Source organism: Mastacembelus armatus, chromosome 12, assembly GCF_900324485.2.
Source record: "Mastacembelus armatus chromosome 12, fMasArm1.2, whole genome shotgun sequence".
Taxonomy (NCBI): Eukaryota; Metazoa; Chordata; class Actinopteri; order Synbranchiformes; family Mastacembelidae; genus Mastacembelus; species Mastacembelus armatus.
This window is the reverse complement of record NC_046644.1, coordinates 14,674,685-14,779,547: the sequence shown is the minus strand read 5'-3', so window position 1 is coordinate 14,779,547 and position 104,863 is coordinate 14,674,685. Positions and strand designations below refer to the sequence as shown.

The 104,863-nt window shown below is 39.9% G+C and overlaps 8 protein-coding genes across 15 annotated transcripts; 6 read left to right on the top strand and 2 right to left on the bottom strand.

The window, feature by feature from the left end:
- Positions 1–2,786: 2,786 nt before the first annotated feature.
- Positions 2,787–17,032, top strand: prlra (prolactin receptor a). Its single transcript, XM_026298184.2, has 9 exons — positions 2,787–2,974; positions 9,280–9,361; positions 10,621–10,753; positions 12,822–12,991; positions 14,106–14,272; positions 14,366–14,507; positions 14,776–14,872; positions 15,275–15,344; positions 15,474–17,032. Exons 2-9 carry the CDS (start codon positions 9,298–9,300, stop codon positions 16,530–16,532), a joined length of 1,902 nt encoding a protein of 633 aa, XP_026153969.1. The 5' UTR covers positions 2,787–2,974; positions 9,280–9,297; the 3' UTR covers positions 16,533–17,032.
- Positions 17,033–17,611: 579 nt separating this feature from the next.
- On the top strand, positions 17,612–29,395 carry agxt2 (alanine--glyoxylate aminotransferase 2). 4 transcript variants are annotated; one of them, XR_003295099.2, is made up of 16 exons: positions 17,612–17,802; positions 19,392–19,480; positions 19,750–19,940; positions 20,061–20,184; positions 20,270–20,364; positions 20,835–20,928; positions 21,533–21,626; positions 22,616–22,716; positions 22,990–23,082; positions 23,300–23,432; positions 24,985–25,073; positions 25,227–25,376; positions 26,300–26,398; positions 26,899–27,160; positions 28,353–28,483; positions 28,970–29,395. XR_003295099.2 is itself a non-coding variant. In XM_026298366.2 (14 exons), the coding sequence occupies exons 1-14, from the start codon at positions 17,709–17,711 to the stop codon at positions 26,998–27,000; spliced, it is 1,548 nt and encodes a 515-aa protein (XP_026154151.1). In that variant the 5' UTR covers positions 17,612–17,708; the 3' UTR covers positions 27,001–27,684. The 4 variants fall into 4 exon arrangements, 1 of the variants encoding a protein (XP_026154151.1); XR_003295100.2 differs by having other exon boundaries at positions 28,403–28,483; positions 28,970–29,394; XR_003295098.2 differs by lacking the exon at positions 28,970–29,395 and having other exon boundaries at positions 28,353–28,646.
- Positions 29,396–31,250: 1,855 nt separating this feature from the next.
- Positions 31,251–37,366, bottom strand: dnajc21 (DnaJ heat shock protein family (Hsp40) member C21). 2 transcript variants are annotated; one of them, XM_026296575.2, is made up of 12 exons: positions 36,993–37,366; positions 36,388–36,481; positions 36,154–36,277; positions 35,442–35,570; positions 34,911–35,215; positions 34,654–34,817; positions 34,381–34,474; positions 33,387–33,599; positions 33,179–33,227; positions 32,958–33,082; positions 32,108–32,198; positions 31,251–31,885 (listed from the first exon to the last, which is right to left on the bottom strand). In XM_026296575.2, exons 1-12 carry the CDS (start codon positions 37,087–37,089, stop codon positions 31,724–31,726), a joined length of 1,647 nt encoding a protein of 548 aa, XP_026152360.1. In that variant the 5' UTR covers positions 37,090–37,366; the 3' UTR covers positions 31,251–31,723. The 2 variants fall into 2 exon arrangements, with proteins under 2 accessions (XP_026152360.1, XP_026152361.1); XM_026296576.2 differs by having other exon boundaries at positions 32,108–32,195; positions 36,993–37,365.
- A 444-nt stretch (positions 37,367–37,810) lies between these two features.
- On the top strand, positions 37,811–40,880 carry bxdc2 (brix domain containing 2). The gene is made up of 10 exons (XM_026298152.2): positions 37,811–38,001; positions 38,260–38,371; positions 38,472–38,515; positions 38,600–38,670; positions 38,759–38,808; positions 38,901–38,974; positions 39,423–39,473; positions 39,607–39,708; positions 39,893–40,021; positions 40,286–40,880. The coding sequence occupies exons 1-10, from the start codon at positions 37,852–37,854 to the stop codon at positions 40,535–40,537; spliced, it is 1,035 nt and encodes a 344-aa protein (XP_026153937.1). The 5' UTR covers positions 37,811–37,851; the 3' UTR covers positions 40,538–40,880.
- Positions 40,636–43,791, bottom strand: rad1 (RAD1 homolog (S. pombe)). The gene is made up of 7 exons (XM_026298153.1): positions 43,721–43,791; positions 42,928–43,129; positions 42,677–42,785; positions 42,369–42,526; positions 42,041–42,141; positions 41,853–41,951; positions 40,636–41,599 (listed from the first exon to the last, which is right to left on the bottom strand). The coding sequence occupies exons 2-7, from the start codon at positions 43,120–43,122 to the stop codon at positions 41,425–41,427; spliced, it is 837 nt and encodes a 278-aa protein (XP_026153938.1). The 5' UTR covers positions 43,123–43,129; positions 43,721–43,791; the 3' UTR covers positions 40,636–41,424.
- A 23-nt stretch (positions 43,792–43,814) lies between these two features.
- On the top strand, positions 43,815–45,530 carry c21h18orf32 (chromosome 21 C18orf32 homolog). The gene is made up of 3 exons (XM_026298151.1): positions 43,815–43,924; positions 44,750–44,949; positions 45,181–45,530. Exons 2-3 carry the CDS (start codon positions 44,770–44,772, stop codon positions 45,244–45,246), a joined length of 246 nt encoding a protein of 81 aa, XP_026153936.1. The 5' UTR covers positions 43,815–43,924; positions 44,750–44,769; the 3' UTR covers positions 45,247–45,530.
- Positions 45,531–46,332: 802 nt separating this feature from the next.
- On the top strand, positions 46,333–81,206 carry dym (dymeclin). Of its 4 annotated transcripts, XM_026297373.1 has the most exons (18): positions 46,333–46,369; positions 46,501–46,544; positions 48,509–48,715; positions 49,317–49,369; positions 49,581–49,674; positions 50,796–50,932; positions 51,353–51,425; positions 53,612–53,737; positions 54,687–54,826; positions 59,411–59,596; positions 59,697–59,875; positions 61,038–61,163; positions 61,280–61,393; positions 61,596–61,690; positions 64,404–64,503; positions 72,648–72,830; positions 74,378–74,491; positions 79,725–81,206. In XM_026297373.1, exons 3-18 carry the CDS (start codon positions 48,576–48,578, stop codon positions 79,872–79,874), a joined length of 2,010 nt encoding a protein of 669 aa, XP_026153158.1. In that variant the 5' UTR covers positions 46,333–46,369; positions 46,501–46,544; positions 48,509–48,575; the 3' UTR covers positions 79,875–81,206. The 4 variants fall into 4 exon arrangements, with proteins under 4 accessions (XP_026153158.1, XP_026153157.1, XP_026153160.1 ...); XM_026297372.1 differs by having other exon boundaries at positions 46,339–46,544; XM_026297375.1 differs by lacking the exon at positions 46,501–46,544 and having other exon boundaries at positions 46,342–46,369.
- Positions 81,207–87,173: 5,967 nt separating this feature from the next.
- smad7 (SMAD family member 7) lies at positions 87,174–104,447 on the top strand. The gene is made up of 4 exons (XM_026297976.2): positions 87,174–88,645; positions 89,483–89,536; positions 93,201–93,272; positions 103,574–104,447. The coding sequence occupies exons 1-4, from the start codon at positions 88,180–88,182 to the stop codon at positions 104,110–104,112; spliced, it is 1,131 nt and encodes a 376-aa protein (XP_026153761.1). The 5' UTR covers positions 87,174–88,179; the 3' UTR covers positions 104,113–104,447.
- The last annotated feature ends 416 nt before the right edge of the window (positions 104,448–104,863 follow it).

The window sequence follows — 104,863 nt, the reverse complement described above, 5'->3', positions numbered from 1 at the left end:
CCATCTAGATGTACACCTATCCAATCCTACCAGATTATACAGACAAAACAAAAAGTTAAATTAAATTAAATTAAATTAAATTACATTCTTTCTTTCATTCTTTCTTTCTTTCATTCTTTCTTTCGTTCTTTTTTCTTTCTTTCTTTCTTTCTTTCTTTCTTTCTTTCTTTCTTTCTTTCTTTCTTTCCAATCAAATATCACAGCCTAACAAAAAAAGTCCAGCCTGCAGTAAATTGGATGAGATACAGGCATTTGACTTGTGTCAAATATATATCAATGAAAACAGACCCAGATGTCCAATGCATAATTAATAACCACGTGGGTATGAGTTGGGTGGGTGAAGTGAATATGTCGAACCACTTTTCAAAAGCGCCACTAGATGTCACAACATGGCTTGTCACAACACGGCGTGTCCTTGTACCGATTTCACTGGTCCAGTGACTGAAAGAAAGAATCACACGGACACAAATCTAGGTTACACGCTGTAAAGCGTAGTACTGAGGAGTTGGGTCTCTGTCCTTCGTCTGACTGCTCGTCATGCCTCAGTTCTCTTTGTTTTGCGACAGCCAGCATCAACGAGCAGGCACAGGCATGCAAACTGACATACCAACATCTCATCCACTGTTCCGCGCACGCACACCCCCGCAACACGAAAACGTTTGTCGTGATGTTTTGTTTTGTTTTGTTTTTTTTTTTTTTTTGTGCAATAAATCTACGCTCACTTGAACATATCTATTGAGGACATCCATCAAGTGCGTCCTTGTTCAGATGTTCGCTGGCATTCACTATGGCTATGTACTTTTAAATCAACGTGAGGAGCAGATGGCCATATTATATAACATTATTGCTTTTAAGTAGAGCTGAAAAGGGGAGGACCAGAGATCCCAAGCCACCCTTAATACAAGGCCATCACTCACGCCTTTTCCATCAAGACTATAAACCGTTTATATTTCATTATTTACATAATTCAATCATAGATTTGATAGAAATAAAAACTGTATACAGGTATACACGTTTGGGAAAGGCTGCAGACCGAACAGACATAATGGTAGAGTATACAGACCTCGTTTACCTCTGAAGAACTCAATTGACTCTTTAAAGAAAGCTTCACTTGGTTTATTAATTTTCTGAATTTCTTCACATGATTGAATTTGAAGATTGTTTACATCTTAATACCAAGCACATGCTGCTGTCCATATTAATATGCATTTCCTCAGGCCCTGTCAAGAATGCATGTGTGTTTGTGTCTGTTAGATTTTTATAGGTGGGGCTTCCCAGAAAGGGAACACTGACGAAAAAGGAAGTTCAGTTTAGGAGACAATGATCGGATACAGAGGCAGATCCCTAAAGATCCCTTAAGGAACCTGTCTCTGTCTCCTACTCTGTCCCTTCATCTATCCGAGTTTCCTTGGAAACGATGTGCACTTCAAAATTCATTCACCTTTGTGAATTTCTAACTGAAATGTATGAGCTTTTGCAGCCCACATGTTGGGTATCTGCACCTTATGTTTTCCATATACCTTCATTTGTTGTTCATACAAAAATGTCAGAAAATGAAAAAGCACATCTTGTTTTGTCACAAGTAAAGGAAAAGAGCAGTTGTGAGCTGCTTTCTGCCCATTTAAACAGAGGTACACATATGGTCTTGCCACTAGGAACATCCTGTGCCCAGAGTTACATCCAGTTGTAAAAGCTGCCAAACATGGCAATAAGATTTGTGTTTCTCTATACCTGACTTTTTAACAAGAATATTAAAATGTGGAGAAAATAAGTGTAGGCTCTTCATTTTTACATGTCCACATCACACTGTTTAATTAGAGGTAAACACACATTAATTTATAAAATAATGAGTGTGTGAGAGGCTGAAGTACAGGGAGGCCAGGGGAGGGAGAGAGGGGGATGTATTGGGAGACCATACTATGTTGACAGTTCCCAGTAAGCAGAACCAGTGAAAGGATAAACAGTGTTTTAACAGAGCATAGCTTTCTGATTGGCAGGTGTTTTACAATGTTTGTTCATACGCAGAGTGAGTAAAAGTCATTAAGGTAGCAGAAAACAAGCACCGTGTGTTCTGAGATGCCACTTTTATTGTTTTGCAGAGAAAGCCAGGATCCCATAGGGTCTAATTTTATACTCAACAAGAATACAGCAAGAATAAAGTGTTTTGGTGTACTAGAAGGACATTTGTTTTCAAACTGTTGTAGCAGTGGTAGGGAATTTCACAACATTCTTGATAGTATAAGAGCTATAACAGGCTATATGTTTGTATTTGTGAAAGTAGGTAATGGATACCAGTCGTTTGATCTCTGTCTTCCTTACACACACACACACACACACACACATATATATATATATATATATGTGTGTGTATATATATATATATATATATATATATATATATATATATATGTGTGTGTGTGTGTGTGTGTGTGTGTGTGTGTAAGGAAGACAGAGATCAAACGACCAGTCCCTGACAAGCACACGAGGCTAGAGAAAGACATTGAAATGGAATAAGGTGTAATTTAAAGTAAATTGAGCGGACACAAACCAGATCTTGAATGACAATATTTAATGTTAAACAAGTTTGTAAAGCTTTTAATCCGCTAATTTGTTTCAGATTGTTACGAGTTTACATGCCTGAAAATGACTTTTGTTGGGTGTCAAACTCGTCTAGCAAGTCCGCCCGCAGTCTAAACCCAGGTTTCTGTCAACTTAGACCGTGGGCGGGGTGTGAGCAGAGGCTGGGCTCCTGTGTCCCGCCCTCCTCGGGATCATAGAGGCGATCAAACGGGATGATGCGATTTCTTTGCTGACTGGACGGCTGAGCTTCCCGGGTTGGGCAGAAACGCGTGTGTCTCCTGTCATCTCAGTGAACCAGTTACACCACTCGGTAAATTCGCTCTTCTAGGAGCGGCAGCGCAGCCACCACGGCCAAGGCGCGGAGGCAGAGACCCAGAACTCCTGTCAGCTGCTGGTAAGTCACAAATTCTCAGTGCAGATTGTATCTATAGGACCGGTCTGAATGAACCCAGAGGCAAGTTTCGTGGAGTTTGCATGTTGAGTCTAGTGGCAGATGATAGACTGTTCAACGGTCATGTTTGTACCAACAACATACCCTATTAAAACTGCACCTGGATGCATTTCACGTTGAACGTCACAGTTTGTGTTATGAAGTTCAGATCTGTCCATTATTGCTGCACGCTGTCTGAGGGCGCAGATAATATCAAACTGATTGATTGAGGACACTGCTGTTCTGCCAGCAATGTACTTTTTGCCTGTTGCTTGCATGTGTACACACATGTGGGTGTGGTGAAAGAGAAACTTGCTCCCCTGACAAAACAACATGGACAACACAGAAAGAAAATCAAAACACTTGGTTGATGCTTCATGGTGTAGTTAAAGACCTCACAGCAATCAATTTTAAATGAGTGATTAAAAACTTAGAGATGGACCTACAAAAGTGTGGCTAGTCCTTGGATGAAAATCTTTGAATGTGCCACAGTGTTTTCATATCATGTGACTCCATCAGTCAGTCAAGTGAGTTGGTCAAACTAGCGCTGTTCTATTGACAACACATAAAATTAATTTAGAGTGAAACACAAATAAATGTCAGCTGGGATGAAGAGTGACTGTAAACTACAAGACCAATTTATTCTGAGTCAGTTTATAAATGTATGTGTGTCTGGGTAATTTATGTAGGGAAGAACAGATGGAAAATAATTCTCTATTTGTTTTCCATGGGATGAAGACCTGGTTGAAAGACGACTAATTGGCAGACGTTACTTCCTTTGACGTTTGAGGTTGATGATAGTGGGGTGTCCGCAGTTTAATGGGATTTCCATGGTCATGATCTGCTCTTCCTCTGCATGTGCATTGGTCTTTAGTCTGGCTGGGGAGAGGTGAAAAAGGCCATTAGCCATTATAGCATCAAGCTGATCAACTCAATACTGTTAGACACCTACAGCTTACTGACTCTTTCCAGTGTTAGTCCTGCACTGACGCTTTATGTAGTGAGTACTGGACAGTGTATTGTAACCACAGCTATTATTATTAGTTATTATTATTATTAAATGCTTGCTTATCAATAACAACGAATCACATGCAAAGAGACAGTGCCAGTTTGAGATAAACAGTTTAATTAGTTCTGTAGTTCAGAAAGGCACTGGCTTTTAGTTACACCTGCTAAAAATGCAAACAACACTGTAATTTGAGTATTCCATGTTCATGTAAGACCCAAACCATATAATATGACTGACATGATATCATGTCTGTAATAGCATTGAGTGGAAATGAACCTGTTGGCTTTATTGGCATTATATTAGCATTTATAATGTAGTGGTTGGTGCTTTGGGGTTGCTGTGACACACATAGCAATTGGCACCATAATATGGTGACTCATGATAATAAATGCTCTTTGTAACCTTATGACTACTGCTGTTTTGTAAAGCAATTACCTGCTAATGTACTCTCTTCATTTTTTTAAAACTAACCAGCAAACGAAATATTCATTCTTTCCCTTCACCTCTTCACATGTACAGTCACAGCCCATCTATTTTACCCAGGGTTTCCATTTGATAAGGATAGACCAGATGGGATGTTATTACACCCGTCATCAGAAAAGCACATGCCTGCAGCTGCAATTAAATCCTGGTAGAGCCACCTACGTCAAATCCATGCAGCACGCCACAGCTGTGACGGAAGAAATCAGATGTTCATTTATTTCACCTTTAAAAACATGCAGTTATTGTTTCACCAGGCTAATGTGTCACTTGCACTACTGGAAGCCACTTTCCAAATCACATCTGTTTTGAAGGAATATTACTTCTGTCTTTTAAACACGTGAACTGTAGTAGCCTATAGTGCCCTACTATAAACACAGGTATCCTAGTTGTTTTCCTTATCTGACTATCCCATTTCTTAACTTCAATGCGGCTGAAGATCAGTGTGCTCATTATTACTACAGGTTGTGATGTCTGCTTCTTGGAGCCACTTTTTTATACTGCTCAAGCACTTCAAAAACACAAGAGAGCACAGGATACAGGTTTGCCATGAAAACAATGGAAGTACAATTTAAAGGCAACATATTCATAAGCAACAATGAAAATTTGCAGTTACTGTGTTGGGAAGACTGCTGAAATGGGCCACATGGTTTGTGTTCCAAAAGAACGCTCATTTTTTTTTAATGACGTTTTGTGGTTTGTGCTATAAATATTAATGCTCTCACGTGAGAAGTACTATGACAATTTTATTTTTCATCATACTCTTAGTATCTTAATGCAAAAGGATGTTTGTTTGTAAGTGCAACTATATTTGCATCCATGTATGTTTTTGTGTCACACTGTTTAGTTTGTGTGTATTTTAGTCCAACTTCTGCAGTTAGTATCTTGAACTTTGCCCATAAGGAGATATTACATTTTATGGAACAAAAGAAGGAAAATTATGTAACATGTAAGCAGACAGAATGGTGGATTAGTGATTAGCACTGTTGCCTCACAGCATGACGGTTTCTGGTTTGAAACCCAGCAGGGGCCTTTCTGTGTGTAGTTTGCATGTTCTCCCTGTGCTTGCGTGGGTTTTCTTCCAGGTACTCTGGTTTCCTCCCACAGTCCAAAAACATGTATGTCAGGTTGATTGGTGACTCTAAATTGGCCATAGGAGTGAGTGTGAGTGTGTGAGGTTGTTTGTCTCTATGTGGCCCTGTGATGGACTGGTGACCTGTCCAGGGTGTACCCCTGCCTTTCACCCAGAGAGAGCTGGTATAGGCTCCAGCAGATCCCTGGGACATTAAATAGGAATAAGCAGGTATAGATAAAAGATGGATGTAAACTAGGATTTTATATTGTTGTCATTCTACTAATAGCTAGTGTCAGTGTAGAGTTTATAAGTGTACAAATATTAGTTTAAATTGTTTATGTTGCTGAGTGTGTAAAATTTAAAATCTTCACTAGCCTTCTCTAGAATTTATCCTGTTCATTGCTTTCCACGACATGAATATATTAAACAGAAAAAAACAACAAAGTGCTACAAGTACAATTAAATAATTAAATGTTTGTCCAGAAGGTGGCATTAGATTTTTGGGTCATTAAAATCAATTGTTTATCTCTTTGCACCACTTTCATTTCCATGAAATTTACCCAGAAACTTTAACTATTGAGTCTTGTTTTTAGCTGCTGCCCTTGACTAATGATGTAAGAAAGAAAATTGTTCCAAGAAAGACGTTGGTGGTTGTGATCAAACCGGTTTTTTTACAGTGCTAGGAAGTGTTTGGTGTGTTCCAGTCTGATCAGGAGTAAAGGTCAAGGTTTTGATATGAAAGCAGTTTAAGTGATCCCTGGTATCTGTTTTACATAGTTCTTTTCCCAAACTGGACACAGACTCATGGCCAGATTAACAAATTGTAATGTGACTATATTTTCTGATAAGAGGACACATTAATAACTGTTACTTGTGTAACTGAACACTGAGCCACAGTCCTCACGTTTTTTTGTTTAGTTTAGTTTTTTGTTCATATAGCGAAGCTTTCAAACATAATACATGCTACAATAGAGCATTTATGGAAAGGGAGTTACTACCTTACTACCTTTAAATCTAGTATGATTTAGTACGTAAACAGTCCAATTAGCTTATGTTGTTTGTGCTGCATGTAAAAATAGGTTAATATAAACCTGAAATACATGACTCTGCAGTAAATCATTGAGGATATAATGTGTACTTTGTGCACTTGTTCTCTTTAATGTTCCAGAAGAGAGAATCAGATTCTTAGAAATGGGACTGCCGTAGCTCCATTGCTGTGGTGCTCAGCTGTGTCGGTCAGCAGACTTGAAAATGCTGTGACCCTGTATGAGAAAGAAACATTCCTTATTAATCACCTTTGCAGAGGTGGGTTGTTGTACAACCGTGCTCGAGGGGATCATCTTGCTTCACTGCTTATATTTTACCTCAACATGTCATTTGACACGTCCTTTCCTCCGCTTTTGAAACTGAGATGCTACTGACGAACCCAAATCGTAAATGATTCATATTCACTTGTCTGAGTTTTGCTGACCTGACAGACTCATTTATGATTTTTTTTTATATATTTACATTGCCCTTATAATAATGCTGTTCTTTATTCATCTCAAAGCAGAACAGCCACTCCTCATTTTTAAGAGCCTGAGAAGTATGACTTTAGTGACTTCAATTGTAGTTACTTATTTATAGATCATGCAGAAGCCCTTGTGGGGTTTATTCACATGTTGTAAAGTATGCACTCGATTTTAAGACATGACACATATTGACAAAGTTACTTTTATGTTGGTTGTTTGTATATAAATTTCTCAAGTCTGTACCTGCAGTGTGAACCATGCCTTCATAAGGTCATCAAATTGAACTTATGTACAACTGTCAAGAAGTAGGCAACCAAGTGAGCAGCTGAAAGTATGCTTGTTTCTATAATGACCACAAATATGAAGGGATGATAGTGTAATTAACAAATCAAAGATGGGCGCTTCAGAGATCAAGGTGCGAAAACAAATCCAAAACAGAAAATGTACCCATGCTGAGAAGTTATATAGCATAGTTTGAATATAACATTTAGACCATTATTATCTGTGATGGAAGAGCTCCGCACCATTTGCCAGCACTTTCCAGCCAGCTTAGCAGCTTATACAGTTTGGGCTACTGGTTACGTAAGAAGGCTATATGCAGCAGGAGGCTAATCCAGTGCCTTGACCTTAATGCCAATTATCAGATCATGGTGACGTTACTGAAATAAGGACCAGTCACTTTTTAAAAGTTTTTATGACAATGTAACAGCCTTAAAAAAGAACTGTCTGTGTGGTTTTGTAAAGCTTTGCTGTTCTAATCATTATGTGGCGTGCCACTCCTATGACTATTACATTGTAAGTTAAGCTTAAGTTAGTATACCAGTAGACATGATATGACAACACATGTCAGCCAGTCTTGCAACATTTTGTTAATGTAAAATTTACCTGCAGGCCTAGATCATCTTGAGAACTATATGTAGTGTCAAGTCAACAAGACACATCCATCCATCCATCCATTTTCTATACCTGCTTATACCTTAACCAGGGTCACAGGGATCTGCTGGAGCCTATCCCAGCTCTCTTTCGGGTGGAAGGCAGGGGTACACCCCGAACAGGTCACCAGTAACAAGACACATTCTTGTTGAAATTTTTAGAAATACCACAGTCAATCCTCAGCTCCATTGTAGCACCCCTATGTTTTCACGCACACTCAGTGTATTAAGTGTGCATTAAAAAAGAACACACATGCCAAACTGTTGGGATGGAGGCAGCACACAGGTGTGGGTGGGATGTATGCACTAGAAACACTTCAAATCAGAACATTAATATTTTAAAAACAAACTGAAAACTTTCCCTACAAGCTTTAAATGTTTCAAGGGAATATTGTCTAACTAGTTTTAAAAAAAATCAATACTTGTTATTGTTTTTAAATGCAGGTTATATTCAGTTTCTAAGTAGTGCCACCAGGCTTTTTTGCAGCACATCACACATGCAAATAAGAAACAAAGGTCTCTGTTCAGGATGTCAAATCAGAGATAAAGTGTTATGCTGAGTAATAGCTTAAACATCTGTACATGGCTATGGAAATGCAGATTTACAAGTCATGTGAATGAGAGACTGGCTGGTCATCCACGAGGCAAAAGCCTGAAGTCAGGTTATGCAATCAGTTACGCTGCATGTGCCAGCTGGTAGAGGTAGTCAGTAACGAGGATGATTTTTTTCATCCTTAGTGAAGCAGCATTCATTTTCTGTAAAAGAATTTTTTTCTTTCTCACTGCTCTGTATTCAGGTTTTATAGTTATGCCTGTTTAGGACATATGTTTTCTGTTTTCTGTAAAATAGTTTTTTTTCTTCTATTCTTCACTGCTGAAATATTTTGTCAGCATAAACTGCTGTTTGTCTGCAACAGTAAAGTATCCAATATTTCATCATATTATTTGTCATTTTAACTGTTTACCTGGGGATGACATCCTTTTATGTTGTCTCTTCCTCATTATGTCTCCGGGGGCTTTAAATTAATCTTGTTATTGTGTCTATGACGTCCCTTTCAAACAGCCCGTGTGAAAAGAAGAAAACATCTCAGCCACAAGAGTTTTCCTTTTTCATCCAAACATGTTGTGACTCAATACAAAACGTGCAGTTCTGCTGTTATGAACAGCATTAAACTTCGTGGGTCATGTGATTTGTCAAAAGCACAGGTCAGACATTTCCCCCATCCTCACCTTTCTTTATTTGTTTTGTTTTCTTATAACAGCCAGGCCATTGTGGTGCCATGATGAAGAAAGTGGTGGAGGCTGTCCTGCTGCTGTTCTTCACAGTGCACGCAAAGGGAATTCGTAAGTGTTTGGATGTAGCCAGCCTTGAAAGTCTCAGTTGCTTCTACAGTTTCTGGCATTGAGCTAAGACATCTGAGAAGTGCCTGGTAGTTGATAAGTTACTGACAGAAAACAGGAGCCAATGCAGCATAATTAATAGATTATAAGTAACAGTGTTATGAATATATTTATGGTATATTACACATCATTCAGAATTAATATTTCATTTTATTGCAACTGGGCAAGAAAATACTGTGGTTAGCATTCTACAATTGTTAGTAAAAGTAAGTGCAGAATGAACAAAGTATTTAACAAATACCACACAGTCCACTGGTTACATCATTCAAACATTTACAGTGTAAGCTGGGAAAAGCATGTGATGTCAGGAGGTAGCAAACCAGGAGTTCTATTAATGAAATGAAAATTGTTGATTTTCATAAAGGGTTACAAAGTAATAATGAAATTGAATTCAATTGGAGACAATTCAGTACTGTGGCTTCCCAGCTGACTCCAAAGGCCCAATGCAGCATGCTCAATGAGAAAAAAAAAGAAAGAATTAGAGAATAACAGGTTTAAAGTAATAATCAGGGCTAGTTTTTCTCTCTCTTCATGGGTCTACCATATGCAAAGCATGGAGCATGGTGTCCATGATAGGACACAAGGGATTAAGTCACTACTTTGCTGCCACTGGACTGGACAACTGAAATCCCAAGGTTAATTCCCAAGGTTATCCAGGTATCTTACAGGATAGTGTCAAGGTGGGTGTGCATCAGTGGAAAATCAGTAGAAGTCTGGTGATGCAGCAGGACAATTGATCTAAACAAGTACAACTGTCACAGAAGGGCTTTGGAGAAAATCTGCTTTTTGTAAAGGCCCAGCCAGAACACAGTCCTTCACTCAATAGAGATAATGTGGAATGTCCTGTAGAAAGCTGCTTACAGGCGACCATGAGACTATGGCTGAGAAGAAGTTGTTCTATGGGTTAGACTGGTCCAGAATTCCTCTAGATCTTCAGCTTCAGGAAGCACTTGTTTGGAAAGTGCATGTAATTGTTGCAGATATTAACTCGAAGGTTTTACTTAAATTTTCCACCAGCACTGTGAATGTTTAATGGGTGTGGTCAGTATTGACACAAACAGTTGTAAGTCTTATCAGCTTAAACACATTGTGTTTGTCTGCAGTTCAGGTCACAATTTATGGACAATTAATGCAGAAAACTGGGTCATTCCATTATGTTGTGTTTGCTTTCATTTAATCTATTTACATGTTCCTGTCTTTAGGCTACAGCCTGCCAGGGAAGCCCACACTGACCAGTTGTCGTTCTCCTGAAAAGGAGACTTTCACCTGCTGGTGGGAGCCAGGCTCTGATGGGGGGCTGCCCACTACCTACGCCCTGTACTATCGCAAAGAAAGGTGAGTGGCTCCCAGATTCATGCAGCAACACATTCACTTCATTTTGTTTAACTTTAGGTTTTCTCTAACTTTACTGGTGGGTGCACACACTAAGAATCAGTGACATGGATGGATTGTTGGTCAACAGGCAGAAGGGCTGGTATAAGGTGTCCAGACTGAATAGTTTTATATATGAGCAGGGATGAAGATATCTCATCAGCAGTACATGTCAGAGGAATAGCAGCACTATGTTCGTGTTGATATGTTCAGCACAGTTGTTTGTGAGCAGCCTGCCTGGCACTGCGCAGCACTGAGGGCAACACACAGGTCTAAGGAGGTAAAGACTGCAGAGAGCTTTGGGGTTCCGGCTGTGCCCAGTAGCTGCAAATTTTAAAACTGTGTAAGAATCAGGTGAGTGACTGAAACATTTTTGTTCACCTGCAAATTTTTAATTTTAACAAGGTTGCACACAGTCAAGGAAGCTGGTGTAAATTAAGATGTACATTAAGTGGAATGAAGGCTGAAAACAAAAAGGAAGGTCAAAGTTAGTTCTGTAAAGGTATCATTTGACGTTTTGGGAAATTAATTTTTTTTGCCAGGAGTTAGATAAGAAGATTAATACTGCTCTCATGTTTAAAGGCTGTTAATATGCGACATCTGTACATATAGGTGCACAGGTCATGAAATCAAAGTGGGGCTTTGTGTTTGAATCACACAGATCTGTCATCTCTCTTTGGAGTGATTATTTTAATCCTGTCTATTGGAGCTTTACATAAATGATTATTTATCATTTATTAAATGGAATGTTTTTCTTTAGTCACCATAGTTACAGTTTTTGTGAAGAATGTCTGCTATTCTCCAGAGTCATAGCTAAAAGAGCCAGTAATACTCTCCAAACTCTGGAGAGTTTTTATTCCAAGTGATCAGTCTCCCTGTGTACATAATATGTTTTTTACTGCAATGATAAAATAGAATTTCACTAAGATTCTCACTTATGCTTATTCCTTCTGTTTCCATAGTGTTTTCTTTAAAGTTAGCTGAGCTCTCTTTTTTAATCTCTTTGTATTAAGTGTGAAACAGTGAGTCGGCAGCTGCTCTTTATTTTTCCTTTGCTTTTCTCTGTCTTGTTATTAGAATTTGCTTTCTAAAAGTGTTTACAGCATGCAGCATTTTTTCAAAGTTGATTATTATGGTACAGTACTAGTGTCAGTACAGTTTATGGAACTTCATTGGTGTCCATGAAAAGCCAGAAATCAAAGGCCTTTCTGTCTGGTGAGCAGCAGATTTGTCTTAAGTCCAAGGAGTAAAATGATGCCATTGTTTTCCAAAACACATAAATATAGCTTGCAGATACATGATGGTGCCTTAACATCATTCTTTTTGGATGCTATAGACATTGCTATTATATTTGTTACAAGTGTAGTCATCGGCTGCTTCCTTGCACTTCACAGCAAGGAGGTTAACCGCTGACTGAGTGTAATGTATGCAGAAGCTCGCACAATCTCTCCAAGCTCTACCCCCTGCTGAACAGTTCCTCTGATTAATCAGGCCTGGATTCTGCTATAGCAACAACAACCTGATTTCTTAACATAAACATTTCTTGTTGTGCTCATTAATATGCCCAGGTATACTGGGAATTGAACCCAAGTGTCTGTGGCAGTGACCAAGTGCTCATACACAAAACATCTGTTCAGTGTCTTCTTGCAATCAAAATACTACAACCCCAACAATTTACAAGGCTCAGGCATAAAGTTAGTACAGGTAACAAAAAGTCTCAATGAGAATGTAGGAAATAGAAAATAATAGCATAGAACCTTTTCTTCCATTTCTCTTTGCAATTAAGAAAAACATGGGTTCTATTTACCTTGCAATTACCCATTCATCCTGTCTGCTTGTCTCATCTGGTCCCACACACACACACACACACACACACACACACACACACACACACACATATACGGAAAATTTTAGCAGCTTAGCTTAGCAGCTTAAGGAATGCATGCTACTCTTTGGGAATGCACCAATACAATACAGTACTGTACAAATAACACCCCTGTGATTATGTGCTGTTTCCCTGCCCCTGTTGCAGCTCTGAGACAGTGCATGAGTGTCCCGACTACCACACAGCCGGGGAGAATTCCTGCTTCTTCAACAAGAATGACACATCCATCTGGGTCAACTACAACATCACTGTGGTAGCCACTAACGCACTGGGCAGCACCTTCTCCGACCCTGTGGATATAGATGTGGTGTACATTGGTGAGGGAATTTGTGCTACTTTTTGTGTGTATGTGAGTGGGGGGTGGGTGGAATGTAGTTGTTCACATGGTTTAGTGTAATGGTCGAGACATAATTCCCTAATGAGGATTTTAAAAAACTGTATTTTAAGATACATACACACACACACACACACACACTCACACACACACACAGCTGCTCACTGGCTCTCAAGTGCTCTTTGAGCATACAAACCCTCCTTCCATTTAAAAATAGTGAAATAAAACACTTTCTCAGCTTTCTGACTGAACAAAACATAAATAACATTAAAAAGATTTGAAGGATAATTTGATGATATCCCAACACAGGTTATTCCTCGATGCTGTAGACCAGTTACTGTCCAAAAACACATAAATCTGCCACAGGGTTGCACATTGTTCCATCATTATGATCAACATGGATGATGGAGTTTACTTTGAGTCAATCCAGAAATACTTACTAGAACTCCAAACGCATATTAATCCGTGGCTAAAAATAGTCCCAGACAAATGCCTTATTTTTTCTCTTTGTGTGCTTAAAGTGCCCAGCTGTTTTGTATTTAGCATCATGACAGGATCAGGCTAATTCCATATCTCATACAATGCACGAGAATTGAATGAGTAGATTTGCTGAGCACTTACACTTAATCAGATCTAGTCTTTATCTAGTCTTTATTCTTTTTAATTAATTAAAAGGAATGCATTCACCTTACTCTTGAAGCTGCTTATCTAAACGTACCTTTCCCTTTGTCTCTAATAGCAGTGCAATGCACTGAGGTGATTTGTTTATCAGGTCTCAGCAATAAATAATTCTTTGTCTCACTACATAATTGTTAACTATGTATCTCTAAGAAGATAACGTCATGTCTAAACATTAACATTTATCTCAATCACTTTGACACACACTTGTTAACAAATATTTAGAAGGTCACTCCTGCAATGACGGTGGTCATCAGCTGGAGGTAGAATCACACTTCTGTTTATCAAGAACACTGGAGATTCCAGCTGTAGTGGTTTAGCCTGATGCATAACACAGTCACAGTTGTATTCTGTTGTGTTTCCCCTTCCCCTCAACATACACATCCTCTGTCATTCACATTTTCTGTTTCTCTCCCCAGTCAAACCTAATCCACCAGAGAAGGTGACAGTGACTGTAATGGAGAACACGGGCTGGCCCTTCCTTCGGGTGTCATGGGAACCACCACATAAGGCTGACACCCGATCTGGTTGGATTACTCTGATCTACGAGCTTCGTGTAAAGTTGGAGGGAGAAGATGAATGGGAGGTATGTAGTTCATAAAATATTTGCCTTATACCTGTTTGTTGACAATTTAGAGGGCTGACTGAACAGTGTCATTCATGTTTTGTAATGTTCCAGATGCACCTTGCAGGCCAGCAGAAGATGTTTAACATTTTCAGCCTGCGGTCAGGTGGTACATACCTCGTTCAGGTGCGCTGTAAGCCTGATCATGGCTTCTGGAGTGAATGGAGTTCCACTTCATACACCAAAGTTCCTGACTGTAAGACATCTACAAACAATTATCTAATGTACACTACACTACATACAGATTTTATATAAGACAGGATATGTTTATTAAAGGCGTGGCAAATCTCTTTGCTTTCTTGCCAAGCCTTAGATGAGAACACTGATGGCATTTTGAATGTTTCAGTACATCCAAATAGTTACACCCAACAGTCATTTAGCTTCGCCCTCTATTTAATATAAAATATCTCATTTGTTTGATCATTTCAAAACAACATTGGAGAAAATTGTATGTTGTGTTACAGATTTCCATCGAGAAAAGTCAGTGTGGATCCTCATTGCGGTCTTCTCTGCCTTCATCTTTCTCATCGTCGCATGGTTGCTGCACATTAACAGCCACAGGTAAAAGCATGAATTATGAATTCCTTATAATAATTATTTTGCCAAATGTTGACTTGACTTATTTGAATTACCAAATCAATTAATTATTATGTGTCATGTTATTTGCTACAGAGAACCACAACTGCTGTATATTTAGACTCTTTATTTTTAATATCACAGCTTCAGTATTCAATTATCCTAACATATCAGACTTAAAATCTATTTTCCTTATAATCATGGCTCGGGTAACCGTTTATCCCAAAATAAAAACATACCCCTTATTGTAGCTCATTCTATTATTCAGAGACAAGAATTTTTATTGGTATATAGTGATATTGAGTTTAATTATCATTCCATATTTATTGATTTTTATTTGCTGCTCACAAGCCCTCACATTAATCAGTTTATTTTTCTGTGTTGAAGTCTGAAGCATTGTCTCCTGCCACCAGTCCCTGGTCCTAAAATCAAAGGATTTGATAAGCAACTTCTTAAGGTATAGCAACACCATATTAAATAATGTTTTAATGTGCAAAATAACTGTCTTGATTCGCTACATGTAGTTCTAATTGAAGCTTGTATGACTATATTTCTGTCACTGAGCAGTTGTCTGTTTTGTGTGTAGAATGGAAAGACTGAGGAGATCTTCAGTACACTAGTGGCATCTGATTTTCCCCCAACCGTATTATCCAACTATGAGGACTTGCTGGTTGAGTACCTAGAAGTGTATGTCCCTGAGGAGCAGGAGTTGATGATGGAAGAAAGCAAGCATCTACATGACAGTCGTCTCAAATCTGAGGCCTCCACATCTGACAATGACTCTGGACGGGGCAGCTGCGATAGCCACACTCTGCTGATGGATAAAAGTGGAGAGGCAAAAGAAGAAAAGAGGCTAACAGATCAGGAAGGCAATGGAACAGGGACAGAGGAACAGAGGCATCAGAAGGACTGGGAGGAGAAAGCGTCCTATGATTGTGAAGACGTGGTTAGCCCTGACATGTCAGGTAGTAGGATAAAGACCTGGCCTTCTGTGTTTTCTCCACTGACTAAAGCCCCAGACTTAGGCCCAATGAACCAACTGAAGTCACTTGAGATGGCCAAACAGCACTGCCTCTCTGACAGCCAGCTCATTCCAGGCTTCAGATCCTCCTATTTTGTGCAGCCTGTCCACAGCTCCACAGAGGCAAGTTATTGGGAGTGCTGCTTCAGTAACAAGCAACCACATCCACTACATCACATGCAACTGGAGGCTCACAGCAATGTGAACATCTCCAGCTCTGACTGCAACCAAGCACCTGTTGGTCTCCAGTCGCCCACCCTCCAACCCACTGAGTATGTCGAAGTCAAACGGGTCAATGAGGAGGATATGGTGCTTCTTCAGCCTGTTGTGGTAGACAATGGCCAGGGCGAAGACTGCCCCCCAGTGCGCCAGGGGGGGAACTACAGCAAGGTAAAGGGGGTAGACAGGAACAACATGCTGCTACTACAGGCAGAAATGAGAGATGTGGTAGATAGGTGCCCTTGTGAGGACCAGGAGATGGATGGAGCAACAGAGAGCCCCTACACATCATCCATCATTACCAGTACACATAAGCCTACAGCCTGCATTCACACTGCCATGCCGGCCCAGGCAGCAAGTGGTTATGTTGACACTGCCACCATGTTCACACTGCCTACTTATTAGGTATGTTGGACATTAAATGACCTGTTTCAGGCCAGGACAGAGACAAAAAACAAAAACACACTGGATAACCTCCAATACATGCTCTGTATGTGTGTGTGTGTGTGTGTGTATGTATGTGTCTGTATATATGTACATACAGAGTGAGAGAGAAAGAGAGAGTGATTTTGTGTCAAAAAAATAAAAACAAAAAGTGGAATGTATTACTCTGTCATTCAGAGTATTTTGTGTATATACATTTATCACTGCTTTCATTGATTAAGTGATAAATTAAAAAGCGTTACTCGTACAAAGATGTAGTATTTGGGTGGGAAATTACCATCACAATACTTGTACAACACCAACCATAAGTGACTCCGTCTCTGTTGTTTGACAGCCATGAATTACTGTTATACCTTTTTTTGCATGCATGCATACCTGTGTATAGCTTTATAAGCAGTAAACGACTGCTCTTTTTGGACAGCTTGTAAAAATTCTTGTAATAAATTTACAACATACAGTAATTATATGTTTTTTTGTTTGTTTTTTTAATTAAAGTGGCATAATAATGCAGTGGTGGATATGACATTGAGATCTTTAGCTAAAGTAAAATCATTAATATGAGACCATAAAATACTCTACTACAGTTAGGTCCCACAGTCACAATTTAACTGAAGTCGATCTATAAAGATAATAGCTGCAAAATGAGTATCAAAAGACATTCAGTTTATTACTCTTGGTTGTTATGTTTGCAGAAGTTGAATGCAACCACTTAGGCTGATTGCTCACTACAGTTTTTTTGTGATTCCTTTTAAAATGATTTTATATGGGACGTTCATTCTTGATTAATCTGTTGGTTATTCGTGTTTTCTTTCACAGACAACTAGGAAATTAAGAGATATGAGAGAGGAGTTGATACTATAGTTATTTATTTTTTTTTTTTTTGCTTAAAAAAGAACAATCATTTATGAGAACTGGAGAGCCAATACAAAAAGATTACAAAGTTAAAAAGGTAAAAGTGCGTACGTCCTCACGCACTCTGACGTGGCACAGGGGGCTTTGGGGGTGGAAGCAGGGGTACCATCTTGTGGCTGACCGCCCACTCTCCATACTTATAATAGGGAAAAAAGCCTGAAGTCTGGGTGACAGTGAGCTGGTGAAGAGAGTAGGACAGCAGTGGGCCCTGTGTACCTGCTCAACATGTATAAACTTGTCTCGTGTCGTGGCCGTCATGCAGTTTTAAAAGGACAGTCCTGCTTTCGGCCCAGTTTGACCAAATTCCACTTGGCAAGTGGTGAGTTACCATGGAGACCAACCGAGTCCAGGAAGAGCTAGCGTTGGTTAGCTTGACTAGTTGTGTTGGTGTTTGCTTAGAAAACTTGTGTTTAACGTTATCTAGCTGCTAAGCTGTCGTGGTAGCGTGCTGTAGAAACAATAATTTGTTTTTTACGTTTTATCTAACTAGTTAAGTAGCTAGTTAACTACTTTAAACTGCAGCTAACTTTTAAACTTAGCTAACACATTTGCTCACGCTAACGTTTGCCCAAATCAAGGCGAATAAATCCAACGGTAGCGTTAAGAAGATTCCTAGCGATAAACAGACATTAGCTTTAACTTTAACTTACACTCAGTTCCCAGTTTATTATGTAATGTTACACCTAACTAAAACGAATATAGTAACGTTATAATAGCTTATAATTTCACTCTATTAAGTATGAAGCAATACTGCAATAAACCCTACTTTCGCGAAGTTGACAATTAGGGCTAGAATTCAGTAACGTTAATTATTTTTTATTATCGATTAACCTCAAACTGACGATTATTGTTTTGTTCAAATGGTCAATGAACTGTCAAGAATGGTGAAAAGTGCCAATACTAACTTTGCAGAGCCATGAAATGTCTTCTTTAGATCAACCAACAGCCCAAAACAATAATGTTAGTTAGCTAACTAATTAGTTAGTTTAACTAACTAATTGACATTATTATATTGCGAAGAGAAAGTGGCAAATTCTGCGATTTAAGAGATTTTAACCTGAGAATGTTTGCATGAATAAATCTTAACGTTAAAGTAGTTGTTGATATGTTATGCGACTGATTATTTCAGCTCTTTATATAAATAATGTTCAGTTTTAGAGATGCGTTGACCTAATGGAGTGTCTTTTGTGTGCTTCAACTTAACTAATTAAGTTGGTTTTCATTTCATAGTTATTCTTTTCTTTATCTGAAACTATAGATATATTTTGGAAAATAAGCAATGCTGCAATACAAATTTTCATAATTTTTGCTGCAACATAACCTTAGGAAATGATGTTGAGCATTTTCATTAACTCGTTATAGATTAACAAATCATAAAAATATACATTAGTTGCAGCTCTATATGTTAACAGTACAAATAAGGGTTAGGGTTAGGTTTAAGGTCCAATAGCCTCAGCCACACTAAAATTAAAACAGTAGTAATTGCAACACAATATTTGTAGACACTTTATGTAACTACATTTAAAACAGGACTGGTTTAATGTAGGCTGGAAAATAAGATGAAATAGTTAAGCATATGCTATTTAGAACCATACAAATTCTTCACTCCTCAGACTGGATTTTATTGTCTTTTTATTTTCTAGTGTTATCTGATTACTTGCTAGTAGGAAAATTCTGAATGTAATAAAAACAACCTAAGCATCAACACTAATTAAAATGTAGACATCTAACATGTCTGTAGATAATAAGGGTATAAAAAGAACAATCAGAGTTTAAAAAGTGACTCCCAAATGTCACAGAAAGGTCATAATAAAGCTTTGATCAACCCCAGCCAAGTAACATAGTCAGATCAAAGAAAAGCTGTCTATTTTACTGTTTGAGCTTCAGTTGCCATTATTTCAATCTCAGGTGCAGTATGTCAGAAATCAGTCTTCAAAAACCCTCCCAAAGAAGTCCTACAGATGCCCTTATGCAATTTCAAACCAGAGGAATACAAGGTGAGCGCATACTGTACACTGCAGTGTGTCTAACTTGTTTAGTTCAAGCATGCGTTCAATTATGTAAAATGTTGTGTGACTATATAATTAGAAACAGGCTTGTACACTCATTCTTCATGTCTTTTAAGTGGCATTTTCACAGGGATCCCCCACAGATTTCAGTAGCAGTGATGAATGCACACAACCTAGCTGTTTGACATGCTCAGACCAAAAGAAAACATAAATGTCCTATAGAGTATCCCCTATCCTGTGTATTTATCTCTGTCCAGGGTATGTCCAAAGAGCATATGATGGACATCCGCAGACAGTACTGCAACCCCATGACGATGAAGGTTACTTACTATAAAAAGCCAGTGTTCCTTCACCAGGGATACATGCAGTGGCTTTGGGATGTGGATGGGAAGCGATATCTGGATATGTTTGCTGGTGTAGCTACTGTCAGTGTGGGCCATTGCCACCCGTAAGGTCAATTTTTTGTACTGTGCCACACAGTGATAGTATTCTTTATTGTGATATATAATTTGTACTAAAATGCCTATCAGTGTTCCTTTTTTATGATCCCTGACATATCTGTGCGCAGGAAAGTAACAGCAGCTACAGAGCAGCAGTTGAAGAAACTGTGGCATACAACAAATATTTATGTCTATCCTCCACTTCATGAGTATTGTGAGAAGTTAGCTTCCTACTTACCAGATCCTCTAAAGGTAAGGTGGGAGAGACTTTTTATTATGCTAAGCAGAGGGCAGTTGCCTGGATAAAACATGTGCTGGTCTGTCTTTCCCTTTCTAGGTGATATATCTGACCAACAGCGGCTCAGAAGCCAATGACCTGGCTATGCTGATGGCTCGGCTCCACACAGGCAACTTTGATATCATCACTTTCAGGTATAGGTTATATGAGTTTTCAGTAGCAAAAGGCACCCTTGTGTGCTTAATTTAAAAAAGATATGAAAATGTATATTCTTAAATTAATGTTTTACTTCGCGTATGAGTAAATTAACAAAACCTAAGACAAAAATTTACAGACAGTGTTTACATTTTTCATAGCCTGGTAATAGATTTTTATTGATTTTGCTGTAGTTTGTCCTTTCTTCCCATTAATACGAGATTCTATTAGGACAAAAATAGATCCTTTTATGAGGCACAGATAGGAGAAGCACACAGTTTGAGTAAACATCACATTACAAGGTTGATGATTACAGCTCCTACTCAGGAACATAATGTGAATGTCTCTGTTTATAATATATGCTCATATTCATTCAGTATGCCATACACTGTCTAGTCTGATAACATGGTTAAGAAATGTTCTCTGTAATTAAATGTTAAAAATGTTTCAAATTTATTTTTCTCTTTAGAGGATCATACCATGGTGGCAGCCCACAGGCCCTGGGACTTACATCTGATGGCGCATATAAATACCCTATTGCCAATGGCTTAGGCTGCACAAATGTATGTCTGCCTTAATGTAGGCCTATTACAGTGCCATATTATAAAAAAACCTTTGACAGTTAACGTGACACACAAATTTCTATTCTAACAGCAGTAAATATATACTATGATCATATAAATTGACAGATGCATCTATAATAAATAAACATCTAGAAGAAGATATAGATAAAGCTTTTAAATGTAATTTTACAAATTAGTACTTTCAGACACTTAGAAGCAGAAGGGACACACTAACACAATGTGCCCAGGTAGCATCCGCTGAAAAATAGGTGCCATTCAAAGCAGCTGTTCAAAGTTTGACAATGCTTTAGAACTAATTAGCTGTCACACCAAACATGTTTTGTGATCTCTCTCTCTTTAGTGCTTATATTATGCATTAACTAATTAACCAATTAAATTTCACAATATTTGGCAGTTAACAGCTTTTAGACTGTTCCTGTTTTATCTGTTTTTTGCATGGCTTCCATATATCCATCTGACAAACACAGGTTAAATGTTGTGGCAAGTCTCCCAAGTTTCATTATGATTTCTTTGTGCTGTTTAATTATGAGTGACTAATTCTGTCATGTTCACCCAACTAACTAGGTTTCTGCCTAATTAACAGACCATGTGTCCTGATGTGTTCAGAGGTTTGTGGGGAGGAAGCCACTGCAGGGACTCTCCTGTGCAGACCATCAGAGAGTGTAGCTGCGCCCAAGGTACACAAACGCATGCATCAATAGTTGCGCACACACAGTCTGTTCTCATAAACAGGAAAAAAAAACACCACAGTTGCCAGTGAGATTAAGCATTACAATACCCTTTGCAAAATTCCTACAAAACATTAACCATTATGTAACGTGTTCATGCATTGTGATAAATATAGCTCAGGCATGGTGTTGTGTGTATTTTAATTTAGCTATTTTTTACTAAAACATGACTTCACAAGCTGCACAGCAGAAAATGTAATCTTCTGTTAGAGTGAACACTCCAGGCTTTAAAAAACGCATTTAAATGTGTTTGCCCAGTTTTGTCTTTTTGATCAGACCTCCATAATAACTTAAAGAGATATGTATTTTTGTTTTTTATGACAGTTCCAATTCACAAAATATATTCCCCTCTACAAGCATGAGGGCTAAACTGGTCCATGTAATACTGAATATGTGACAAAAGAAGTGTGATATGCATTTATAAAGTTCAAAGTCTAATACTGTTGATCATTCACCTCTTTTACGTTATGACCTTTTACCTTTGTCAGGACTTGTAGCTATATAATAGACCTGGAAATCGTCAGTATGTTAGGATATCTACATGATTGTTTACACAAAATAAACAACTGCCAGGCTCCAATATAATATCAGCATCAGACAATAACAACCCTGCTACTGTACTCATATACAGTTAGTTGTTACAATGTTGGGCAATATAGACAAAAAGTTATATGACAGCCTTATAGTAGTTAAAGTAATCAATATAATAATCAGTCTAAAGTATTTAGTACTGACTTTGGTAAGCTTGAACTATTTATTCAATCATCCAGCAATATGAGATTTTTCCCATGACATTATTTTATGAAATGATGAAAAAAATGTAACTGCTCAGTCCATAGCATTTGCGCAAGCTTCATTTTTAGAGTTCCTACTTATATAGATATGCTTTCTCTATATTTATACGATACAAATGGCCTTTCTTTGTTTGATTTCTATAGATCATTGTATGGCAAACGAACAATACATTAAACAGCTGAAAGAGACATTTGCTACTAGTGTCCCAACTCGAATTGCTGCTTTTTTTGGAGAGCCTATCCAGGTACTATATTCTATGATTGAGTATTACAACAAATCTTAGTTTAGAAATGCAACTCATATCCATGTCTGTTGCTGATGTGCTAATTGGACACATCACATATGTTCTATTTGTAAATACACAATTACACACACTTAGAATACATCACCATCAATAAGAAAACTGGTGATTTGTTATTATACCATCCATGTTTATTGTTTTCTTCAGTTCAGTGTGACAAGTCTGTGTGTTAATTAGGTTGGGACTGTGGGATATGAATGTGTTTCATTTATACAGGGAGTTGGAGGAGCTGTGCAGTACCCTAAAAATTACCTTAAGGAAGCTTATAAACTTGTGAGAGAGAGAGGCGGCATCTGCATTTCTGATGAGGTTAGATACATATTTTTCTAAATGTTGATCATTGGCCTAGTCAGTATTTGCGTTCAGTTCAGTTGACTTATTACAGAATTGCTTATATTAAAAGAAAAAGATTTCTGTATACTACCATGACAAAGAGGGTTACAAATTGACTGCCATGCTGTTGTATTTCTTCTCACTTCTGATTAAAAATGTCAATAAATGCAATCATCTGTTTTGTGCTTTACAGGTTCAGACTGGATTTGGGCGAACAGGAAGTCACTTCTGGGGTTTCCAGGGGCACGATGTCATTCCTGATATGGTTACAATGGCAAAGGGCATTGGTAATGGATTTCCAATGGGAGCTGTTGTAACGACACCAGGTAAGATAATACTGTAAAAACATAAAACCTTGTTTGAAAGTCTGCTTACATGTTCATAAAAGATTTATTACATTTACAGAGTCTGCATATAGTTGTGTTCTTTTAAATTGGCAAGATTAATTAGTAGAGATGAAATGACCCCATATAATGATGAAACATACAGTTTTATTTTCTGAGTTGAGGCTCTCTACCTTTCCTTTTTATACAGTGGCAAAAAAATTGAGTGATGCCAGAATTACCTGCATGTAGGTATAAAGTAAAAATATGATCATTGTTTCACTTTCAGCTAAGTCACAATTAGGACCAATCTGTTTTAACCTAAAACCCCCAGACTGATGACATCAACAAAAGCAATTCTGTTTGCAGTTTCACAGTTCATTGTTTTATGTTTTTATTTCCGTACTTCCTAGACACTCATATAACACCGGGTAATGTTTTTTTGTGCTTTTGTATTTTTGTAAAGTGCTTTGTAACGTGTGATATATAAATAAATCATTAACCTATTATTGTTACATGAAATGCTAACTCTATATAAAAATGAAAAGCATAATCTCAAAGATGTATGGTAATTGGAGTTTCATGATTTGGAGGTGGTTTGCTGCCTCTGACCGTAAGACTTGAAGGGCTTGTTAGAGGTTATTGCTGCCAAAGGAGATTCGACCACTTATCAAATGTAAGGGTTCACCAGCAGTGTGACTGTTCAACAGGTGTGTGAAAGACTGTAATTGTTTGTGTTTGTCAGTACTTGTGACTTAGAGGAAGATCAGATCACATTTCATGACCAATTAATGTGTAAAGGTAATTCCAAAGGGATCACTTTCACCCACTGTATGTTAAGACTGAGCAAATATGTTGGTTGTCCTCATGTTTTGAAACAAATACATCAATTTCTGGCAGTGCATGTGTGAGCACAGGTTGTTCCTTGTGTTATTTGTTGAAGTAGTTATTTGCCATAGCTCTCTCCTTGTAATCCACCTTTACATGTAGTTTCTTCTCTCAAAGTACCATGTTTTGTCTGTTATGTCATTCTGAAATTCTCTTTGGTGACCTTTCTATTAGGGTACAGACCCCCCTCCCAAAAAAAAAACAACATGATGATGAGAAACTGGGCAGCATGGTGGGTGAGTGGTTAGCACTGTTGCCTCACAGCAAGAAGGTCCTGGGTTCGCAACCCAGCCTTTCTGTGTGTAGTTTGCATGTTCTCCCTGTGCTTGCGTGGGTTTTCTCCAGGTACTCTGGTTTCCTCCCACAGTCCAAAAACATGTATGTCAGGTTGATTGGTGACTCTAAATTTCCCATTTAGTGTGTGAGGTTGTTTGTCTCTATGTGGCCCTGTGATGGACTGGTGATCTGTCCAGGGTGTACCCCTGCCTTTCACCCAAAGAGAGCTGGTATAGGCTCCAGCAGATCCCTGTGACCCTGGTTTAGGAATAAGCGGGTATAGATAATGGATGGATGATGAGAAACTGTACATCAACTAAGTTTTTGTCTATGGTTTTAATTTGAAGCAACAGTGCATAGAGTTGTGATCTTGTTTTGTTGTGTTTTCTAGAAATTGCAGCTTCGTTTGCTAAGGGGATTCACTTCAACACCTTTGGAGGAAATCCTATGGCTTGTGCAGTTGCTTCATCAGTGCTAGATGTAAGAATTCATTTTGGCTCAGTACCTCAGTCATTTTCAACCAGACAAGAAATCTCAATTTGCTTATTTTTGAACCATTTGAAAACTAAATGTCATATTGAACCGCACTAAAAGCTGTAACACAAACATGACTAATACATTTTTACTTACCAGACTATTAAGGAGGATGGCATGCAGCAGAACAGCCTTCATGTTGGCACCTATCTGATGACAGAACTGGCAAAACTCAGAGACATATATGAGATTATTGGGGATGTCCGTGGAAAAGGCCTGCAGATTGGTGTGGAAATGGTCACAGATAAGGTGCTGAGTTTGTAACAGAAGCGACAGCTCTCCTCACATTACTCAACCTGTGTCGTCTGTGCTGTGCCTGTTCGGGGGCATGGTACAGCTATGCTCCAATTAACCATTAGCAATATTCTCAGCCGCACTGCATATACTACTCACTGAGGTTCTGACATAATTGTTATTTTGTTGATTTTGGTTGAAAATGTTGATGAAAAATTCCAGCAAATGGAAGAGGAAATAAAATAAGACGATAAAGCAACTAAAGTGCAAATATCCTGTCATGTAGATGGAAACTTACAGTGTACTCTGCTAGAAGGACTGGTGTATCAGAAGTAAATGCTACAAATTTATGTAAAGTAGGAAGCAGAATGATCTCAAACTTCATATTGACATGTAGGATACACATTGAACACTATTTAGGATGTACTAATTTAATTATGCAAATTATGCATGAGAAATTATGCATCTTAGTATCTTTATTTTTTATTGTGAAAATATTATTCAGTATTGTGAATTGCATTTGAAATGAGTAACTGACTGACCATGAATAGAAATTCAATATCCTTGGAGGCCACTGCTTTCTAATGTTATGTTTGAACTGTCAGTGTTTTACCCCACAGCTGAAATCAGCTTGAAATTGACTAATGGTATAAATCTTATGCACAAGTTGGTCTTCCCAGTAATTCAAATGTATACTGTCTCAAGCTGATTAACAATTAATGCCATGTTTGATCTGTCATTGTCTTATGCAGAAGGTGACCTTCCCAGTAATTCAAGTAGTCTCTCAAGTCCATTAGCAATTAGAGGTTAAACACTTGAGTCATGATCAAATAGTAATTGGACACAAGCTGTTAGATAGTGTGCTTACAGATATTTACATTAATAACTGTAGTAACTGTGACACATCCAGCTTTTTATCTCCTTTCTATCATCCATAGGTCAACAGAGACCCACTGCCTCCTGAGGCAATGAGTGCAATCTTTGAGGACATTAAGGACATGGGAGTCCTGATAGGGAAAGGAGGGCTATTTGGACAGGTAACTGCATTCACCTTCTCTCCCTATATCATTTAATTTTTACATTTTTTTAATTCATTTATTTGTGGGGCCATCATGTGGTATAAGGACAGCTGGCATGTACTGCTGGTTACGCTGAAAACAACAACTTAAACATCTTGAAAAAATTGAAAAAACATGTTTGCATTTTAAATATAACTTCTTTTCCAACAGCCCCCATGTTGCTTTGGCAGTGGGTTGACAAAGGGCTTCATGATGATATTTCATTTCAGTGTGGAAAATGTTACCACTATTTTGTGATAGTTTTTGTTTAGCTGTTGTAACCTTTCAGCCAGACCATCTTGGATAATTTTGCCTCTTCTTCGTCACTTATCATTCTAAATGGACAATTTTAGTGTGAAGCCTACTATTTATAATGGCAGAATGAGTCACATGCCCTGGTTACACATTTTCCAGATAATCTCTACCTCTTGGCTTTCCATAATGTCAACTCTTTGTTTTCTGTTTTTCTCACCACTAAGACCTTCCGCATCAAACCCCCCATGTGCATCACAATGGAAGATGCTGATTTCTTCCTGGCAGTTTTTAACAAGTCCATCTACAACTACATGGAAAAAAGATGAAAGTCAAATAAAAGCCAGATGAATTGCTCACTTCGAAGGATCAAGCCTGAGAACCTGCTTAGCAGTGGACTGCATGTTTTGTACATCTTATAAAATGTACAAAATGTCAGTATTGCTCCTTTAGACCTTCTGAGGAAGACAGACTACCACCTTTACACAGGTGTCTTTACCATAATTTACCCTTTCTAACAAACTGCTTTTGCCCGTTTTGGATGTACTTAACCATGCTTAGATGTAATGGGTTATAATTTGCTAATAGATGCTTTGTTTATCATTATAGATATGATATGATGTGAAAAGTAATAAGTGAATCTGGGCCAAAATATGTAGGAACAACTGCACACTCTTTCCTATAGGTATTTGTATAATGACTATTTGTTTGTGGTTTAGAGATTAACCATAGTTATCTTTTTTTAATTCATATATTCCATAAACAACAGGTTAAGTTTTAGACAGATACATATTTTGTTTTCATAAGATATAATGGTGCTTTTTTAAACACTCAGATCATCTCAAAAAACTGTTTTTGTCTTGATGTTAAAATTATAAATTGGCTGTGATTTCTGTTGACTTTAACCAACCTCTGACATGCTTAGTGTGAATGTGTAGTGTGAGAGCTTTGCTGTTTGTGTCCTGGATGTATCACACGTACACCAGTCATGAAAATACAAAAGTGTGCCATCACATTTGTGGTCTAGTGATTATTGTAATCACATTCATGCAGTCTTTACACTGTCTCTGTATGTCCATTTACATGTCTGCTTATTAACATAGCAAGTGTACCAACTGTTCTGGCTAACTCCTCAGTGGCCACGTGGCAGTGTGACTTACAACAAAGCAGCTATACTTCATTAATATGTGCCTTCTTATGAATGGCCCCCAGTGTCTCTACTAAGATTATCACTTTATCTCCTGATCAAAACAAGATCAATTTGATGGTGCCTAGCGCAGCATTGTCTGAAAGGCTTAGTAAATACTGGCAAATGTGACCATAACCTGAAAGGGTTTAATTAATAATTCAATGTGTTTTCAGTGTACAGTTTTTGTACATAGACTAACAAAATGGCAAGCTTGAAATTATACTGAAAAACCAAAGTGAAATCATCAGTGAAATGAGGCTACTGAGATAAAACTAAGACTGTGACGTTTTTTTCCAGGGACTCCAGCTTCCTCTCAAAGTCCAAAGACATGCAGGTTTAATTGATTAACTGATGACACTATGACACATTGTGCATAGGTGTGAATGTGTGAATGAGTGGCTGTCTGGCTCTGTGTGTTAGCCCTATGGTAGATTGCTGATCAGCTTCTGCAACAGGATAAGCACTGTAATTAAGAGCAAATGCTGCTTTCAGGTTGACCCAGCCAACTAGGTGCCTGACCAATAAACAAACCATTTGTCCAGATGTGTTCAGAGGTCCGTCGGGAGGAAGTCACTGCAGGGAATCTTCTGTGGGGGCCGTCAGGGAGCGTGGCTATGTCCCAGGTAAACAAACACATGCACGCATGACGCAGCATGCAGAACTTAACGCTTGCTGCTCATAAATTTAGAAGAAACACAACCTTTGTCTACTGGGACTAAGCATTAGCATTCCCTCTGCAATACTCCTACAGGAAATGAATTAATCCACCGAAATAAAACATTTTATATGTTTTCTATGCTCTATTGTGAATAAAAAAACTTTTTGACATTTGGGTTGTACATCTGCACAAGAGTTTAACCCTAAAAGTGTTGTATTATTATTGTGCAGCACCTGAGGTTGAAAAGCACGTAAACTATAACTGAATTATAATTAATTAATTCAGGTTAAAGTCACACATTATTTTTCACTGTGAAAAAGGGGAGACAAAATGGAATTTAGGGTGATGTCTGGCCAGTAAATCAGTGTGGAAGTTTTTGCATGTAACATAAGTGATATTCACCTCTTTTCACATGACTGTACAACCTGAGTGTGTGTGCTGTGTCTCCCAGGGGCCGTGGTTCAGCAGTACTCCAGTTAACCATTAGCCAGAGCAGCAGGGACCATATGTCATTTTGAACAGATCTCAGCTGCACTGCTTGTAGGCTGCCACTGCCTGAAATTCTGCCAAGGTTTTTATTTAGCTACTGGGGTGTTTTTTGTTTTTTATTTTTTCTAGAATTCAAACAGACCAAATCAGAAACTTTTTAAAAAATCACTACATCTCACATATTTAGTGTAGCTTGTACAATGTTCAATTTTGTTGCAGTTTTTGTTTAAATGTTGAAGGCAAATATCCATCTGTTGTCATGGAGTGATGTTTGAGTTCCGGTTATGGATTTTTATTTTGGTGCCTTATGTTTGATTATGGGAATTAGTTTCACCTGCGTTTTATTAGTCCTTTGTGTTGGAGTCTATTTATACTTCCTCGGTTCCGTTGTCTGTGTTGCAGCAGTAACTTATGAATGCCGTTATGTGAAGTGTGTTTTTGTTCATGGTTTGTGAGGAACAGAGTTTTTTGTATGCCAAGTGGCAGAGATTATGTGCCTGAGCCCTGGTGAGTCCAGGTAAAATAAAGAACTGTTTGTGTCCTGCACTTGGGTCCTACGCGTCCTCTACTTCGCCATCACACCACCACATCGTAACAGCTGTGCTTTTCAGTCTTTGGTAGTTATAGTCTCGTTTTTCTCTGTGCTATGTTTGCTAATTTTCATGTGGTTTGTTAGATTTAGACTCTGATGCACTGCATTTTTTACTTTGTTTAACCAGCTAATCATCATTGAGATTAAACATCTTTTACAAGAGAGACCTGGCCAAACTGGCAGCAGTCCCAGTCAATGAAAATACCACTGTGCATAATTGTGTTACTGCTGTTCAAGCAGTGGTTTTCTGGCCCTTTAACTCTGTAGTTGGCCATGTTTGGATCTGGAAGCAGTTGTGGTGAGGAGTATGATCCCTGGTAATTGACTCACTCTTTTAAACTTCATAAAATTCTTAAATGTGGTCTGTAACAGACATGGTCATTCAGCTGGACAAAAGAGAAAGACAAGACGAAGCCTCCTTAATGAAGTACACGGAAGTGAATTGAGAGACAAAGATACTGCATCGTACACAGTAAATAAAACACTAAAAGCCAGGTCACACTGAGCTTTGCTTTACAGTGACTAATGAATATTCCCATCTCTACCCCTTAACATAATGGGTCAGAACCCTGATGCTCTATCTCTGCCAGGAATATGACAGTATGTACCAGATCTAGTTATGTGCAGTTTGTTGGTAATCGGTATCTCTAGTGCTGCTAAATCACCCATCTCGTTTTCCCCCCATGTGTAACACAAAGGAGGATGCCGATTTGTGCCTCATAGATTTTAACGAGGCCACAGCTACATTGATAGAAAATCTAAGGCTAGTAGAGTAATTCAGTGCCAAGGACCAAATCACAAAACCCACTCAAGAGTTGAATACATTTTTGTAATATCTTAAAAATTGCTTATTACTTTGCCCTGTTGTGAAAAAAATTATTTCCTTTGTTAAAAAGAACTTTAACATGCAGGCTATGATCTTCATGTTACAATTACAAAGACGCCTATGTTCCCATCATTTACACTTTAGGATATTTCTCTTACAGTGATGATGCTTTTCAATACACTGGGTAAACATCACTACTACTTATGATTGTTTAGTCATCTGCATTTGAACATGCTGTTGCTGATCTACATTGGCTTTAGAAAGTATTCAGACCCCTTCATTTTTTCCACCTGTACTGTAGGTTGAATTTTAGAGTTAAAGCTGCCACTTTTGTTTGTGCATCTGCACTCATTAACCCATTTTTATCAAACTCAAAGCATGTTTTTTTGATTTTATTTTATCCAAAGATATTCACTCTTTGCTGTGGCACTCCATATTTGTGGTCAGGGGCATCCTGTTTGCTTTAATTATCTTTAGGTTGTGTATACAACTTATTGGAGTCCACCTGTAGGAAGCTGAATTGATTAAGTTTTGAAAGGCACACCCCTGTGTATATAAGATCCTACAAACATCTAATTTAGTGTATATGAATGGACAAAAATGGCCATTCTACCCTCAATCTATAATACAATATAGTGGTCTCTATATTCTAAAGACACTACATATGACAGTAATTATGTGTTTGATGAAAACTATTTCTGCTTTGCGCTATTTTGTTTTTCAGTTTCTGGTACAACAGCATATAAAATGTACAGGTGCGTGATTTGTACAGACACGTCCAACACACTGTTTTTATCAGTGGCATTAATGCAAACCATGCCAGAGTTGTTGTATAAATACCAACGTGCAGGGTCACCTTTATTTTCATGATGCAATAGTACAAAGCTCTTCATGACAAATCAACACACATGTGATTACAACAGTAGAGGATCTCATATGGGGATAATGTGTATCCTTCGCATATGCTGTGTATTTTTGTTTTCACTGGTTTATCAGTAGAGACTCAAAGATCACTGAAATGTACTAAAACACTGCTGAGAATGTTTCAGCCATTCAATTCTGGAAGACTCAGGCTCTTATACATACTCAGGATTTTCACTGAACACTATTATTTTGGGATTGTAAAAAAAATATCCACTCTCAGCTTCAAGAGTTTGTGAGATATCCATTAAAAGTCCATTTTCAGAGGCTTTAAAAAAAAAACAAAACAAAAAAAAACATATCTTCTGCCTGAGATCCTCCTTAGAGCACAATTTCCAGTGTCCATGCTGAGTCAAACTATCAGCACAGATGAGGTGTTATCTGTTCTTCTTCTTGTCTTTTTTGCTCTTGCTCATAGAACTGTGAGGAGCATTTGAAGAAAGAGCCGTGGCATGACCACTGGTCTTCAGATGGTCAAACAACTTGTTTCTTGTGGCGAACTCATTGTTACAGGTCACACAGCAAAGGTTTACTTCCTTCTGGAGATGAAAATGGGGAGTATTATTTATTATTAACCTAATTAGGTACCCAATATAGCACTGTAAGACATTTCCCATCCCTTTGATAACCCAGAGGGATGGCAAACTAAAATACAAGGTTGTGGGGTCAAAAGAGAGTTTTAATAATTACATTTAAAATGGTAAATCCAAATTGGTTCCATTCAACACTCTGAAAGACTGGGTTTAACTGTCTTTCCTCACCTCAGCAAATGGTTCTCCTCCCCTGTTTGACTTGACATTCTTTGGTTTGTCTTTTCCTCCCCCCTTTTTTCCTTTTGTCTTCCCACAGCTGCTGACAAAACATTAAGAGGAAAGATAAATAAAAATCAGATTCTAAACTGCAAGGCAAACCTTACACACCTCTCAAAAAACCCATGTGTATACTGCATGATTTAATTCAATTAAACATGTTACATTCACTGTTTATCACAAAGAGGACAGAGAGATCCCAGTAGTCCTACTCACAACTGTGCAACTTTTTTGTAATGTCATATGCTCATCATAGATTTCTGAAATCTTTGAAATGAGGTTCTTGTTTTTACCAAAAAGGCTGTTTACTCTGTTTTGAATGTGCCATTTAAAATGAATGAGCAGGAGCCTTCATAAGTTACATATGTTACAAATGTGAATGCTGGACTTATGTTTATCAGGCCTCCAGAAACACAGCCCCTAATAAATGCCACTGTTGCTCTGTGTCGGGGGAATGTGTAAATAAGACACATCAACCTTGTAAAGTGATTATGGCAGATGTTGTTTTTTTCTTCTTCTGCTGCCACCAAGTGGACAATATAAGGACTCAATACAACTTTGGAAATTCAGTAATACTATAGCCAACTGACATTTTCCTGGTTCCATTTGAAAATAATATATAATTTGTCACTGGTAAAGTCAAATTTTGTTTGTCTCATAGCATAAAGAGTTAAAGACTGACATAGGACTGATCTTGAAAACTGTAATTTGTGACATCAATGAAACCATCAAAAATCCCAGTCACTGTGACTGGCTCCTGGTCAGAAAACAGAGTTGGCAATCTCACAAAAACTGGACTGACCTCTTGACTTCTGTGGGAGGGAGATTTTCCTGCTTCTCAGGCTCTGTAGGATTTGCTGACTTATCAGGGGCATCATTCTCGCAGGTGTCCAGCGTTGGGTTGTCCTCCTCCTCCTGTGGAGCACTCTGTTATTGAGAAGGAGAGAATGAATAGAGAACAATGAATAGAAAATAGGTTCATTTTGCAAGAACAGAATGAAAGAAAGAAAAGATATTACTTACATGTACTACTTTCTGCTGTTTCTTTTTCCTCTTTTGCTTTTTAGACAGTCTGTGTAGGTGAAACAACAATGTCAGAATATACCTAATTAAAATAGAATTACCTAAAGAAGAAAAAAATCTGATCCTTTACCAAACTACCACCGTGAGAACCAGTGGAAAAGTAAGTTGTTTTTTTTTTCTTTTGTGACACCCAGCATGAGCTACATACTTCTGCCTCAGCTTTTCTTTTTTTTCTTCTTCTTCTTCTTCTTCTTCTTCTTCCTCCTCCTCCTCCTCCTCTTCCTCCTCCGGCTCATTTGCCTCCTCTTTTCCCTCCTTTTTGTCCTGGTTCAAACCAAGCAAATCCTCTTCTGCCTCCAGTTGTTGCCGTAGCAATGCCACCATCTCCCGGTGCTTTTTGGATTTTTCATGGTTTTTCATTCTGTACAATGACGCGAGAGATAACAGGCAGTGAGAACACATATTTACCATGTGTGAAGTAAAAGCAATTTACATATTTGTATTATCATCACCAACAAATATTAGAATTATTAGAATCATTAAAAGTAATTGGCATTCCTCCATGTCGAAAGTCACAACACAATGGCAATGTCTGACCTTCATCTTTTTTTCAGAAACAATAATCCCATCATCACTCACAGAACAGCAGGAAAAAAACACTTTTTTAAAAAGGGGACATCTACAACCAAGAAATGGTGAAAGCAAAAATAATTGTCTTCAGGCTGGATTAATTTATTATGTTATAGCATTTCTTTAATTTATATCACATTATCATTTTTAGTTACATCACTCCTACCTTATCCTCCCAATAATATAAAAAAGATCTGTATGACTTTTGAATGACATCAATCACAGCTGAGTTCAATTGAATTCAATTCATTTGTATAGCGCCAAATCACAATACAAAAAATCTCAAGGCACTTTACAAAAGCAAAAAACCCAACAAATCCCTGATGAGCAAGCACTTGGCGACAGTGGAGAGGAAAAACTCCCTTTAACGGAAGAAAAACCTCCAGCAGAACCGCAGTTTGGGCGGCCATCTGCCTTGACCGAGGAGTGCACTCATGCCTTTGGTGTCTTTATACACTGGTCTCCGCACCAATCAAACATGGCTACAATCTGTCCTAGCTTGACTAGGTGAATTAGCCTGTAGGTCCAGAAAACTGCAGGCCGGTGGAGTGAGGGGGTGGGTGGACACTCACGCTTTATCTGATTTGAATGATTTGTCACAGGCTGGGCAGTAGAGATCGTCATAATAGTCGTCTGTAAGTTCATCTCCATCAGGTTGGTCTGCATCTGTGAATGAACATTTATGTAAAAAAAAAAAATTACAGTAACTACAAACAAAGATGAAAATGATTTTATACTTAACTACTGATCACATCACTTGTCAAATATAGTTTGTGGAAAATGGTATCAGTATCAATAACTTGTGTGTGAGTGCAACTTAATCAAGCCCGTACATTCTCACTCACCTCCTCCATCATCATTGTTCTCCTGAGGATCCATATCCTGCACTTCTTCCTCGCTTAGCGATGTATCTCCAAACTCCTCTCCATACTGAGCCTCTATCTGCTGCAGCTCCTTCTCAAGTTCAGACATGGCCGCCCAGCTCTGCTCCTTATACTCCTCTGCCAATCTTGGATGGACAAAGAGCACAGTATTTTGAGTATGAAGCAGAAATTGAGAAAAATAAACATCATGTTTACCCAACTATGAATCCACTACATACTTGGCCTGGCTGAGCTTCTGCTTCCATCTCAGCTCCTCTGCCTTCTTGATCTTCTCAGCATTCTGTTCCTCCACCAGCTTCCTGTGGGCCTGCACACGTCGGTCACGTTTGCGGACAAAAGCCACGAGCTGTCGCACCAGCTCGTTACGCTCCTTGCGCGCCTTGTCTCTGACCTTCTTGTTTTCTTTCTCCATGGCCCTTTTCTCCCAGCGGTTGGAGGCCTGCCTAGTGTCATACTCCTCCTTCCAGGCAAAGTTTTTACGAGAGCAGAAGCTCTGCCAGTAGCCATAGAACACGTGCACGACCTTTGATAGAGAAAAAACCGCTGATTAAATATACTCAATTACACATCACTATTAATATTTCTACCTTGTTACCTCTTGGCTTTTGTTTTACCTCAAAGCACAGAAAAAGGGAACCTTGCTTATTAATTTATTCATGAAAGTGAACTATGTATATGTATATATAAATATATATATATAAAACCTCTTATACCATCAAACAGAGTAACAGAGCCTGGAGCTAACTTACAGTATCATAATCACTTTGAGAGTCTCCAAAGGTTGGAAACTCCTCCTCTTCCTCATCGTCCAGCCTACTGTGTTCCATCTCCTCCTTAACAATGGACTCAAACAGATTCCTGTAAACTGTAAAGAAGCCCTAGGGAGGCAAAGTGGATAAAAAAAGAGGAAATAAATATGAAAATAAATGTTCTGAGATCTATTCGGAATTTCTGGCCCTGGAAATCCCAAAGGATGAAGGTGCTGCCACCAACATGAAGAACAAGTGTTATTGCTAAGGAAAGTGGAGCCCTCTAATGGTTTTGTGCTACACAGTTTTTATAGTTAGACAAAAACGTTTGACCTGGGTTTCATCAAATTGGGTCTATTCCCAATAGACCCAGAGACTGGCTGGGAGTTCTTGTATAGTGAAAAGGAAGCTGGACGATTATTAAGTGGGGCAGAATTTTCTGCTTCGCCACAGTCCTGGAGCTGATGTAATCTGTCTCTTTATATCCCTGTTCAATATGTAACATGTAACAGTATGATACTGATGATTTGAAATGATACTGTACGGGTTGGTTTTGTTTTTGGTTTTTTTTGGCCAATTAAGATGTTGTTTTGCTGACATTTTCCTCATCTGGTAGAAGGCCTGAAAATGCCTTAATGAACAGGCTGAAGATTTCATGCAAATGTGCATGGTGAGCAACAAGATCCGCACACACACAACCACAAATGCTTACCTGCTCATCGTCTCCATAACCGGAGTAGCAGGTAACCGTGAAGTACTGCAGCAGGTCAATGCTGTCATCTTCATAATCTCCACTCAGTCCTCCTTTCAGCAGAGCCTCCCTGTGATTGTCATACCTGCCACACAGGAGGAGACAGAAGCATCAACCTAAGACACTTTTAACCCATGTGGCTTGTACACAAAGCAGTGAAGACACAGTGAGAAGAAGAGAAATTTCTAAACGCACCAAGCTCTCTCCTGTGGATCACTCAGGACATCATAAGCTGCTTGAATCAGTTTGAACTGCTCCGCTGCCTCCTCAGCATTGTCCAAGTTTTTATCTAGAAATTTCAGAGAGAAATCACAGCTATTGTTAGAGTGGATAGCTTTGCTGAAAGCTTTGTTTTTAACTTACTAGGGCCTGAGCTAACAAGAACACATGTTGATGCTGGAATAAAAAACTGAAAGTAGAAGCAATGCACCAAAACAGCTGCCAGTTAATTATCTGCTGCTCAACTAATCTAACAACTAACTGTTACAGCTTTACAACTACAGTTTCAGAGGATGTGATCTTATTTTCGCTGGGTTCAGCTTGCATACCTCCAATACATTTAAGGGAAGTGTAGTTTTTATTTCATCACATTCATCTGACAGCTACAAATACTCAATATATATAGATTTGACTGTTCATTTCTTTATATACATTAGTCATTAAACTCATATTGTTGGTACTTTTGAGCAGCCAAAGCACCTTAACCTCCTAATTCAACCAACAGAGGTGTTTTTAAATAACGTTACTTTGCTCAAATGCACCTTAGACATAAGTGACATAAGGTTTCTACCGCAACTCACCTGGATGCCATTTCAATGCTAATTTACGATAGGCTTTCTTCAGATCCTCATCTCCTGCGTCGCGTTTCACACCCAACACTTCATAGTGACACTTCATTGTATACAACTGAGGGAAACTTCACTATAACATAAATATCAAATTAAAATTTTAGTGTTGACGAGGTTAACTTTAGCATTTAGCTGCGGCATGCTAACGACATCTCTAAAATAATACAGATTTATAAGGTGACGACGCCCGCGTTAGGATGTTTTGGCCTTACATATTCAAATATGTACAATCTTATGTATCTGGACCAAACACCGTCTATATATAAGTTATTACGACCGCTCGATGGAACCATAAACCATGGACCGTACTACGTCAAATATCGCGAGAATTAGTCATCGTCTTTGGTGTTGTACGGTAGTTGGGCCGTTGCATTACTGCCACCTAATGTCTGTGCTCAATAACCCTCATCAGAATCAGAATCAGCTTTATTGCCAGGTACACCAAAGAACACTTTGCAGTACTAGGAATTTGTCTTGGTGTCTGGTGCTAGCATATATACAGATTTGGAATATGTACACAGTTTTATAATTAACTAGAATAAAGAATAAAAAATACTATATATATACAGAGTGCGTGAAATGTAGTGCAATGTTTCTAGCATCTTTTGTTAAGTGACTATACTTTATGTCAAACGGGCTGGACATTATGTTTATTGTGTACATTTCGTTCTTTTTTTTAATTTTTGCTCTGCAGGACCGTAAAGTGCAGTGCCGCCTCCACACCACTAGGAGTCTCTCGATTTGTTCCGTACACACGTGTTTGAGTTGGACCTGCAGTTTCGCGAGATTTGTGTCGGCGTACAAACCAAACATGTCGGCGCCGAAGAGAAAACGTGGAGGACAGGCTCATGTTGAGAAAAAGGCAAAGAAAGTAAAGTTTGTAAGAGGCGAGGACGAAGCACCGAATGAAGCCGAAGAGGAAAATAAAAATGAAGTCACAATCCCACCACCGGTCTCGCTGGTGAGCACGGAAGCTGGTTTTAAGGGGCACAGTGTTTTACTCGTATTGCTAATACATTAGTAAGCATGACGTTACTGAGAGTAAAATAAAACGCGAATATAAACGTTGTTATTGGTCTCAGGTACGAGTTACCAGCAAAAGCTCACACCTCGAAGGGTCAAATTAGAAATGTCCTGCCTGATATGAGGCCTAATGTGTTTGGGTGCAGAGGATTGTTTTAGCGTGATTTAATTTAGTTAAAATCCTTTTTGTAAACAGGGCAAATGGACCAACAAGGAGAGGGTCCTCATTTTCTCCTCAAGAGGCATCAACTTTAGAACCAGACACTTGATGCAAGACTTGAGGACCATGATGCCTCATTCAAAAGCAGGTTAGTGTCCTGCGTCATTCATACTTCATGTTATTACACATATTAGATAGATATGCTCATGTTGTCTGTTTTACTTATTATAATGCTTTTCTCCTATTAGATACAAAAATGGACCGAAAAGACAAATTGTTTGTTATTAATGAGGTGAGTTTTTTTTAAAAAGCTTACACACACTTTTATGTATTCACATGCACTGTATCTTAGCTCAAGATCAGCATTGTGTTGCAGGTGTGTGAAATCAAAAACTGCAACAAATGCCTGTTTTTTGAGGCTAAGAAGAAGCAGGACCTATATATGTGGTGAGTATTTTGATTTTTATTACATTCTCTAAAAGTTTTACCACCAGTGTTGTAGAACAAAAGATAAATGTATGCTTTTGCCTCACAGGATTTCAAACAGCCCTCATGGACCTTCTGCAAAGTTTTTAGTTCAGAACAGTGAGTTAATTCTGCCCCAAATATCCAAGTTGCAGTAGACATCTCTCGGATACAACAAGGAAAACTGACTTAAGTCATTGTCTTTTTTGCAGTTCATACGCTGGCTGAACTAAAAATGACAGGAAACTGTCTCAAAGGATCCAGGCCACTGCTATCGTTCGATCCCGTGAGTATCGCTGGGTCGAGGGAGATATGCTGTCAGGAATATTTGTCAGTAATACAGACCAGTGTGTCCCCATCTGATGTCATTCTAAAGTCTAAAAACATACATTTTACAATGATACAAAGCTGAGAAGTAGAAAGTCCTTAAAACCAAAAAGTTGGAAGTAGCACTTAACTGAAGTCAGATAATCATTTGTTTCAGTGTTCGGTACACGTTGAGTAAGGAAACTCATTGTGAAATATCTGAACAAAAACCAACACACTGAGCACATAATTTAGTATTATTTGAGTAATATGCAGTCTTCTGTTTACCTGCTGCTTTGACAAACTGTTTGTCTATAATATGCATTTGTTCTGTGTTGAGAACTGATAGATGACTGAAGCTAAGACAACTGGCCATAACCTGAACAAGAGCTAATTTTTGTGTCCCGTTTTCTATTTTTCTTCTCCAGAAATTTGACATGGAGCCCCAGTATTCTTTACTGAAAGAGCTCTTTATCCAGGTCTGTGTATAAAATGCATACACAAATCGTGGCCTCACTTTTCACATGGTTGTTTGAAAATAAATCATTATTTATGTTTGATAAGCTTGTGTATATATATTTTTATAACTGAAATAACATTTATGTGTTGTAGACATTCTCCACTCCTCGCTACCACCCCAGGAGTCAGCCTTTTGTGGACCATGTCTTCACTTTCACCATCGCAGACGACAGGATATGGTTTAGAAACTACCAGGTAATAAATTCTAGACAAAGGCTTCCAGGCTTACATTAGCTGTATAACTAAATGTTTAATTGCTTTAAGAAGTAAAAAATTTTACTTTCATTGTGGGACCTCCTGTTGTTAAATCTAATGATTTCATAGATTTTCCCTCTATTGAATTAATTTTTGTTCATTAATTTCTTTGTGCCATAATCAGATTATGGAGGAGGATGCCTCTCTGGTGGAGATCGGACCTCGTTTTGTTCTCAACCTGATTAAGATCTTTCAGGGGAGCTTTGGAGGACCTACACTCTATGAAAACCCACACTTCCAGTCTCCTAACATGGTAAACTCCAGTGCATGGCAGTTAAAACTGTAACCATTTTATTTCTAAATTATGCACTTTGTTGGTCAAAACACATTAATTATCAGAGTTTTTATGTGCCTGACATTAAAGCACACAGGTCAAATATGTCTTCCACAGTAAATTGAGCATAGTTGCTTAAGAAAGTATACTTGTACTTGTACTTATACTTGTAGAAAGTATACTTGTATATTGTCACAGATTTACTGATTCTGATTAATTACGTTTATCTTTATACACTGGCAGCATCGGAGAGAGATCCGGCTGGCAGCAGCAGCCAGAGTACGTGAGAAGCAAATGGTAAAAGATATGCAGAAAATGAAGAGGACTGAAGCAAAGCAGGATTTTGTCAAAGACGTTACAGCTGATGTCTTTCAAACACCAGCTGAGGAGAAACCTGTTCACATTGAGACAGAAGCACCTGAGCCAAAAGTAGTGAAGAAGAACAAACACAAAGCTTTCAAAAGGCAAAGGATGCAGCAAAAAGCACGCAGGTAACTGGATAAAGAGGAATGAATGACTTACTGCTACCATGATTCAACACTGCCTCAAGAATATGTGGCAGGACACTCAAGTCGAGAGTCCAATGTTATATTTTAGCTTACAGGAAAACTTGGTGTCATGTGTGACAATTTAATTCACATAGGACAGTGCTCATTTTAAATATGTACATGTTCAGTGGCTGATGCTATAGTTTGGATTCACTGTATTCTGGAGATGGACATTTGCCCATTCTTTTTGAAACAAGTAAATGTTCCATAAAGGTAAAAAGAATTTTTTTTTTTAGTATGAGTGACTACAGTTGTTTTCTATGTCACAGTAATAAAACGATTTAAATTTGTTCAGTATCAAGTGTATTCTCCAAACAAATGATCATGAAAAATCAATTAGCATCCACATCAGTATCAACATGAGGCACTCATCATACTCAAGTGGCAACATTTGTGCATGAGAATCTAAGGCTTGCAGAGAATATGTAAACTGTATATACTAAATGTGACTGCTCATGAAAATGGATGAATTTCATGAAATATAAGATCTGATTTGTGCTGTACACAGACAAATCATAGGTGCAAGACATGTAGATATGAGAAATTTAAGGCAGTAATCACATGTTGAGGGTCTTCTAGCTCAAAATAGATGGGTCTCCATAGTAACAAGCATTATATAGAAACTGGACACAAACATTTTTGGGATCAATAATAGGAACTCGATTTGATAGTGGTCAAATGAGACACAAGTACATAACAAGACTAGGTAAGAAACATTGTATTTACAAAAGTCCAGTGACAATGCTTTGCTTAAATGTGACTGCTAAAATAGCAACTAGCAGCCACCCAAATTAAAGTGCTTGTTTAAAGAGGAATTTAATGGCCAGGCTGTTATCATTCCTCCAATTCCTCGTCAGGACAACAGTAGTATTCTACGAAACAGATCTGTCCATCGTCATTCCTGACTAGGTACTGCAGAGAGAGGAAACCCCTGCTGTCTATCCTCACAGAGACTTTACAGGACAAAGCCAGAGCTTTGGTTGACGGCTTCAGAAGAGACATCTTGTACCTGTCAGCAATTAACAGATGACAGCACAAGATATTAACACACATTACATACAAATTCGGTAAGAATTTATTGAAGCCAGTCTAAAATTCTTAAAAATGCATAATGCAAAATCCCACTACACTGGTTTGACTTGCATTGCAGAATGCTAAGAAGATTGAAATTTATCACTGATCATAAACCTTAGTATTTCACCACATGAATATAATTTTTTTTGCTAGAGTTCTTGCAAAGCACCGTATGACTATGTGCTAACCTGCTGATTTGCGTCTTGGTGCACTGAAACAGCTCCATCATGTCTGAATCTTTGGGATAATCATAATGAGCATTTCCAGCATTCCCAAATGTTGACAACCTGATGAGATGCACAAATCAAACAAGTCAATTGAAACTGAACCTCACAATGAGAATATGAAATGAAATATAACAGTTTTGACAGCACACCTGAAGTACGGCTGGCTGGGTGACATGGTGATCTGTAGCACCTCGCTTGTCATATCCAGCTCAGAGAAGGTTTCCTTCAGACTGTCCGACTGCAGGATCACCTTTGAAAAAAGCCACAGTTAAATGTGTATTCAAATATTTTCACCTGCAGATACCATCTTATTTATATATAAAATAATTAGGGACATATATATATATATATATATCCCTAATTATTTTTATTTAAACCATCTGAACGAATGGGTTCATATTGGCTTATTTTTGTAATTCTACAAACAAAATGCAGTTCTATTCCAGTTTCATATTATATGAAATTGTGAAAGTCAACCTTGTTTGTAACATTGGCGCTGCAGAACTCAAAGTCAATTGGTTCTTCTGGTTCTTGTGTGTTGATCTTGCAAACAGTCACTACACCACCCTCCTCCAGAAACAAGGTCAGAGGGTAACCATACCCCCTGTAGCACATCCGCAAGGCTGTTAGTACTCCTGCAAATTTGATTGATGAAGGACAAGATGAAAATGGTGAATCATGTCAGAGGGTAGTAATCTCACTATTTGTAAAGAATAGACAACTGTTTTAAATTATATACATTTTATTTCCTGCCTAGTCTACAGTCAGGTTTAATTTATCATTACCTGGTACTGTGCTTCCTCCAAAGATATTGAGACAGTCCAACAGAACAGTCAGATTGACCTGAAAACCCACCAAGTCTTCCTGTATGGTGTACTCTTGAAAGATCTCAGCCTTGAATTAAAAGAGGTGACTTTTTTAGTATCACTATTAAAAGAACTATTTATAACACAGTGTTACAAGATGGGGAAACCATGACTCGGTGTGTGACCCATGACATTTAAAGATTTATTATAAATAGCAATAACAGACACACCTGGATGAAGGCATTGGCCTGCAGACACTTAGAGTCCTCCACTGTGACCTTCAGCCCGTTGGGTGTCGCGCTGAAAATGGCATGGTCTTTGAAGGTGATAGCTTTCAGTATGTTGGAGAGATTGTGAGCATTATCCAAACTGGCCACTAAAATGTACTGTTCATCATCCGTCTGAGACTGGGTGGATAGGGGCATTGTAGAGCTAATATGAACACACACACACACAAGATCATGTCTCACTATAGTTGTGAGAACACTAGACATAATTCTTTCTAACCCTAACCATCACAACTTATTTCCCTAAAGACGTTAATTAAAATCTGTCCTGGAGTTTAACATGCACATCATTAAATAAATTTCATTTAGTGGTCGTGAAAACCTATACAGATGATGATGATGACGATGATGCATTCACGGATTAAACCTAAATGACACAACACTGATCTCCCCTTCATCAAAGTACATAAGCCAATTTTATAGGTAAAAGTATCGATATCGCATCTCTAAGTTTTGCACTCAGGCTGCATATATTCATATTAAATATAACGTTATTGAAGTAAAGATTGGACTCATAACCAAACAAGACTTCATGCAAACTTACATGCACACGCAGAAAGTGTTATTTACATATTTTAAGCTAACGCTAGGCTAACGTTATATGTATAGGCTCACGCATATTTGAAAACAACATACAGACCAACAGTGCTATATAGGAAGTGCTATATTTTGTATTATCCAGCATTTCCGACGAACAAACTTTGAAAAATTTTACTGGCAACTTGCAGTCACTTACTAATTTGTACTTGAGCAACTCACACAGTTGTTTTCAAGATCGGCGCCCCTGTACAGAGTAACAACTTCCGCTTCTTCTTCTTCTACGGCTGAAGGTTTTGCACATGCGTGATAACATTCCAGAGATTTCGCTGGAGAGGACAACACAGAAATCATCAGTCTGTCTGCGTCGTTAGGACGTGACAACACTTGTGCTTTGTGAGAGGTGAGAGTAATCACTCGTTGAAATTCTGGTGCTTAACAAAATGTTGCTGAGCTCATACGTCAGTTAGAGTTTTCTTATATCTGCTGTGTTAACGTCCGGCGAGCAGCAAGCTAACAGCAAGCTAACAGCAAGCTAACCGCAAGCTAACCACGGAGCTAACATCTTCTTATGACGCTGTCACGGTTGTGTCGGTGTAAAATCAGTAACTAGGCATGTTGACAACACACGGTGTGCTGGGCCTAGAAGGTCCAGGATTAAGAGTTAGGATTTAGGTCAGCAAAGAGACCTAACGACACTTTTCTTCTCTTTCCTCCTCGACTTTTCACATTAGCTTGCTGACACAAACCTTATTAGTTCAGGTGTTGAGGCTGAAACATCGAATGGTGCTTTTACTACTTTATGTAAATACTAGCATACTCTTTAACAGGTCACCACTATTTGAACTGTATTATGTGCTGTAGTTTTGTTTTTTTTTCTTTGTGACCAGTTTTCTATTCAAATGTAAGATTGACTCAGTGTTGTATAATGCACAGCATGAAGACAGATTAAGTACGAAAATGAAATATATGATAGCTAGAAGCAAAGATAAGGTTGAATTTCCACACACTTTCAGCACCACGTTTATTAGAAATACAATACAACCTTAGTTACCACCTAGTAATGGCAAACCATTTACCAACCTTTTTTTTTAGCATCATATTTTTTTGTGTTCAGAATTTATACTTAATAACATCTTTGTTAATTCTCAGTAAAATTTCTGATCAGTATTATTTTGTCAATTACTGTTATTTGAGGTATATATTTCAATTTTGTTCTCTGCTTCAGGTTTTTCAGTTTGGACAGTCATGGTGTGCATTCCCTGTATTGTGATTCCCGTCCTGTTGTGGGTCTACAAGAGGTTCCTGGAGCCCATCATCTATCCCTTCATTTCACCGATTATTAATACATTCTGGACCAAAAAAGCCGTCCAAGAGAGTGGCAGTAGTGACCAAAAAGTTAATGAAAAGAGTAATGGCACTCACCAGGTAAGTTAATGAAAGTTATTGTATTTACACATGTGTACAGGTGGCAACCACTTATTCACAACTCATCCAGGCATTCTGAATGTATTTGGTCATATTAAAATACCATTTAAAGGGATTGAATTTTGCATGTTATTCATGACTGATTCTGGTGGCAGCAATATTTGAGCTCCTTTCATGATTGTATGTTGATAACCGCATTTTAAAATCAATTTTACTTATCATTTGTTTCAGCCTGGAAGCAACGGAGTGGCCACTGCCAATGGATCTACTATAGCGGAAGATAAGAAGACAGATTGACAGCTCAATGTATATAATGCATCCAAGACTGTAAATATTCCATTAGTATAATATAGAAAAACTATGACTCTTGTTTGACTGGAGTGGTTATAACCTCTTTTCATTTATATAACAGTAATTTATTGAAACAAATAAATGATTTACATATTTTACTGGTTAACCATGAATTGATGACATGTATTTACTATAATGAATATTCAATCTTCATGGAATACAGGTAGCTTTTTTTTCAAACTTGCATTTTAATGAATTAATAAAAAATAACAATTTTAAATTAAAACAATGCTTTTTCTTGCTCGCTTACTAAGCTGTGTTTCTATTTTGACTAATTTGGTCACATCAAATTGTAAATAATTGTAATCAATTTTGTTTGTGTTTTAACTAGTACATCAAAACTATTAAAGACTGGTTTGAGCTTAATTTTTGTCATGGATCTTCAATGGAAAATGAGCAAGAAAACAAGATTTTCACAGTTTGACCAATTTTGACCCACATTATGACACAAATATTTAAAACACTGAAATCTAACAACAAAGTTTCCAAATGCTCATTGCATTACCTTGTAGAAGCACCTTTCACAAAAAAAGCTTTGCACATCTGGTTTTCAGTATTTTACTACATTATTTCTGAAAAATCCTTTTTAAGCGCTGCAAGATTGTCTGGGAAGTATCATCTTCTGGTTGGTCCACACGTTGTATGGGGTTTGGACTTCAGTTGGGCTACTCAATGACAGGTAGAAACTTGTCCAATCTTGTCTCTAAGCTCTGGATCACAGTCCTGAAAGGTGAACTGTTGCATCTGTTTTTGTGCACAACCTGAAACCAGACTTCTTCTGTTTCACAATTACTTCATTTACTGTCAACAGTCACTTTATTTCAGCTTAAGAGAGTATCTTACTTAGTGTACTGAAGTCTCACTTAAGAAATGTTTGATTTAGGCATTTCTTTGATTAGAGTATCTAAAAGCAATATCAAGTTCTGCTGTTCACTACTACTTGAGCTGGCCACGAATGCCACGCATTTCAGTAGACCCGATACGGCGTCTGCAACGTCACAGTCGTAAACCACGCCCATATTTCGTCATTACGCAAGGGGTGGCGACGTGGAAAATATGGAGGAAAGGAGTATGTAGAGTAAACTTAACTGCCTCATATTTCCTACAATTTCATGTTTTTTTTTAATTTTTGAAATGATACCTGATAAACACATTAAACGCTGCTAATTACTGTACCAATAGTCGTCTCTTAACGCGCAGGTAGCTGAGAGAGGTACGGAAACCGCGAGAAGCATTTATGACAGGTAAGCCGAGCGGTCAGCTGATAGCAAACAGGCAGCAGCTGCTTTCTGGACAGCAGCTATTTACCAGCAGCTAACTGGACACGCTCCGGAGTCATTCATCTACCTAGCTGTTATTTCGTGCTAATGTGGGACTGCCAGTATAGCGAGGTGACTGTCCAAATTACTGAGGCACAGACTATTTCCTGAACCTGAAACTGGATGAGCTAGCTAACGCCATGCAAGTTGGTTAACTGAAGCAGCAGATAAAAATGCAGGCAAACATAATAATTTGGGTAAGGTCTACTTTCCAATGATCATGAGAGCATATGACATGTTTTGGTGGTTTGTGCAGTCAGTATATTCTCTCCCAGCTTTTTAAAATAGTTTTTTGGGCAGTAATGGTATTATCGGGAAGAGATTGTGACCTACATGAGCTACATTTTTGGTTGTTTTTACATTGTATTGTTAAGACTGCTCCATCTCCATCATCTTCGTTATTTTTAGGTCTTGTGTCATACAATTCCACTTTGGTCAATTACTTAGATAATATTAATGATATAAATAAGATCGTAAAGTAGAGAGAATCCAATCTGTTGAAATGTTAACTCATATAAACCGTATTATATATGTCTTACTTTGAAATATATTTAAAAAGGAAACAGGGGACAGAGGGACCAACCAAAGGCAGAAAGAATCAAGTTCTTTTCCAGTTGGCCAAATTTTCTTGAGCATTAGTTGTTCTTACCAAGCAGAACTATATACAAACAAATGCAAGGAATAGTAATATATCTGAATTACACTGATGTCTTTCAGGTAAAGGGCCAGATAAACTCTGTTCACCTTTACTGGATGTAAATTTGTTTGTTTTAGCCATTTTTAAGTCATAACTTTTTTGCATATGGCAAGCAGAAGTGCCATAAAGGTTTGTATCTTGAAAGCGAGGCATCTGTGAGATATTACTTAAAGGACAGTGAATCTGTAGGGAAATCTACTGAAATAAGTAACTACCCATCTCTGTCATTTACCACTACTGAGTCCTTCTACAGTCCTCTAATGCACTTGAGCAAATGTTGGCTTGCTAGTTACACCTGTATGCCAAAGGTGTGTCATTAAAAAAAAAAAAAAAAAAAACTAAACACAAGTCCTGGTTCCTTATCTGCCATCCTGTAGTGAGCCTGACCTCTTCTCCAGTCTACATGCAGTTTACCTTCAGTGATCTGCAGACGACTCTTTAATTCAATGCTTGTTCTAAAAGACATAATGTGTGCGTTTTCCCAGAGTTTGAATCAATATCTTTGCAATGTTATCAATGTTATCTATTCTCTAAACTGAGCTCTAATTGGCACAGTCCAGCATTATAAATACTAATATGGTTAGACAGCATGTTGGCCATACAACATTTAGAAAAAAGAAAATCTCTGGAAGGCACACATGATGTACATCTTTGCCATTTAGTAGTGAGACTTACAGGTGATGTTTAATCTGAAATTAATAACAGTATAACACAGTGGTTGTCAATCCTGGTTCTCAAGGGCCCCTGCTCAGCTTGTTTTCCAACTATCCCTGCGCTACTCACCGCTGATTACCTGTGTTCAGCCAATCAGAAGTGGGAAGGGCAGAAATAGTTGGAAAACAAGCAAGGCAGGGTTCCTTGAGGACCAGCATTGAGAACCACTGTTATAACAAATGTTGATTCTGTGGCCTACTGTACATGGTTGTTTGTAAGGGCCATTCTGACAACCTAAAGTTCCCATATTTAAAAGAGAAGTCAAAAGTATTTTCATCTTGTTGACTTAGATATTTTGCCTTCATGTTTTTGCCCCATAGGACCTCAGATGTGGTCTCAGATTTGCAGTATATTGTTTTACATTAGGTATCAAGGAAAAATAAGATAACACAATAAATGATTTTAGACTTTATTTACAGTTGTTTGTTTATATCTGTCAGTGATGATGGCAAAGACTACATTGTTCCCTCTGCCCTAGGGTTTGGTGTATGCCTGGTGAAAAAGCAGTGAAGAGTGGTGAGTCTGGCTGAGCAGAGCCAGTAGATATGGGAGCCAACACCAGCCAGGTCAGTGACCTGTCTGACAACCCCAGTCTCAAGGCCCTGGTGGGGACTGAGTCCATATCAGAGAATGACCCTTTCTGGAACCAGCTCATCTCGTTCACCTTCATTAGTCCGACAAACAGGTAAACAGACACAGTATTTCTAGAGCCGTCTAGACTCTGTTAGAATGAAACAAAATCTGAAGTAGCTTCAGATTTACTATACAAACATTATGGTCTTAACCCTTGAGAAGAAAGTGAATGAGTGTATTTCCTCAAGTTTTCAAGCTGTGACCCAGCTGCTCTAATCAATAAAGTTTTTTCACCTATAATCAGACTGGCACTTCCTTGTAAAGAATCGGCACACAGCAAAGATACAAATTCCATAATAAACTTAAATAACAATTTATATATGGCCTTAGTATAAAATTTAAATGTCTCCAACTGATCTAATAAACCAGTGAATATAAAAAAAGTCATGGCTTACATGCTAACATGTCCCTGCATGTGTCATTTTGACTTATAGGCATCTGTATGACATGTACTTTTTGTGACTTCAGACCATTGGCAATTGCAAATAACTGTTTGAATGTTTGTTGCTTGATTATATTGTAGTTTTGTAGCACAACACCAGAGGGCAGATGATACAAGCAGTGAGCTCCTATGATGCATTATCCTTTCCAGATCTTTTAAAAAACACATTTCTTATTCTGTCTTCTGTTTCTTTCTTTTTTTTTTTAAACAGTGGAGACTCTAAGTCGCTGGAAGAGGCTGTCATCCCTCTGGCCAAGATCCTCAGTACGTCGGCTGTAATATTAATATGTTTTGTGTGTCTTCTTTTTTATTTATTGTGATTTATACCTTTGTTGAGTTCTCCCAGTGAATATCAATTTCTCTGGAATTCAAATTAAAATTTCAGCATTTGTTGTTTTTTCTCATTTTCTTGCCAAACTATCAAATTCTGTAGTTTTTCTAATGCTTCTGATATGTTCTCTCGTTTTCTTCCAAGTTGAAAACAATCCCAGAACAGGCAACTTTGGTGCTCTTGTGAGAATTTTCCTGGGAAGAACCAAAGAGCTAAAAATCTCCACAGAATGCCAAGAGTGAGTATGGGAACCTCAGAGAAGAAAATAAACTCAGATGACGGTGTTGGTAATGATGGATCCAGTGTGGTCTGGTGATTGTTTGATCACAAGCAGGCAAGTCTTCCCTTTTGTGAAGCAGAGAAATACTAAGGTAGTGGTAGTTTCCCATGAGAAACCTGCTGAGATATAAGTAGCAACACGTGGAGGTATTCTCTTGCTGCCAAACTCCCATTATCACAGATAGTGACCCTGCCTAAGACACAGATCGCTTCGGGTGGGAACTCTTCATTCGATGTTAAACATCATCACAGTTTTATCTGTTTTACCACATTTCATAACAAATTTGTTCCAGAGAAAAAACATTTCCTGGATGTAACACAACCACCAATGGCAAATTGTGTAAATTGACAAGTTGTGGGACTGATTAGACACCCCCGTGTTGGTGTTTAGGGGTTGTGAAACATTGTGGCTTGCACTGGATGGTTCTCATCATTTCTTATTTTGTTCTACATTTGTTTCTCACCAACTTTGTCCCAGTTTTCTTTGTGGTTTTTGGGAATAGACAATAATGTGTAGTGTTATTATTACCTTTGTGTTCTTGATTATTATGGTATTATATTATTTTTATGAGAAGAATCCTTCCTGAGTTTTACAATAGAAAACAAATATGGGCCTATCTGAACTTAATTGTTATTTTGCATCCCAGTTATTTTGAAAGACTGGGATGTGCATGTAGGGAGACCTACTGTAATTCACAAGGAATATTTGAAGTTAAGGGTAGTGCCAAAATTTGACACCCTCCAGATACTGTATTAATTACCACGAAGAAAATAATTTCTTCACTTCCCTGAAGATATGAGTTCTAGGTCAGCTACAAAACACCATTCTTAGAATAATAAGAGTCCAATTTCTATATAAAATACACAAGGGCATAATCCATGTCTCTTATTAGTGAAGAATACTGAGACAAATATGTCTAATAGTGAATGTTTGAAACATGTTATTAAAGAGCATATTTCACCAGTCAAACTTTCCTTGGTAAGTAAATGACATAAAGCAATCTAGGCCTTTCTGCTCGACCATTTCTGTGACAGTTCAGTGTTTGACTGTGTACGTGCGGTTTTGTTTGTCTTCTGTAGTCAGCTGTTTATCTGGCAGGCCCACAACGCACTGTTGATGATTCGTTGCCTGCTCAAGGTGTTCATCAGGGAGATGAGTGAAGAGGAGTTGCACCTACAGTTCTCCTACCATGAGAGGGCACCAGGCTCCTTTGAAGGTGAGCTGCATCACTGATTGATTTGGAAACAGAAGCATTATGGGGAAATTAAAAAAGGGTTCACACATTCTCACACATTTTCTCAAAGAAGTCCACTCTCTAATTTGCAGCTCTCCAGCTTATCAGATAGATCTACAGTGTTGGATGGTTAATATAAAAATATCTTTTGATTTGAGTTGCACACATGAAGTTTGATGAAAGTGCAAAATAATAATCCAGGGTATTTGCATTTATTTAAACATCTTAAAGTCATTCCCAGTTTCTATCAGTGCCTTTTTGTGGTACAGTGAGTATGAAATAGGGTGATGGAAACGATAGAGAGATGGAAATTAGAGGGAGCAGAGATACAGAGACGAACTATGACCAACAGGGAGATGCCATATCTGTCTCATATAATAATTCCCTCAACCCCTTGTGTAGAAACAGGCAATGAAGACCTCCTTGAGGAGTTGTTATCCAACCTTGTTCACCTGATCGTGGAAGTGCCCCTTCTGTAAGTATTTCATTTTTGTATAAATGTCTATGAGGCGAAGACTGAGGTAAGCCCCCCAGCTTTGTCTTGTATACAGGACACTAAAATGAACAGATATACAAGACTAATGCAACACTGTAAAAAGACATTCTACATTCACTGTACCCACACATTGAAATATCAAGTAGTGGTGACTCTCACACAGTTTCTCAGCCAAGTCCATCTTTTTGTCTGAGTTCCTTGTTTCTGTTCATTGTTAGTGAATCCCGGATGTTAGTCATTGAACATTTAATGAGAAGCAGTTTGTCTCTTGAACTCTCTTTGCATGCTCTGCTTGCTCATTCACTCCTTCATTCACTAACCAAGAGAAGATGAAAACCATTATGCAATATGCCAGACATGACATGCTGCAACTCTGAGCTGGCAACATGATGAGCAACAGGATAAAATAAAGAGGAAGGGATATGACTAAATGAAATAAAGAGAGAAAGAATGTGTCGGTTTCTTAGTGGTCAAGAAAACACTTGTAATGAAAGTTAGGTTAGGAGCATTGCCAGCGAGTGGGAGAGGATGGAACATACAGTAATAATTGAAAAACCGTATCAGGCTTTACTCTCAGTGGGTGGTGTGCACGCTAACAGACTCCGCTTTCATGACTGAATATTTGAGTGTGTTTACTTATCAGTGGGAGAGTTTTCTGATGCTTGCCACTCAGTTTGACACAGATAGACAAAGATTCACATCTTAGCAGAGACACTCCTCTTCACTGTCAAAACAGGTTCACGGAAACATGACTGACAATTGCTGTGTCCTCTATGCAGCTTCTTCCACTTTTCCTCCTTTTTCTTTTGTCTGTTTTGTCTCATTCTCTTCTCACCGTCTACTAGTCTCTGTCCTTATTCCACACCGCTTCTCCTTTCTTGGCTCTGGACATCAATCCTTGGCTGTCGTGTAAATGCATTCAGCATTCCAACATTTTCATTGTTCCAAGCTTCAAGACATTCCCTGTTTTTCTTTCCTCCACCACTTTGTGTCTGTCGGCCCATTTCCTCTGTACGTGCTTCTGGTTTGGATGGAAATTTTAGCATTCTTTTGGTAGAGTTCCCCCAAGCAGACTTCTTTGCATTTGTAATTTAATTTTTATGTCATTTTCCAGTTTGGCAGTTGATGCATGTTAGTACTCAGTTTACATTTGATTTTTGGTTCATAACTTGCTGTTTTTCTAATGAACTAAAAAGAATTTAATATTAGCAAATCATCAATACTATGGAGGAGCTATTTTTAAGCCAAAAACTACTTTGTGAAATATTTAGTAACCTAACAACTTGGTATGTAGTCGGGAGGTATTTTTAATTTAGAATTTACAAACCTTGAAACATATTGGTTATTAATTAATTCAAATAAAGTAAAGGTATAGTTAATATTATGTGTATATTTTTGATGTATCTTTGTCATTGCTCATTTCTGGTCATTGGTTGTAGGTGTGGATCTGAAATGATTAGTCATTTAAAAAATACATCAGCAACAATTCTGGTAATCTATGACTCATAAATACAATCAGCTGCTCAAATGGAAATATATTCTGGTTGTCTTAGACTTCTGTTGTAGTAAAGTTGAATATTTTGGTAATATGGAAATGGTATAAGGCATTTTGTAGACCAAATTATTAACTGATCAAGAAAGCAACAGTTTAAGAAGTATAGTCACTTTGTTGAAACACTGGTGTGAAATTTGTGTCTATCTGTATAATACGCAGTCACATTGAACTGGCAGTTTCTGTTGAAAGGAAAAGAAAACACAGTTGACCCATGTTTTCACTTATTTGAGTGAAAGAGCTGTCTGAGTACATGTTTATGTGTCAAGAAGCAGATAACAGTTAAATGTCCTCCATTCAAAAAAATGTTTTGTTGTTTTTTTACTTGTATGTGTGACCTTCATTGTTTGTGTAAAGGTTGACACTATTTGGCACTAGAAGGATATTATCTCATTAATCTGAAGGGAGAAAGCTTCTTTGCTATCACCTTATGTCAGAGTTTAAGAGGTTTATTTACAAGCAAGATTTTTGTCATTACAGCTAGTTTGGAAACAAATTGTGGTTCATTATGCAACTTTATGCAGTTCTGAAGTTGAAACTGGAGACATTTTGTGTCCAGCAGTTATTTGCATACATAAATGTATTCTATAAATGCATCCTTCTGTCCTTGTAGCGACATCACGTACAACATCCTGTTTGAAGCTGTGACCACGCTGCTGGTGTTCTTCTCCTATCAGCTTTTCCACAAAGACATCCTCCGTGGTGGAATAATCTGCCAGCACATCATGAAGGGGAGATGGTGAGAAAACACACACAAGTTCATACGTCATGCTGCTTTGAGATAAGGGTTAGTTAGCCATGTAGTTCTAATGCATAATAATTTAATCATTTAAGAAAATTTCAATTGCTGTTAAAGTCAGTCCCACATGCCCTGGTAACTGGGTCATCCACAGTCTGTTGACGACTTCCTTGAACTTGGTCCCAGATCATTTTGGACCCTGTCCAATCCAATGTGACACCATCTGATTCAGCCTACTGTTCCTCTGAACAGGCTCCGATACAATTAGCCTCTCTCTGTGCTGTAAGACAAGCTCGTCAATGTTGATACTGAAAGGAAAAGAAGAAATATGTCTAGCCAACCAAGACCTTTTTTTCCACTGTGCCCTTTTGCCTGTGATTCTAGGGGAAAGTGAATAAATAGGTTTTAACTACCAAATGCAAATAGTAAAACATCAATAAAATCAAGGTGTAGTTAACCTTCTGATGTTGACCTATATTTGAACCTAATTTACCATACTTCATCTTGAATATGAATATATGTAGATAAATACTGGAACACTGAATGTCTTTTGAACTCTGGTAGTGTATTTTGGAGAGGTGTGCAGAGCGCGGAAGTCATTTTCTTTTATGGCTTTCACAGCCTGAGAGCCAAATGAGAGCACTTCGCATTAATTGCCATTGAGTTTAGGAAAAGCTTCAAAGTAGCTGATCTGGCAAAATAGATTAGAAGGCTATTTAAGTGATTTTGCCGTCTGTACTGTTGAGAAAACAAGGCTGTGTGTGACTATCAAAACAGTGGTACAGGATATTGTATACATGTAGTTACCATATATATATATATATATATATATATATATATATATATATATAACTATACCTATACCTGACTGAACACATGATCTTAGTCTGAGGTGTACACATACATACACGAGTTCAATACTGCCTGTCTCTGCCTGTCATTTCCTCAGTATGTCTTTAACCAGTCGACTGGTGAAGACCCTGCTGTATAACTTCATCAGGCAGGAGAAGTGTCCACCTCCAGCAACCCATATCTTTGAGCCAAAAGCCGAGGGTGGTCTGCTTTATGGCCTGGCATCAGGAGTGGCAAGTATGAATATACACATTTACACGCACCTTGACCACGTATCAGTTTTCTTTACTGCATTGGGCAACTGTATTTGCCAATTTGGATGCAGATGATGGATCTCTTTTGCTAGGATTAGTTGGTCACAACTTTTTTTTTAGGCATATATTTCTACTCACAGGTTATGGCCTCAGTGTGGATATGATTGGTCAGCCATTCCACCAAAAGCCAATTCTTCTTTCACAAATTGTTTAAGCCCCAAGATTTGAAAGTGTCCAATATTTGACAATTTTTGATCATGTCACACTTTACTGGCAGGTTGCTTGTAGTGCTGTTTGTAATGACATTGCCGCAGCTCCTGTATCACAGTTGCGCTTGTGTAATATTGTTCTCATAAATGATAGAATCAGTGGTCAAATTACAAAAATAAAAGCCACACTCTAAAAAAGTAAATTGACCTTGCCATTTATTTTCCCTTTTTGCTTGGAGCCAGACAGAAATATGATGAATCTGAGAATTGAAAGTACAAGCCCCATCTATAGCCACGGCAGCATGAATGAAAATTATGTCAAAAATGAACAAAATATATATACATTAAATTGGTAATGTGCTGTGTGTGTTGAATGCATATTTATTTGAGTCTTAGAATTGGTCTGGATTTCCCCTTCAGAAAAATGCTCTTTGTTGGTTGTTGGTGGCAGATTCCTATCAGTGAGCCATCAGCATTCAACCCAGCCTTTCTGTCTATGGCCAGTGATCAGCTTGATGAGTTATGGTGCCCTGTCCTGTTCTGTAATCCCCTAGAGCCCGTCTGTCTGCAGCCGCCTCCCTTATACACACACGCTCAGACCCACAAAGACACAAGCTCTCTTATACTCAGCTCAGAGACAAGGCTTGTGTTCTTTCTGTCTCTCGGCCTCATAGTCATTTGGGTACAGCCGTTTGAGATTGACGGAGTACACAAAGAAGTAGATTTCTTTTGAAATTTAAAAATGTGCATATGGGCAAGTTTTGTTCTGCAGCAATAGAAAATATTAGTGAAATATCTTGAGCTTTGCAGCATGAGTAAATATTCAGCTAACTTCACCAGTTATGCTCAGTTTACTGGTCATGGTTTATGCAACTAAACTTGTATAGACCCAACAAGGACATTATACAACTAGTTTTACCCCGTCCATGACGCTTTACAATATAATCAGTCAGCTATTGGATGCATTACTTTTATGCTGTACAGACGTTATAACTGAGACAGGTGGATGGCTGGAATTTTATAAAACGTACCCAAAACCTAAAACTCTACTTCCATTGGAAATTCACTTCTTATTTTATAAATAAGTAAACTGGCACACACTCTGTAAACCCATCCATACACACTGCATACTTGATATACTTTCCATTCGCACTTTTTATTAAAGAACATCTGATCCTCTCGCTAGTAACATCAGCAAAGCAAAGCATGATTTCTTTAGCCATTGAATGTCTAGGGAGATAGGATGTCTCTTCCTGTCTTGCTTTTACATACTCTGCTGTCTGTGTCTGAGAATATGTCTGCAGGGGAATTATCACCCAGATTGGCCAGTACGTTTCCTACTTCACTCTAAGCCTCTTGACACTTTTATTTTGATTGCAAACATGTACTCCCTGTGCGTTTTCCTATAAGTGCCAGCATCTCTCAAAGTTACTTAATCACAGTTCATCCTCAGTGCATGTCTGTCCCAAATTCCAGTGGTTGTGGAGGCATTTTACTCAAAACCATAAATGTGAACCCGCATAGTGACCTATTTATCCAGTAGTTGTTAAGACTCATGTGGTAAACTGCACGACCAACATTGCATCCCATAAGCAATTCTGCTACTATGGTTAAAAAGTGTTCATGATTGGCTAGAAAGCTTTTATGATAGAGGCAGTTTTGGAATTCCTGTGCACTCCTCCTGTGCAGAGGCATCTCTCAACTCTCACAGTACAGAAGGGGAGATTACAGATTGGTGTATTTATTTATTACCTGTACAGCATACTTCCAAATGTGAATTTTCCAATAACCATCACAACGTTTGCATGTGCATCTGCATGCTTGCCCAAGGCATTGGCCTGAAGCACTGATGTCATATTTCATTTACTGTAATGCAAGTAAATAATTAAGTAGCACATTCTGTCTGCCATGTTACCATTCTCTCTCCCTAAATATTACAGTTACATACCAGCTTAGAATAAAACAAAGCTCAACTACAGCATTGTTATAATAATACTGATAATAATATTCCCACAAACACCTGTCTAATAACAGTGGTGTCATATGCATCACTGGAGCTTGTGTGTTTAATTCCTATGATGTGAATTCATATTAGGTAAAGGGGCACTGTCTGGTGGTGATGATGTAAAGGGGGAGATGTGGATTTAGAAGGGAGGATTTCATTCTGCATGGTGTTTTAGTTTGAATATAGAAATTAAGTTTGTGGCAGCTATAATGTCTGTGACAGTGGTGGTCATTATGTAAGACTACAGAGCCTTGTATCCTAAAGCCAGTGTTTAGTTCATCATCAAAAGCACATGTTCTTCTGAAGAAATTTTTATGTGGTCTATTTTTGAGCTTGTATGTGGAAACCTGTAGAGCTTTCAGAGAAGAAAACTTCAAAGGTTGTTGTGGATGTAAACACGCACTGGAAGTAAAAGTAAGACTTTGTGGGTGCGGCTGTGTTGTGTGTCTCACAGCAAGATGCCTTCACTTCCCCCGAAATCTGAAGCTCAGATTCTGATTTCAGCATACCAGCCTCTGTGTCCATGACTGACCTTCTCTTTTCCTCACTTTCCCCTTCCCTTTCCTCCTCTTCATGTCCTCCTCCTCCTCTTTTTCCATTGGGCAGCTGGCCAGGGCCAGAGCAGCCTCAGCAATGTAGCATTATTGGGTTTATGTGGTGGGCAGGCAGGCAGGCAGATGGAACAGAGCCAGACAGATAACAAACAGCACCCACTAAGGTAAAATTGAGGTCTGTGAACGAGAGTGTGGTTGTGTGTGTGTATGAGAGTGCAGGAAATGTGGCTGCCAGACCAAGTTCTCTGACACTGCTGGGCTAGTCACTGTGGTGCCAGAGATGAGATGAACAGGGCTCCGTCACAATTTGCCCCCCCCCCTCCCTAGATCTTGTTTTCTCTCACACTCACTCCTCTCAGGCCAGTAAAAGGGAAGAGGAGTATCGTGTGTAGAGAATGAGACAGGCTGACCAGTGCAAATGATGTCATTTCTCTCTTGGGATTTTCTTTTTATTGTGAAGGCAGTTTGTTGATGTCCTCTCACTCAGATATAAACAAATTCCATTGCCTCTGCACAGCAACTGCTTACACATTTATACACAGAAAAGTCAGCCTGGGAGTTGGAGTAACTCTTTACTAGCCATTAGTGAATTCAGAGGCCAATTCAAATATGAACCATGGATATTACTAAAAAGGTCACCAGTTGTTCAAAGAAAACTCTTGGGGACAACAAAGAGAAAGGTATATGAAAATACCTTATGTTTAATCTTAAAACATTTTCTGGTCTCAGTCTCACAGGGTTTTCATCAGTCCCAGTTTCACCATTGTTCTGTCTCCATCCTCTTCCTTAGCCATCAGAAGATGATGTCTTGATGTAACCTCACATATATTTTTCATGCAGTAGAAGGTCCATGTACATGAAGCATGTCACTTCTATGATCTTTTAAAGAACAGTCTCCTTGTTCACATGACTTAAATCTTTTTTTGTTCAGTAACCAAGTAAACAGATGATATTAGTGTGTCTTAATACCTGGATGAATGAGGATGACATTTTTAAACCAAGAATGGTGTGTGAAAATTCAGGCAGAGAATTGTTCTGTTCTTCCAAATTTTGCCACTAGATGGCAACAGCTCTACTTGGCTTCTTCTCAAATTCAGCAGCTTGGTCACTGCTGACCTGAAACATATTCACACTGCCACTAGAGCTTGGGTCATGCATTCTGTGTGGCTAGACGTGCAGGAGCCAGGGACTGTCATCTGTGTACCTTAGTGTTCATGCTTCTCGTGCTTCTCATGATGCTTGAAACCACAAGCGCTTGAGTTGCTCTATAGGAAATTCAGCTTACTCTTATCCCCCAACAAGAAAAACAATCCCCACTACAGATGGCCAATAGTTGCAGTTTTTCTTTGTTCTGTTTTCCCGTCTGTGTTGTTTTTAAATTTTAGGTACTACAAACAATTAGCATGTTTCTATTGTGCATTTTGGTCTTGGTAACAACAGTCTGACTGCCCGATTTAGTCATTTCACTGTGCAATGTAAATTTGTTATAAGACTTAATTGCTGTAAGTTGTGAAAACACTTTGATGCTTTCTGTAAAATTTTGACTGCACTGATCAGTTGTATTCAAATTGGGAACTTCTGTTCTCACAGTATCTTGACAGTATCAGTGTCTAACTATTAAACACCAGATGTGAGAATAAAATATTTTCCAGCACTGACCTAAAAATTAAATTAATTAAACAGAACAAACTAAATCGAAATGACTACTTTGCATGCAGCATGCACAAATAAATCATGGAGAGAAACAAAAAAGTCTCTGAATCTTAATCCAGCATGTTTACCTGTCTGTTCATCTCCAGGTGGTCTGTGGAACGTCTTCACATTGGGTGGAACTGGCAGCAAAGCCGGTATAGACCAGGAACACAATCCCTTACCTTTGTCTAATCAAAGCCTTCTGTTACTGCTGGTCCTAGCTAATCTGGCAGACGGGCCTGACTGGCCCAACCCATACCGCCAGGCTATTACTTGTTTTAGGAACACACAAGGTAATAAATGTACTTTAGACCCATGGTTGATTTGAATTGAGACAGTTGTGTATGTTCTATGTAACAGAAGGTGATGTAATATTTATGTCTTCCCATGCAGATACATCAACGCTGCCCATGGAGCAGCCTCATGCTTTCCAGATTAATTTCAACAGTCTGTACACAGCGCTGTATGAGCAGCAGCGCTCTGACCAGGTCACACTACTACTGTACACCCTGCTTCACCAGAATGCCAACATGAGGACATATATGCTCTCCAGAACTGACATGGACAATCTGGTGAGTAGGATCAGAATTGAGGCACTTCTGTTTAGTTGTTAATTTACATACAGTGGTGCACAAATCCATTTCATTCATAATTCCTATGTAAATTGTGCATTTTGGGGTACATTTTAGGAAGGCAAACGCAAAGAACGCCATTAAGAACCCAAGTGTGATTGAATAGTCCTCAGCAAAACAAATTATGCACTTCTTCATTACACACATGGATGAGGCCATGAAATTGGTTCATCTATGGCTCAGTAAATAGCGAGAGTGTATGCAGTTGCAGCTGGTGCTATTCTGTCCATGTGGGACTGTGCCAGGTAGTCCTTATAGCAGAGTGAATGCTCTGAGGCATTTAGTGAATGAAAATCAATCTAGCTCAGCATGTCAGATGGTATCACATACAATATGAGCATGGCAGGCAAGTGAGACTCTTTTATATAAAATAATCATTGGATAAGAAGTGGAAGTAAAAGTTAAACCTATTTATCTTTTGTACCTGGTTTATCATCCAAATCCAGTTGCAACAGCACACCACTAGACAAATTCATGACACTAGACAAACATGCAGAAACAACCTTGTTTTACAGTCATATTTTTAACCTGCTGCTCTGATAAATTCCTTTACATCTGATATTACTATATTCTCTCATGTTCTATATTTATGACTGCTAAAATAAAATATCATCATCATCACCACGTTCTGTGTATGCTATTTGCCTACTGTGCTAGCGTAATGGTAATAATCTGGTTTTATTGGGCCACTTGATGTATCAAAGTCCTCTGACTAGAGGATGTATAGAATAATACGTAACAGATGTTGTTGAAAGTGTTATACTTATGATTTGTCTAACAAGTATTTAACTGTTTGTTGGCAAACTGCAAGATTGATTATAATTTAAACACTTGTTGAATTTATCTGGTAATGTGGTTTCATTCTGCCACATTCAGACCTTGCTCACAAACCACCAGAACATCCAGTCTTTCACCCCTGTAGTCATGAGTACCAAAATTAGAAAGAAAATAGTTGACTAACTAGTAATAAGAGTGAAAATAGGGAATGAGAAATGTAAGTGTTTTGCAGGGCTGTAGCCCACACCATAATTAGTCAGGTTTTAATAAATGCACCTTTGCATATTCTCATCCCTTGTTCCTTCCTTACCATTATTCTTCTTAGGTGTTGCCCATCCTTGAAATCCTTTACCACGTGGAGGAAAGAAATTCTCACCATGTTTACATGGCCCTCATCATTCTCCTCATCCTCACGGAGGATGATGCCTTCAATCGGTCCATCCATGAAGTGGTGAGTAATTTACCACTCTCTCATCCAACCCTACAATATCTACAACTGCTGGGATAATCATAAGTCCTTCTACATTTTGTCTTCATTTGTTGTGTGTCCCACTTGTGTTGTTTCAGGTATTGAAGAACATCTCATGGTACACAGAAAGGTCACTGACAGAGATCTCACTTGGCAGTTTGCTCATTCTGGTAGTCATCCGCACCATTCAGTTCAACATGACCCGGACAAGGGTAAGATGAACACAAACACACACATACTTTGTACAATTGCAAAGATAATGTGAAAAAACATCCATCAACTATATGGTATTTTTTTACATTGATATGTAACATCCACAAACAGCACTTTTCATGATGGAACTGTAAAGGTGGAAAGTAATTTGCAGAACAGAAATAGCACTGGTGTGTAAATGGTTGTCTACATCTTCTCTAGGATAAATACCTCCACACTAACTGTCTGGCTGCACTTGCCAACATGTCAGCCCAGTTTCGATGCCTTCACCAGTACGCTGCCCAGCGCATCATCAGGTAAGAATAGAATAAATGACAAATAAGTTAATTGGTAGGTCCTTTCTTCTATCCATTCATTTAGGCTTCAAGTCATTTTGCATTCAGTATTGCCATAAAATGTAGTAATTTGCAGCATTTTCTGCAATGACCTCTTACACCTAGAGATGTTAAAAATAACTACCATAATAGAAAGTTTGTACCAATAACTGATAGCAGACAACTATTGTTTTTTGTTGTCTGTGTATATATCTTCACTACCAAGTATAAACTGTACTAAACATGCTGCTTTTCTGGAAGAAAGTGAATGAATGAAAAAGCCAGCAAGTGTGTGTTCTAGTAAGAGAAACCAGGTGCTCAAACATCAGTATAAATAATTTAATGCAGTAGATGAAGTGGCACAGCATCAACATCACCACAACATCACAGTGTTTCGGACAGAAGCCTTCGAGCGAGTATTCTGTAAAGAGAAATAAAGTCTATTCAAACTTTATCAATTGTTGCTTTGTGTAAGTAGTGGGCCTTGGAGCCATCATCTGCATCGGATTTTAATAAAAGCATCTGTGTGAGAAAAGAGAAGAAGCCAAAGGAGAGGCAGACATTTCTCCAGGACAAGGGTGGAAATTCTAATTCACACACAGACACACTCATTCATTTTGATGATTCATGTTGAATCAGTGCAAAATATTTATTATTATAGTAACTTCTTGATGGTTGCAGCAGAGGAGACTAAGACATAAAATATTGAGAGTGGTGTCTCTGTAGAGAAGAATATTATGCAACATGAGGGAATTGAGGGAAAGGATTTGGCCCATGACAAGACAAATGACTTGAGAGGACAAGGTCCAAAACACACACAAACATACAGAAATCAAGTAATTCATGTCTGTTGTTAACTCCAGGCACACAGGAAAGAATGTTTTCTTCTCCAAATACACACACATTCACACACACTCAAGGATCCTCTTATCTCCCTGTCTGTGTTTCTCTCCATATCTGTGACTCTGGTGTTTTTAGTCAGAGGAAAACTGTCTGTACATGTATGCCGTGTATTATAATAATAATAATTATAATGTTGGTAATAATGACCATGTCTGGGCTAAACTGGCTCCTAGATAAAGGAAATTTCCTGCCAGTACTGTCCAAATGTCAGACAGGTATGAATTCTGCTCCTAAATTGAGAGAATCCCAGCTGGTGCTGTTTATTTACAGGCAGTAGTAGGTTGATTTACCTCCACCACTACCCAGCATCATTTCATGTTCTTTTTAATTCATTCTATATACTTGACTGAAGCATAAATGTTAGCATTATTGAGTCTTTAATACACCTTTGAGGAGTTACATATGTAGTCTTGTTTACTCTAAAATCATTTAGTGCATGGACTGGGGACATACGTTGTAACAAAGATTACTAATGCAAACCTTTAAATTAATCTTACCTTCAACACACAATTTTCTGTATACAGATTTTGCTAAATAGTACACCACCACACACTGTGTCTCCAGATAAAACACAGTCCTTTGGACTAGTAGAGACAGAGCACTTTTACATTTTCAGTGTTTCAGGGTGGTTCGTGTCTGTCATTACTTCTGCCTTAGAACTGATTTTGGGATCAGGTCAGCAGTGTGTCGCTGTTTCCAGGGCCCTGTCAGTCACTGCCTCGGCCTAAATAAGGGATGTGACTGAGCAGATAGTCACAGTGCGTTATTGTGAGACCCAGGTGAAACTTCCACGGTGGTCTCTCATTTGAAAGAGAAATAACTGACCAGATAGTACAACAGATACTGTTATGTACTCATGGCTAATACCCCCTTTGACATAAGGTCTGAAGGTAAAGCAACCTCCCTCATAGCTGCTCAGTTATCCCCATTTAGCTGTCATTTGGACAATTAGCCTGGATAAGGAATGCTGAGAGATTTTATGTGTGATTTCTAGTGCTGATGGATGGACAGGTGTTGATCTCAGGGACTTTGCTGAGCTCTGATTGTTCGTCTGTTCCCTAGACCTTTGCTGTCATTAATTTTAATTTATACTACAGTCTTCTCTCCTTGATTAGCAGAAATTAAAGCTTTAACTTCCTTGGAGGCCTATAGAGAATATTAAAAATTCTAATTAAAACAGAAGAACCCAATAATGACACTATGTAAAAAAAAAAAAAATATGATTAAAATGTTTTGTTTTTTTTAGATACTAACTATATTAGAACTGAAATATTTTTAGAGTTTAAAACTGCTCCAAATTGCTCAGCAAGGGAGTTAACTAGTCGGTCAAATGACACAGTGTCACCTACAATGGAAACGCAAACAAATTATGGAAATGTTCGAACATAAAAAAACCCTGCCATCTAAAACAAGGTTAGAAATGAGCTGTGATTATAAATTACTTGCAAATTAAGTATAATTTTAGTATTTTGACACATCAATTCTAAAACTGTCTCCCGCCAGTTTCATGATTATTTTGTATTCCAAGACTAATTATTATTCATTATTAAAGCTTCATTTAGAAAGCAAAACAGACCTGTCTCTTATAATGATCTGTCTTAAATAAAGTCTTCTCTTCAGCTACGATGATTTAAGTCCACTTTTTGAGTGTTTACAGCACATTAAATACTCATCAACGTGCAGTACGGCACTGTGTATTTGGGTTTTGGGTTATTTGGTCTTCATAGAAGTGTATCATTCATCTGTCATTGCTGCTCTCACACATTTTTCCTTCACTGTGTCTCTCCTGCAGTTTATTTGCTTTGCTTTCCAAAAAGCACAACAAGGTTTTGGAACAGGCAACACAGAGTCTGAGAGGCAGACAGGGAGACAACACAGCTTTGCCTGACTATGTGAGTAACACACACTCTCTGACTTCCTTTCTCTGTTGCTCTCTTGCTGTCTGCCCCCCTCTCTTAGTCTACATTCACTTAATTAATAGTTGCTAAATTATGTCTGCTTAAACAGGGAGCATTTTCTTTACATATATCCACTTATTTTCAGTTTCGTATTGTGAATTTTTTTTTTCAATTAGTAATAACTTAGTTAGTACAGCCCAAACTCTTAAAGTCCTAAAAAGAAAGTTATTCACCCTCTTGTAAGTTACATGAGAAGATCAGAATCATGTCTGTCTATTAAATATTGTGCTACACAGAGCAGCTGTTTAGCTGGAAGGAAGGGTTAACAGCAAGTTTATGCATATGTAGTCATACCATTGTTTTATATTGCTGTGATACACAGTAAACAAAAAGAAACACCACTATGTGCTACACACACAAAAATGGATTTGCTCTGCTTTGCAGCATTTTTCCATTATGGATTGTGAAATGCTTTTTATCTGTTTTTGTCTGTTATACAAGACTGAGGTGACTACATTTTGCTGCTGGCACCAGTTGTGTCAGACAGTTTAGGATTCATTTTGTGAAGTAGTTCTCAGTTTAATGTTCCTTCGGGTTCAGCTGCTGGAAAGCTAGAAATCTAAGGTCTGCTGCTGCGAGTACACAGTTAAATAGCTGTCTGCAACTCTTTCTGCACCAGTTCCTTGGCTATTTCTCATTGCTGTTCAATGCACTGAAATAGTTTCCACTTTTAGAATATTATACGTTTTTATATTGAATAAGTATTGAGCATATATAAAACTGAATATTAAGATTAATCATAGTAGCAATAAAGTCATATTTTAATTTCTCTGAAGCATCAGTGTTATCTGAAATAAGAATAAATGAAGTATGATGATGTCCCATTGCAAATTATCTATGAATCTTGAACCTAGCAGTCAAACCTGATAAATGATTGCATTCTTTGACTATTATATATAAAACTATATATCTACTAAATGTAATTGTTTTTATACTTTGCCTACAGGTTTGTCTGTCTACATGTCAGTTTGACTGTCTCATTAGGTTTAAATGGTCATAGATAAATGTGTGTTCATGGGTGTGGAGGGCAGAGATGCATATTATTACGTGCAAATAGATTCCGTTAGGGAAACGTGACTATGTGTGAGTGCTCCTTGGCAGCGACTGTCTGATGAGGCCCTTTACTAAGAGACAGCTATACAGATATATAAACTCACATACTCATAAAAAGCATATGAAATGCAATTATCCAGTCTTGTTTTGATTCCTCCTGCAAATACATGGACACGCAGAACGTATGCCCGCCTACACAGGAGCATTCCTGCTTAGAATGACATTCAGTGTGTTGCTCAAGGGCACAAGATTTCTGGTATGATTAATTCATGGGAATTTTACAATGAACATGTTTTCCTAGAACAGTGTCTGACATCCAGTCTGGGTTATCGACTTTTAAGACTGAGCTAGCCAACTTTTTTGATACTGCACTTATCCTTGAGCTTAGACTATACTAAGTCAAAGTGACATTGGTTCCCATGTCTACGAGCGTTCGCGTGTCTACTATCCACATGTAGAAATCAACTTTATTGGCATCTTTTGATGTAAAGGAACATACTGTTTTGTTTGCCTTTTGAGCATGTGCAGACATATACGCACCTCAAGGTACAAATTCACTTTAATTGTGTCTTGGATAGTAGATGAGTTTTAAGTGCATGTGTTTAATAGTACATCTTGCTTTTCCAGCATTTCACACTGAGATTTTTGAATCTCTGATGAGGCCTGTTGTATTGAACCATTTACAGGGATCAGGGCCTTTTAGCTTGACTATTCTTGCTTTTAATCAAGTGTTTCTTTTTGTTCAGAAGCTCTCAGGATTTACTGTACATCGCTCATTGCAACATGACTTTACACATGCTGTTGTCAGTCAGTCAGTCACTCTACTACTTTGGTCAGCACTGAAATGTCTCTAACTCTTGGTTTGGCTACCATGAAATTTGGTACACACATTCCACCTCAGGATGAATTATAATAATTCTGGTTATGTGTGACTATGGTTTGAGCTTTAACTGACCAGCCAAGTTTGGAATCACTATGAATTTTAAACTCAAATTTACATAACTATCATGCATAGCATTTCTTATCTGACTAGTTACAATGTCTTTGCACATTGGCTAAGATATTTTTCTTCCTCTCTGACCCTCTTCTCCATGACCAGAGGTAGTGGGTGAGGCAGTAAGGGGTTTAAGTGTGTTTTTGTGACAGGCATCTGGAAACAATGTAATTTGGGTGAGTCTGGCTCTGGAGAGAGAACTAATGTTTGTTTAATGTGGGATCGTCCTGGACATGTAATTGCTCTCTTTACAAGGGAGAGACTGAGAGGAGGATATGGGGGGAAAAAAACCCACTGTCAAATACTCTAACTACAGGTTAAAGCAGGGTCCGTTCTTCTTAGGTTCTCTATTTCTTTCTGTCTCCTCTGTTTCCTTCTCTGTCTTCTTCTCTATGTCTGCCTCTGGTCTTTGTCTTGCTCTCTCTCTTTCTCATATATACACACTCCATATTTCTGAATAGGTTTGTGATGCAGGTCTGGTTAGTCTCAGGGAAGAAATGGAGAAGGGTTTGGGTCCTTTGAGCCCTAGGGGACTGCCAGAGACTCCCATAGGCAAGGCAGCTCTCAGGGGCCCCTTGGTGCTCTCTGCAGCCTCTACACCAGCAAATAGTTTTTTTTTTCCTGCCCTTTGATATATGTGCAGTGACATGCAGTATGAGTATGTACACACATACAAACATAAAAAGAATGATGTGTTGTGTTGTGTTGTGTTGTATGCCACTGTTTATGCTCCAAGCTAGTGGTAGTGGTAATGTTACTTCTCTTCCTCTTAGTCTGTTTACTGTTGCACATTTCTGGGAAGAGACTACAAGTATACACACACACACACACACACACACACAGCCAGAAGCTCAGAAGCTTGTTGGACCACCCTGTCTATGTGTTTATGTGTGCTGGTTGAGTCACAATCTGTGATCTCTTTTTAATAGCCAGCGTAGACACATCCATTAACTTTGTAGCACCATTTCTCTTGTGTAGGGGAAAGCAAAGCCTGAGGATGTATCAACAGATAATAAATGTTATTTTTTCTGTTTATTTTCAGGGCTTCCAGGAATGCACCATTTTCTTATTAGGCTAAACAATCGTTTTGTGAAGTTAACAGTTTTACGTTAATGCAGCAATATTCTTAGATGACTAGATATTGTGTTTTTTGAAGTTGATTGTTGGTGTGTACAGTCTCCTCCTGTGTGTATCTGGACCGAAAACATACAGCACTTATGCGGCACTGACATTACATACTTAAGTGAACAAAATCCAATGAAATTGTCAATTTTCAGTAGAGCTTCCACATGGGGTCGTAATAACTATCTGCTTCCAAATGGTAATTAGTGCAGCCATACTGCGCCCTGGTCTTTTCCTGATTGAGGCACAGCAAAACAGAGCACAGCTAACAGCAGATCAATTAGCACTACCCACCTAGCTTTCACTGTGCTGTCGCAGCTGTTGTCATTATCACTCATGTCATCACCGCCATCACTGCTTTTTTGCCCCCATGCTCCCTTGCCAGCCAAGTCTCTAAGGAAGTGTGCTTATTTGACTGATAATAAGGTGTCATTAGCAAATATGCTGGACTTCCCCTCCACACAGACAGTGATGCAGTCTTTCCTACACAGATTCTAGACACAGACTGTTATTAGTGCTGTTCTTCTGTGGGCAAATTCAGTTTCTTTTACCTTGTTCTGTGTTTTTGTGTTCAACAAAGAATGTTTTGTGAGACTTTGGAGCACAATACTCTACTAAATGGTGTGATTATGACATGGCTGTGGTACCATAATGCAGGTCAGACAATGACCTATTTTAAAAACTCCCCAAAGACAGAGCAGGCTGCTGCTACTCAGCCAGTCTGACCCTCTCTGTCTGTCCATGTGGTATTTTTTTTTCTTCTCTTCAAGCTTTCCCTTGTTGTCTTTCTTATTTAAACTTTCCATTTTTTAAAATTACAGTTTGGTTTTAGGTCTTTTTACTGGAAACTACTTAGTTCTTTGCTTTGTGTTTTTTGTTTTTTGTTTTTTTTTTTGTGATATGCCTGAAAATGCCAATATTCCAATCTTTTGCAGATTTCAGGGCATCTCTTTAGGTGTGGCATTTGACTTCTTTTCGTCTCTCTGTGTATCTGTCTGTGTTTATCTTCATGCCTTTGTCTTTGTCAATACTCTTTCTTAATGTGTCTGGTTTGTCTGCCCTGCAACAGTGAGCAGTGGGGCCAGCCAGGGAATCACTAAGCTATTGGTTTAATGATGCCAGCTCCTACTTTGCAGGGATTTACATGTCTGTGTCTCTAACCACCCTGTCCACACACACAAACACTTGCATAAAAACATGCATGCGTGTGATCAGATGACTAGACCATCATTGTAAGGCTGTCGCTGTCCTTCCCAGTCACAGATTGCATCTGCAAACTTTTAAATTTTCCTTGTCTGATAGATAGCAAAGGTCACACATACCTGCAGACATTACACGTTTGTGCCCAGCATGCCACATTATTAGCAGCAGATTCAGACAGATGGCAAAGTACACAACCTACAAACCCACACGCAGGTGTATGCACACACTCATAGCCGTCCTGCAGGGTTTGAGTAAATGGTGAAACAAGTAAAATGGAGCAGGATCATTGAAACTAATGATATAGTGCATGTGTGAGGCCTGTGTTTTCCTGGGTGGAGAGCAGACATTATATATCAGCATGAGTGGTTGTGATTAAATCACAATACAACAAGCTGGAAAATAGCACAGTTTGGGGGAGAAGGAGCAGAAAAGAGGAGAGAAGGGAAGAAACCATGAGAAAGGGGAGACAGTGAAAGAGAGGAAAGTGAGCAATGGTTCCATGCAATTATACCAACACACATCAGGTGTTTTTTGGCCTTCTGGAGTTTACATTTTTGGGAAAAACAAGTGCAAAGAACAGAGTAAGAAGTTGAAGAGAAGAAGGAGCCAAGATATTTAAATCCTGTCTGGGTTTCAAGCAGACCATGGACCTCTTAATCTCATCCACTTGACAGACATATACACAGGGCCAGGCAGACGTCTAGCTAGCCTATTTTCATGTGACCTGAATTCCCCAATGTGGCATTTTTTCCTGCCAGGATAATCTCATTAAGCTGGGTGCAGAGCTCAAGAACAAACACACTAGGCATCCTTCACTCCCACTCTGCCTTCCTCTCCTCCTTTTGTCTCCTCCTCACATTCACTTTCTCCATCAACTCCCCCCTACTCTCTTCTTCTATGTTTCCATTTTTGTTGCTGTCTTCCTTCCTCTGCCTCCTATTCCTCCTACTCAGTTGTCTCCTATATGTGTCCCTGCTTTCTGACTAATTATGGCCTGCCACAGCAGAACAGAGCAGAGCAAGTCTAGCTAGGCAGGGGAGTCGAGCCCAGAGAGCCCCTTCTGCTTCCAGATACACGATCAATCCTCATTATAGGCAGCTCTCCTGCCTTCCACTTGCCTCTTCACGTCTGCCTGTTAAAGCACTACACAGCTTCAACTTCCAGCTTGTGGAAATCAATGCAGTGTATTATTGCATCTGTGTAGCAAGTCTGAATCATTGTCAACGGACAACAGAATACAGGTACTTAGAATCATTGTTATCCCCGTACCTGTTTTCTGGGAGTGATTGTGTGCATTCACACGCAAGAAATTGTTTGGTTCCGTGCTTTTGTTTGGTTGTAGCGCAAAAAAGTCCACACAGACAGCCAAGTTATTTATATGATAAGGGCTTGTTTCTGAAACAGGGCACTGAAGATGGAATATAAAATGCTGCCACATGCAGTTTTCTCACAGATGGTTAGCCTAGATTAGAGGTGGAATCTCAGCTTCCAATCAGCATGCCGTTGAGTTGTCGCCAGGCTGCGGTTTTGAATCTGGTCTTAGCTGGTATTAACAAATTCTTGGTCAAAACAGATCATCATCAAAACAATGATGCCTGTCATAAAAATGAAGCCTAAAGAATACCTCTGTCCATGGAGAACGTAAAGGAACATCTGTTGTTTCCTGTGAAAGTTCTTGTTTGTTTCTCTGTGGTAATATAAAACAGATTTTAATGAATAATTTTAATTGACTTTTTAAGGTTTGAACACAGCATAGCACAGAGGCAACACAGTTTTTTTTATCATATAGCTTAACCGATTTATACATATACAGATTAAAATTAAAACTTTCTTGGTCAGATCCTTGTTTTAATGTATTTTACAGGAATTGCAGTAATTACAGGGTGATACAGTTTCCTCATTTCAAGCTTGATATGAATTAAGATGCAATCCTAGAGGAAGCTGCTCATGTGTACTGTCTAGGGAGAGGCTTCCTGTAAAGGAAAGATAACGATTAAGCTTTGAGATCAACTGGCTGAATTTAGTCAGTTGGGCATTTGAAAAAGTAATTTATTTCTCTACAGTTTTTACAACAGTGCAGTCCTGGGGTTTTCCTTCTTGTTGCAGTGTCATCTGCAGTGTTCTAAATGTACAGATGAGGTCAAATTGTTGTCAAGACTGGCTTCAGAAATCTTGATTTGAAGTATTTAAAACCAAATTTTTAGAGATTCTTAACAAAATTATATGTATGTTATGTGGTAATGTAAAAAATGATGTTGGCCTATCAGGATTTACTGTCAGACATGCACAGTATGTCAGTATGACTCCTGCTAATTATACAGACACAGGATCAGCAGTAAAAAAAACAAAAACTTTGCTTTGTGTGTTACAGCGGTGGTCAGTCTACCAATACATGTAATTCTTTAGGACTCCATTGTGTTAAACTAAGCTTAAATGTTTTTGCTTTTTGGCAAAAGAACAAGAAAAGACCCTGACCAATTAGAATGTCCTGCATGAAGTCGGTTTGAGTGGCAGTGTTTGTTTTTTCTTTTTTTCTTCTCATCATTGTTTTGTTGTTTTTGTTTTATTTTTGTATTGGGGAACTTATCTACAACTACCTACCACCAGTACATGATACATTTTTAAAAAACCACAGCTGCCACACATAAAATTAGACATTATTTCTTGAACCAATGTATTGCTGCCTGTTTTTTTAAAATCGGTTTAAAGATTATTCATTTTCCCACAGTCTCTGTAGTTTTCATTTCATGCCATGTAAGACATTATCTCGTCATGGCGTCTGGCTGTCTGTGTCAACACATTGTTAGGAACACAGTAACTAAAGAACAATACTTGATATGAATCTCTGTTCTTACACTGCAGGTTCCCCAGGTAGAGCAGATGGCCTGATTTGTTTTTGGAATAGTTTGCTACTTAAATTTCCTTATTATTGACAAGTGTAAGGTACAAAGTCCTTAAGGTCGTACTAATATAGGGTTGCAACAAGATCATTCAATAATACGTTATATCTTTGTTGTTTGTTGTATTGAAAGTGTATAAATGATCAATCATTTCATAGTGACTTCCTTGACTGGCACTAGTGCAGACTCCAGTAAACTATTATGCCTGGCGAAGAAAGAGCCTGGCACACAACCACCCATAAAAAGACAAATTGTCATTTTTGAATAGTTTCTTTGAACACATTAAACAAACAAGATTTAACATGCTAATTACTGAGCTGTCGAGGTGCTGGTACTTGGATTTTGTTACCTGTCTTGCTGCCTTTTTACAGCTTTGTCTGTTGTTTCTTGTAGTTAATATTTATGAGCATATTACTCTTTATACATTTTCAATCTGAGCCTACTTTGTGCAAAGAACTTTCTAAGTAACTCATCGTGACAGCCACTTATTCCCCTGTGTCTTATTCTTTATCTTTCCCACAACTTTCTTCCCATACTGTTACATGTCACTAGTGACAATTGCCCCAAGAGGAAATAAACTGTGACATGACCTGATTTGTGGCTTACAAGGTCATCTCTCTGTGCCTCACTAAGACCTTGGCTGACAACATAGCAAGATTGTTAATTCCTCACTATCCTATCTTTTCTTCCTCTCTGCTACCCCCCACTGATCAATCTATCAGGAGGCAATCATTTAAAAACACCATTATAAGAGAAACCACTGTAGTGGGAAACCAATTAACCTTTACATCCTTCCTCTCCCCCAGGCCCAGGACCTAAATGTGATTGAGGAGGTGATCCGCATGATGCTGGAAATCATCAACTCTTGCCTGTGCAACTCTCTACACCACAACCCCAACCTGGTATATGCACTGCTCTACAAGAGGGAGCTCTTTGAGCAGTTCAGGATGCATCCATCTTTCCAGGATATCATGCAGAACCTGGACACGGTCAGTCTACTTTTGCATTGAACAGGGAGCACTTTACCTTATGGTGTTGTGCTGGTATGAGATAATAATTCCATAAGATTATCTGTAAATAACAAGCCCGGGAACATAATGCAAACCTTATTGTTAAGATAGTGTGCTGTTGGATAGTATGGTTGGATAGTATGGTTGGCTGAGTCCAGTGAGCTTAAGCAGTGTTGATGATCTAATCAATCCCCTTATATCAAGAGGCTCTGTGTCATGTATTTATATTTTGGGAGCAAGGGACAGCATGAAAAAAAAAAAAAGCTGCCATTGATAGTTTTTTTAGTAACGTAGTGAAAGAAAGGAAGATTTGATGTGTAAGAGTCTGTATGTGTGAGGGATTGGGATTTTTGGATACATTGCCATGGGCTCTGCTGGGTGAAGCATACTAGCTGGAATCACTTACCTAAATCAGTCTTCTTAAAATTATTCTCCAAAACGTTCCTTTTGCTTGCAAACCCATGAAAGAGGGGAGCTGGGGGGGGGTTTCTCCTCTAAATTACCCTATATGAGAAGGCTTCCAGATTTAATGAAGAGATTAATATAAGATAGATGTAGACACACGCACTGTTCAAATGTGTATTTGAATTCTCTAAAGCAACCACAGCATGAGCAGAGAAAACATTGCCTGTAGATGCATTTTTCACTGCTGGTTTGACAAGAAACATTAAAAAGAATCAGTAATATGTAGAGTTTCTAATGATCAAATATCAAACACTTCTCCAGGCAAGAACCTAGCACAGCAGTGGAAAGGCAAAATACAGTTTCCTTGATCTCTAGTTTTGGCTTAAGCCCAGAAGGTATCAGATAAATTGAGTGCCAATTAAGTGCTTACTTATAACACTTTGGTGAATTTATTATGTGAAATACTGTATATATGTATCTATTAAGCATGTTGCCTACAGGTATATTAGCCAAGCCCGTCCTGTAATATTTTGAATTAGTGTGAAGTGTTCACTTTCCTTTTGTTCTCACAGTTTCTTCATTTTTATCCACTTACTTGCAAAGGCTCTCTATCACTGTTATGTTATTAGTCTATAAATGATACTCTGTGTAGCGTGGTATCCTTGCATAGTATATATGCATTTTGAAAACAATTTACTGTTGCTAGGAAACTAGACCCATCTTGTCAGCTCCTGATGATCAAACTGAAACACACTACATGTTTTTAACAGATTTAATATCAGTGTTAGTCTTTTCAGGAGACGTTTTTGTACAACTATTGTAATAAACTTTAGAATTACCTCATGGCTTATTACAACTACATTATAATGTAGTTTATTAAATATTTGAATACTTTTTATACATGCTAAATATTGGTTAAAGTAAATTGGTACCCTTGGCATTTAACAGACATGACAGTGATGTTGATCTAACTGGGCATATTTACCAATACGTCTAGACTATTGCCTTACACCACTTTTAATTTCATGATCTTTATGAAACTTCTCTACCAGACCAAATGTATTTTTGGCAGGTTTGGGTTCGGTATTGTGATTGGCTGTTTCTTCTTGTGTGACCTCTAGGTGATCGGCTTCTTCAGTCAGCGTCTGGAGCAGGCTGGAAGTGACCTGTCAGTCGAGAGGGTTCAGGAGGTCATCATGAAAGGAGCCCAGGCCCTGCCCAAGGACAGACTGAAGGTAAATCACACATAGGGCAGGAGCACTGATGGAGAGGGTGAGCATGGAGAAGAGAAATACTGAAGCATGAGGCTGGTTGAATAAAGCAAAGCAATGGACACTGAGCAACATTTATGGAGGCTACATTGTGTTGTTAAAGGCTACAAGGTGCAGTGCATGGGTCATGAGGAGGTGAAGAAAATAGAATTAGCTTGTCTGGATAGGTATGAGACTGGAAGAGCTATGGGGCAGGGATATGCACTGGGACAAGAGAAAGATGGAAAGAGCCATTGAGACATGAGACAAAAGACCAAAGCCCACTTCTCATTAGCATTAATAGCCATCTTCATACCATCTCTGCTTGCCTCCTACATGCAGACATGTAATGACATTTCAAGGAGATGGGATAGGGGCGATGGGGCACTTTGTCATGGGCACGCAAGATAGGAGAGAGGGGGTGGGGTGGGACATAAATCTGCCACTGCGCCTCGTTACCTAACACTCCGGCGGGTTCGCTAACCCCCACCCCTCCCGGTACTTGTCCATTAATCAGTGAAAAAATATGTAACCAGTGGTCTCCCACTCTGCTCCTCACCAGCACATAAGCACTTAATTGTATGTTTCATCATGTGTTTCATTACTTGGCGGCTGGCTGCAAGGCATTTATCTCACTAGCCGATGTAGAAGAGGGATGGCGCGTGGCCATGAGTCCATGTGCACTTTCTGTCGTGTTCTCAGTCAGCACCTTGGAGTGCTAATGTAGCGATCGACCATAGCTGTAGAATTACTCATGGAGCCATGCGGATAACCCTGCCATGTCCTTCAACCAGGGAGCTGTACCTGTAGCACACAGTCATTCAGTCAGGAAGGTGTGTGTCTCTGTGTGTGTATGAATTTGTGTGTTAGATTTGCTGTTCTTAAACATGTACATGTGCGTGTGTGTGGGGGGAGGTGCGTTCAGCCATGTGTACCGGTCTTTGTTTTTTGTGAAAAACGGTTGTCTTTCACACCAACTCGCCACCATGTGTGCTATCCAGCCCCGCAGGGTGACATGAAGCAAAGAGAATATCTGGGCGATGTCTCCTCTGGGAGTAGTCTCTGCCACTTGATGGTACCATTTCTCAAACAGCTGTCTCCCTCTTCCCTTTATCTTATGAGCTCATTCTACTGTTGAGCCCACAACTCAAAAATCCATAGGCTGGATTAAGGATGTGTGGGATCATCAATAAGTTGGCAATTACTCAGTAAAAGCTCTTAGGGGTATTGGTGTTTCAATCAGCTGTGCGTGCATCGAAAGGGCTAACAAGACAGAGATGTTAGAAAGTTTGTTCCTGTCGAATTAAAGTCAGGTGTGAGCGTATTATGCTATCTGTTTTTTTTTTTTCTTAATTAGTGAAGTTAATCTATCCTTTCTTGAATTTGATATTTAATAGTAGCACAAAGCATGTCAGTGAATAAAATATTAAATATATCATTTTTTTTTTCCATTTTTGTATCTGTCTGCCTCGGTGTGAACAGGGTCTCAGTTTGCTGCCTTGAAATCTGTTGGTGAAAGGCGCCAACAGTTGTAAAGTAAATAATGTTTGTTTTACTGACACAACAGAACCATGTTGTTTTAGGCAAGTAGGACATTGTAGACACAAGATTACACAAAACCTGGTTACTTAAAGGAAAAGCTTTTACACATGAAGGTAGACAGTATTAGCACTCAACTGAAAGAAAGGGTGTTAAATACCCCAGGGACGACCCTCAGTGCCTCGTCTCCCAACCGTCTCTCTAATTCTTTGTGTATGTATGTGTTGTTTCAGTGTGAGGCTCTCATGGGCAGTGTCTGTGGAATGTGTTGTTTAGCCTGACCAGCTGAAATCTGCCTCATTGAGCAGCGATAGCCTACAGACTCTCTGGCTCCTCAGGAGGGGATGGATGGGGTGTGTGGAAAGGGTGTGGGTGAATGGGGAGCTTACCAGCTGTTACTCAGTACCTGCACTTTTTTAGGTCTGATAGCTATGCAGTACTACTTTCCCACACATTGACTAAATTGGGCATATGCATCACTCTGATGCCTCTTTTAGACCAGTGGTGTTTGAGATGTGTCAGCGGGTTTGGATGTGTAACGCAAACCTTCTTCACAAACCACCAGGATTTACCTTGAACTAGAGTTGTGTAACAGTAACAGGGTTGGTGTGAGGTTACAATAGAACTATTTTTAGGATTTTAAGAACTAGTGAGTATAACATATTGGCACCTTGATGCTCTTGTAACATTAAACATTGCTTCTCACAATCCTCAATATATGAGCATGATTTCAGACTGAGAGCTGCATTAACAATTCATAACCTGCCAAAATAAAGATATAAATGTATGAACAGTGGGGCTGATGCTATTTCCATTCAAATCCAGTTCATGGTCCCATAGGGACCTTCAATGTCTGAACAGAATTTTGTGCCATTTCATGTAGTAGATGTTGAGATATTTCACTGGAAGAGTAAAGACTTTGACCTGCAGATAAAGTATTTTTACATTAATTAATGAATTAATTTCTACATAGTGACTACTTGTTTTATTAAAGATTAATATTGCTTATTGAAATGTGTGTGTGTGTGTGCGCGTGTGTCCTCAGATTTTCAGACTTCTGTTTAAGGGTTAACGCCTGGATGAGAATTAGGAATAGGTTAAGGTTGAAGTTAGGGATTTAGTTGTGATGGTTAAGGGTCTAGGGAATGCAGTCAGTGACTGTCCTCACAAAGAGAGACGTACAAGTATGTGTGTGTGAGTTCATATTTGCTCCATAGCCGCATTCTTCTCTGTCTGGCCGCGCTCTGACAGCACAGCGGCGTGCAGAGGAGGGAAGGGAACACAGAGTCCTGAGTGAAGATATGAGGCCAGCCAGTCAGTCTGTGTTCAGGGGCGAGGGCCTGACCCACCAGGACCCATAACTAACTGATATGAGCCCGGGCCAAGTGGGTCCAGACAGCTGCCAGACGGAGAACAAAACAGAGGAGGGGAGGAGGAGACGGCAGCATAGAGCCAGAGTAGCGAGAGGAAGCTGCAGCACAGGCAGAAAAAGCAGCAGATATAATATTATGTGGGATGTGGCAGTCTGGAGATCGTCTGATTTTGTAAGGGACATTTTTGCTGTGAGGAATGTAGTGATATCCAAGACTTCATGTAGCGCCAAATCCCTTGGTGGTACTATAAAAGTAAGAGGAATAAAAGACAGCCATTGTGTTTCAATGATCATTTTTCTTTTTTCTCATTTTGTGCGCAGTATCTAGTAAAGTGGTTGGATGTGCACTGGGACTTTATATTTCTGCCGTTTAGGTTCATAATTTGATCTCCAGTAGACACTTGTCTTGAGAAACACTCGTTTTGACATGTTTGTTTTAGCAGCTGGAGGTGCATCATTTTCACTCTTCAGTCTCTTGGCAGTTTGTGAGATTATATACTGCCTGCTTTGCTCTAAAGCCATCACACAATAACAGCCTTTAAAGGAATAGTTTGACATTTTGTGAAATGCTCTTATTCAAAGTAATAAGCGTATACATTGTAACACCACATCGTAGGTGTTAGATGGCATCCATAGACTGCAAACCAGCCACTTCTTTATTTTTACCTAGTTAAACTGGTTGTATATAACGTAACTCATTTCTTTATCTCCCAGAATAAGCCTTTTCGTGATGCAGTAAAGGTCTAACAGGTCTAAACATACTTGATTTTAAGAGAAAATGATGACTAACACAGGAGTTAATAGCAATTCTATTCATTTATTCTTGATGTTGATGATGCCAATCATACCTGTATTTACAAAGAAACAAAGCAAGCTGAGAAAAGACCATTTTTGTGTCTCTGATTAGTTTCAGTTGTTCCCTAAACTCTGAGCACTTTCAAAGGTCATGAACTGTGAGTGTGTTTGGAGGTCATGAAGTGCTACTTGTCTTCATTCCCTTGTAACCCAGTCATGGTTTCAAAGGGCTAATAAACTGAAATGTTGTTTTAATGTCCTGCCATTATGGAATCCTGTTATGTGCAGCATTGTATTGCCACAGTGGCTTATGCCTGTCTGTAGACACGTTCTTATGAAAACAATAACTTTTTCACCTTACACAACAGATACTGCTTAAACACTGTAGGTTCCTCATATAGAAGATCTGATGTGTTACCTGCAAACTATACTATATTGTATTACACCCTCTACCCTCGATGCTAACACATAAAATGGAGCTGGGGTTGAGTAACTGTCACTGTCAGTGTCATATGAACATTTGATCAGTTGATATCCTTGTCAACAAAATAGTCACCTACACACAAATACCAGCCCAATAATACAGCTCTAGCATTGTGTCCCACCCTCACAATGGCGGTGGTGTGTGTGGTCTGGCCTTAGTAGCCTAGCATATGGCCCGTGACCCCCCCCGCCCCCAGCCCCTCTGTTTGTGTCATTATGATACCGATAGTGTGCCCATGAATAGACCTAACCAGGACTCAATAGTCCAGACCGGGACCATCACATAAAGGTACTCAGCGCCTGTCTTTCACACAGAATGGGGACTGGCTGCATGTGTGCATACACATGACAGGAGCCTGTAATGAGGTACTGTTGTATTATTGATGCTCTTCTTTTGCTACCTACCTGCTGTTAGGTGGGCTGGCAGAGGATTGGTTTAGTAAAGTTGGAGGGCTTGTATTTGCAGGGTTGGAAAAATACTTGAACACCCAGGATTTCTTATTTGAGGAGCTTAGTTTCTTGTTAAACAGGAGACAGTGTTGCATAAAGATGCAGAAATTAGTCAATCAATTATCAGAAAATGAATAGGGGAATAAATAGTACATTTTTCTCTCAAGAACTAGGCCACTCAAAATAGCTTCTCTCTCCCTTTATAATTCTATTGTATTATAAATCACTGTAAAAGGTTTAGTCATGTGACAAACCATGTTTTCATTTGGGATCAACACTTTTGAGGTCTCCAGTCCACCTTTTCATTGTGGCATTGTGATGTGTCACAGTGGAAAAAAATAAAACTGCAATAGTTTCACATGTACACCTGATTTCTGCCTCTTCTGGAACACTTGTCTGCTGTGAAAAGGTCAGTGTGTGTCAGCAAAAAAAACAGATATAAGAAAGATCAGCATTGAGGACTAACGCTCTCATTTACATTATTTCTGAATTGCATAAAACCACCTATAATTTTCTCTTTTACTCCTTGTGTATCCTCACAATTTTGCTTTTATCTCTCTTTCTCTATCTGTCTATCAGAAGTTTCCAGAGCTCAAGTTTAAATATGTGGAAGAAGACCAGCCGGAGGATTTCTTCATCCCATATGTCTGGTCTCTGATCTTCAACTCTGGAGTTGGCCTCCACTGGAGCCCACATGGCATTGAGCTCTTCAGCATGGACTCTGGCTGAAATGCTCACTGCAGACCGTCTGCATCTTCATCCTTGTTTGGTATAGAGAAAAAGACTGACAGCATATGTGTGTATTTGGGTGGGTGTGCGTGCATTACACTTTATAGTATGTACGCGCTGCTTTGAAAGTGCCTCAACCTTGTGCAGAATAGTGTATCTTTTTGGTTTTTGGCAGAACAACCTCCTTTTTCCCTCATATGATAATGATTCCCCTGCTTCTACAGATGAAGCTTCATCTGTACAGGTTAATAATTCACACAGTAGCACCCACTCATGTACCGTCAGTACATAGTGTAGTGAATGCCTATTTAACATTTGAGCAGCTTCACCTGGTTCCACGGCACATGCTGAGTTGCATCTCGTCTGTAAAACCTTCTGTTGTTGTGAGGAGCTCAGGATACTGGCGATGGATAATCTCTTATTATTTTTTATGTACAAAGAAAAGGTCAATTAAAACATATGCACATATGCAGTGTTGCACTGCTCTGGTGAACATTCATTTACTGCTGCACTGAATGCTAAGCATTAGCACCAACCTAACATTCAAGACAGACCACATGTCTGGGAAGACACATCATACATAATCAAATATCCTCTATAATACTGAATTTTAAAGATGATTGCCTGTTAATTAGTGTTTTAATTTGACCTTGAGTAGTTCTCAGTATACAGCCTGTTTGTATAAAAGATTTGTGTTCGTGAAATTAAAACACACTCTTCAAAACAGGTCAGTAAAGGAGAACTCTGAAAGAACGCCTTTTGTTTTGTTGTAATGTGCAGGGTTTTCAGATTTGATGCCAACACAGTTGCTTGTTAGGCGCTTGCAATATCCTACATTGGATTTCAGCTTAATTAAAACATAATTTCCGTCCCTGGACAATATTAGCAGCCTGCATCACTCTGATTCATGTGATTTCATTGTTTCTTCCAGGCCATTTATTAGACTTTACACTGTCTTTGGCAATTCCATTTTCTCCTGATGGTAACCTAAGGCAAGTGCTTAAACTGGGACAAGTCATTAAATTTCCTGTCCTATTGTGCATAATTACAGTTGTTTGTCACTTTATTTGCATGTTAACTAGAGACTTTGTATTAAATTATTTATTTTCATGTATATTGGTTTTTTTAATCTGTTTCAGCCGCCCCTCCCACAAGTCCAATGTAAACTGTAGTGGTATTGAAAAGCCAACTCCAAAAGAACAAAAAACTGTTACTTCGATTCTTCCCAGGTGAGAAACTGGCTTCATGTTATTACGTATGACAACAGCTGTCATTTTGTGGCAAATATTACTTTAAAAATAGGAATTTAAATAAAAATATTAAATTCAGGCATCCCAAGTGTCACATGTTTATTAAGGAAAGTGAAATACTGAAGCATTTAGGAAAGTTATTATACAGAACAACTTATATTAAGACCCCTTGTCACTAGTTGCTTAAGTTATGAAAAGTTCAACCAAGGTGTTTATTTTCAGAAGCCTGTGCAACTACCCGGTTATTTACGATTTAAAAAAAAAAAAAAAAAAAAAGATTGGAGAAATTAAAATAAATAAAACTTTAGCACTGAATGTGTCTCTCGTCCTATTGTTGCCTACTGTCGTCGTAGCTTCAGAGGCATGAAACCACTTCAGGGGGAAAAGTTTACAGCACAATGGCACTCACTGTGTCGCTGGAGCTCCCACTTCCAGAGAGAATTTCATGCCTCTCGTCTCTATTGTATTGATTTTCATGCCTGAAATTGTCTTATCCTCAAGGACATTATAATGGATGCAATTTGATGTAAAGAATGGCCCATTTTCCGCACAGGGTCATTGGTAGGTTACAGTGAGACTGCACGCTCGAGGAGACTGAGGCACTCTGTCTCTTTGCACTGACTCTCACCTGCTTCCAGCTCTATTATCACAGTGCCAGATGGTTGAGCGGAGGTTTTCACAAAGTGACATGGCCGCCTTGTTCGTTCATGGTGCCGGGGTCACCTTACCATTGGCTCCCATTTCAGGTGACAGCAGGAAGATGGATGAACCAGGGGATTCTGGGATGGGTAGTTTATAAATTTTTTTTAGAGGCTGGCATGTTTTTCTCAAGGTCTAGGTGAGATTGCATTGCAGCGTGGCTCCAGAGACAGAGGTCATACCCAGATCAGTGTCTATTGAGCGATGGGAAAAAGTAGAGCACGTGCGACCAGTTGCTGAAGTGGCTCTGTACTAAGCACTGCTTGCCCCCTGTGACACCAAACTCATTAATATGACAGATTACCACAGTAATGAGGGAAAGTCGTTAGGCTCAGTGGTTTTAGGATGAGGTCACAGCAACAGCCAAGCTCACTCGCAGCATGAAATCAGCACTGAGAGTTAGATGCAAATGTAAAAATAAGCAGTGAGACACAAAACGGATAACAGTTTCACCTACTGTCAATCCTTCATACACATCTCCAGTGGAATGAAAACAGTGGGCAGGCCCTTCAGTGGAAAAACACAAAACGATATAAAGAAGAGATAGACTGTATCGAGATCTTGATGTCTGCAAGATACCAGTTAACTAAGTATAATAGTCATGGGTAACAGGAGGTGAGCAACCTCTGGTCCACTCACATGTAGTTTTTGAATGAAATGTCTTTTTGGCTTCCCCTCACGAAGAACTGCATTAACTGAGGTGGCCGACGTGCTGTGTTTTACTTTATTTTTTCTTTTTCATAGTTAGAACATCTTTACTTTTTCTATATTTCCCTGTTTATCCTACCTTATCTTAACTTTTAACTTAGAGTGATCATCAGGCCTCAGCATGCAAATTGTTTTGTCATGCTAAGTTTTAAACCTCTGAATGTACTATGATGAACTGAAAAAAATCAAAAGTCCCACTAATGTTTCCTCGAAGCGCTAATGTCCTTCAGTCCCCACTGGATTATATTTTGTCTTTTGTGGAAAGTTAAAGTTGATTTAAATGGGAAGCTCTTGCATTATAAATGGAAAGGGTTTATCCTGTGGTGAGCATGAATGTGCTCATTACATTTCCAGGCATTTCCTGTCTAGTACCAATGTCTCTTATGCACAAATATCTTTTAGCTTGATGGCCAAGTCAGGGGATTGTTTATGACTGTCATTCTCATAGGAAGCAAATATCCAGACACAGTCCAGAGAAATCTCACCATTAGGTTTGAAATGTCTTGTTCTGGACAAAAACGTGCTGGATGGACAAACAGACTGTCTCACATTGCCGTCACCATATGGCCTTGGCACTCCTGCATGTAGAACAATTACATGTATGCAGATCTTTAAATTTGTTTAACTTGAATGGCCTGAAAGAACTGGGTCGCTGAGGCCTCCAGTTACTTTGATAAAATGTCACAAATGGAATCCCTGAACAAACCCAGACTGACGGTGTGTGAATGTAAAATGACCTTCCCTATACAATGTCCTCCAATCAGTAAAGACTGCGAAACTTTTATCGAATGACTTTTAGACACAAATTCCACGCTGAAAAGATGTTTTAAGAAAACCACTTGAATAGAACGTCACATACAAAACCAGGTGAAGAAATGGTCTTGAGGAGAGGGAGACATGAATTTAAATGTTTGCAGGGTTTTTTTTTTTTCTTTTCAGCCCTTTCACTGCACTTTATAATTGTCTGTGATGGTTGGCTAGATATTAATTTTTATATGTAAATGTATGCTGGGGTTTTGTAGGGCTGTAAAAAACACTGAGGCATCACAGTGCATCAGCCTGAGATGGATCCATGTGATTGTATTAAGCTGTTTTTTTTTTTTTGTTTGTTTTTTTTTTTACTTCAGGCAGTGATTTGTTTCTGTTCCAGTTTCCATCTCTCATATAAACAAACTGCATATTTGTCACTGGCTGATGTAGTAAATTTTGTCCTCTAACCAATCACTGAAAGGTCAGCAGACTCAAAAGGTTGTAGGACAAGTGGTAGTGTTTGTATTGTGTGTCTCTTCTGCTGTACTTATTGGACAACGTCTGGGTCATTGGGTGATTTGACTGCATGGCTGAGAACAGGATATCACCAGACTTTCCCCCCTCGCGCTTTTGTTTTCATTTTAGTGAAATTACATCGGGAGACACTGACAAATGGTTGTTTTTTTTTTTAACACAATGAAATGCAAACACAAGCATTTTGAGCCTCTCACTTTTCACCCCAGGATTTTGTATTTTTTAATTATGCATTGACATTTACCAATGTGGGTGTTTTTGCCCTTTCCTGACAAGATATCAGATGTGCAAGTGGTGGAAAAAGAAGTCCCTTCTATCTTTTTAATTAAAGTTGTCTTATTTTTATCGTTCTTATCTTAGCAATGACGAGCTCCCTGTGTGCCGTCTTCACTGTAGTCTGAGCGTCGTGGTTCAGACAGATTAAACCTCTTTAATTGCATATGTATGACCCCTTGTCTGCAACCAGTCACTGTGTCAATAAATTATAGTAAAGGCCACAACTGCTATCTAGAATATTAATCATCCATCTTCCTTTATAATGCTGTTTTACTCCATTGCATCCCCTCTTTTGAATCAGCTCTGTCAGCCACCACCACCTAAAGTAAGCCCCTCTTAAATGTTTCCATGGGAGAGCAAATACTAAATATGAAACTTTTGCTCAAAATATTCAATCTTATAGACGCTAAGGAAATCATCTTTCATCAAAGCATGGAAGATGAATAAAAGGTAATAGGGATAAAATCCCCTTTTCAATACGATTGATGTATATTGTGACACTGTCATTGTTAAGGGTGAATAACCTGAAAGCAACGTCAATTATTTGCCAAATTCAGCAAATTCAATACGTGACAATTCAAAATACTTTATTTCAATGGTGCAAAAATTCTCTAAAAAGCCAATAAATCCAGTGAAGTGTTATGTCTACTGGTTTGCAACATTGCCCACAGTGCCAGCTGGCGATATTAAAGGAGAGGCACCTTGATATAAATGGTATGATAAAATCTCTGACCATTGAGTCATTTATAATATATTAAGGGAGATTCATTCAGATCAGCCACCCCTAAGGGGCTGTCTGAAAATAAGGGAGAGGGGAACAGAAAAGGATGAGGTAGACTTTTTTTAAGGGAGAGCAGACAAAGATCTTTTGTTTTTCTTCTTCACTAAATTTCTGATTTCATTTCTTCTCTTTTTCATTTATTTAATTAGTTATTATACTAGATGTTCAATTAACATTTCACTGGGGGTGTATAGTTAATTAAAGTTGATATTTTTTGTACAGATAGATTATTTTTGACATAGTCAAGTGAAACATAAGATTCAAGCCCCCCTTCACCACCCAAATAATATATCAGTCTCTAACAGATGTACATATTAGTTTTTCATCCCACGACCAAAACCAGGGCCCCAACCCCCTTTAGGTCCAGGCCCATTCTTGGAGAAACACTGGATTACTGAGTTGCTCCATGCAGCTGAAATCTCCATTTAGTGTTTTATGTTTTTTATGTGTTGTTAATAAGGCAAGAAACACGTGCTGTGGTTCAAACATGTTAAATTAAATCCTGGCCTGCACCTTTATGCAGACAGACTCTTCCACCCAGACTGAAATGGAAAACGCTTAGATAAAATTGGCTACTTCCTGGAGCCTGGAGAATAGTCACACGCACAATAAAGGAAGGGTAGAGAGATGCAGAGAGAGGGGAGGGGATAATGTACGTGTGCCGTCACTTCCACAATCCCTCTGACAGACCTTTTCCCCTGACTGATTGCTTCCAGACTACCTTAAAAAGTGGCGCAGTCCCCTCCGCCGTTTGGGCTCTTGCGTGCGCTTTTGCGCGGCGCCAGTGGGGGATCCTGGGACAATGCTGGGACGAGCTATTGACTACCCCCATCATCCACACACACACACACACACACACACACACACACACACCTTCTCCTCCGCTCCTTCCGCACATCTCTCCCATCATTATCAACCATCCACCCCCCTGCCCTGCAGCGACACTGGCTTACTGGCACATTAACATACTGCTGCTGCACCTCCTCCTGCGGACTACTGTCTGGGCTACAGGGGAGACATGCTCGCATATAAAAAAGTTTATTCATGCTGCGCGCTAATGCCAGTGCACTAATGCACAGTGTTACTGATGGACGCTGGAAGTGTCTGAGTTCTTCTTGCTGTGTGTTTAAAATGAGACTATTTCAGCAGAGGCTGATGTGTTTGATAGGTTCTGGTTTATGGCTTTTACAATACATTATGGACCATATTAAGGTAATAGCCTACGTTTAATATGAGCAGTGCAGCTAATTGTCTAACCATCTAGGCAAAGCCTTTTAATTACATTTTTATGTGCGTCCATAAATATAAAATAACAAAGAAACACTGAAAGTGTGTTTGTCTGTTAAACTGGAAATACATCAGATAAAACACTGTAAATAAACTGGATAGATTCTGTTACAAAGGCCTCTCAAGAGTCTGGTCCTCCGCTTGTGAGCAGGTGTAGAGGATAAATAAAGGAAACGGTTGTATTGATAATAAAGACAAACATGTTCGTCCCGCTTGAAATGCAAACATCCAGAGGGCGGCAGCAGCGCGCCCTGATCTGTCTCGGACAGGTTCTCTGTGTTTTTTCTCCCTTAGCTGAGTCTGCAGGTACAAAGTCGCTCACCTGGTCCACCCGCCCCCCACCCCCACCACATCCCTCCGAAACCACCCCACCCACCCCACGGTGGAGGGCCAGAAACTCCAGTCCTGAAACCATCTCCATTAAGCAGCAGCTAAAGGTAAAACCTGAACGTGTGTTTGGTTCGTCGAGGTTAACGGGGACTTCAAACGCTGCCTGAGAGGTTCCAGACAGGGGGAAGAGTTCACAGGTTCAAACCAAAACTATCCTGAGTGATCACATCATGACAACAAACATGTTTCATTTGGAGCAGAAAATAGAAACGTCGGGATTTATTTGACTATATATATCGATTTCTAGCTCAATTACGCACTTTTACCTCACAGGTACATATTCACTACCGATGGATCATTAATAAAACACTATTCAAAGGAAAAGGAGCTTCTATAGTTTACCTTAAGTTTGATCATGTATTTAAGTTTGAAATGTTTGACTACATGCATTGAATCGGGAGTTTGACTGTTTGTACTGTCTGTCCCAGTTTCCTAACCTCATCTTCCTATTCGCTATTTGACGCTTTGGAAACTTTTTCTCAGAAAATGTTAACTTTCCTAGTCTTTGCGTGTGCGTGTGTGCGTTTGTGTGTGTGCGTGTGTGTGTGTGTGTGTACGTGTATGCGCGCGCGCACGCCGTGGGCTTTACTTGATCTGTTGTTTGCGCAACACAATCACATTTCTTTTAAGCGACAGGGTGTCTAGACACACACGTGACCGGGCGCGTCAATGCGCACTGGAGACTGGAGACGGAGCAAGGGCACCCAAACCATCCGCCTCATTTACAGACTGAGCCTTCCACCCCCCTCGAGATCAGTCGTCAGCTCGCTCACTTCCACACACACACACGGAAACTTCGTGTGAGATACGAGCTTGGATTATTTCGTTTTAGGGGCATCGGCTACTAAAATAGGTTTCAAGGCTCGGTGCGTGGACGTAACCCGAGGGTCTCTTTCGCTTTGTCTCTGGCTTTGAAACGCAACTCAACTCGGGTTAAAGATCCAGTCCTGGATTTGCTCCCTGGCTCTTGAATGAGGCTCGTTCCTGCCAGCAGACCACATCCTCTGCAGACCAGTGGCATATGTAGACCATAACGGATAAAAGCCCCTGCGAGCCTGGTGGAGAGAGCCCTGCTCTGTGCGGTCGGATGGAGGATTTTGTGGATTAATGCTCACATAGCGGCGAGCTTCGGTTTTCCTGGGATAACTGTGATAGTCTTTCGGCTTAATTAGGCCCCGGTTTGTCTAATTCCCATCAGTCCCAGCGTGCACAGAGAGAAAAGATGTTTTGACATTGTTTATATGCTGAAAATCGACGCTGAGTGTGTTTTAAAGGGGTCAGTTCACAGCGCGAAGCTGCGCATCACCAAGTGAATGATTCTGTGAGTAGAGTCCGCACGCTGCTGAATTCATCCTTACAGGCTGCTCTTCAACGCCCGGAGGTGATGGTGGTTTACCCCCGGAGGAAAATCTGACTGACCCGCGAACCTCCGCTGCTTTTCGGTGATTTAGTCTGCAGAAGGCGAGAGAGACTGGCGTATGCTACAGATTTCCTCTGCTTATCCAGCTCCCGGTTTTTCCACCGTATTTTCTCAGGCTGCTTGTCATTGCCTGGACTCGGATCCCGGAATCTTCATGATTTGCGGACACCATGCTCGTTTTTTAGCCGGGAAACCCTCTTTTCGTCCCGCATGTTTAGGACCAAACGATCGGGGCTCGTCCGGCGACTCTGGAGGAGCCGTGCGCCCGTGGAGGGCGACGGGGAGGCGGATAGAGGGACGCATGGCACCGGGGGCTGCTGCATGGGCAAAGCGACAAAGGTGGCCAAGTCCAACGCCGGTTCGGAGGCTGAATTGAAGGCGTTGACCCACTCGATACTGAAAAAGATCAAAGAGAAACAATTAGAGGTGCTTTTGCAGGCGGTGGAGTCCAAAGGGGGTGCCAGAAGCCCCTGCTTGCTCCTGCCCAGCAAAGTGGACGCCAAAGTGGGTCAGCAGTCTTACTCTCTCCCCATGCTGCTCTACAAAGTGTTCAGGTGGCCGGACCTCAGGCATTCCTCGGAGCTGAAGAGGCTGTCTTGCTGTGAATCCTACGGGAAAATCAACCCAGAGCTCGTTTGCTGCAACCCGCACCACATGAGCAGGCTGTGTGAACTCGGTGAGCTGGATTATTCTCATATCCTCATCTTCACAGCAAAACTTCTGAAATTGTGTTGAATTGTCTGGTGCTCCAGGTTAATTTGAAACCATGTACAAATTCATCACGTCAAACAATGAACAGGCTGAAATGGCCAATTAGCCTAATTCAAGTGACATCACTTCTCTTGGCACAGTTGTCTGAGTTTCCATAAGGTCAGACCTGTGCGGAATAAGTGCCAAGTGGTGGCATTACATTTGAATGTGCCATGTTGCATCTCCGATGTTTTGCCCTAAATTCCCTTCATTTTCTCAAACCTGACTTGAGTGAAGTGTTGGTTTAGAAGCAGAACGTTAATTAGAAAACATGTTTCTGACACTTCAGAGGTGCCAGGTCACTTTGTTTTTATTATTTCAACTTAGAATTTCCTCGTCATCAAAGCTCCGCTTTACAAACAAACAGCCTGTCTGGCATTTGAGCGTTTCACAATTGGCATTTCCAAAGTGCAAAGCGACTCAGCCAGGGCTTTACAGTCTTTCCACGGTGAAGTTTCCAGGACCTGTGTGTGTGCGTGCGCGTGTGCGTGCGCGCTTGCTTGGCGTCCCGGGCAAAAAGAGGCCCGTATCTCAGTTTGTCCTAGACGCTGATAGTGGCCCTCCTGGCGCCAGGCGGCCCCCTGTTTATCTGCCTGCCAATGAAAGGCAATAACCGCCCGGCCGGCCTCACTGCCTGCTGCTCCAGGCTGAGCTGACAGGCACAAGCCCTTTTCCTTGAGGAATGACAACACTTATCATAAAGTTTAGATCTCTCCCTTGTTTTTTTTTCTTCCTCATGCTCTTTTTTTTCCCCTCCATACAGAGTCCCCTCCTCCTCCATATTCGCGCTATCCCATGGACTATCTTAAATCACCAGGTGAGATTGATCTGCATATATAAATACATAAATGCATGTTCTGGTCTCAGCCACATCCACAGGACCGTCTTGTCCTCATGAATGTTTCTGTGTTGTCTTTTATGCCTGACATTACATATGCATATAGTCTTACGCACTAACCCTGCAGTGTGTCTGTGTGTGTGTGTGTGTGTGTGTAGGAAATGGCTCCATGTTATGTTGTGATTTATGATAGCAGTGGAGTGGCACGCCTGGCTGGCTGGCTGGGCAGTTCTAGCATGGCTGGCGTCCAGGGCAAAGCAGCACAAAGTTGAGATACCAGCTATAGACTCACTTGCACGTCACCAGGGGCATAGTGTGTGTCTGGGGGGGGGGGGGTTTGTGTGTGTGTGTGTGTGTGTGTGTGTGTGTATCTATTGTGAATCGCAGCACAGACAGAAAGAGACAGACAGCAGCGTCTCTGGAGACAGCCAGCCTTTATCAGCTGAATTAATCAACAGATTGAGGTTTAGGGTTTGTGTGTGGGGGGTGTTTAACCATCCCACAGTTCTTTTTGCACGTATTTTGTTTTAGAGATTGGGAGAGAACATTGATCTATGCAGTGCATATGCATTTTCATTTCTCCAAATGATCGTTCTTTTTTTTTTCTTCTTCTTTTTCTTAACAAGCTTCTGTCTTGACTAATTGTTTTTTTGCACATGTGCCAGACTCGACATGCTGCTATGGCTGTCATCCTGCTCCCCTGTGCCGGAAAGTGGCATCAGGCTCATCTCATCACCTATTAAGTCGTTTTTGCAGTGTGTTAAATTTCAGGCAGTAACCAGAATAGTGCAAGACTGTGGAGGAATAGAAGGAGATGAGACTCCTGTTTACTCTATACAACAGCAAATGTTTTAGCATATTAAGGCCTCGGTTTTTCATTTTGTCAATTTCCCCACCGTTCCTTCGCTTATTTATTTATGCCTGGTTGTTTCAGTGCAGGAAAAGCTCAGAATTAAACAATGACCAGTCAGCCAACCAGTCAGCCAGTTAGTCAGGAGACAGAGAAAGTGGCTTTCAGCGAGTGGAAACAATAGGAAGTCATTGCAGCTGCAGCCGTGGTTCTTGAAAGGGTCCCCCCCCACCACACACACACACACTCACTCTCTGTCTTTGTCATCTTTATTTACCAGGTTGTGTGATATCGTACTACATAAAAAGCATGTTCAAAATCATAAATACCAGAAGAACTGAACAAAAGTGTTGAATGAACTTCTCTTTATATGCAGCCCTCTGTGATGTGATGCCTGTTTTAATGTAGAGCTTTGTATGAGTTCATTTGGAGACTTTCCACTGATGAAAAGAAACTAGAAGGTAAATAGGAAATGCAAGCTGGATGCAGACAAAGGAAATGATTATACAACTTGTGTTACCACTGTCCCCCCACTTAGAGCAACCTGAAAAGGCTGTGTGGGAATTAAATGTTGCCACCAAGAACAGAACAAGACAAGGAAATATCCTTGTAATGTTATCCAAGGAGAGGACAGACAAGGAAAAGAAAGTTTAACAATTTGCTTGTATTTAAAGTCACACTTTATTGTAACTTCACTGAAGAAGTGCAACAGTCTTGATCTCACCTGCTGTGTCCTCATTTGGTTGCATTCAGTCAGTGCAGCTGCAGTTGTGGTTGATCAAATGAAACTGTCTGTCTGTATGTCTGTACTGGAGGAGGGTGAATGGCAACATATGTTGATAGACAATGGATCAGGCAGGAGGGCGCACACACACACACACACACACACACACACACACAACAAGTGAGCTTATCAAGCAGAAAGACAGGGGTTTTTCCTCGGTGCCTCAGGGAGCTGTCAGTCATCATCTCCTTCCCATTACTGCAGGCTCTTACAGTTTTCTATACTATTCTTTGCATTTGTGGTATATTAGCAAGTATGGTGTGTTAAATCATCACGCCATTCATAAAATATGCATAGTTAACTTTCAGAAGGCAATCAGACATAAACATCTGCATGAAGAGAAAGAGCCATGGATTTTATGATGATGGTTTTATGATTCCAGTGAGCAGGAAGTGGGGTTATATGTGTCAGGGTGCCTGTCCGCTCCAGCAGCAGCCGTCAATATTAAAGCAGTCCAGATGTAAAACACCACCTTGTTTCAGCTCTGGGGAATATAAATCACACACTGTTTAGCTCTTTCTCTCTGATGCCCATTCAGCTCTGTGGTCATCTGTGAACTGTTGGCCCGAGAGACCAGGGCAAGGCTGCTGGCAGCCAATGAAAGCAAGGCAGGCTGGGCTATGCCCGTGCATCTCGTTACTGTGACCACAGCAGCACGGGCTGCGTCTGGACCGGGCAGGGTGGCGGGGTCTAGGGCTCGCAGTGAAACCACTCTGGTTGCTGGTTCTTTATTACTGGTCACACAGGAGGCCATGGAGATCTGTTAGCTAGAAAGTAGAAGCATTCAGCAGAAAGACCATGTTACCCCTCCTCACCATATGTGGATTCAATGCTTTCAGACCGCAACACACTGTATGGCGATCATCCCTAAAGGCTCATTTCTGCTTTTTTTTGCAGCTTGTTTGCCATCAGACCAAATGCAACAGTTATGTGCCTATTACATTATATCCCCCATAAACTGTCCATCAGTCATAATTGAGTCAGGGTGTAGGTGACCACCACCACACGCTGCTGCTGAATGGATTGTAGGTGTAGTGCAGTGCTGACATGCAGCAAAAGGAATGTATCATTAGTGAATACCAAACTACCAGCAGCAATTCTGCAGCAGAGCTAGCCCACTCCCAGCGGTCTGCTGCTCTGCTCGGCACACACAGCGGTTTTGTTAAAGTTCTATTCAGGTGTCATGTTGAAACTAGTCTGCATTACAAGTGTTCTTGGAAGTTAAGCATTCGAATGCAAAGAGAGAGAGAGAGAGAGAGAGAGAGAGAGAAGGACTACTTCTCATCTATTGTCTGCTTTTTCTTTTTTGCTGCTGAAAAAATGTTCAGTGCACAACTTTCAAGGCTTTTTGAAGCTGTCTGCCTCATTGTTTTTGCTAGAATGGAGTGTTTGCTGATAAAATGTTAAACGGCACAGACGCCACACAAACATTTAACTTGTTCTGAGGTAGAAACATTTCAGATACACCGCCTGGTTGCAAAGGCTTAGATTTCTGATTGAGGATGTTTCAGCTCTTTCTCTGTCCTTAGAGAGAGAGGTAGAAAGATGAAGCTTGTGAAACAATTATGAGACCAGTTTGTGTCTTTATTAAAAGGGGAGACACAGAACACAAAGTGTTGCATTTATGGTCTTCAAATATTTGATCTGTATTTGGTTATTGAGCTGGGATCAGAAGCTGCAGCCCCAACCCTCACCCCAGTCATTAGCAGAGAGAGTACGGCTCTTTCCAGATCAGGAGCTTGTCTATGCAGAGATGCATGGCTAACGTACCTCATGAAGCACTGGATTATGGGGGATTATCAGGGGTGCAAGAAACTCTGCACTGTAAGTCTTCTGCGTCTGTGAGAGAGAGTGTGAGCTTCGTCGTCAGCGTCTTCATTAGGCATTGATTTCACCAGAGTGATTGACGGCCTCACAGCTGCTGCTTTGCCTTCAAACACACATGCAGGAACACACACACACAGGAACACACACACACTGTACTAATTAAAATTTTCTCTCTCCATTAGATTCTCCAGACTCTGGACCTTCATCCAGTAATACTGGGGGAACAACATATTCGGCCCCTGTGGGGCTTTCAGGTAAATATCCAAACAAATATATTTCTATTTTTATTACCAGTTTCTTGTCTCTTTCTACTGTCGACTCTCTTTGCTAGTAATATTAGCTTGCTCCCATGTTTTCTTTCCCTTCTCCTAAGCTTTCCTCCCAACGCACATACTCATCTCTCTTCCATACTTGTGATGATGAGGCAGTGATTGTGGGGCCCCCTACTTCCCCTCTGTAATAAAAAAAAAAACACCAGTGAAGGAGGGTGGTGTATTTCTCCCACATCCACATGAATTCCTCCCTCCTGGCCCTTTGAACAACTCTCCTCTCTTCTCCTCTTCCTCTCACATTCCCTCTCATCCTTTTCTGTGTCATGTTGTAATGGGAGACAAACATGCTGAACCGTTGTTTGGAGAAGAATATGCTCTGTGCGTGCAGTATGGGGGAGGAAAAAAAAAGCAGCGACAGGAGGCTTCAACTGACATGCGAGTGTTTGTTTGGGTGTGTTTGAGCATACAGGGGATGTCTTTGTAGACAGTTAATGCTCCTCTGGGTTCTGTGTGTGGACACAGGCGCCTTTCTTTCTTCCATCTCTCATGCAGGATGTGTTTTGGGCTTCCTCAGCTTTTCTCCCATAATCCCCTTTGGCAGCAATGCCTTCCTTACCAAGCGCCCTGTCTGCAGACCACAGGAATACGATGGTGTTCAGGGGAGAAAGAGTTTGTTCTAAGATTGCTCTGTGCTGTTCTCTGCTTTCCTTTGCCTCAGATGGTTTTCATTACCGGGCCTTTAAAACCTGTTTTATGTCAGTTGCTGTTCGCTGCCCATTTTCCCCCCTCCTTTGTTTGGTGGTAGAGGGGTGGAGGGGTTAGCCTGCCTGGATGTGTGTGTGTGTCCGTAGATGGGGGAAGAGATTAGAGCAGTGCTTTAAAAACAATGGAACCAAAAATCAGCCTCTCCTCTCCAGTGCTCTCCTCCAGATAGTCACTGAAGTCCTGTCTGTGTGCATTAAGTAAAGACACATTTTAGACCCAGTTCAAACTGTGAAACCTAAGAACTAGAGTCTTAACAGGCGCCTCCTTGCTCCCTCCCTTACTCCTTCCCTGCCTCAGTAAGGCATACATGTTACCCTTCCTCCTCCTCCCCTGTTTTCCTTCCTGGCGAGGATGACATGGCGGAGCCGGCCAGCTCTCTGGTGAATGGGCCTCCTCAGTAAAAGCAGTAGAGGTACAGAGGATGGGGTGGGATGGCCGAAGCACTTGGCCCTCATGATTTTACTGGCAAGCCAAGAAAAAAAAAAATAGGCTGCTCCATTCCTCCTTTCCCCCGCGCAAACTCCCTCCTTCCCTGCTCTCTCCCTCTGGGGCCCTGACAAAAGAAACATGGCTCTCCCAGAGGCCTGCTGCTGACCTTCTAATTCACTCACTCTGCCCTTTTTATGTTCTTCTCCAGACATATTTACAGAGAGGAAGAAGGAAGAGAGAGGAGGGTGCCTTTGAGGAAAAGAGGGTGGCAAAGGCCTGAAGTTAGCAAGTTGCACTGGTGCTGTTTCGCACTGTAGCAGAATAAATATTTGACAACCTGAAGGAAAAACTATAGTAGGTATGAAGTTGTACTTTAGCAAAAGCAAACAGGACCCAAATAAAGATTCTCATTCTCTAGAAAAAGAAAACATCCCCCTCTCCATTTTGGAAAAAACAAGCCCATCCAGGCTGGAAGGAGTTAAATGAGCTGCGACAGCGACAAGCGCAAATGCAAACTAGGCTGCCTGCCAGGCTACCAGCTCCAAAGCTCCTCTTGCTGGCCCGCGTCATCAGCTTGGAACAGAGCAGAGAGCAAAGGAGAGGAGGGAAAAGAAGAGGCGTGGGGGGGTCGATTGCTGAAGGCCTGGAGCTGGGTATCGGGGTGCTGATCTCAGTTTGAGCTGGGTTGAGGGCTTAGCTCAAGGGTTTAGGTCCACCCAAGAACTGAAGAGATTTGGAAATCAATGTTAAGAGAGCATTGGATTGTTGTTTATGAACCTGAGGAGTGTTAAGTAATATTTAAACTTGTTAGAGACTGGATTGTTTATGACCAGCTTAGGTTACAGTCTTGTAGCAAACATTTTTTTCAAGGGTAAGAAGTCTGGAACATTTTTTAATGAAAAACCAGTGTCAGCTTGACAAGATAGTGGTTTGGCCTGTGGGACAGCATGTAAATGTGTGGATACTTGGGCTGGGTAATTTTTTCTCTGCTAGTGCCGCTGTGATACCTAAGTTTTGGTCCTGGTACGAGAACAACACTTTAACAAATGTAGACAGGTTTTTACCCTTTTTCATTTCGCAGAAGAATCCAAGTGAGATCAAATGTATCTTAAAGACAAACAGATGTACAATAACTTTCCATTGTTTAAAATTGGCCACATTTTGAATTGAGTCTGGATATAAGTAAAACGTGAATAGATTTATGTTCGTAACTTCGTTTTTAGTGCCAATTTTCTGCACTTATTAGTTTTGATGCTTAGTAATATGGATGTATTGGGTCCAAAGGATCAATACTGTAAGCTTTAGTGTGTACATGCATCAGCTCTTCTTTGGAGGTGGGTTACAGACGTCTGTTTGTGCCAAGCTCTCATTAGATGTGTGGCATCGGTGTGCGTCTGTGTGTCTGTGTGTGTGTGTCTGTATTGGTGGCATGCCTGCTGGTGCCATCGGGGACTGACCCGGAGCGCCTGTGTGTAACAGGATCCAGTTGAGCTGCAGTGACATGTACGCACACATACACATGTTCACACATACACACAAGCAGGCAGATAGAATGACCTGGTGCGAGTCCTGGCACACGGCCGACTATCACACAGGCGCTTCCTCCCACTGCAGGTTAAATTTAGGCTGAGTTGTATTCTTACACCACCAGCCAGTCACCTCACTCGACAGACAGTCGGCCAGCCCTTCACTCAGTCAATTAGTCATCCACTGAATCGGCTGGAGGTATAACCTTCATCAGGGGCCGTAACAGATTAAAATTAGTCTTGGCATCTCAGCACATTAAATCAACCTAGTTCTACTGTCATATGGAAAGCCCCAAAGAAACAGTTTAGTCCAAGACCAGTGAGAGAAAAGGCCTGTGTGTTGTTTTTAAAATTCTGTTTTTTAAAGGAAGTTGAGTTTAAGTCACCAGTGTTACACCAAAGAACCTATCCTAGTTTCAACAATCACCAGATCGACTCAGAAACAGAGCACCCTCAGTCTCCCTCCTCTCCTTCTCGGCATTCCTGCCTTGTTTGGGTTAGCGGGGAAAGGAAAGGGTTGCACAGGATATGACCTCATGTCTTTGAGGAAAAGGCAAGTGGACAGGGAGGCCGCTCAGGCCTCATCTTGACAGAAAACAAACAGTGGAGTACAGCAACCAGAAAGAAAGGATGAAATACAACAAGAAAGGAAGAAAGGAATTGAACATTTCTTCTACCCCAGCAAAAGTGTGAATGTATATGTGGACTATTATATATTAAGTGCACGGCTACAGAGAAAATGAACACTTGATGTAATTTTCGTTTTGTTATTTCTTTCCTTGTTCAAACATTAAGTGGAAGGAATGAAGAAGGAGAGAAGATGGCGGCTTTGGGTGGAGGGAGAGATGGCCGGCAGCTCAGCTCTGTTCTCTGTAATTTGGAGGCTCTATGTAAGCCAGTGAGTTGAGCAGAGCAGAGCCGGGCCACTCCGTGCCGGGCCAGGATCTCTCATTACTCCCCACTTCCTCTCCTTGCGCAGCGGCCAAGCCGCCTCTTGGCAAGGGACTTAATTTTGGTTTTGGCCGTCCTCTGTTCCCCACCCTGTGTCATTATGCTGTGCAAATCGAAAAAACAGCATGCAGAGACAGCGAAGGATGTAGAGGAGGGGAAAAGAGAAGAGAGGTCAGAGAGAAATTATGCCTAGCCTGCATGTCTTTGTGTGTGTGTTTTTGCACATTTTCCTAAGCTTTAGATACTTGATGTTGTGTTGTTGTAACATAGCATAGCATACAGTTAAAAACATTAGCTTACCTTGGCATGGCCCCCAGATTAAAAGGTGGGCTATGCAATTTTGGCTCAGAGCCAGAGCTGGAGGGAAGCCCAGAACAAGATGAACATTGTTTTGGTTTTCAGGCACTCTGTGGAAGTGGATTTTGACATTACCTGTATGAAGATATGAAATAGTGTGTGTGTGCGTGTGTGTGTGTGAGTGAGTGAGCGAATGAGTGAAGGTAGAAGAGCAAGGGAGGGAGAAGCCCCCTTTAGCAGGAATAATAAAATGGAAATAAGTGGAGGCACATTCCTGTAAACCTGTGTGTAAGTGTGAGTGAGTGTGCGTGTGCGTGTGTGTGTGTGACACATTGCTGCTGTCTTCACCCTCCCGCCTGCTCATTCATGTAGTTGCATTTTTCTTTTGTGTGCTCTGAATGGAGGTGTGTGTGTGTGTGTGTGTGTGCGTGTGTCCGTGTCCGTCCGTCCGTCCGTCCGTCCCTCCCTCTCTTGATCTCGGCAGACTCAGCTATGTCAGTAGCCACATCTCTATTACAGACCACAGCACTGGCATACACTCTCTCTCTCACACACACACACACACACACACGGACACCCACACACATTCAGTGGTAGATAATTATTAATAACAGAGCAACACAACAACAAAAGCTAAGGCCGCACTCAACTGGCTCCGCTGGTTGTCGGTCTCTCTCTGTTTGCGGTGTCTTTATTATTTAGTTCCCACGGTGTTTCTGTGCCACAACAATGTGGGTGATTGTTCAGCTTGTCTGTCCATCTGCCCCTAGCGCCGCGTGCACGTGTGTATAAATGGAGATATAGAGCCTGTGGGTCATTTTCTGACTTGTGTGTTTGTAAAAGTGAGCTGATGACATCATTACAGCCTGCCTGGCACCCTGTAACCAGCTAGCCAGTGTTTATTTATCCTGTCACCCTGGGAAATCTGGGCAGCCGGGGATAGTTGTGTGTTAGGGTCAGCATGATGAAGTGTTAGAATAATAACTCAGCAGGAGTAGGAAGGAGGTGTTACAGAAGAACAAAATGTCCTTCAGTAAAAAAGTATTGTGATAATGTAAATCCAACTGAAAGATGCTTTTGTAATTGTTTTATCTCAGCTTGAGGAAAAACACTTTTCCTAAACATCAAGACATTGTGACCATGTAATTATAGCAGAAACATCCACTCAGAGAAAATTATACTGTAGATGGAGGCATTAGGAAAACATGTTCCATTTCTTCTCCTTATCTTCTCCCAGTTGTGGCTGGATGGTTCATGTTAGAGATGGCGTGTCTGCAACTCATTCTCTCTATCTGTGTTCCTGCAAGGACTCAGATCTCTAGATAGCAAAACTGTGCCACTCCCCTGTGTGGTTTTCCTGCCATCAGGGCTTATTTAGATTTCCTGAAATGAGGGGGAAGGACTCCACATCTTCTTGCGTAACCTGCCACCCCAAAGAGGCACTTCCCCACTACCTTCTCTTTGTCTGTCTCTTCAGCCTCTACCATCGCTGAACAATATGTAATTTCTGCTTCAACGTTTTACAAAGGCTGAACTTCAATAAGGGAAATCAGGCCCACCCAGTACAATTCATCACTTATTTTACTGTTTCATAGAAAATGAAAGCTGCCAAAGATTGCTTGTGCATGATTAACTTAATTGACTTTAGACATCAAAATCAGTTTATAGATCTTCGAGATTAATACTTCATTTGGGAAAAATGTTGTATAAGGTCTTTTGTGGCTGCGTGCAGTCTAAGTTGCTTCAAATTTGAGTCAGTGTTGGTTGAGTCTGAGGACACATGTTTGAAAATAGAGTGTGAAAGAGAATCTTACCAGATCTCTGTAGCCCTCTGGTTATTGGTGCGTGAGGCTGCATTAGTTGAATTCCTGGTGGTGGTGTAGCATTGTGGGTAATCTAGGTGGCAGGTGGCATTAACTGTCACTGTCCATCGTGAGTCAGATAGTGTTAAAGGAATGTAATCATAAATTGGTGGAAATCCAAGCAATTAATCTGGTAATTCAGCCTGATCTAATGACATTTTGGTTACTAGTTACATGGTCTGCTGAAAAACAAGCAATCACAGTCATTCTAAGGCTTTTACATACTGACCTTTGTGTTTTAGTTTATGGCTTAGAAGGCTGTGGTGTTGTATCAGTGTATTGACTCCTCTTTCTTCACTGCACACATTGGCTAACCCTTCCTCTTTCTGAAGGGGTTGCCTCTCATTCAATGTCTTGCTGCTGAATAGAGTGAACAGACAGCAAACCTGCTATTGAGGACTCTTAAGTTGTCCTAACTGAAAAAATCAATCAGATCAAATGTTTTTGTGAACACCAAGAGCAAAATACACGTGCTTTCATTACAGACAGAAATTCAACTACATAGGGCTGAACATATTTGCAATGGCAGAGAACAAAAGGAATGCCTGAAGGGTGACCCTTGACCTTTGGAATAGACTTTCCCCGGCTACAGAGAGAGGGTGTTGACTTAGAAAATAAGGCACCATGAAGAGCCCTTCCTTCCCTCTCAAACTGTTTCCTTCAGGCCTGCCTCATTCCTCTCTTGAGCGCCTGTGTGTGTTTGATGGCGGTGGTGTCATTACATGTTTGAACTGAAAGAGGCATAGACACACACACACACACACACGCACGCACATACACACATACTGACCTCTCATGGATCGATACGAGACAGTTCTCAGGAGCCTCCTCACTATTTACCGATGTTGATAGTGCTGTGTCCAGAACTGAAGGCTGAAAAATGTGTGTGTATGAGGAGGCAGGCATGCTACTCTGTGACTGTGTTGACTTGTAAGAATAGTAGCAACCTGGCGAGTATGTGTGTGTGTGTGTTTGGAGTCAGACAGAGGTAATGATTAACCTTTCCAGACTGTGTTTCTGGCACTGAGAGAAGCACCCAGTCTGACATCACCCTCCTCCCCCCTTCAGCCATCCCTCCTCCCTTTGACCAAGTCCATTTGTCTCAACTAGTATGGCATCCAAAAGACCATGGACCATTAAACTCCACAAGGGAGCTAGCAGTCTGTGTGTGTGTGTGTGTGTGTGTGTATGTGTGTGTGTTTGCCAAATTTGCCTTCCTTGTACCATGATTTAAATATTTTGCAAACAAAAATGCATATTATATTTTTGCAGAGCAGCCTGCTTTGTTGCTGTAGCTTCCCCCCATAGACCATAAACTGTTCATCCATTAAATACCTAAAAAAAACATGAGCAATATGCTGTTTTTGTTTGCACAGTGTTCCTAATGCTTCACCTCCACATTAGCTCTCACCAGCTGCTTCCTACATTTCTTGTATAGCAAAAATGCTTTTAACAAGATCTGTTATTATTATCATTCACAATCACATGACGCACTCCACACCACACTAACTGCAAGAGGGAAATTCTCTCTTTTTTTTTTTTTTTTTTTTTAATTCTTGGGTCAAATCAGAAAGGGACTGACCAACAGCAGACAGCTGACAGGAGCAGAGCAGAAAGGGCCAGGGTGACAGATGGCCTCAGGCTGCCAGCTAGCCAGCTTATCTCTAGCAAGGAGAAGACCGAGACAGGCGGGCTGAAAGGCCACAGAGCAGACAAGCAGGTGGGGCAGCAGACAGATAGACAGACTAATGCTTTGATAGGCAGACATCCAGAAAGCAGACAGACACACTGGCAGATGTACAGACAGCTCTTTAAGTGTTCAGGGGCTGGAGCTGATGGAAACATGGTGCTCTAAGGACAGTTGGACTCGGCACAGACGCTCTGACGACACTGTCTCACACACACACATACATACACCTGTGTGAGGAGCACCTGAAATTGTGTCAGACTGTAACATGAGGAGCCTGACAAGCAGACACCTCATACAACACAAAAACACTATGTGTTAAAAATTCAGTTAAATGAGCCGTGCATTTGGAACAAGGTGTATTGATATGTGTGTGCATTTTTGTGTGTGTGGTTCTGTGTTCAGCTGCATTACTCATGAGGTGTAAGCTCATCTGCTCTGAGGACAAACTGAACAAGGCTGTGTCCTAGTCTGCCTGTCTCGCTTTCTCTCTGTTGAGATATTGAACAGTACAAAGATTTTTTGTTTACTAGGGTCTAAAAGTTAGTATGCAGTTCTTAACGGGTCTGTCTACAGCAATATGGCACTTGTACTGTAGTACTTTTACATTATGATATTGCGACTGTATACAAAAAGGATATGCCACTGCTTTACTAACTGACCCATTTTGTGGTCATACTCTCCTCTGTTGTTTTTTCAACTCTTTCTTCCATCTTTTTCGTTCTCCCTCGCCTCTGTGGTTCTCACTTACTGAGTTTCTGAGAGGAGAGGCGACGAGGGAGGGGAAGCAGGGCAGTTAGTGTAGTCCTGAATAGCAGGGTGTTTTCAAGCTGAAATGACAGGCTCAGACAGGCAGCCGCTCTAATGACCTCTGACGCCAGGCCCTGTCTCTCTCAGCAATAACAAACACACACAGAGCCCCACAGGTGAACTCCACCAGCAGGCCCTCTGTCAACTGTTAAGAAAGTCCAATGCGTCCTTTTCCTTATCAACCCTGGCTGTTCCTGTATGCACATGTAAAAGAGAGCAGGATCCAAGACGCTGCCTGACATCAGCCTAAGATACATAAGACACTTTCTGTCTCTTATCTCAAAGACAAATGCTTTTTTTTCCCTCCATTTTGTCTAAGGTAGATAACTGGGTACTTAGTTTCCCCCAGCACCCCATGAGCACGGATTTACGATAAACTCCCTGAGGCTTGACTCTGACCAACTTCAAAGAACACAGCCCCTCTTGTTTTATGGAAGGCATGCTTTCAGTTTTTCTTCCCCCTTCCCTCCTGTCTGTTTCTGTCTCTCTTCTCCCAGTGTTGTCTTTTTCTTCCCTTTTTTCTCCCTCCCTCTTTCTGCATCTAATGAAGCCTAATGACAGGCCACGGTGAGTCCACACAGGCCGACAGAGATCCTGCCGCATTAATGTTGCAGTTTGTCTCAGACGGGACCTTCCAAATTACCGGTTACATTCACAGCTACCGCAGGATGAAACGACAGGGGGAGGGGAGTGGGTTGGGGTTTGAGGGGAAAGACGAGGGCAACTGAAATGGCTCTAAGAGAACCTCTGTTCATTTTTTCCCTCACATATAGTTCCTCTCTTCAAGGTTCCTTAACCCTTAAATGTGTCTTTCATCAAGGGGCCATTGGAGTGTTTGTGTGTGTGAGAGAGAAGAGAGGAAGTATAAAAGACTGTTGAGCTGTTGATAAAGGTTGCAGCAATTAGGTGATGACCTTAAAAGCTTAACAGACGCTTAAAAATCAGGAGAGGAAGCAAAGTTGCAAAAGTAACAGTCAAAATATGCGAAAAGCATTCCTTCTCTTCCACACCCCACCCCCTCTTTCTTTCCTCTCGCACTCTCTCTGTCTCCCTCTGTTTCCCTTGCGCCTGACTGGCTCCCACTTTTCTAGCTGGGAGCCAGATTTCTGTGGAATAGAGATATGAGGGGAGGGTGAGGGACAGCGCAGGAGGCACACTGAAGGGAGACAGGAGTGGGAGGTGGTAGGGGGAGTTTGGAAATTGGAGCATGGCCAGTGTTATACTTTTACGCTCAGGGGAAACTTTAGACTGGAGAGGCCTAGCTTGTCAACGATTCAGACACCAGGGTTTGAGAGTTAATGGCCTGCCTTACTTGTCAGCTAAGGACCGTGTGCTTCACCGTAGACGGGAATGGTTTATGTGTTCATGGGAAAGTGCCTCGTCTTGCTGCTGCTGCTCAGTTACTGAGGCCTGGTATTTGTAAAACACAAATTCAAAAGTAGTTTTTAATTCCCTCCATCGAGGCAAAGCATGTTGCTGTAGTGAGCCTATGAAGACAGTCGGTTGATGTCAGTACATTGGCTGAGCTGATACAAAAAGACAGTGAGCCAGACAGAAGATAAGCTTTTAATGCCTAGACAAATATTATACTGCATGTGGACACTTGCCTGCTAGTGTCTCTGAGTTGCTTCTCTTGTCTGAAGTCCAGGAATTCCAACATGGTTTTCCTGTATGGCAGAAATTGAGGATGACCAGTTTTGGCTCTTGACTAAAGCAAATTCTCTATTTCCCAAAACGGGTATAAGGAAGAAGTTGTGGGAAAGCAGCAATTACTGAGTAGTGAAGTGTAGCCTTTGCTTTTATTAGAAAGAAGCTTGTGATTAGAAGTCCCTCACCACAAACTCATGCCGTCATATTTTCCTCCTGATTTGCATATCTAAGTATTACAGTCTCATCATGTCCTTCTTTTGCTCCTTTCTCAAGTCTAACCTTGTCCATTTTTGTTTCCTCCTTCAGATTCCCTGGCGTTGCAGGAGTCTGGGGAACGGGCCCATTGGTGCGTGGTGGCATACTGGGAGGAGAAGACACGTGTCGGGCGCCTCTACTCAGTCCAGGAGCCCTCTCTGGACATCTTCTATGATCTACCTCAGGGGAACGGCTTCTGCCTGGGCCAGCTCTGCTCCAACAACAAGTCACAGCTAGTGCAGATGGTGCGGGCCAAGATCGGCTATGGCATCCAGCTGACGCGTGAGCCAGACGGGGTGTGGGTCTACAACCGCAGCTGCTACCCCATCTTCATTAAGTCGGCCACACTGGACAACCCAGATTCACGCACGCTGCTGGTGCACAAGGTGTTCCCTGGTTTCTCCATCAAAGCTTTTGACTATGACAAGGCCGGCACCCTGCAGAGGCCAAATGACCACGAGTTCACACAGCAGCCTCGTACAGGCTTCACGGTGCAGATAAGCTTTGTGAAAGGCTGGGGACAGTGCTACACCAGACAGTTCATTAGTAGCTGCCCATGCTGGTTGGAAGTCATCTTCAACACCCGATAGCAGCAGCCTTCCTCTTCTTCACCCTCGTCTCCTCCTCTGTTTCCTCACAGACTACACCCACTTTCCTTTTTTTGTTCCAGAGGTTCAAACTGAAAAAAAGTTTTAAAAGAAGAAGAAAGTATAAAATTCTGATGGACTTTGTTTAATAAATGACTAAGAGTTAATTAAATAAAATAAGAAGTGAAAAATGTATTTGTTATATATAAATATATTATTAATTGTAAATATGAAGACGTTTTATATGCATCATTATTTATGTATTGTGCAATGTGTTGATGAGAAAAAGAAAATAAGATGCACTTTGCTTAATATAAATGCAAAACAAAGAAATGCCAAAATAAAAAAAAAAAATACAAATAACATTTCTTGTTCAGTCCATGCTTTATCTTTGGGGATGTGTTGGGTTTAGTAAGTTTTTTTTAAGATTTTTGTTTTGTTGTGCATAATCCAAGTTGGATTATTTCAATGGATCCTCATGTCAGGTCCCGTAAACCCCTGTTGTCCCTTTCCTATGACCACTCAACTCTGGCTTTGTGACGCTGTAGCACTTTGATGTCATGTTGTGGATGGTAAAGAGCATTTCCCCGTGACACAACATGAGTCAGTCAGTGACAGAGTCATAGCTCACTGGCCCTGCTCTTCCAAATTCATTATGCCTTTTAAAATTGTCTGTTTTCCTGATTTATTTTGGGATAAATGGCCCCTCTCCCTCTCTGTCATTAACTGGCCGATGACATCACAGCCAGGAAGT

What these genes read in the sequence shown, in the direction of transcription:
- prlra (XM_026298184.2), top strand. Translation starts at nt 9,298, where the DNA reads ATGATGAAGAAAGTGGTGGAGGCTGTCCTGCTGCTGTTCTTCACAGTG. An exon ending in CTGTACTATCGCAAAGAAAG is followed by an intron (nt 10,754 to 12,821) that starts GTGAGTGGCTCC and finishes CCCCTGTTGCAG; the next exon opens with CTCTGAGACAGTGCATGAGT. An exon ending in CTGCACATTAACAGCCACAG is followed by an intron (nt 14,873 to 15,274) that starts GTAAAAGCATGA and finishes TCTGTGTTGAAG; the next exon opens with TCTGAAGCATTGTCTCCTGC.
- agxt2 (XM_026298366.2), top strand. Translation starts at nt 17,709, where the DNA reads ATGTATAAACTTGTCTCGTGTCGTGGCCGTCATGCAGTTTTAAAAGGA. An exon ending in ACTTACCAGATCCTCTAAAG is followed by an intron (nt 20,185 to 20,269) that starts GTAAGGTGGGAG and finishes TTCCCTTTCTAG; the next exon opens with GTGATATATCTGACCAACAG. An exon ending in ATGGCTTAGGCTGCACAAAT is followed by an intron (nt 20,929 to 21,532) that starts GTATGTCTGCCT and finishes CCTAATTAACAG; the next exon opens with ACCATGTGTCCTGATGTGTT.
- dnajc21 (XM_026296575.2), bottom strand. Translation starts at nt 37,089, where the DNA reads ATGAAGTGTCACTATGAAGTGTTGGGTGTGAAACGCGACGCAGGAGAT. An exon ending in GAACAATGATGATGGAGGAG is followed by an intron (nt 34,475 to 34,653) that starts GTGAGTGAGAAT and finishes GTTCATTCACAG; the next exon opens with ATGCAGACCAACCTGATGGA. An exon ending in TCATTCAAATCAGATAAAGC is followed by an intron (nt 33,600 to 34,380) that starts GTGAGTGTCCAC and finishes GTCATTGTACAG; the next exon opens with AATGAAAAACCATGAAAAAT.
- bxdc2 (XM_026298152.2), top strand. Translation starts at nt 37,852, where the DNA reads ATGTCGGCGCCGAAGAGAAAACGTGGAGGACAGGCTCATGTTGAGAAA. An exon ending in TCCCACCACCGGTCTCGCTG is followed by an intron (nt 38,002 to 38,259) that starts GTGAGCACGGAA and finishes TTTTGTAAACAG; the next exon opens with GGCAAATGGACCAACAAGGA. An exon ending in AAGCAGGACCTATATATGTG is followed by an intron (nt 38,671 to 38,758) that starts GTGAGTATTTTG and finishes TTTGCCTCACAG; the next exon opens with GATTTCAAACAGCCCTCATG.
- rad1 (XM_026298153.1), bottom strand. Translation starts at nt 43,122, where the DNA reads ATGCCCCTATCCACCCAGTCTCAGACGGATGATGAACAGTACATTTTA. An exon ending in GCGCCAATGTTACAAACAAG is followed by an intron (nt 42,142 to 42,368) that starts GTTGACTTTCAC and finishes CTTTTTTCAAAG; the next exon opens with GTGATCCTGCAGTCGGACAG. An exon ending in ACCAAGACGCAAATCAGCAG is followed by an intron (nt 41,600 to 41,852) that starts GTTAGCACATAG and finishes AATTGCTGACAG; the next exon opens with GTACAAGATGTCTCTTCTGA.
- c21h18orf32 (XM_026298151.1), top strand. Translation starts at nt 44,770, where the DNA reads ATGGTGTGCATTCCCTGTATTGTGATTCCCGTCCTGTTGTGGGTCTAC. An exon ending in AGAGTAATGGCACTCACCAG is followed by an intron (nt 44,950 to 45,180) that starts GTAAGTTAATGA and finishes CATTTGTTTCAG; the next exon opens with CCTGGAAGCAACGGAGTGGC.
- dym (XM_026297373.1), top strand. Translation starts at nt 48,576, where the DNA reads ATGGGAGCCAACACCAGCCAGGTCAGTGACCTGTCTGACAACCCCAGT. An exon ending in TCAACATGACCCGGACAAGG is followed by an intron (nt 61,394 to 61,595) that starts GTAAGATGAACA and finishes CATCTTCTCTAG; the next exon opens with GATAAATACCTCCACACTAA. An exon ending in ACACAGCTTTGCCTGACTAT is followed by an intron (nt 64,504 to 72,647) that starts GTGAGTAACACA and finishes CCTCTCCCCCAG; the next exon opens with GCCCAGGACCTAAATGTGAT.
- smad7 (XM_026297976.2), top strand. Translation starts at nt 88,180, where the DNA reads ATGTTTAGGACCAAACGATCGGGGCTCGTCCGGCGACTCTGGAGGAGC. An exon ending in GAGCAGGCTGTGTGAACTCG is followed by an intron (nt 88,646 to 89,482) that starts GTGAGCTGGATT and finishes CCCTCCATACAG; the next exon opens with AGTCCCCTCCTCCTCCATAT. An exon ending in GGCCCCTGTGGGGCTTTCAG is followed by an intron (nt 93,273 to 103,573) that starts GTAAATATCCAA and finishes TTCCTCCTTCAG; the next exon opens with ATTCCCTGGCGTTGCAGGAG.